Below are 144,179 nucleotides of genomic sequence, written 5' to 3' on the forward strand. Positions count from 1 at the left end.
TTATTATATGCCTAGTAGTCAATAATAAGTGTCAAAGCAGGAATTTTAAACAATTTAAAAATAAATGCATATTTTATTTTAATTAAAGTGTGTGAATGTACTTTTATTCACTATATTTTAGTAGAACAATTAACATTTTTTCATTAAGGATCCATCATTGACAAACTTACTTGTGCTTTCACATTTGCTCAAATCACACTCACTGTGTATGAGTTTCTGTTTAATTTCTTTTAAGATAGTTGAAAGGCAATCAAATTGCAAGTTCATCCAGAGTTTACAACAATTCTTTTTTTAAAATAATTTTTAGATGTTGATGGATCTTTCTTTTATTTATGCTGAGAATCGAACCCAGGGGCTTCACACGTTAGGCAAGTGCACTAACACTGAGCCACAACTTCAGCCTCCCAATTCTTTATAAAAGTCTTTCCCGCAGCAAAACATAAAGTTAAACAAAATAACATTCATTTTTAAAGAGTATTTTCTACTATTTACAAAGCATTATACTTGGTTTTCATAAGAAAATCTATTCTTTAAAATACTCATTTATCATTGGCCCTTATCAAATCAAATAATATAACTGCAAAAAAGTGGCATAAACAGATTTGAGAATATATATCTTTGCCCTTGTTAATGGGTAATTCTGCTGTCCAGCTATACCTGAGGACAATCTACTATATACACCTGCTCAATGTACCATGGACAGCATGAAATTTGTCACTGATACTGGTTAGGAATGATTAAGTTGTACCGAGCACTCACAACTAACAGGCCATTGGTTTTAGCCTATCTTGATGAACTCACAGTCTAGTGAGGAAGGCAGATATGTAAAATAATAATTATCTTGTTACAATGCAAGTTCTATAATAGAGAAATATGTAAATGCCTGAGGCTATGAAGGAGATTTCAAATAACTGAAATGGAGGCATGGAAAAAATGGGGTCAATTGGAGAATATTTGTAAGTTGAATAAAATCTTGGAGTGCGGGTGATATAGAGCATGTGGTGGATGGGTAAAGGGCTCCTATAGGAGGTGACATTTAAGCATTCATCATGCAGTAGACATTTTCATGCTGGGATGGTGTTATTGCCAGATCAGCCACACCTGATTCTGCTATCTGGAGCAATAATCCAAGGTTGTTAATATAACCAAAAGAGCTTGACTAACTTTGTACTTTGGGTGCAAATTTTTCTCTCTGTGGTCACATTATGCTACTATAAAAATCTATGAGACTAGATTCATGGGGCTTATGGATTCTAGGCTTCTTCATTCTGGGAAAAGTTTCTAACTCAGATACTGAAAGGTGTGGATACACAATGAGTCAAAGCCCAGGAATGAGAAGAATCTGGCATGTCACAGAAAAAGAGGCATTTTTACCGCCCTACTTTGGCTTGAACACACATTGTAATTTTTGAAAAGTAGTGCATTCCCTAAAGAAATAGAACACCTAGTAACTCTCGTTTTAGTGGAAAGGCCAGATCTAACTGCAGCCAGATTAGTAAGTAATTTATTCTTTCCTAAAATTGTACAAACCCACTCAGAGCCAATGGGGACCCTAACTGCTCAGGAAACTGTATTAACTTTAGTCAGTGAAATCCTAGTGAGTATAGCAATGAAATATTTCAGGCACTATTCACTTGCCTTAGTTAGTTTATTTTGCTTTAGGATGACAAAGTGTGCTTCAAGTGCAGCTGGTAGAACACACTGGTGCTGAATGTTTAGTGATGATTTTAGTCAAACCTTGACAACTATCCAAGCATCTATGCCATAGCTCTTGGTTAAAAAAAAATGTGGAATGACACTGATTTGTTTTCTCTTTCTTTCTCTCTTTCTTTCTTTCTCTCTTTCTTTCTCTCTTTCTTTCTCTCTTTCTTTCTTTCTTTCTTTCTTTCTTTCTTTCTTTCTTTCTTTCTTTCTTTCTTTCTTTCTTTCTTTCTTTCTTTCTTTCTTTCTTTCTTTCTTCTTTTTTCTTTGTGGAAAGTTCCTCATGAAGACTATAGGAGTTTCATGGAGAAATTAAATAAACCAAGCATCCACACATTATTGCCTACATTCTTACAATTTTATACCAGTTCTTGGGATCACTTCATTCTTTTTCAAGGCTGTTGTGGGATAAGACTATGAAGGAAAGGTCTGGAATCCTTTGCATATATTTAAGTCTAACTCCTGCTATCAGAATGGCCGGGGTCCTCAAGCCTCAGCCTTATAATAGGGGAAAGTGAGTACAGAAATACCCATCTGACCTCTTGGCATTCCCATTGATATAGAACAACAAAGAGTGCTTTGAGAACTACAAAACACTGACCATGTCGAAAATATTAAATAACATGACACTTATTGTTGATTTTATAAGGCAATTACAGTGTCACAAAATCATGTGTGGCACCAAGTTCCATAAAGCAGATTTGAAATATGTTATCAGTTTTCAAATCTCAAGCTCAAACTCTTTCCTGTGTCCCCTGTTAGCAAAATATTTGAGTGAATTCTCATGCTTTTATATAGTGCATGTGTGTTTTTGTTAACATATTATTTGTATATGGATACAATATCTTTATTTAATTTATTTATTATTATGTTGGGCTGAGGATCAAATCCAGTGCCTCATGTGTGTGAGGCAAGTGCTCTACCACTGAGCCACAACCCCAGCCCCTTAGATAAACTTTTTAATGAAGCCAAAACTAGCTAAATCCAGAAGAGTAGTGATCAAGTTGTGCTCCATGTATCAGCAGCGTCACCATCACCTGGGAACTTAGAAATTCATTAGGGCTCACCTCAAAACTGAATCAGAAATCCTGGAGGAAAAGGTCCAGCAATTCATGTTTTAACCAGCTCTCCAACTGGGTGAACCAGTGATATTGGAGTAAATTAACAAAACAGATTTTAAGTATTTGCGTTTATTTATTTGTACATTTTTATTGCTTAAGTATTTGCATTTATTGATGTATTACTCCAAAAAATATAGTTAGGGACTTTTGACATACCACACTATCTTTGCCTTTGCCATAATTGACCTAACATCTCATCACCTTTGCCATTTTTTATTGGTTAAGAATTAAGTTCCAAGTACTGTTCACAGTCAAAAGAAGGAAATTACACATGTTCATGGATCATTGGGATTCAACTTAGAATTCTACCTATTATACCATAATGGAAGGCATGGTAATTATCCTAGGAAATGTATGAAATATCCATTTTGGAAATGAGATGTTTAGATTATTTGATTGGCTAGAGAAAGCATCAAACCTGCTAGCCCAACTTACCAGCACCTTTGAATCAAGAAATAGTCACAGTCAAAGTGCTATTGATCCTTATTTTCTATTTCATGGTGGGGGGTCTGCCACTTAACTTGACAGATGTCTCTGGCTGGTTACTTTGGGAGATGGTTGCAACTGCCTCCACATGAACACTTCTCATGAGGCACATGCCAAAGTGTCCGAAAATAGAGAGTGGGAATTCCCTTGGTTTATAATGTCTATTTTGTGACTATTTATAAATAAACATTTAAGACTTAGCAGTATTTACCCTAAGAGTTGCTTTCATAGAGCAGATTATTGGTACAGAAGTGGTAAGAGGACACCACTGCTACTACTATCTCTAATCCCAAGGGAATATGATTATTTACCAAAATAGGGAAAAAGAAAATTAGCATAGGTCAGTTTACATAAGAAATGAAGTACTTGCATTATACATTGTTACATACTCTGGGCTGCCAAGAAATCCTAGAAGGCTAGGTTAACAATTAAATCACATGCTTGCATGGCAATCAGTAAGACTTCAAAATAGCATGATACGGATATTGGAGAAAATGTACACTGGGAGAAGCTTTTAAGTTTGAACGTCAGCCTCTTTATTCAGAGTTCTAAATATACTGCTGACAGAGTCCAACAATAAACCTAAATGCCTGACTTCATAGAGTTGATGAATCTTTCCATTGCTTCAGTTTCTCGGGGAAAAGAGCTCAAGTTCCCTGAAATATATGAGGCTTCTTAACAGGATATTTGACCTGAACACTCAACCAGTTTCATTTAATTCTGTGGTAATGATCCTGGAATCATATGTTATACATGAAAGATTAACAAGGATGTTTTAGTATTGGATGCCATGTTGAAAATAAAGCATATAAAATCCTTTAAAAGCCGGCCAGGTGATGCACACCTATAATCCCAGTGGCTCAGGAGGCTGAGGCAGGTGGATCATGAGTTTAATGCCAGTCTCAGCAAAAGCGAGGCATTAAGAAACTCAGTAAGACCCTGTCTCTAAATAAAATACAAAACAGGGCTGGGGATGTGGCTCAGTGGTCGAGTACCCTTAGTTCAATCCCCAGTACCCCTAAAAAATAAATTTAAATTTTAAAAATCCTTTCAAAACTATCCAATGAAGATATTCCTTTAAAAACAAGGTGTCTTTTGCTAAATGTATACATTATAAGTAAGTCTGTTAGGAAAATCTCTTGAGTTGCAGACTCTGCAGTCTTTAAATTCCCTAGTGTGATTGAAAATGAAAACAAACAAATCAACAGAAAAAGAAACGCTGGCAATATTTTTGAGTCATTTCTGTCTTGAATTCATCAAAGGTGAAGACACTGGTATCTGAGTTTATGCTGTTCTATAACTTCCTTGGACTCTCTGTTTTTTGTTTGTTTGCTGTGTCTTATCATTGTTAATTAACTGATTCAGCATTCATTCTATCTCTAAATTTCTTTGAAATATCAAGTATGCCTTGTGACTACCATGTTGCAAACACAGCATCAATTAACTTACCAAAACAGAACTTTGGTGATAGCTGTCCAAGTTAGAGCACTCTCCACGGAAGACTTATTGCTCTGGAATTACCTTTCTCTCTTACACTGATGAAACTAGGTTTGGTAGATAAGAAAGATGAAAATGTAAGGGGCTGCTTTTTAGAGGGAATGATGGGCTTTTTTGAAAAGGGCAAGTCTTTATATTTGGTGCCTCAACTCTTAAAAAAAACCTCCTTAAAATCATCTCTGATCCTTCACAAAGCAGTTGATATGATTATCACTGAATGGAATGATTATTTTCTGCAAGGATCCTGTGTGTGAATCAGGCTAGGCAGGGGAGGATTATTGTCCTTATTGTCTCTGATACCACTTTGGTTCACCCTGAATGCTGAGTTTGGATTATAACTTTCTAAATGATTTATTTACCCAGTTTTTTCTTCTACAAGCCGATTCATAGCCAGATTAGTATCCCTTGCTATATTCAGTCTCCCTTGTGCAAAATTTACACTCTAAAATTAAAAATTATTGTGGAGGAATGTGTCCTAAGAAGTTCAAACACTGATGTACATTTTATATTTTATAAGCTATTTGAATACATACACAATTTTTGTTAAATAAGGAAAAGTGACTTATTTGTGGTTTGGGTAAAGCCCATCTTCTTAGATTAATTTTTTTTTAATCATTGCTGCTGTCATTGCCCACAATAGGGACTCAAGTACAGCATCAGCAACTCATGTTAACAGAGTGTTCCCTGTCCTTCTATACCAAGCTAGAAAATGTATTAGAAAGGTTTCAGATAACATTGATTAAATTAGTGTGTACCTGTGATTTCACTAATACTCTTCTAGGAGCCTAATAATCCAATCTTTGCTCTTAAGAGAAAAAAAAAAAACTAATTCAACAGAAAACTTTTTGTCATATCAAGTGTATTTATTAATGAAATCTAATTAGCCTGTCACTGATTGATCTTTGACACAAAATCCAAAGGCTATCTGTCAGTGTAATTGCTATATTATTAAGTGCATCTGTACACATTTATATTGTAAAATTACATATTCTTATATAGTCTTAAGATTTAAAAAATTAACAATCTGAATTTTCTCTAATATCTTTATATTCTTAATTTTCTTATTCTAGTATCTGAACTCCTAAAGCTAGAATAATGCAGAACAGCTGTATTTATTCATCAGTGATAGAAGGTCAAAGGAAGATGGTAATGAAAGAAAAAACAAATTTCCTCAGCATAAGCTTTGCCAGTTATTGCTAAGTTGTAGCTGCCTTACATTTTTAAAGCATGACTAAAGCAAACACTAAATTTTTCACAATTGTACAAATTAACAATGTACGCTATCTTTACCATATGATTTGACTTTGAACATGTCTTGACATTTTGCTGTTCCTTTAACATTCCTTAGTTGGCACAAAATGGAAAATATTTTTTTCTGAACAAAAACATGAACAAAGTATTCTTTGTAAAGTATGCAAGTCAAATATTTAGTTATGAAGCAAGCCATCATGTGCAACCATTATCTGCTCATAGTTTTCCTTTTGGGAAATATACATTTTTAACAGATGCTGTCACTGAATATAAAGCAAAAGGGAAAATCAGAAAAAAAGATATCTTTATTTTTTCCCTTCCACAACAGTTATACAAAAATGCTTTATTGCTTTTTATTGCAGGTAGATCATATGCAGTTGAATCAGTTATCAATGTACTATTGCAAGGCTTATGATGAAAAACTGTGATTATATTTTACTATTCACTACATATTATTCTATCATTGCCAATTAATGTTAGGACTATTTAAACGTTTAAACATTTGCTGGCATGATATTTAGAATTTGTTATTAGAGTGTCATAAGAAGGATGTACTGGGTTGGTGGTGATTGACTTATCCCCATCACACTGAACCTTCCACTCTTCTTCCACTTTGTCCTCCCTTGGGAAAAAAATATGTTAGAAGCCCATATCTATAATTCTTTCCAGCAGTACCATCTGGTTCCTTGGCACCAGAAGTTATACTGGTTCTTTACGGTTGCTACTGAATTTGTCATATTGTTAGACAACATATAGGGTGTTCTTGCTATATGATCCTAATTTTCTTTCAACTGGTTATTGATTATTATTTAGAGAATCTTCTTTTGCCACTTCTGAGAGTATAGCAGGATGTTATTGTGACAAAATTTTCGTATCGTTAAACAAGTTGTATGTCAGCCTGGAGATTCTTTACCCTGTATTATTTTTTGTTGAGTTCTCCCTTTCAAGAGAGATTAATTTAAAGTTAACCATTAAGGTTTACTATTTCATTTAAAGCCTATGTATCCTTTTAAGAATCATGAAAATGTATATTTAAAATGCTGTTATGACTACAATTGTCATGTCCCATTTGTGAATATTTAGAAATCTCTATCAGTAGCTCAGATAACCTTCTAAATCCAGCAATACTTTATCCGTGTTTAAAGATAACTGCCTGTGTGAATATTTTTTTTATTTTGTAGATGAGGTGGTTCTACTGTCACGTATAGTAACATTTGGAAACAATTTAAAAATAGAATTGTGGAAAGTTCATCTGAATTTCAATAATTAAAAAGAAATTCCCAAGCACACATATTTCTTCAAACTTCAGCAGTTTTTTCATCTTACATTCTCAAATAGAAACTTTTGATGAAAGCAAAATTATTTGGCCCACTTTTTTCTAAAGATCATAAACAAAAATAACTTCTTAAGCTCTTAAAGAATCTGCATAGAAAGCAGATCACTTTGACAATATTTATTTTATCATATTTTATTGGATTTATTTTTTATTTATATATGACAACAGAATGCATTACCATTCTTATTAAACATATAAAGCACAATTTTTCACATCTCTAAGTATATACAAGTATACTCACACCAATTCATGTCTTCATACTTGTACTTTGGATAATAATGATCATATCATTCCACCATCATTTATAACACCATGTCCCCTCCCTTCCCTTTCAACCACTCTGCCCTGTCTAGAGTTCATCTATTCTTCCCATGCTCCCTCTCCCTTTCCCACTATGAATCAGCCTCCTTATATCAGAGAAAATATTCAGCATTTGGTTTGAGGGGATTGACTAACTTCATTTAGCATTATCTTCTCTAACTCCATCCATTCAGCCACTTAAGGGCATCTAGGTTGGCTCCACAGTTTAGCTATTGTGAATTGTGCTGCTATAAACATTGATGTGGCTGAGTCTTGTAGTATGCTGTTTTTAAGTCCTTTGGGTATAGGCCGAGGAGAGGGAAAGCTGGGTCAAATAGTAGTTCCAGTCCCAATTTTCCAAGAAATCTCCATATTGATTGCACCAATTTGCAGTCCCACCAGCAATGTATGAGTGTACCTTTTTCCCCACATCCTCACCAACAATTATTGGTGTTTGTGTGCATAATAGCTGCCATTCTGACTGGAGTGTGATGAAATCTTAAGAGTATTTCTTTAATTGCCAGTGATGATGAACATTTTTTAATATATTTGTTGACTGATTGTATATCATCTTCTGAGAAGTGCCTGTTCAGGTCCTTGGCCCATTTATTGATTGGAATATTTATTTTTTGGTGCTTACCTTTTTGAGTTCTTTATATACCCTAATTTGTGTCCATCCTATTCATTGATTCTTGATTTTAATTCTTGTACCACAGAAGTCTCACTAAGGAAGTTAGGGCCTAATCCCACATGATGGAGATTAGGGCCTAATTTTTCTTCTGTTAGATGCAGGGTCTCTGGTTGTATTCCTAAATCCTTGATCCATTTTGAGTTGAGTTTTGTGCATGGTGAGAGATAGGGATTTGATTTAATTTTATTGCATATGGATTCCCAGTTTTCTCAGCACCATTTATGGAAGAGGCTACCTTTTCACCAGTGCATGTTTTTGGCACCTTTGTCTAATATAGATAATTGTAGTTTTGTGGGTTAGTCTCTGTGTCCTCTGTCCTGTACCATTGTTCTACCAGTCTGTTTTGGTGCCAATACCATGCTGTTTTTGTTACTATTGTTCTGTAGTATAGTTTAAGTTCTGGTATAGTGATGCCACCTGCTTCATTCTTCCTGCTTAGGGTTGCCTTAGGTATTCTGGGTCTCTTATTTTTCCAGATGAATCTCATGATTGCTTTTTCTATTTCTATGAGGAATGCAATTTGATTTTGATCCGAATTGCATTAAATCTGTATAGTGCTTTTGGTAGTGTGGTCATTTTGATAATATTAATTCTGCCTATCCAAGAGCAAGGTAGATCTTTCCATCTTCTAAAGTCTTTGATTTCTCTCCTTAGGATTCTGCATTTTTCATTGTATAGATCTTTCACCTCTTTTGTTGATTCCCAAGTATCTTTTTTTTTTTTTGAGGTTATTGTAAATGGGGTAGTTTTCCTCATTTCCTTCTCAGAGAATTTGTCAGTGATATACAGAAATGCCTTTGATTTATTGGCATTGATTTTATATCCTGCTACTTTGCTGAATTAATTTACTAGTCCTAGAAGTTTTCTGGTGGAGTTATTGGGTCTTCTAGGTATAGAATCGTATCATCAGCAAATAGTGCTAATTTAAGTTCTTCTTTTCCTATACATATCCCTTTACTTTCCTTCATCTATCTAGTTGCTCTGGCCCATGTTTCAAGAACTATGTTGAATAGAAGTGGTGAAAGAGGGCATCCCTCTTTTGTTCCAGTTTTTAGAGGGAATGCCTTTAATTATTCTCTGTTTAGAATGACATTGGCCTGAGGCTCAGCATATATAGCCTTTATGATGATGAGAAATATTCCTGTTATCCCTAGTTTTTCTAGTGTTTTGAACATAAAGGGTACTGTGTTTCTGCATCTATTGAGATGATCATATGATTCTTATCTTTGAGTCTATTGATGTGGTGAATTACATTTATTGATTTCTTTATGTTAAACCAACCTTACATCCCTGGGATGAATCCCACTTGATCATGGTGCACAATCTTTTTGGTATGTTTTTGTATTCAATTTGCCAGAATTACATTGAGAATTTTTGCATCTATGTTCATTAAAGATATTGGTCTGAAGTTTTTTTTTTCTTTGATATATCTTTGCCTGGTTTTGGGATCAGGGTGATATTGGCCTCATAGAATGAGTTTGGAAGTGCTACTCTTTTTCTATTTCCTAAAATAAATTGTAGAGTATTGGTATTAGTTCTTTAAAGGTCTTGTAGAACTCGGCTCTGTATCTATCCACTCCTGGATTTTTCTTGGTTGGTAAGCTTCTGATGGTGTCTTCTATTTCATCACTTGGTCTGTTTAAATTGTGTATATCTTCCTGATTCAATCTGGGCAAATCGCACAAGTTAAGAAATTTGTCAATGCCTTTAATGTCTTCCATTTTATTGGAGTATAAATTTTCAAAATAATTTCTAATTATCCTCAGTATTTCTGAAGTATCTGCTGTGAAATTACCTTTTTCATCATGTGTGCTGGATATTTGAGTTTTCTCTCTCCTTCTCTTCATTGTTGTAGCTACTAAAAAGTTTCTTCTCAGTAAAAGAAACAATCTATGAGGTGAACAGAGAGCCTACATCCTTGGAACAAATTTTTACCCATCAAACATCAGATAGAGCACTAATCTCTAGAGTATATAAAGAACTCAAAAAGCTAAACACCAAAAAAACAAATAACCCAATCAATCAACAAATATATGAAAAAAATGTTCATCATCTCTAGCAATTAGGGAAATACAAATCAAAACTACTCTAAGATTCTGACTCACTCCAGTCAGAATGGCAGCTACTATGAAGACAAACAACAGTAAGTGTTGGTGAGGATGTGGGTTAAAAGGTACACTCATACACTGCATATTGGTGAGGCCAATATGGAAAGAAGTATGGAGATTCCTTGGAAATCTGGTAATGGAACCACCATTTGACCCAGCTATCCCTCTCCTTGGCCTATACCCAAAAGACTTAAAAACAGCATACTACAGGGACACAGCCACATCAATGTTTATAGCAGCACAATTCACAATAGCTAAACTATGAAGCCAACCTAGATGCCCTTCAGTGGATGAATGGATAAAAAAATGTGGCATATATATCCAATGGAATATTACTCAGCAATAAAAGCAAATAAAATCATGGCATTTGCAGATGACATTGGAGAAGATGATGCTAAGTGAAGTTAGCCAATCCCAGAAAAACAAATGGTGAATGTTTTCTCTGATATAAGGAGGATGACTCATAGTGGGGTAGGGAGGGGGAGCATGGGAGGAATAGATGAATTCTAGACAGGGCAGATAGGTGGGAGGAAAAGGGAGGGGTGGGGGATTAGTAAGGATGGTGGAATGTGATAGATGTCATTATCCAAAGTTCACGTATGAAGACACAAATTGATGTCAACATACTTTATATACAACCAGAGATATGAAAAACTGTGCTGTGTATGTGTAATAAGAATTGTAATGCATTCTGCTGTCATTTATTCTTTCAAAAATCAATAAAAATTAAAATATATAAATATTTAAGTTTTAAAAAAAGAATTATAATGCATTCCACTTTCATTAATTTTTTAAAAAAATCAATAAAAAAAAGAAATGAGTACTCTTGGCCATTGATCCTTTGACTTTTTTTGCATGAGTCTATGTGTGAAGTCTCTATATTTTCCATTTATTGATGCACTATCATTTCCTCATGCTCACTCTCTGAATTCCTGGGGCTTTATAATAAGTACTGGAATGAGAAGGTATTATTTCTTTAAATATGTTATTTGGTATTGTGTAGGCTAGTCTAGGTTATGAATAGTTGGTGAAAATCTATAAAAGAGGTTAATGAAAGTCTGATTTGGAATCTTGTATTCACCAAGTTGAGATGAATTGGCATCTTAAAAATACTCAATTTGTAAATTATGAAAAAGGTAATCTCTTCATTTATTTAGATTTTATTTCTTTCCCACAGTACTTCAAAGCTTTCTGCAGATATACTTTTGTGCATATTTTGCTATAGTTATAGCTGTTCTGCGTTTTTAAAATATTTAAAGTCCATTTGTTCATTTCAGATGTAAGGAAACTCAGTGACCTTTAGGACTTGACATGGTAGGTTGGTTCCTGTTAGTTCCATCTACCATCACTAAAACACAGGATACTTGCTTTGATGCATTTCCCTTTGCACGTACAAAATTGTGGTGTTAAATACCTGTGTATCAATGTCCAACCATTCAGATCCAACAGGGATCCACTAAACAATAAATTCTGAGCATCCTGTGCTGTGCCCTGGCTGCTAGCAGGGGGAACATGAACCCACCTTGGCAGTTTCAAGGACAGAGTAGCCATTTCCCTCAGAAAGGGCGCCATCCTTTGCAGCTGGGGAAGGAATTATGGGGAGCTCACTGGAAGGAAAAGCTCCTATACGCAGCAATGCTGGCAGAGAAAGGAAGCTGGTGGAGGAGGGGGTTTGCTTGGCTTTTCCCTGATATTTGTTAACAACCTGCAGAGAAGATCTCATGTCTGGAATGTTCCATGTTGAGTTACCCTTTTCTTCCTGTCATAAAATTTTATGAGACCTTTTTTTTGTTGTTGTTCTATTGCCTTTTTAAAATTTTTTTATTGTTGGTTGTTCAAAACATTACATAGTTCTTGATATATCATATTTCACACTTTGATTCAAGTGGGTTATGAACTCCCATTTTTACCCCGTATACAGATTGCAGAATCACATCAGTTACATTTTCATTGATTTACATATTGCCATACTCGTGTCTGTTGTATTCTGCTGCCTTTCCTATCCTCTACTATCCCCCCTCCCCTCCCCTCCCCACCCCTCTTCTCTCTCTACCCCCTCTACTGTAATTCATTTCTCCCCCTTGTATTATTTTTCCCTTTCCCCTCACTTCCTCTTGTATGTAATTTTGTATAACTCTGAGGGTCTCCTCCCATTTCCATGCAATTTCCCTTCTCTCTCCCACCTCTCATCCCTGTTTAAAGTTAATCTTCTTCTCATGCTCTTCCTCCCTACTCTGTTCTTACTCTCCTTATATCAAAGAAGACATTTGGCATTTGTTTTTTAGGGATTGGCTAGCTTCATTTAGCATAATCTGCTCTAATGCCATCCATTTCCCTCCAAATTCTTTGATTTTGTCATTTTTTAATGCAGAGTAATACTCCATTGTGTATAAATGCCACGTTTTTTTTATCCATTCGTCTATTGAAGGGCATCTAGGTTGCTTCCAGTCTTGCTATTGTGAATTGTGCTGCTATGAACATTGATGTAGCAGTGTCCCTGTAGCATGCTCTTTTTAGGTCTTTAGGGAATAGACCCAGAAGGGGAATAGCTGGGTCAAATGGTGGTTCCATTCCCAGCTTTCCAAGAAATCTCCATACTGCTTTCCAAATTGGCTGCACCAATTTGTAGTCCCACCAACAATGTACAATAGTACCCTTTTCCCCACATCCTCGACAGCACTTGTTGTTTGACTTCATAATGTCTGCCAATCTTACTGGAGTGAGATGGTATCTTAGGGTGGTTTTGATTTGCATTTCTCTGACTGCTAGAGATGGTGAGCATTTTTTCATGTACTTGTTGATTGATTGTATGTCCTCCTCTGAGAAGTGTCTGTTTAGGTCCTTGGCCCATTTGTTGATTGGGTTATTTGTTATTGTCTAATTTTTTGAGTTCTTTGTATACTCTGGATATTAGGGCTCTATCTGAAATGTGAGGAGTAAAGATTTGTTCCCAGGATGTAGGCTCCCTATTTACCTCTCTTGTTTCTTTTGCTGAGAAAAAACGTTTTAGTTTGAGTAAGCCCCATTTGTTTATTCTAGTTATTAACTCTTGTGCTTTACAGAAATATCAATCATTGCAGGGGTTAAAAGGCAGAAATCAACATGCTGTGGTTTTTTGTTTGTTTCTTTCTTTTTAAAAATTCAATATGGATAGATCTTCCAAAAAAAGTTGAATAAAGTAACTATAGAGCTCAATAACACAATCAATAACTTAGACTTAACTGACATATATAGAATATTTCAACCTGCATCAAGAGGATACACTTTCTTCTCAGCAGCACATGAATCCTTCTTTAAAATAGACCATATAATATGCCACAAAGCAACTCTTAGCAAATATTAAAAAAGTAGAGATATTGCCCTGCATTTTATCAGATCATAATGGAATGAAATTGGAAATCAATGACAAAATAAAAAATAAAAATTTCTCCATCACCTGGAGACTAAACAATATGCTACTGAATGAACAATGGGTTACAGAAGACCTTAAGGAGGAAATTTAAAAATTCTGAGAGATAAATGAGAACATAGACACAAAATTTCTGGGTCTTTAGAAGAACTCTTGACACAGATTCATAAAGGGACCAACATATGCAGTATGCATACAAATGAGTTGGGATGATACCAATAGCTTGGTCTTTATCTTCATTGCCAATCTAATAACAAGGACAAGGTTTTGAGAAAAAGACAAAAAGGTTTTCTTGACTTGCTAGCAAAGTAGGAACTTTGGACTCCTGCCCCAGAGGCTGTGATTTTCTCTGTCTGGAGTAACACAGGGCATTTAGAAGAACACAAGGGCGGGGAATCCAGATATTATCAGTAGATATAATTCATTAGTGTCCATCAGGTGTCTTTGAGTGACACAATGCTCTGGACCTCAGGTATAGAGTTCCTTCCTCCTGTCCTTCCTTCCTCCCTTCCTCCCTTCCTTCATTCCTCCCTTTCTCCCTTTCTTCTGGAAAGTGAAGGACAGCATAATTTAGTCCAGAACAGGAATAATTTAGTCTGCTTATCCTGCTGATATGGAGTGTGAGAGGTAAAATAAGAAGAAAAGGAAAAAGGTTTACAATAAGCTGCCTGTGGTCACGTAGCAAAGTTTATACTCAAAGCATGAAGTAGACCCCTGTTACAGAGACAGGCCAGAGCCAGCAAAATCATGTTGGAGCCCAAAGTAAAAGGGAAAATGCATGTTCATGTGTCCACTTGTCATTAACTTATATTTATTTTTCCTACGTGTTAAAGTAGGTACAAATATCTTTAAAAACAAGTGCATTTTCTCCACATCCTCGCCAGCACTTGTTGTTGTTTGACTTCATAGTGGCTGCCAATCTTACTGAGATGGTATCTTAGGGTGGTTTTGATTTGCATTTCTCTGACTGCTAGAGATGGTGTGGAGAAAAGGGTACACTTGTACATTGCTGGTGGGACTGCAAATTGGTGCGGCCAATTTGGAAAGCAGTGTGGAGATTCCTGGGAAAGCTAGGAATGGAACCACCATTTAACCCTGCTATTGCCCTTCTCGGACTATTCCCTGAAGACCTTAAAAGAGCATGCTACAGGGATACTGCCACATCGATGTTCATAGCAGCACAATTCACAATAGCTAGACTGTGGAACCAACCCAGATGCCCTTCAATAGATGAATGGATTAAAAAAATGTGGCATTTATACACCATGGAATATTAGGCAGCACTAAAAATGACAAAATCATGGAATTTGCAGGGAAATGGATGGCACTAGAGCAGATTATGCTTAGTGAAGCTAGCCAATCCCTAAAAAACAAATACTAAATGTCTTCTTTGATATAATGAGAGCAACTATGAACAGAGTAGGGAGGAAGAGCAGGAAGAAAAGATTAACTTTAAACAGAGACATGAGATGGGAGGGAAAGGGAGAGAAAAGGGAAACTGCATGGAAATAAAGGGAGATCCTCATTGCTATACAAAATTACATATAAGAGGTTGTGAGGGGAATGGGAAAATAAACAAGGAGAGAAATAAATTACAGTAGATGGGGTAGAGAGAGAAGATGTGAGGGAAGGGGAGGGGGGATAGTAGGGGATAGGAAAGGTAGCAGAATACAACAATTACTAATAGGGCATTATGTAAAATTGTGGATGTGTAACCGATGTGATTCTGTAATCTTCATTCGGGGTAAAATTGGGAGTTCATAACCCACTTCAATCTAATGTATGAAATATGATATGTCAAGAGCTTTGTAATGTTGTGAACAACCAATTAAAAAAATAAATTTAAAAAAAAAAGAAATCTTCATGCAACCCTAATAAGCCATATAACCCCTGAGAAACTCAATTGTAAAACTATTGAATTGAACAATGAAAAAAAAAGTGAATTAAAACTCATGTTATTTCAAGTTTAAGTATGTTATTTATAGAAATCAATTAATTTTTACTTTCCTGGATTTTATGGAAGCACCTCTATAGAACTGAGTATGAGAAAAGAAGGAGAGAAAAGAGAGAAGTAAACTGTTTTCAATTTCAAAGGGTGAATAGGGCAGACACAGTGGTACTTAGGATATGTTGCTAATGAGAAAATGAAGAGAAAAACAGAAGAATCCAAAGGAGGAGAGAGAGAATGAAATTTTGGTGTCAGAAGTAGAAAAAAGAGAACAGGAGGTAAGTTAGATAGAGTAGTGGCAAAGTTGATACACAAAACAAAATCAAAATCAGCTAATTAGAATTTCCTAACCCTCAAAATACAGAACATGGGAAAATTACACTTTCAGTGGGGGGGAAGAAAAATGAAAAGAAAAAAAGGCTAGAAATGAGGAGAGAGAAACAAATATGAATGTTGTGTAGGAGTCCTGGATCATTCAGTACACAAATAAGACAAAAACTGATCACAGATGTAGAAATAAAAATGGTCAACAAATATATGAAGGAAATATAAAGTAATGTTCAATAACTCATAGAGAAATTAAAACTAAACTTAGATTTAATCTCCCTCTAGTCAGAATGGCAATTATCAAGAATACAAGCAACACTAAATGTTGGTGAAAATGTGGGGAATAAGGTTCACTCACATATTGCTGGTGGGAGTGCAAATTGGTGTAACCACTCTGGAAAACAATAAGGTGATTCCTCAGAAAACTTGAAATGGAACCACCATTTGACCCAGTTATCCCACTAGGGTTATACTCAAAGGAGTTGAAGTCAGCATACTACAGTGATACATCAGTGTTTATAGCTGCTCAATTCACAATTGCCAAGCTAACAAGTCAAACGTGGTACCCTTCTTCATATGAATGGATAAAGAAAATATGGTGTATATACACAATGGAATATTATTCAGCCTTAAAAACAATGAAATTGTGGCATTTTCCAGTAAATGGATGGAACTGGAGAATATCATGCTAAGTGAAATAAGCCAATTCCCCAAAACATGTGGATGCTGACATGTGGATGCTGACCCATGACAAGAGAGGGTAAGAAAGGGAAGTATAGGACTTGATTGGATTAAGCAAAGGGAAATAAAGGGAAGGGAGAGGGTTAGGTATAGGAAAGACAGTAGAATGAATTGGATATATTTGCCTATGCTTATATGGGAATACATGACCACTGTAACTTCACATCATGTATAACCAAAAGACCCGTATCCAAATTGGTATGGGTTGCACTCCATGTATGTATAATATACATCAAAATATACACTAATGTCATAAATATCTAAAAATATCAAATAAAAAAGAAAATAGGAGGGAGATCAGTGGAATAGAGGAGGGAAATATAGGATGACAGGGAAGGACAAGAAAAGAAGCAACTGTCAAATGAAATTGACTGAATTATGTCGTGTTCATATATGAATATAACATAATGAATTTCACCTGTGTATACCTATAAAGCACTATTTAAAATAATAAATATGTAGAATACAAATAGAGGAGGGGAAGTGGAACAGAGAGAGGGAAGAGGGACAGATGGAGTAAGCAGTGAGGACTAAAATGGAGCAAATTATACTCCATGCGTGTATGATTTTGTCAAAACGAGCCCCACTATTATTCATTATTGTGAATAACTTTAATGCACTAATAAAAAATTTTAAAATAAAAAAATTAAATGCTATGCTATACAAGAAAAAAAGTGGGTCCCAGTTTTCTCCCATGATCTACTTACTCCTTGGATGGCCATGCTGTCCCCAGCTGGCACAGTCCTGTTGCTGGTTGATTGACTTTCTCAGGCTGATACAGAGGCAGCAGTGCTCTCTGAGCCAACCCCAAGCTGCTCCATGCTGCCATTAAAGTGGCAAAGGAATGCCTGAAAGAAGAAAATCTGTCCCACCCTCAAGGCTCCTGGGAGTAGGAGAGCAGTGCTAGGTGAAAATCTTTCATCAGGTTGATTAGGGAGCTGTTGCCCATCCACAGCTGCTAGAGGGAGGCCACAAAAAGGAACTGGCCCATGTCAATGGCACCAAGGCTGCTGTGGTATGGAGGAGAGGGCCACCACCTCCTCAGCCTCATCTTGTTTCTATGGAAGAAAATCCAAGCACCCTGCAAAAAAAAAAAAAAAGGTTCTGGATCTGAAGAAGAGCTAGATCTCAGAGGACGATGTGGAGGCCTTGCAGGGTAATAATATGGCTGTGGAAGCCTGCACCATCATTCAGACTGCCCCTTCTCCCCCACACCTGGGCACCATCATCTCCCAAACCTGCTGCAGATGATGCTGTGGGTACCCACCCACTGTACCAGGCAGTCATCTTCCAGTCTCCTACTGCCTCCCAGAGCAACTCTGGCCCATGCTGTGATGTGCATCATGGGTGTAGGGATCTACCATCTAGTGGCACGATTGACATTGGTCCCTTGACTTTCATGTGGTGGGCACAGTGGTTGCGGAGACCAAGAGCACCTCTCTAACATCCCAGTAGCCACACGCCTGCAAGGAAGTGGAGAGTTCCCAGTAACTAAGAAATGCAGCCCAGCAGTGGACAGTGGGCCTCGCCCTTTGCTATGGAAACTTTCTCTTCACCAACTTTTCTTCCCCGCCAGATCCCTGCCTGCCCTTTTCCGTCCCTGTTCCAGCCATATGTCAGAAGAACTGGACTCAATGCACAACAGAAGTTGGCTGTGTCCTAGCCCAGCTGCCTCGGTCTCTCCACTCCTCTCTAGAATAACTCCCATCAAGTGCTCTGAAAAGGCAGTCTCTGAAAGCGCTGTTGCATCCCAACTGGCCATCTTGGCTTATCGCCCGCCCATTGGCCTGACCTGCCAGCCTCCAGCTCCTAGGCAGGATCACCCTGCTCCCCAGCATCTACCACTTCCACCATGAAACCTATCCTTTTGTGCATTGTTCAACTAGCTGCTACAGAGGCCCTATCCTGCAGGTGGCGCTCTAATCTCTGTGGATCCTCCCGCTGCCCTCCTATTGGGGACCACAGGGAAAAGCAGGCACTGTCCACTGGTAACAAGGGAAGATTCTGACCCTCCAGAACCTCAGGAGCCTCCTCTTGAGCCTAGATCTTTTGTCCTGCCTTCACCACTGAAGCAGGTCCACCATGCTGGGCAGCTCAGGACACCTGGTCCATAGAAAAGCAAAAAGGTGAGGGCCCAAGTGCAGCCAGAGGAACTGATGGCAGCAGCAGTGGAAGTGGCTGTGGTGGCACAGGCACGAAACTTGGAAGAGGAGGAGGAGAATGGAGGGGGAGGGGGAGAGGAGAGAGAGGAGGAGGAGGAGGAGGAGAATGGAGGAAGAGGAAGAAAACAGCAAATAGAAATACTGCACAATTTGGAAATGGTGTCCCTTGCAATGAGGGAATCGAACTCTCCAAGCCTCTAGAGACCCAGGAAGACATTGCTGTGTGGAGCCTACTCCTGGGACTGGAAAAGGAAACACCATATAAGAGAGGGTCCAGGGGCCTCCAGTGAACTTCTCTGATAGCCGTGCTGCCCCAGGTGGCACAGCCCTGTTGCAGGTGTGCTGACTTTGGTGCAGCCTGATGAGAGGCACCAGGGCTCCCTGGGAAGCCTCAGACTGCTCCATGCCTCCAGAGAAGTGGGTAAAGCAAGGGTTGGATGAAGACCTTCTGCCCAGTTCTCTAGGCTCCCAGGAATCAGGAGATGGGTTGGAGGGGAAAGTCTTCAACTAACCCATTAGTGAGATATCTTCCACTCATAGCTGCTAGCTGGAAGCCCCCCACTAGAAACAAGCCCCCCTGTAGCTACCACTGCCAGTGGCATTGAGGTGAGCTGCCACACCTCCTAAGTGTCCTAGTATTCCTATGGAGGAAGACTTAGGACCCTGAAGAAAAAGTTTCAGTCTCCAAAAAAAAAGCAGTATCATGGAGGATGACATGGAGGCCTTGGTGGGTAAGACAGACTGCAATGGCCTGCACCATCACTCTGAATACTTTCTCTTCACTTATGGCCCCTGCAGGGACTTTAGATCCATGGATCCACGTACTGATGCCTCCCAGATCCCAGCTATTCTTGCCACCACCAATGGGCAAACCAGGCTTCTTCCCCTGATCCTGTCAGCCTATCTTCCCTCAAACCAATTATTATTATTATTATTATTATTATTATTATTATTATTATTACCACCAGGTTGACTGATTTCTTTTTAATTTTTTTATTTGTTTTTATTAGTTACACATGACAGTAAAATGATCTTGACAATCATACATTTGAATCAGATGTGGTGTAATAGACATTATTATTGCTGTATGTATATACATGACTGCATGACCAATGAGAAATCAAACCAATTATTGATGAGGAGGTTGTCTTCATCTGTCTGCTCCTGCTGCTCTCTGGATCTCTTGAGGCCCAGTCCCAATGTGGGTGTACTTGCTAGTAAGTATCAACACTCTACTCACTTGACAAGAGATGCTGCACCCCCATTTCTCTCCTCCCCACACCTCATATCCTGGGGCCTTTCCCCTTCAGCCTGCCTCCTGCAGAATGGAATCCCCACCCCTCAAGTGTGTGAATTTTTCCTTCTTCTCTTTTTTTCGTTCTCAGCTCTCCTTTAATCCCTTCCACCAGCAAACCTGTTAGCATTGGCCAGCCCCCAACTCTGGCAAGGAAATCTGCCATCTCCAGAGCTAATGCATCCACATACCTGACGCAGCAGCCAACTGCCCATCTGAGGTCCCTGGCATGGACACTACACCCTCTTCTATGGCAGAGATTGTTATAATTGTCCCAGGCTCAAATAAGCAGCTCCTGCCAGGCACCCAGGTCCATAACTCTATCCATTATAGGCAGGTGGAAAATGGACCAGTCTCTCCCAGACCACCTACTTTTAGGGTCTCCTGCCCCAACTCCTATGGGGAGTATAAAGTATAAGTATCCCTTTGTTCCACACACCACTCTTCAGCCCACATCTTAAAACCCTCATGAAGAACTAAGGAGAGCCTCTCTACGACACCCCATCCTCATGTTATTCCCAGTTATGGATCATACAGTGGATGCGTTCCTAGATGACAGAGTCTCTGTATGATCAACATTAAGTCTGCTGTCGAAGGTGCTATGGATACCACCCCTCTATGCAAGGCTGCCATCTTCTAATCCCCTCTTGTCTTCGAGCACTATTCCAGCCCATACAACAGGTTGCTCGCTGGTTATGGAACCTCCCACCCAATGGCAGCATTGCCTCTCTCCCTTCATCCACAAGTTGACATGTACAGCAGGTGCAGGGACCCAGCTCTGCTCTCCAGCATCCTAGTAGTGCTGAAACCACCCATCAGCCCCCCACCACACACACACATACATTATACATACTATGGATTACAACTAGGGCTGATGGTGGCAGTGACTGACTGCACAACTCTTTCTTTTTGGGCAACCCAGGAAGCCCAGCCCCTGTTATGGGCAAAAGCTTTCTCACAGGTAACAGCTGAGTGGCAGCACAATGCATCCAGGACCTATGGGTATCACAGCACTGTGGACCATTTTGCACACTAGCCCACAACCTGACAACCGAGGTACTATGCACCTGTCTGTTGTAAATTGTACCTCAAGGTTTTAGTGAAACACATAGCACACTCTATACACACACACAGAACAGTATAAAAATTAAATATTATGCTTACAAAATAACATGAAATTAATAATTCCATTTCCTTATTCAGGTGAAAAAAAATGTGAATATTATTTGCTGTGTTTGGGTTTTTTTTAATTTTTAAAAATCTTTTTAGCACTAATAATGCCTTTTTCATATACATTCCAAAAACCTTAAAGAATATAAATGGCTCTAACGAGAGGATAATGAATTCTTTTGTACGTTATGTGGTTTGTAATTATTTTCTTCTTAAAAAAATTCAACAAAGACTTGATTGTCACCAGAGAGATAATAACACAGGAGTTTTTTGTGATAAACAGCGGCAATTTTGGGTTCACTGAAAAGAATGAGCTTTTTAATAACAAAATTTTGTATGTGAATAAACACTGCAACTGATCTGGCAATTTGACTCAAAGGCAAAGACTGCTGGACAAAAGAACATCACCCAAAGATATAATCTAGAGTGGGGAAAATAAACTGGAAATACAGTTCAGATAAAAATGGACAATGTAAAATTCTCAGTTATCAATGTTTTCATATGGATTTTAAGTAGATTCTAATGGCAGATAGCTCATCTGTTACCATTAGTTACACTAAAAACTGAGCAGAATGGATCGCTTCAAAACATAAATGTATAAAATATACCTTAAAATTACATCTTTGAGACTGTCCACACATTTTGAAAACACATCTGGAACATAAGAGTGTGCAAGGTCCTAACTCAGCTTCAATCAGCTCTCTCTGGAAGCAATGAGCTTGGTGTGTGCAGCCTGCTGGGTTAGACCCTGGCTGGTAAGGCTGCATTTTCAGCAGGCACAACATTTCCACTTTGGTTTCATGTTTATCTGGGGGAGCCAGAGGCCTTATGACACAAGAGAGATAGTTGGGGGATACTTTGTTTTCATCTCCATGATATTATTTACCACATTCCCACACATGCTACTGATAATGAGTAGTTTTCACCAACAGTACAGAATAAAAGACATAGAGATAAAGCCACACATCTGCAGACATCCATCTGATCCTTGACAGAGGCAACAAAACATACACTGGGAAAAGACAGAATTTTTAAACAAATGGTTATCCATAAGTAGAAGAATAAAACAAGACCCTTATCCCTCTCCCTGCACAAAATTCAACTCAGAATCAATCAAAGCCCTAAAAATTAGACCAGAAATTATGCAACACCTAAAAGAAAACATAAGGTAAATACTCCAGTTTTTAGGCACAAGTGACTTTCTCAATAGGACCTCTAAAGCTCAGGGAAAAATAGAGTTAATAAATGGGATGACATTAAACTGAAAAGCTTCTGCACAGCAAGTGAAAAAAATTAAGAAAGTGAAGGGGGAACCTCCAAAATGGGAGAAAATCTGCTAACTACCCCAGCAGATTTCTGATGGAGGATTAATATCTAAAATATATAAAGAACTCAAAAAACTTAACACCAAAAAAATCAAATAACACAATTAATAAATGAGCAAATGAATCAAAGATACATTTCTCAAAAGAAGAAACAAAAATGACCAATAAACATTTGAAAAAATGTTCAACATTATCAGCAACTAGGGAAATGCAAATAACTACATTGAGGATGGAGAATGGGAGGGGTGGGATGATGGGAGATAAAAGAGGGTTCATGATCTGAAATTAAATTTCATGTATGTGTAAGTTCATCAAGATAAATCCAGCTACTATGAAAACCATAAAGTTCTAATTAAAAAAGGAAAACCAAAAACTTTCACCAAGATTTCATCACACACCAATCAGAATGGTAGTCATCAAGATAGCAAATAATAATAAATGGTAGAGAGAATATAGAGAAAAATAAACACATTTATACCGTTGGTGTAATTGCAAATTATTGCAAGTACAGAAGTCTGTATGGAGGTACTTCTCAAAAGACTAGGCACGGAACTACCATATGACCCTGTTATACAACTCTTCAGAATGAATGGCAGTATTAAAATCATCTTACTATAGCCATTCATGTATACCCGTATTTATAGCAGCACAGTACAGAATAACAAAGCTATGGAACCAGCTTAGGTGTCCATCAATGGATAAATGGATAAAAATGTGGTATTTATGCAGGATATTATTTCTTTTTTTGTACCAGGAATTGAACTCAGTGGCACTTAATGATGAGCACAATCCCAACACTTTATTTTAATATTTTAATAAAGGCAGGGTCTTTCAGAGTTGCTTAGAGCCTGGCTAAGTTGCTGAGACTGGGTTTGAATGTGTGATTCTCCTGCCTCAGCCTCCCAAGTTGCTGGTACTATAGGTTTGCACCACCTTGCTTGGCTATCTACATAATTTTAATATACATTTTTCTTTATTTAGCCATAAAGAAAAAATAATATCATTTGCATTAAAATGGATGAAACCAGAGACCATCATTTTAAGTGAATTAAGTTTAACTCAGAAGGTCAAAGTTCATGTGTTTTCTCTGATACACAGAAGTTAGAAAGGAAAAAAGAAAACAAGGGTGGGAGTGGATCTCATGAACATCAAAGTGAGGTCTATAAAGGAAAGAGACCAAGGGGTGGGAAGTGTGGAGGTAGGGGGGAAGTGCTGGGGAGTGATATTAGCCAAATGATATTGTTATATTGTGTGTATTGCAAAGACATAACAACAAATTCCATCATTATATAAAAATATAACGTACCAATAAAAAATGTGGGGAAAAATAATGTGTGGCCTGCAAATAGTGGCTTAAATATTTAAGTAAGAATAAATGAGAAAATAATAACATCATAAAATAGCTACCATTCATCATATACCTGCTCATTTAGCACTAACACTTTCCTATAAAGCAGGTAATTTCAAGGACTGTTAGTAGTGAGGATGCAGAGGTTTACAAGGCTAAGCATTGCCACAGGTACAGTTCACACCACTGCAGGCAGAGCCATTCAGCATGGGTTTGCTTAGCTTTCTCATCTTCAAACAGGGATAACAAACATACTTTATAATTATTTTTCAAACATGTTTTCTTTATAAAAGTAAATAAAATTGTAAACAATTGATAAGAAATTAAAAGTCACATAAAGTCATAAATTTGGATATAAGTGCTCACACACACACAAACACTAGGTTAGGAATAAGACTCTTTTTTAAAAACACTCTCAAACACACACTGAGCTTTGCTCTTCCTCTCGGCAACCTGAGAGTCTACTGTCCACCATAGACATGAAAAAGCACATGTGATTCAGCTCATGTGAATTTTTGAATCTGAAGTGGATGGCCAAGTACAAGCAAGGCACCCAGGTCTCCCTCAATCTGCAAAGGCTGCACCAACTGCACCCTGCAGGTGGATACAGCCTGTCTCTCAACTTACTTCTTGGGGGGCTTCATTTTTTTCACCTTTTCTTCAGTGTATTCATCCAAACTACTCACATGACATCCTAGTGCCAACAAATTCCTGCAAAACAGAAGCTAACATGAGCTACCAGTGCCTTCCTTGTGTCCAAACAACCAAACCTAATAGTTGTGAAGGGGACATCTCAAAGCACAGTATAAGTCAGTTGTTTTAAAGCTAAACAAAACATTTTATTTTCATTTTTTTTTTACTTTTAAATAAAGTAAATATGAAAATGGCACATATCAAATCTTACACTAATACAGAAGATTATTCCATGATTGAAATTAGCTCAACTCTAATAACCATAAGCTATGCTAGTAGATCTCTTTTCCTCTTATCTTAATATTATTTCCAATATGGATTCCCTTGCCAAAAGGAATCTGAAATATAAATTTAAAAAAAAATTGTTAAAGAATGACTACACCTCTGCAAACTAAATGGTTGAATTTACAGAAAATTCTGGTAGAATAAAGAGCTAAAATACTAAAATTAAAATTACCATTATTGTACATGTATATTCTACCATGTGTTCATGATACTGTTACTTAAAAAAAAAGAAAAAGAAAAAAAACCTCTCTCAAGGAAATTTGCAAGAGTTGATCTACTGGGTAAATGTCCTTGAGACCAAATGGCAATTGATCTCCCTAATAGGTGGCTTACATAAATATGAAAGTACATTAAGTTAGAATAACTTTATCTTTTGTCTGCCAAAAGTCTATTCTTCCAGAAAGAACACAAATTTGGAGTGAAAGCATTTGGAGTTGCTTACTAGTACTTACCAAGTTCTTTCCTGTCCCACTTCTATTTTTTCTCAAGATTCTCTATCTTGAACACACACATGATAAGAACTCCTATCTTTTTTAGGTAACAAGTGGGTTATTTTGTGCAAAAGGTAGTTTTAAACAAATCTTCCCAGTATGAGACCATTTTTATAGTTTCAGTTCATCTTCAATTGCTTAAAGAGAAACCAGCAATCTTCTCTTATTATTAAATATCACACAGGAAAAGCCATAGCTAAGAGAGTATTTTATTTTGGTTGAGTTTCAACAATTAGAGTCAGGTTACTCTCATAAATAATTAACTATTAAAATTTCTTTTACAAATTTGAAATATTCTTTCCCTTAGGGGAAGGGAAATGGTAGGCACAAGATGGTGGACAGAGAACATAAAGCTGTGCATTCAGTACATGATTTTGGTCACTTTTCCACAACATGGTGGTTATTTTCTTATATATTTTACTAAGCCTATATAATAAAAGACAGTGCTAAACCTATATGTGAAAGCAAATTTGATAAAACATTCCTCTTCAATTCTCATAAATATACGCAGTTCTAATTATAAAGTCTCTACAATATATTTGCCCATTTTCATAGACTAACATAATACACAAACTCATGGAAGTATCTTGCTATCCAGTTAATTTTGCCTAGATATGCCTTTATCTTCATAAATATTCAATGAAGCCACAAACAAAGGTACTGTAACTTTTGGAATCTATCCAAATTTTAAAGAAAAAAAATGATCAGCAGAAATCCCATGAAACAGAAGGGAAACCAATCTCTTACTTTATTTTGCTTTTTGTGTTAGTTGTTTGAAAAACACTAGAAGCAAACATGAGGTTTTCTATATATTGTCCAAGAACTTGGTTTTCTGATTTTAGCTTCATATTTTCTTCTTTAACTGCAACTACTCTTGCAGACAGATCTTCAAGTTTGTGTTGGAGTTCCAACACTTGATTAATAAAGTCATGTTTTTTTTCTTCCAGTTCCACTTGATTTTCAGCGTCAACTGCATCCATGTTTTCTTTTCATTATCTTCAAGGAGATCTTCAGTTTTCAGCTATTTCAAACAGTGTAATGAATGACCTTTTACACTGAATACATACACCACATCCTGCTACCTGTGTAGCTACCTACCTATCTAAATATCATGTATATGGAGATATCTGGACATATATCTGCCTGGATGGATCAATATCAATTGAGATTTTGATAGAGGAATAGATACCCACGTGTTTGTTGTTGTTGTTTTTAGTTATTTTTTTTAGTTGCAGATGGACACAATATCTTTTTACTTATTGTTTTGTTGTCTAATGATTTAACTCATCGCCTTTCACGTGCAAGGCTGGTGCTTTACCACTGAGCTACAGTCCTAGCCCCCAAATGTATTTTCTAAATAAAAAAATGTATCATTTAAAAGGGGACTGAAAATAGAAAAGAAGTAGGGGTTAAAAGGTGATTAGAAGCCATGAGTGAGGGAAGAGAGAACCAAGTCCTAGACACCAGGTTTGCTCTGCAGCATCAGAAATCAGAATGGAGGGAAATTCAAAGAAGCAGGACATGGAAAAGGATAAAAAAATAAAATCAATGTTCAGGGAATATTTGCAGTATGTGAGCAAGAAGTCATCTGGACAAATGTGTGGAGAACACCATGCTAGAATTCACATCAGAACTGTGCTTTTGAACCCCTGCTTTGAACACCTGGTGCTAATGATACATCAATGCAGGTTCATCAGGGTAACAAAGACACCTCTGTGGATGATGGGGCCTTGCATGGCATGGGGTAACCTCTACATTCCTCCTCAACTTCTTCTGGAAAACTAAAGCTGCTCTAAAAAAATTTAAGTCATAAAAATAATCACGATATCTGCCTCCATGAAGTTTTGAGTCTCACAGAAAAGGCAAATATTGAATAACTTTGACAAGAAAGATTATGTATTGAAATTAGAACTATAAAAATTCTGTATGGTGCTGTAAAAGAGGACAAGAAGTGGTGGGAAAATCCCTACCAAAGAAGTGGCATAAGTAGAAACAGTGTAAGAAGGAAAGAGGCCGTATGAACCTTAGGCAGAGAACTTTCTAGTGAAGGGAAAGAGAACAGACAAGGCAGCAAAGAGTGAACTCACGGGAGGAGGTCATGGGGGCTGGAAGACAGGGAAGAAGGGAGAGTAAGACACAGATGTAGAACAGCCTGCAGCTCCTGTGACAATTTGGGGTTCAAGAGCAATGAGAAGCCACTGAAGGGTTTTAAGCAACCTGTGTGTGGGGGCACATATTTGCATGTGTAAATGTGCTATTCCAAGTGCAGAATGTAGAGAGAGGGTGGGAGAACCAGTTAGGAGACTGTGGGTAGTCTGGATGACAGTTGGTGACAGTCTACATGGGGGTAGTGGGGAGGGACAGATTGGAGCTATACTTGGAGGGACTAATGATGGGCTGGACACAGGGTTAAGACAAAATTAGGTATCCAGAATGACTCAGGGTTCCTGGCTGGGCAGCCAGATAAGTGGCCCATGAGCTCAGCTAATGAAGAGCCTTCAGGTGACACTGCTTCATCATACACTGAGGAACACTGGGATGCATACCTCCTGCCCTCAAAGCAGGTGTCTGTGTTAAGGATAAACACTGGGGCACTTTTGAGCAACTCTGTGGTAATTAAATCATGGCATGATGAGAACAGCTGCAGAGAGTTAGCTCAAGAAGAACAAAGGCCCCAGTTTAAACATAAAGATTCACAATATTCAGGACTGGGAAGATTGCTGCCAGAAAGAGACCCCCCCCCCAAAAAAGAAAAAGGTACAGAAGAGGGAGCAGAGGGAGGACCTCCTGCTCCTATAGATAGCAATAACAACTTGCCCTTACATACTGTCTCTCCCCCTCTGTATCACTCTTCTCCACCGTCCTATCTCCCTCATTCCTCCCTCTCCTACCCCCACGTATGTACCAATCCTACAACTAGCACTCAAGGAAAAATACTCAGCTAGGAGAACATCACTGACTATGTGTTAACTTCTAAAGAATGTGTTCTACAAAAGTATGTTGTGTGTTGCTAAACACCATTATAATACTAATTTTTGAACCATGACTTATTGATTCAGAAATTAAGACCTGGAATTTGAACAATATTGTATCAACTGAACAGGAGACCAGATACTAGATCTTGAGCTAGGTGGTCCACTCAGGGACACCTGGTTGCATACTCTAGTGATCTGAGCTGTTCCGAAGGAGATGTCAGAACTTCATGTTGTTCTACAATATGCAAATGATAGTTTGGGTATAAAGTAAGTCATATGCTTACAATTTACATGGGAGGAAGCCACAGAAAGAGTACCATGTTATATTTAGATTAAATCACCCCTTCATCTAAAATGAGGGTTTGTTAATTCTCAGGATTCGATGAAAAAAGTTGTTAATCCCTCTGAGATATACTGTAAAGCCAGCAAGCAGAAACCCTTGATGGTGCTTGCTCTGCTGTACATAGGTGATGCCAAAGGCTTCAACATAATGCTGTCATTGAGCCCCCACATCATGACAAGAAATAGATACACTAATATTGCCACTGAACAAGGAGAACAAAGTGTAGGATCAGTGAAGCTGTGTTACTTCAGGAAGATCACCTTGGTGGAGGCTAGTCCTTGACACCAGGCTGCCCAGTGCCAGAGACTGTTCTCTCATCTACTCTGCTGGGGCCCTTGCCAAATCAGTACAAGAATAACAACAACAACAAACAAACAAACAAAAAGAAAACAGAAATCACCCTACATCCTTTGCATAGTGGAAATGAACACGGTGTAAATTTGGGAGAAGGAGGGGCTTTACCCCTCTAATTTGATTTTTTTAAATACTAGTAGAATTATTTTCATCACAAAACCATATAAATAAACACTATGTATCTCTATGAAATATCTGCAAAGAAATGCTAAGAATTATCACATGAAAAGGTGTGTTAGTATTCAGTATAGGGAAATACACTACAGTTTACATAGCTAGTCATTAATCAAACCATCCACCAGTAGCTGTCATCAATGAGAGTGGATTATTTGCAGTGGGCAGGGCTCAGCATACTACATGCAAATATGGTGTGTACATTCCAGGGCTTACTCTTTGGATCCTAGCTTCTGACCACTAAAACTACAGGAATGTAGCTCAGATTTAACCAAATTATGTTGTAAAAGATGGAGAGATTATGAGCTTCAAAGAATTACTAAGCATAATGGACAAACTTCTGTGACACAGAGAAATATAGGACATACTACATACAAAAGCCCAGTGTTGAGACAAAGTGCACTCTTCATACAGGCATACCTGTCATGTTTCATCTTTCGTAGAATAATAAGTTACTTGATTGGTATGTATTCCTCCTTCTTTTAAGTTACTAGTAGAAACTGGGAACACCTCTAACCCCAGGTACCCTGAGGATGAAGCAAGAAGATCACAAGTTCAAGACCAACTTTAAAGAGAATTTTTCTCAAAAATTAAAAGGGTTGAGGGAGTAGCTAAATGGAAGAGTGTCTCCTGGTAAAAGCCCCAGAACCCAAAACAAAACAAAACAAACAAACTACTTGAACAGACAAAGTCTGTGCCCAATTTGTTTATTTCTCAAATTCTAGAATCTGAAACACTGTTTGTTTAAGTTTTATGTTTTGGGTCCTTGGTAAAATGGCTTTAGTGAAAATAACTCTTTATCATTAGCAAAACAGAAACCAAAATAACAAACCAAAATGTACATGGTGAGTAACCTATTTGAACAAAACTAGTTCTACAAGACATCAAAAATGAAAGGGACAAAAGTCACAGACTTTTCAAAATAATTTTCTAAACTTTTTACATAAATTTGAATGTGTATTCATTTATTCTACCCAGCCCCAGTTTTACCTTTGCAAAGGGAGAGCAAATTCAAGAGATCCACGGGTAGAAAACCAGTGAAGAGCAAAGTCACCTTTGTGAGATGATTTTAAAAAAAGCTCTTCCCATCAGAGCTCTTCCCAAAAGAAAAGACTATTGTTTAGACAGACAGTCTCAGAAGACTCTCTAAATAGGGTGCTGTGACTCAGTATGCCTAGACACAGGAAAGGCTAACTCTACCCTTTCTAGCTACTGACAGTACACAGATGTGAAAAGTGTGAAGTAAAAATGACACTTATTTAACCCTTTGAACTCAGCATCCTTTAAACAGGTCAGATCAGTACTTCTCAAACCACCCATGACAAGGTAGTAGTTTTAAATTTCCAGTTCCATCATGGTCTTCATCTCTAATAAAATACAATAAAACTTCTAGAAGAATTAACATTTCAAAATGAAGACATAAAGGATACATACTCACCATTTCAAGTTATTAGCTTAATAGGATTAAATTTCTCCCTTCAACATGTATAAAATGTTTAATCCTTTACTCTTAATATCCCTACTCATTTAGTCACAGACCAGTAACCAGTTTTGACTGGCCTGGTTCCTGATCTCTGACCCACACTCAGAGTGGAAATCCATTGGATCACAAAATTTCCATGTTCTGTAACATCATCAATACCTGGAGGATACCTTTGGGGAATGCTGACATGAAGCAAAAAGGCAGAACATAACAAGGTTAGAGCAAAATTCCCAGCAAATATCCATCCAATCCACCTACACATTAATGGAAAGTTCTAGCTGGAATTCAACTAACTTCATAGCTAAGTTAAAGTAAAACATTCCTTTTTGTATTTTTTTTTAGGTGAGACAGATTGAAAAATGAGACAGATTGAAGTTGTCATTGTGTGCCTGTTCAGGCAGCTTGGAAAACTAACTCTACCAGACAAGGGTGCTGTCTCTTATCGTCATCTCTAACCTGGGACCTGACAGGAAATAAAATACTCTAAGGCATCAGACAAGCAATGGTGCTTCAACAGGTGGTGAGTAGAGACCTAGAGCAAGAAGTAGCACTCAGGACTGTGCCAAAGGAAGCTGTCTCAGGATCCCAGGCCCTCATCAGATTAAGTGTTAGTAGTGGGCTACCATCCTCTGTGTTCCCTGCTCTCTACACCCATCTATGCCTCAAGCTCACGTGGGCCTCTGCCATGCATACTCTTCCCCTGATGCCCACACTACTGCTCACTCCACTCCTTCCAGCATTTGCTCAGATCTCATTTTCTCCATGAGGTTCACTAGTCTTGCTCACAGGGCAGTATGCCCACCCATTTTACTCCTTTATTTTTTCTTCCAAAATACTCAACACTTTTAACAGATTAGATCCCAATCTATTTGTTAGTTTATTGTCTGTCTCCCTGCACTTGTAAGAGAAGAACAAAGGAACAAGGATTTGCATTTTTGTTCTTTTTAAAAAAATATTTGTAGATGGACACAATATCTTTATTTTATTTTTAAGTGGTGCTTAGAATAGAACCTAGTGCCTCACACATGCAAAGCAAGCACTGTGCTCTACCAATAAGCCCCAACCCCAACCCCAGTCTTTTGTTCTTTGATTTTCTCCAAACACCAAGAATGTGCCTGATGCATGGCAGACACTTAACAAGTTTTATAAACTAAAACAAATCCTGTGTAAGAGGGTGTGGTAATTACATAATTTTAATTACAGGAATATTTTTTTTCTTTTTAGCTCTAATTTGATTAGAGACATCAATAAACAACATGATTGACTTATTCTATACTTATGTTCGTTTCATCCCTTGAAAGTCATCTATACTCTCACAAATCACTCTACTGCCTTAACAAAACCGGTTAGCTTAACAAAGCCAGTTTTCATTGTAATCCTTGAAAGTGTACATAGCTGTCCCTCAGAATACACAGAGAGTTTATTCCAGAACTCTTCATGGATATTTAAGCCCATGGATGCTCCAGCTCCTTCTTTAAAATGGCAGTGTTTGCATATAATCTGATAGAACCCAGCTGGATACATTAAATTACCTCTAAATTATTGTATTAGTCTGATGGAAAGTAGTTAACAGGCAAATAGATGTTACACTATATTGTTTAGAAATCATGACAAAAAAGGAGTCCACATATGGTCAGTGAAGATGAAATCATTTTTCTTTAATATTTTGGATCTGCAGTTCGTTGAGTACATAGATGTCAAAAACAAAGATTACAGAGGACCAACTTATCAGCCATGGCATTAGGAGTGAAGAAGACATCCCCTATCCTTGCATTGGTAACTATATTTTCTATCTTCTTAGAGACCAAAATTATAGCATTAGTGCCATAGTGGCACTGGATGACAGCCATATGCTGTTAGGAAACACATTCCTCCATGGAAATAATGACCAGTTTCTCTAAGTGCTGAAGAAAAATTTTGCAAACACAAATGAGGACTTTTTAAAAGTCTTAATATATTACCAAGTTAGAAATAAAAGCTTCATTCTTTTCTTTCTTCAATCATTATAAAGGTATAGGACTTATACATGAAACTGTGTTTTAAAACAGCTCTAATCCTAGATCTAAATATTAAATAAAAAGTGAATGTGTGTCAGTCCCAAGGTAATCCCTGCATGGAACTCCACCTTCACCTTTGCTTCAGGGAAGAAGGAATGTCACTGTCCTCTCAGGTGTCTGGAATGAAACAGCAACCTACCCTTTCATGTGGCATTCTTGAATTCTGAACCAACTCTTGCAATCATGCCCTCTGTTCCCAGGCCAGGCAGAGTGGCGACACTTACTGCCTATCCCCTGGGCAAAATAGTACAGCTTCCCCAGTGCAGGGACCTGAGAATATTATCTCCCTCCTCAGCATTCTTTAAGCTCTTACCCCTTACAGAATAAAAGCACACTGCCCAAAGTCCTTTGTGATATAACTTCTACCTGAGTGGCTAGACTTCCCACTACTTTGTACAAAGCACGGTCCTCTCTTCTATGCTACTTAAAAGCCAGTGCAAATGCCCAATTCCTTCCCCTTCTCACTTTACAGATGCTGGTTCCTCAGCCCAGGAACCAGCATCTGTAAAGTGAACCATCTGGTCCTGTGCTGACTGCTGCCAACAGGTACTATACTCAGGGCTAACATTTATCTCCTTGAAGCTTCCTAGTTTCTCAGAAAAGTCCTATGTATTCTTTTTCTCTCTGGGACTATTTGAGTGTCTTTGCTGAGCTAACCAGAAAGGTCCTAAAAGGTAAACAGAGCACCTTTGGGCCAAGGTCTTTCTGAATTTGTGTCCCCAGTACCAAGCACAGCCAGGCTAGCAGAAGGAAAGCAATAAATGTTAAAGGGACAGATAAATAACAGAGGGGACCTGCCTGGTGTTATTCTATAACACAGAGCCCTTACATGATGCTCCTGTGAAATATATCCCATATCAACTACAAAATCTATGCAGAAAACTACCAATTTAACACACCAGACAGCTAAGCAAAATTCCTAAAGACACACATACCCTTGAATACTTTACTTGCCCAGAAGGGGTCCTGAGAAAACACAAGGAAGTATTTATGGAGCACAGCCCATGAAATGGGCAGATTGCAGCAGGACTTCAGGGACCCAGGGCTCAATCACTTCCTGGAGCCACATGAAGCTCAAGTTCCTTCAAAGCATCTTGGATCAAGAAATAGTAACTTGAGGCAATAGGCTATGTGTTATATGTGTGTGTCTCTGGGCAACTGTTGCAGTTCAGAATCTGGAAACTCAGAGTGCTTTGAGTACAGCAGGAAGAGCCCTTATGACACTGAATGGAACTGAACCAAAGTTAACCAGAGTAACAGTCATGGGAACTTTCCCTCAGTTTTTGAAGAAGATACATAACAAATAATTCACTGCAAAGCATAACTATTGAGGTAATTTTTGAGCTTGCAAAGGACAGTGTCTTCACTGAGCACAGCTTCGGAGAATGGCTGCACTTACCACAGGGGCATGGGAGTTGCTCTTTTATTTTTCTCTATGAGCTCTTTTTCAATCTTCTTATCCTATAATCATCTTTCCTTAATCTTGAAACTTTTGGTGAATATTATCTAATTCCTCTGGCAATCAATAATTTACACATTTACAATCTCTCCTACTGATTTTAACTGCTGGCTCTTTTTATTAAGCATTTATCCACTTTCTCAATTTTTAAGAGTCAATGCACACAACACCAAACTAGATAACAATTAAGTGTTTTCTGATGTAATAAACATCTAACTGTTGTTTGGTTAATGCAAGGATCTCATTTTCTGGACATGCTTTGACAAGTTTTGTAGTGAAAACCAGTTCTCAACTGTAAGTTAGAAAACCTGGGTTGCAGCACGATAGATGCTACTCACTAGCTATAGGACTAGCATTTAACAAGTCTGCAAAGAGCCTCAGCTACGTCTTCAGATAAACAAATAACATCTCATAACCATGCTCTGTAATGACAACTCAACCTGATATTCTGTGAGAGTACAAAGCCATCTACAGAGGCATACTACAGAGTGGTGTGGAGTAGCTGATACTAACATTAGTAATAAATGCTCTTCATTCATACATCATAGCAATAGACTATTACTTGGAAGTACAATTTGTATGTTCAATCAAGTACAACAAAATACTACAAACTTTAGGATATTTAGAATAACAATATTATAAAAATGAGAATATTAACAAGGTCCTACTAAAAACAGGTCTTTCAATGTACTGAAATATTCTGAACTAAAATCTTTAGAAAATCAGCATTTGGAAGCATTTAATCACAGATATTGGACTACTATGTACAGCTGAAAATAAGAGGAGATGAAGATTTGACACAGGAAATAAGATTGACTTATTTCTTTTACTTCAGGCTTGAGGTGTTATTTAAATGGCTCAGAAATCTCTGCTGCCCATTGTCTGTTAATCCCATTTTAAAGTATAACTTTCACCCCAAAGACAGATAACTTTCAATGACTTGGCAACTGATCCATCCTTAAATGAGTCTACAAATAATCTCAGTCCATCTAGAAAGTGAAAGTAAAACCTATGCAAAATTAATATGCTGGAAAAAATCAAACCAATTGACTCATGACATCTCACAGCAGGACAAAGGAAAAAAAGGGTTTATATTAAGATGAATTAAAAGAATCTGAAAATATATTTTAACATCATGTACCTGAACATACTGCCAGTCAACTTCAATTTTATTCATAACCCACAGTTCCTGGATATTCTCGGCTAGTTTTACTCTTACCCTCTCTGGATGACGAGGCAACAAGATCTAAAATTTAAAAATATATATATCAGAAACATGAAAACAAGTAGCAAAAATGCAGGGTCATAACACTTCCTCATAAGCAATTAAGATACAACAACAGAACTTATCCTAAAACACCTATTTCCACAGCCCTCTTTAGGCAAATCTGGGATTTTTTTTTTCATGGTGAATACTTAGGTTTCTGGGAGAATTAATGAACAAAATAAAGTAAATGAAGTATTAATGGGAACTGCTGCAGGATTTTAATGGACATGTGACAACCACAAAGGGGTGCATTATTGAAAGAGAAATCATTCCAATGTTCTTAACAAACCTGGCTGGTGTTCACTGGCTGGGAGATGGCAAGGTAGTGCCTCAGTTATATTTCATGGGCTCTTTGAGCCTATGGATATCTGATTGCAGTAATTTGTGTTTTTCCCTTACCTGTACTCTGGTCTTTTCAAGGAAAAAAACGATTTACCTATTCTCACTACACGCAGAAGCAGGGGCAAGAGCAAAAGCAAGTCTGGAAGTCTTGCTGTGAGCACTATAAAAATCTAAGTTTGCTAGTCTCAGGGCTGATATAGCACTTGATTCACTGCCATTGGTCCATATTTATGCTAACTAGGACTTGGAAGAAGTATCAATGTTACTGATTTGAAACTCAAGCTAATGAGGGCTTGGATATACTATAGGATGCTATTGGTCAACTCTGGAGTCCCCACTTCCATTCAATTCTATCCCACTTCCATTTTCTCCTGCTTGTCCAGGAAATTGGAGGCTGAGGTCCTGGGATGGGGCTGCAGAGCTGCATGGAGTGGGCTTCAGCCATAGGAGTCAGTACCATGCCCTAGCCTGGCCACAGAAGGGTGACAGATCAGGGTAACTTGACTCACAACACCTAAGGACACCCAATCTGCATGGCAAGCTCCACATTTTACAGGTTCTGCTTGCCACAGGCATTCTGAGCCACCCTGGTCACCATTCATTCCATTTACCCCAATTTGTCTGATGACTCAAGTTTTTGGTTTTGGGTGCCCTGCCCTATATGTGCACTGCTAATGTCTACTCCAGCCTGAGACTCACCTTCTTACTCTCCTACCAGCACCTTGGATAAATGGACCATCTTAAGCAGGGTACAATTTACCAATCCTTTCTTTGATTATTGTGGCAGTGTTCCATCAGGAAGTTTCTCCTGCATTTTTGTTTTTAGAAAGGTCATTGTTTTACATTTCACCTGAGAGCCAGAACTCACCTGGTCATTTGTCTCTTTGTGGGATGGTAGGGAGGATCCAAGGGTTGTCTCTCCATCCTGGGTAGCTGTCCAGCTGACCCTGCACTAATTCCAAACTGAGGAACCACTGCCCTGAAGGCCAGGTAATGATGTGTCAAGAAAGTAACTCAAAGATCTACTTCAAAATTCTTTTCTAGTGAGGATTATTTTTCTATCTCTGAGATAGAATAAGTCTCAACTTGTGGTAGACAAAGACTCCAAATTTGTTTTTCAATATTATATTTTTAATAGTACATCTCCTCATTTCCTGTGATGCCCACAATCAGCTGTCAATTTTCACATACAAAAGAAAGCCCACTGAAATTTAGATTGAAACTTCAGTGATCTATACGTTAATTTGGAAAGAAGTGCCATTTTTGTAATGCCAAGCCTCTTGGTACATGAACATAGATGGCATCTCTCCTTTTAAAAATTATCACTATTTCTCTTAAAATGCTTTCAATTTTCTGTGTAAAGATTTGCACATCTTTCATTGGAATTATTTCCAGATATATGATGTGTTATTATATGACTTAGGTGGATTCACTTAAAATTTTTATTTTACAATTACCTTTTGCTGACATATAAAAGGGTAACAGTAAATTATGTTGAGAAATGTTTTTGCTTCACTCACTTTTTAAAAATAGTTTTGTAGTTGTAGATGGACATAATATTTTAAATTTATTTATTTATATGTGGTGCTCAGGATCAAACCCAGAGCCTCACATATCAGGCAGGTGCTTTACCACTGAGCTACTACCCCAGCTCCATCACTTTTTAATTCTAAAAGTGTCTACTTTTTTAAAAAAAGTATTTTTAGTTGTAGATGGATACAATACCTTTATTTTGTTTAATTTAGTTTTTATGTAGTGCTGGGGATTGAACCCAGTGCCTCAAGCATGCTAGACAAGTGTTATACCACTGAACCACAACCCCAGCCCTAAAAGTGTCCACTTTTAATACTTGTATTCAACATTGTACTGAGAGAATTCAATATTTCATTGGTTTTCCATTTTGCTGATATATCTTCCAGTTTAATGAAGTTTTCTTAATTTACTGACATACTAGTATTACAAAAAATGGGTGTTAAATTTTTAAAAACATTTTATGGTGCCATTTTTTTATTCCTCTCTGAACATGGTGACACGTAATAATTGGTTTTGTGAATATATAATTGATATTTGAATCCCAACCTCATTGTAATATGGGATATATTGATGAATTTGATTTGTTCTTATTTTCCAAAGTGTTTGTACATCTACATCCATAATGGATGTTACAACCTTTTATTTTCTTGTAAAGTCTTTGCATATTTTAGGATCAGGTTACTAATTGGACCTCATAAAATCAGCTGAAACTTCTGTCCTCAGAGTTTAAGATTGGTATTAGTGTTTCCTTAACTATTTAGTAGAACTCTCCAGGAGGGTTACCTAGGCCTGGATTTCTTTGTGACAGTAATGCTTTTAATTATCATTTAACTTTATTTAATAAATAGAGAGTTCATATTTCCCACTTCTTATGTGAGAGATGGTAAACTACTTTTCCAGGAAATTTCAGAATCAGTGGAATGACTTTGATAACTTATGTCTCTTTTCAGTTTATTAAATTGTTTTCTTTATTATTTCTTCTTTCTACACTTTTCAGTGTTTAATATTTACTTTCTGTTATCTTCTTGAAATAGTCAATTATTTTAGTCATTCTTCTGTATTTTGGGCCAAAACCACTATAAACAATATTTAATGCATCTGTAATTTTAGATATGTTTCATTTTTCCATTATTATTCATTTTAAAAATTCTCTAAATTTTCATTGTAATTAACTCATTCTTTTCATAGAGTCATGGGTTTTGTTTATCTTTTTATTATTGGTTTCTAGTTTAATTCCATAATGGTCAGAATATACTACTAAATTATTTCAAACCTTTGAAATTTATACATGGACCATGTCCAAATTTGGCAAATGATCCACCTGCACTTGAAACAGTTGTGTACTTTGTCAATAGCTAGTGCAGTATTCTGTAAGTTTATCAATCATACTGTTCAGATTCTACATCTTCATTGACTGATATGACTGCTTATTGTAATAGTTGAGATATGTATGGTTACATTGTAAATTGGTTTATTTTTCCTTATACTTATTTTCCATTTGGGTCTTTACAAATTTAAAAGCCATGTCATTAGATTCATATAAATTCATAATTATTTTATTTTTCTTTTGAACTCCCTAATTTCATCATAATTAAATGTCTGTTTTCATTTCTAGCAATAATTCTCACCATGATTTCTTTTTAAGGTAGTAATAAAAATGTACCCAGTGTCCTTTCCATGCCACTTGGTCATATGTACAACTTTGCCAACCTATTACTTTTGCCCTTTCTGGGACAATCTCAAGGTATGCTTCTGGAAAACAGCACACAATTGTTAATGGTGTTTACACAAGTCTACAGATGCATGAGTTTGACTTCTCCCTCTGTGCTGGGAATGGCTCAAACTCAGGTCTTCCACACATTAGGACAGCACTCTATGCTAACCTACAACCAGTCTCTGTGTGTGTGTGTGTGTGTGTGTGTGTGTGTGTGTGTGTAATACAGAATAGTATAAATGTTTATTTTCTGTGAAATTGAATTTGCTCTCCTGTTTTTACAATATACAAAAGTATATCTGAAGAGCTCTAGTAAATATAATATTTCTACTTTGGGACATAAACAGAGCTAAAAAATTATATGCCCAAAACCCCCCCAAATAATCATTTAAAATTGTTGATTTAATGTGGCTATTATTCTTGTTCAGCAATTTGATGCAAATACCTAAATACAAAAAGGTTTTTTTTTTTTTTTTTAGTGAGTACTACATGGGAAGAAAAGAGTTTAAGACTTTAGTTATCTTCCTGAAAATTTCAAATAAATAGCATTTGATTACAAACAAGACATTCTTAATCAACGCCATCATACGTACTCTACAATTATGATCAAAATTTTACAGACATTTTTTGCACACTTTATATAAATACACATCACAATGATACAATTAGAATTAATATGGAATATATAAAAATGAACAAAATGTAGATTTATACCAGCAATTTAATTGCAATCTCTTGAAAAATAATTTGACTAGATATTATTTTGTCTCTTATGCTAATTTATATTGATACAAATTTTACTTAAACATAATAGATTCAGGTGCTAAGAATGTCTGCAGTATCTACATTTAAAGTTACTATGCTATAATTTTATAAATCCAAATTTCAAAAGAAGGATACTTTAATGATTAATGGAATCCTCTTCTGGATTACTTAATTTCTATTACCTATATCTTGCATTTTCATATTAGCATATATATACTTAATACATACAACTATGGAGTCCTTGTAGGAAAGTAATGATCATAGACTAATAATAATTACTGAGGATTAAAGTACCTAACAGAATGCCTGAATACCAACATCGTTTTTTCTTGTCATAAAATCTGGAGTCCTAATTTTAAAAAGGCTCTTAAATTCAGTTTTTAAATTACTGAAAAGGATTTAGGTTATTTTAGCAATTATATAAAAACACAGATACTTTCACCTTACCAAATCACTAGCTAAAAATAATAGCATATTAAATATCCCTCATAAAAACAAATCCCACTACAATTTTGAGTGCTTTGTTAGGCAGTCCATTTGAGTTAAAAAGTAAGAATCATGTATTGGTTTGAAGCTTTTTAGTCCAAGCCTACAAAGAGAAATGTATTGATGAAAAATCTTTCCCTAAACTCATCTGTTACAGCTTCTATATTCCTTATTTCTCCATCCAAGCCAAATTTTATACTTGATACTTATGTGAAGATCTCTGTTACCCCCTACATAATGTTTAATTAAATTCACACACACCTCATTTTAACAATACCCAGTAATCACTTCAACAATTTATTGTTTCAAACACATACCACCTCTGAAGGACAATGAAGAGACCTCTAAGCATTTTAGCCATTCCTCATTAAAGAAAAACTTCCCCTCCTCTGAAAATCACTTACTGTACCTTAATATTTTGGGTGTTTTTGAAAATATAACTTCTTAATTTAAAAAATTTGCCTGGGGATTTCTTCCCCTGGTTATTTTCCAAAGTAAAAATAGCATATTCCATAATTCACCCTAAATAAAGCTAATTTTTCCTAAAAAGATATTGGTTTTCTAAACACAAGATGTCATTTGATTCAAATATGTTCCATAATTTGTTTATCTAGACATTCTATCTGTGTTTATTCTAAATCTAGAACCAAAGAATGATTGGGCAATACCAATGCTTCTTTGGCTGTTTCAACTGAACGAAGTCACACAATACCATACTTTATAAATTATATTATAGTAATATATAAATGTTCTTTGCCAATAGAATCAGAAGAATAGGACATCTGATTCTTAACCACTTGAGGAAATTAAGAATCCATATAATAAAGAAAAAAATTTAAAAAGAAAATCCAATTTAGATGAGGCATAGAATTAAGATATAAAATGTTCTCATCTCTTTCAATATTATAATTTCATATTTTTTAAAAAAGAAATAAATTAAAATACAGTAATTGTTAAGGATGCTTGACTTTCTGAAAGATAGTTTAACATTTCTGTACAGGTCCATTCATCAGTCTTGTGAAAGAGTTAGTAATTCATGGATGCAGGGTAACTTTTTGCTTTTCCTGCAGAGTTGATGATGCACATCAAACAGCGTCCCAATTCCTCAAGAATCATCCACTCTGCTGCTGCCTTTGATTTTCTCTTCTTGTCTGCCTGCTCTGCCTGGGTGTGAATCCAACTACTACTTTCTTAGTTATAAACCTACTAAGTGGCAATTTTCCTCCTCCACTATTCAAAAGCCAGTGTTGGCCTAGTAAGCAAGTCTGAGAAGATAATTTAGTCTTCATGAAGTTTGTTGCTGCACTCTTATTTCAGCTTTATTTGACAAATGCATCCATGTCTTTCTTTCTGGGCTTTCTTCAAAATTCTTACAGTCAACACATTTACATATTGAGGAACACATTATTTTTTTCCTCATAGCACTCAGGAGTTTTTAAGACATCCTGACATTTACAATTACATCCCTTGCTATGACATCGATATGCTTCTCCCCCTTTCCTTTCCCTATCCTAGGCTTAAAATCTGTATTTCTGTCAAGGCATTCCTTTATACTTTTTGCCTTTTATTTTCATGTTCCAAATTGTTATAACAATTAGTAGAACTGCAACTGTTATAAAATTTGCCATTTACGAAGCAATCACAGTATAATTTCAAACAGTGATTTTCTACAATTACAGGGCATTCTTGTCTGACTGGCAGATACTGATGGGATTATACCATTGAATGGAAGACTTTCCTGAGTCTGGATACCAGGTGTTCCAGTAAAATTAGAGCTGACTGCTATACACACATATGAAGACTGCTATAGCTGAGTAATGTACTGAGCTGGAAGCACTGCATAACCCACAATCCCTGTTCCTGGAGCTGGTGCCAGGATAGTACCTGGAGGCAGGTTAGAGAAATTGGGCTGGATCTGTGTCAGTGGGGTGAAAGGCATCAATGCTGTGGTTGGCTGTTAGTTACTATTTATGAAGCTGGATTGATTGATTTTGGGACAACTTGTTGGAAAGCCTGAGCTTGGACAAACAGAACTGACATGTGCACTGGGGTTGTATTAACAACCACTGGCTTTGCTTCCTAAAGAGGCTTAATGCTTGTACTTGGATTCTGACTAACTGATTGAGTTAAGATACTGGCTGTTGTGGCAGTAACAAATCAGACATAATGAAACTTCCTTCCAGGCACTTGAATCTGCTGAACAGTTGCCAGCATTTCTAGAGGAATTGGGAGCAGTTTCCAGAGGAATATCTGTCTTAAATCGTGATATGCTCACTCCTCCAACAGTGATGCCCTGCACAGCTGATTTCATTGCTCTATTTGGTGACTTCAAAGGTAAGATGGCTATTTTATTTGGCATCTGCATTGTAAAACTGAAAGTTGATGCAATAACACCACTTTCAGATATTGTTATAGTCTTTGATAGAGTTCTAGGGGTAGACTGTGAAAGAACTCTACCTGCAATGAATCATATTGTCTGATATGTAGCTGCTTTACTATTAATTGCTTTTGCAAAGATCAGCTTCATGAATACTGGACCACAGGTTGATGTTAGCATCTCATCTGGCACCACCTCTAGGATCACCTTTGACTTCAGTATCCGTCATGGCTACTAGATTTTATACCTAGCATTTCCAATTATATAGGCCTTTCCTGTCTATATATAGTGTGCTTGGTATCAAACTGGCATTTAAACAAATTGGCACTCATCAATTAAAATTTAAGTCAGTAGATGGAGCCAAACAATTCAATTCAAATCAATTAATTAAATAAAAATATAGAAGTCTTTAAAATTCTAACTCACAAGATTTTTTAGATGGCCAAACAATAAAATCTTTATTTCTAAAAAAATGTCTAAAATGTAATAAAAATCCATTGTTTCTAAAATTTTTCAACAGAGAAGAGATAACTAATACTGCTAATCACATTGTTCTGATATTCTTATTTTATTATTAAAATAAGTAAATTAAATATAGAATAATTGGAATTAAGTTTCAGCAATATGGTTTCTCAAAGAAATTAGAAATTACAACTGAAGCCCAACTACTTTCTACTTTTTCTTTCCAATTGTTAAAGAAACAACAGGATCCTGCATCAAATCTCTTCAGAGGAAGCTGAATTAATTGCCATTATCCTGGCATTGAGATTATTTTCTACTGCTGTAAACATTGTTGTAGATTCTTAATATACAGGTAAACCTGTTCCTCATATTTCTGTAGCTGTGTTATCTCCTCATTTGGAATCCAATTTACTGTCTCTTCTTTTTAACTCTTCAAACTCTTTCAGAGCATCATATGCCCCCCAACTTCCTTGCTCATATGTACAGCCACACTAAGATTCCTGGATTTTTGATAGAGAATAACACCCACACAGAGCTGTGAGATCACTTTATCTTTTATTTTCAGATGCTGTAAAATTTCATGGATTTTTTTCATCAAAATGCTCAATTACTAGTGATGATGTTTTCCATTTCTTCTCAACAAGCTCATGCCATTGTCAATAACTGTTCTCACTGTACACCCTTCCAGGCCCCTATGTGGGAATCTGAAAATCCATTTAATGCACTTTGGCAAATGCATATTACACATTTTCCTCCTTTTCATCCTTATTTCTTTCTTCATATTTCCACTGATACTCATTCTGGGTTTATCTGGCTATTGCCTATTGATCAAAAAATGTATCTTCTTAGATTTCTCATTTATTACTCTGCTTTGCCACTAGGGGCAAGCCTACTTATTTAAAGACACATAACTTCCTGCATATACAACCTGTGATTTTGCATAATTTTACACTCATTGGAATATAATTTTAAACCATGGAATGCACCATTCTACCACACAAGTCTTCATTAAAGGAGCACATCATACCCTGAAGACATGCTTGTCAATACAAAAAAAGGGGTACCTAGCTCAGAGCAGAATACAATTCATAATTTTATGAAAATGGGCATAAAATAAAGGATATAAGCGACAAAGGGGGCTGAATGAACTTAAATTGTAGATTACAATTTTATAAAGTTTTCTGAGAACTGAAATTTTTTTATATTTTAAATTTCCTACTTACATGACATAGTCATGTTTTATTGTTTACTCTTAATATGCTCTAGTTATTTTTATTTTATGGAAAAACTACATGATTTTAATTATTATCATCAATGGCAAATAAGACTTTAAATCAATTAAAATCTTTCACTAAGCATAAAGTTATGTTCATATTTGCTACAGTCATAATAAGTACACTTAATTGTATCAAGGCACAAGCTTTGTTTAGATTTTAAAATATCACTGATTGCAAGATTATGTATATAATATTCCCATTGTTGCTTATGTAATAGTAAATTAATCAACTTAAGTTACACTATCTAGAATAAAATAAAATGGAAATAATTGACTCATTGGATTCATATTTAAACCATATTTATTTACAAAATGTTATTCTAAGAATTATAATTCCATTAAGTTTCAATTGGAGCAGAAGTATAATCACTTGAGTAAAAGCAGTTAGTTAAACTAAAAATGAGAGATAGATTACATTTGAAGGCAGATACAAAATATTGTCAGGATTTTGTTGTGCTTCTGGATGTTCAGTAGCAGGCTCATTTGAAGATGGAAACAACCCTGAAGGAAACTCATTTCTACTTTCAGAATGCGGGGGAGGGAGGGGGGAAATTCAGCTCTTGGGAGGAGATAATGAGCAAAACACAACAATCCCATTGGGAATGGAGCAGGTGGTGGGCTCCATACATGTTTCTTCGAGGAGGTGGAGGAAAAAAAGGTCCTCTTCTCATCAACTGACTCCTTGGATCCACTGGAAACAATGGACCTCTGATTGGAGGGAAAGGTTAGAAAGAAAAGCCAGAGCCAGTTGCTTCATTTTCAGCAGGGACAGATGAATCAGGCACATTGGAATCACCAAGATCAACTTTGGTATCATTTCTACTGGATCCCATTTCTGAAGACATAGGACCATCCATTTTATCCAATGGAGACATAGTAGAACTTCTGCGTTCTGCTGCTCCAAGGTGGTCAACCATAATTAGAATAACATTCATCTTGCCTTAGTACAGGAAGATGTGGTTCAGAATATGGTTGGCCTGGTGGAGACATCATCATCTTAGGTTTCTGTTCCCATGGAGTTGACAGGGGCCCAATGTTATAATTTGCTCTCTGAGAATCACTTATCCCATCATAGCCTGATTCTCTTCTTTCATTGATAATCTGAGGGCCCAGAGAATCCTCTGGGCCTCTTCAGGCTCTTCCTCCTGCCCTTGTAAGCAAAGGTAAGAGTCTGAGTGGACATTTCTTTTCCAAAAGAGGATCTCTCACTTCAGATGAAGATCAACCCAATGGTGAGGCACCATTTGGGGAATTCTCTCTGCCAAAAGCTGTATTTGAATCATCAAGTGCAGAAGGATGTTTTTCTACAAGCTTAAATTTATATTCATTTTAAGTTAAGTTTTGTCTGTTTTGGGCATTTTGTTTCCTTAAATCATTGAGGTTTCTTTCAGCACTCTGAGCTGCCAACTCATTATCATATGCTTTTTTCTCATAGTACATAATCAGCCCCCGGTTAGAATGAATGGTTCTCTCCAATTCTTCTTCAGGATCTTGGACTTGCTTTCTGTAGTTCTCCAGCTGTTCAGTTGCATGGCTGATGTTTTCCTCCATTTTTGAAAGCTGCTCCTCTCTCTCTACCTGGTAATTTCCCTCTACTATTTATTACCTTTGGAGTTTCATTACATTTTCTTGATATAGTTCAATCATTACTTTAAGTTGCTGCTGCAGATTCTGATTCTCACTTTTAAATGGTGTATTTTTTGACTGCAAAGATACTTGTTTTGGCTTAAAATTTTTAATATTCTCTATAAGGTCTTCCTTTGTTTCAATTAAATAAGAAAATAAAGTAAAAATTTCATTTTTTAGAGAGAGAGTCTTTAAATAATTATTTTTCAGTTTTCGGTGGACACAACGTCTTTATTTTATTTTATGTGGTGCTGAGGATCGAACCCAGTGCTCCACGCATGCCAGGCAAGTGTGTTACCACTCGAGCCATATCCCCAGCCCTGATTTTCTTCTCCTTCTAAGGTTTTAAAAGAGGTCTTTAACTTAGGCGCATAAAACCATCCCTTCAAATCTCCTTTTGGCTGATCCTCTAAGTGATCATCCAACACTCTTCATTTCCAAATCTAAGTTACCATCATCTGTTAGGTCTTCCCCAACCACAGAAGCCCAATCTTTCAGCAGCAGCAAGTGTTCAGAGACTTAATGTGATTTTCTTTATCTCTTAGAACTTATTCTGCATGTACTTTAGAGTGTTCAAATGTCATTTTCTGTTATTAAGGACATTTACTTTTTCTTTCCATACTTCAACTTCTTGTAAAAGCTGTTTCTGACTTTCTTGAAGTTGGGAATTTTCATTCAAAACCCCTTTTATTGCTTCCTTAAATCCTCCTTCATTCATTTGGAATAGTCTCAAGGTTGTTTTATTATCAGGTATTTGTGATCTGAGTGATTTTGATTTATCTTCTAGGAACTTAATCCTTTTTGATATAACCACCATCAATTCATCCAGTTTAGAATGTTTAGTTTTCTCTTAGCTCTTTTTCTATAAAGACTATTTCATCCTCAAGTTTAAATACCAACCTATCCAAGTTTTCATAAATTGCCTCCAAATTTTCTGCTTCTATTGACTCCTTCACCAAAATGTCATCCTTTAAAGGTGACTAAGCCTTCATACTCTTTTTGAACAAGGATAACTTTTTCAAGTAGTTCACATTTTTCTTCATTTAATCCAGAAAGTTTTAGAGCAAGCTTTTTTTCTCTTCTCATGCAACACTTGCTCCTCACAGACTGATAACTTCTCCACAAAAACAAAACATCAACAAAAAACCCAATAGCTGTAAATATCACCAACTCCTACAGACAGCCATAAGGACTAGGGTGTATTTCCATGTCTTCCAACAATGCACACCACAACCCTGCTTACTTCTTCCAGGACCACCCCCATGTAGGGGTGAGGGGAAGCAGTTGCCCCACCAGCACACTAAGGCTACTTTGGCTATTCCCTCTGAAACCACAACATGTGCTATCTTCTACCACCTTATGACCCAGTAGGACTCAGCAGATGCCAGAAGCGTGCTCTTGAACTTCCAGAACCAAGAGCTAAATAAATGTCTTTTTTCTATAACTTACTAAGGGTGATATTCAATTATAGCAACACAAATCATACTAAGTTTCAGAGAGATTACTGGTCAAGGCATACCACTAAAAAGCAACAGTTCTGGGACTCAGACAATTGTCTTTAGTTCCATACCCCAATGGAAGCAGTTAGCCATCAAGTAAAATACACAAAAATCAGGCTGCAGATTCCTCTTTACTTTCCAGAGCTGTTTCTGTTTGGATGTAAAAGCCACTAAATGAGAGTAGCTTCTTTGCATCTACTGCACCTGTATCAATCTACCTACTTTCAAATCAAATTCTTGAGCCTTTTCCTCATCTGAACATGCAGCTCATTCACACTTTAGTAATGCTAATAATAATATTCACTAATAGAGTTATTCTCATCATTAAATGGACAGACAGAACAGACATCAAATGTTGTTCCACTTATTCCCACTCTCCTTTACCCGTTATTAACTAGAGGCAAAAAAGTGAGAATTCTTAAAAATCATTTCCCTTTGAAGGATTATAGAATTTTGAAATGGAAAAGAAACTTTGATAGCATAACAAATAGTAATAAGATACTGAACCACACCCAGCTAAAAATTGAAGTCTGGGGCAATTACATTTGAGATTTTCCACTCTGTGACATGGGCACCTGGTCTTTCCACTTATTTAAATTTAAGAAAGTTTTACATTATTCATATAATCATTCTCCAGATCACCAGAGATGATGATGACAGATGCAGTACCCCATGCAATTCTTGAACATTTCCAGAGTTCAGAAACAACTGTTTGTGCACTTTTCTACAACTTGTAATTTCATTTCCTACCAAAATTCTAATACTTAAAATTTTGCTTTATAAAATGCAAACATTGTCTTGTAGGAAATCAGTAGCACCCTATATTTAGAAAATGGTAAGCTGAGTGTGGTGGTGCATGCATCTAATCCCAGCAGCTCAGGAGCTAAGACAGAAATATTGTGATTCAAAGCCAGCTTCACCAAAAAGCGAGATGCTAAGCAACTCAGTGAGACCGTGTCTCTAAATAAAATACAAACTAGGGCTGGGGATGTGGCTCAGTGGTTGAGTGCCCTTGAGTTCAATCCCTGGTATTCTGCTTCCCAAAAAAAGATTAGTGTTTCCTTTTTGACACGTTACCCTAGGAAACGGGGGATCTTCAATCCAGAGAAGGTACTGTGAATAATTTGTTAACTGAGAAATGTCAATTTGCTTGATAAAAGGATTCCCACCATCAAAGTACCATAAGGAGTTTGAAGGAGACATAAGAAGACTTAAGGAGAGATTATATTGGCATCTAGGGAATCTGAAAGATGATTCTTGTAAGTTCCAGCAGCATCCATCAATCAAATATAACCGGTAAAAGCTCTCATGATTGTTACAGTGTAAAATAACTATCCTTCTTGGTGTACATCTCTGGACCTCCCCAAGGGTCCTCCAAGAACCCCACACAAATCACTCAGACCACCCAACCTCCAGCACTCTGGCTGCCAGCCACTCTGATTCACTGGTATTTATGCCAAAGCAATTGTAAAATATTTTGAATATCTACTGGGTACCATCAAAACTGTTTAAATAAGAATCTTTCTTACCCCTAAAAACTCATACATTTTTCCCTTGAGCTATTTGACAGTGTTTTCTTCCTAAGAAATTCTAGCATCTGAAAGAAAGATCCAGCTCCATGAAATGCATCTCTTTCCTATATTAAGTTTTCATCAAATTATGCATGTTAAAATTTAATTTAGAATTCATTCACAGCCTAATTAAAAGTCCTAAGCTGTGATGCTAATATATTTTAAAATGCAGAGCTATAAGATTTGTACATGTGTAAAACTATATGTTACATCCCAATTAATCATTCATTTTTTTGGAACCATGTATTATTAATTTCTATTCTGATCTCAACTATAATAATAATACAACAATGATAGCAATACAGAGATCACTAATGACAAAAGAAAAATTTTGGTTCTACTCCTGGAAATACTCTAGTTTATTAAACTACACAACAGTGCAGCACTTAGAATGCCCTTAAAAATTACAGAGAAGACCCAAAAATGTGACCATTTACACTTCTCCTTAACTCTGAACTATGAATTTGTTACCAATGGGTACTACCCAGTCAGTAAGAGTTTGTCACATGGAAAGTAATTAAAATAACCAGATAGATTTTTGAAGGAAAATATCTGCATTTGAAGACAGAAATAAGAGTCTTAATTTTCAAAAGAAAATGATTAGCTATTTGCAAATTACAATTCACTAAAAGCATATCACTGTGATTTCAATACCTAAAGTATGTAACAATGCCATGAAATTTTTTTCCTCAAACAACAGCTTAGAACATAGCTACACAGTTAACAGTATTTGACAATAAATAATGGTATACAACAAAGAGCCATGCACAAAACAACTAGTCCAAATAGGAACAGTCAGAGCTCTGAAGATGCAGGGAGATACACAGATGCCCAAAAAAGGCTGTTAAACATGAGCACAACAAGCAGCCACACAGATAACATTGCACTTGGATTTATATTTTCAAGTTCAAGATATAATGGGGTGCTACATAAAGCAGAAGGTCAACCCCAAGGGAGTCAGTGAAAGTCATTGACTTATCTCCACAAACATGATTTCCAATACCTGTAAGAGCCACCATCCCATAGCAGCTGAGAACACTAAAATACTCAAGTCTAAAGTGTACTTGCCCCTTCCAGCTTCTCCACCATGTTAGCCAGCATCTCCTGCAGGTTCTGCACCAGGAGGAACTGCTCTAGCAAAAAGGTACAGATGGGCAAGTCCTGGGAGACATTCTGCAAGGAAAGTGGGAGAGCCATAAATATGTCACCAGTGTCAAGCATCCAGGCCCCATCTACCTTGGTGTCTTCCAGCTGCTGTCACAGAAAGAGTGATGGGGGTGCTTGCTATTTCTGCACTGTCAGCTGCCCATCACCACAAGACACTGTCATTACTGCTCTTGTTTAAGAGCATGCCATGTCTGGAGTGTATATCCTGACATGCCACACTGTACTGGACCTTTGTCTGTAGTCCCTGTTGTTCTCTACAACAGGGACTCTTTCTGCCACCAGAGAATAAGAAAACAAAAAAGTTAGGTCACTTTTCTAAAGTCACAAAATAATCAAGCCAGGCTTGAAAGTTGGATTTTCCAAACTTACAAATTGGTTTCAAACCTACCAAGCATTCTGTTGATTTTTTTTTTGAGAGAGAGAGAGAGAGAGAAATTTTTAATATTTATTTTTTAGTTTTCAGTGGACACAACATCTTTGTTTGTATGTGGTGCTGAGGATCGAACTCAGGCCGAATGCATGCCAGGCGAGCGCACTACCGCTTGAGCCACATCCCCAGCCCCATTCTGTTGATTTAAAAAATAATATTTAAGGCTGGGCAAGTGGGAGGCAGTGGCATACTGTGTGTGTGCATGAAGTGTGGCAGCATGGAAAAGTCTTGGGGGCATCATGGCATCAGAGACACAGCTAACAGTGGGTAAGACTGGGCTTCACAAGGGACTAAAAACAAAGAGCAGCACTCAAGGCACAAGAGCAAAGTCTGAAATGCATGTTACACCAATCATTTTATGAGCTACACACAACTATGGACATTTCTGAAGACTCTTTCTCAGCACAGTAGATCAAGATGGATGAATCTGCCTTCCTGGAGCGTCCTGTGTGTCTAGAATACCTAGATGCTTCTGCAAAAGTCTTGTCTTGCCAGCACAGGTTTTGCAAGTGATGTTTGCTGGGGATTCTAGGTTCCCTCAGTTGTTCTGAGTGGAGGACCCTTGTTGGCTCTGGTGTTGAGGAGATTCCCAGTGACATTCTGATGGATAGGCTTATGGAGAGCATTGAGCAGAGGCCTTGGACAGAGGCCTTGGAAACTGAGCCCTAGTGGGGGCAGTGGGACCAACTGCACAAATGCATTCACGGCTCAGGGCAGCACTATAGCTAATTGTAGCACAAATGATCTACAGAGTTCCCAGTATGGACAGCAGCCTTGGGTGTAAGCCTGGAGTCCCCCAGTGAGAGGTACACCTCAGTTACCAAAGCATTATATAACTATGAGGGAAAGGAACCTGGTGACTTTAAATTCACCAAAATGACATCATCGTTTTGGGACAAGTTGATGAAAACTGGTAACTTGGGCAAGTCAGTGAGACCCATGGCTCTTCCCTCACCAACTTTTTTTTTAAAGAGAGAGGGAGAGGAAGAGTGTGGGGGGGAGAGAGAGAGAGAGAGAGAGAGAGAGAGAGAGAGAGAGAGAGAATTTTAATATTTATTTTTTAGTTATTGGCGGACACAACATCTTTGTTTTGTATGTGGTGCTGAGGATCGAACCCGGGCCGCACGCATGCCAGGTGAGCGCGCAACCACTTGAGCCACATCCCTAGCCTGGCCCCACCAACTTTTAGCAGATTATTCAACCATTACCTAAACCCCCACCTCAGGGCAAAGAACTTCATGACTTTGAAGTACAAGACAAAGAAGCGGACAAAGGCTGCCTTCTGTTTGCGAAGGATATTTTTCTGACTGTGATACCCAGAGTGGATGAAAACTGGGCTGAAGGAATGTTGGCAGAGAAAGTAGGCATATTTATGATTTCCCACATTTGAGTTTAACTCAGCTGCTAAACAGCTGATGGAATGAGATAAGCATCCCCTGCCAGAAGTTGATGCTGGAGAATGTCCCTCAGCAATAGTCCAGAGCAGCACTGCCCCAAAGCTCTCTGACACCAAGAACAACACCAAAAAGTAGCACTTTTTCACTTCCCTCACCATGGCAAAGAAGTCTTCCCATACATCCCAGAACTGCCACTCCATGGAGATTAGCCCTCCTGTCCTCATCAGCTCCAGCAACCCCACAGCTGCTGAGAATCAGCAAACTGTCTGGAATTCCTGCAGTGTCCCTTCTCAAATTCATATGAATACCACTGAGTTAACTGTGACCTCATTCCTAAGCAGCTTAGTGATAACTGGCTCCTCATTCGTTTTCCTGTTAGATGTCCCCACTCCAGCTGCCCTTGGAACTATGAATCCTCCCCTCTACCACCACATCTCCTGGCTGTCATTGTCCTCACCTCCACACTACTGTTGGTGTTCCTGCTGCTGAAATGGGACCCAGACCCATGGAAGGATCCACTTTACAGATTGCACATTTTCAGACTCAGACTCACCCCAGTGTGTATGTGGCTATCCACCCATAGACTCCCAGAAAGACGATGAGCTAGAACTGGGAATAGGGGAGATGATTTTAGTGTTTGAGCATTGCCAGATGGCTGGTTCAAAGGGATGTCAATGCATACCACTGAGATTGGGGCAATTATGTGGCATCTGTCAGAAGGGAAGTGATAAATGCTACCCAAGCTAAAGTTCCTGTGTCTACTGTGGGTCAGAAAAGTTAGGGGATGACAAAGGTCAGGCCCTCCACTGCAGGAGGGCCTTCCCAGAAGCTCCATAGAAATGGTGTGGCTGGGACACCCATGGTTGTCTCTCCAGCTGTAGTGTCAGCAGCTCACAACCAAATAAGTGGTCAAACTAAGGTTCTGTTGCATATGCCTGGGCAGATTACAGTCAACCATGCCTCCAATGAAGTGAGGGCAGTTGCAGCACATAATCAAGAATACCCCACAGCAGCACTGATGCCCATCCAGGTGTAGAATGCTACCTGCATTTATGGGCCTGCCCCGTCATTTGCTGGCCTCCCCACAGCCTCTGCCACCAGTGGCAGGTTCTGCTGCCCATGCTGCTGCTGTCAGTTTCAGTTAAGCCGGTACCTCACTGGCCTGTGTTTCAGTCACTTCATAGACCTCCCCAAGTATCATCGCTGCCTCTCATGAAACCAAGCCCAGTGGCCAGACAGTGACCATTCTCCCTGGGCCTCCCACAACTCCACGATTCTTCATCATCTCGTGGAAGCAGTTCAGCAAGGAAACTTGACAAGGACAGTAAAATAGAAAAAAGGGGTTACTGAAGTTGCCTTCTGGTTCTGCCACAAAATTGAAGCCCTGAGTAGCACCTCCAGCATTGCTGAAGTTGAAGTGGAGCTGGAATCAGGGATAAATGGTGATGAGTCATCCCTACAGGGAGCCATGGGTCCTGAGTTACCATTTGGAGGGAGGCCATGGCAGGGCCGACTACTGCCCCATGGATGGGAATGGCCCAGTCACTGTGGCACCAGCAGGAACAGCCTTGAACCAAGAAGCTTTCCATCTGAAGACTAGCTCCCTGGACTTTGCAGTCCTATTGCTCTACCTCCTGGTCTGGCATGTTCCTCACTGGGTCCTGTCATGAATGAATCTAACCTATTGTTTGTGAAAGGCACTAGGTGGAGGTTTCCTATCCTCCACTGAGTGAGGCAGAATTTGGGGACTTAAAGGAGATATTATGTTTGTTCATAAAATGTGAGAGGATGGTTGGTCCAAAGGCACATTACAACACTATGGGAGAACTGGGCTTTTCCCAGGAGGCTTTGTGGAAAATATCAGAGGAAATAAACACTGGGAAGACTTGAAATCACATCACAAAAATGAAGATCACAAAGCAGTCTGATGGAAAGAGCACATGTGTGGACTTCCAGAAGGTCAGGAGCTGTGCAGAGAGTTGTTGTGTGGCTCCTGAGTCTTAGCACAACCAAACCAGCCATCAGAGTGAAGCAGGTGTCTGGGTTTCACCACTCAGTTGGGATTGTAAGGTGTACCTTTGCTAAGTAACCATTTTTGTATTTGTTTATTTTGTTTTGTCTTTACAATGTATAACTAAAATGGACACTTGTTTACAAGGCTCAGCTAATGTATTTGCTTCTTTAAAACTGAAATTTTCTTGTAATAGATAAACTCTTTGGATTATGATTTTAAGAAATTAATTTATGAAATAAGAGCCAAGGAGAAGCTGTATTATCTCCTACTTAAGCCAAGAGATTCATTGTGCTGTAGAATGCATCTTCCTTCCCTCACCCCTGTTCCCCATCATTACATTTTGCTTCCTTAAGACAGAAATGTTGGTACTCTAACTTGGGTTTTCCTCTTTGGGAAACTAAACATACAACTCAGTATCAGTAAGGGCCTATGGTAGGGAGGAAAAACTCAAGAAAAAAAATGTTAATGATTCATTCTTTCTAGTTTGATCATGAGTTAACCTAAAGACTTGATCCTCAACTTTATAGGTTTTTAATTTTCCTATAATGAAACCAATAAAGTAATGAGAAAAAAGCAAAAGAATTGACTAGAAATGTATTCAGAAATAATATTTAATTTTATAACAGAAGCAGCTCAATTCATTGGTTGGAAAGTAGGCAACATTAATCTTATACTTGCTGTCAGGGAGACAATGGCTATGAAATGTAATTTCCATTTTACCCCACGAACTGCATGTCCAGAACATTTGTGAGATGTGGTGGTTAAGTGATGCACTTGTGTTCAAGTCAAATGCTAAAGAAACAATGTGAAAAATTTACATTCATCCATTGTGGCTCTTTCTCAACCAACCTGGATGTCCCACAGTAACATGAACATGCTTGATGTATACATTTCATTTGCAGTTTTCTGCTGAGGTTAGTTTGCATTCAGAACTGAGCAATACAAGAGATGTAAAATAACCAGCATTCTCTACCCCAAAGCCACTCCTGACCAAGGTCTGCTGAGCACACTCGCTCCCTCCCTGGCTAAGGTGTCCATCAGCCATCAGAGGAGTCATGAATAAAAATGCTCTTTGTGTTCTCAGCAGACAGAAGGAAAGGAAAAGTTTAACCAGGAGCTGTTCTGTGGAATCTCTGGAAGGCTTGGAGGGAGCCAGTGTGCCCACACCTTACAATTGTGGCAGGATCCAGCTTAGCCTACCTTTTAATATTTATATCCATTCTTTGTCATTGGCCTCTTCTACCAATTTCATTATGGTGTCATATAGTTATGGGTTTTCAGAGTCCTGAGAACAAAAGTAGGGAAAGAAGCCTGGTAGTGAGGTAGTTACCACAGTTTTCCCATGGGAACTAAGTACTGAAACAACAAGTTTAAAAAAAAATAAGAATTAATGCTTAGAAATAGAAACATGGACTGAAAAGACTTCATCCAATAGCAAGAGGGTTCATCATCTTAAAAAGATGTAGAATGTGGGGCTGGGGCTGCAGCTCAGTGGTAGCAAACTTGACTGGCATGTATGAGGCCCTTCCCTGGGTTTGTTTCTCAGCACCATATATGAAAAATAAAACAAAAATATATCAACAACTAAAAAAAATATAGGATGTGGTTGAAAATGAAATCATTCCTAAGTTAACCACTGGTTTTATAAAACACTGTACATTATGTTCCTGTGTGTTCAAGTAAAAAAAAAAATACTGGCATATCCATGTAATATATGAAGTTTGGTGAAATTAACAAGTTAGGCAAAAAAGCTGATGCCAGCTTACATCTGTGTAAGTTGACACCAATATGTCATAATATTCTTTATTTTAAGAAATTATTGTATTTTATACAAATTTTAAAATGTATAAAGACTACTACACGTTGAGTTAATTTTCACCTGTCTTCATATTTTAAGCTATATGATTGAAGTATTTCTTTTAATAGTTTACTACTATAAATTTGTATAAAATTTCATCTGTAAATAGATCATTAGCTAATATCATATATGGATTTTCTATTGTTTTTTTGAGACAGGAGATGAATTTTGTAAGAAGGGCTCGTTACTAAAATCATAATTCATCATTCCTTTTATTTAATAATTTGAGAACTAAATGAAATGTTTCAAAATTAAAATTTGATATTCCACATTAAAAAATAAATAACATTTTAAGGGACAGGGAAAAAATACTTGCCTCAAAATGATAATGCAGTTAAGAAAATATAAAATTGCCCTGGTATGCAATATTTATTTACACACTGCTTCTGCTTAGGCACAAAGATAAACACTTTCACTGGGTGTCACATTTTGCCTTTAATCTGGGGCATAGTAATTGGGCTCCCCATTCTGCACACGTGTGCTGCTTTATCTTCTCATTAATCATTTTCCCTTCTTTTTTTTGTTAGCCTTCAAATCTAATCAAAACCATACATTCTGGAAGTCTCAAATGTGACTGCCAAAGAGAAGAAGGAACCAGGATAAGAACTGATGGGTGAGTTAGAGAATTGAGCCTTAGTAATCATTCAAGCTTCTGCTTGATATAACCCGGATGCAGGATGCACATAGTCCAACTGGATATGGGCTGGTGCTCAAAAGATATTTTCATAACAAAAGGACATTATAAATACATTAAACACAAAATAAAACCAAGACTGTCTTCTCCACAAAAGGGATATTCTAAGGGTAAATCTGATAAACCGATTTAGATACCAATCAACCAACTCCAAGACTCTGGATAAGCTGTTTCTAACATGTCCTTGGAATGATTTCAGACTGACATTCATTTATTTCTTTAAAGTCAGGATAGTAAGACAGCTAAGTGCATGTTTTATAAACGAACCCTCTAAAAAATAATCCTGGCCTAACTACTTACCAGTTCTTACCTTTCTATTTTTTTATTTCCTTCCCTTAAAAAGACACCATAATAATTATACCACCTTCATAAGGCTGTTTTTAAAAATAAGTAGACAGCATACATGAAGAGCTTATAATGATTTCAAGAACACAGAGAGAATTTAAAATAAGCAAGGGAGCATCATTGGTCTCATATATGATGAATTCTCTCCAGTTGAGGCACGTGAAGCACCACTCATTTCTTAGCAATTGTTCTTATCTGTATTCCCTTTTGACAACTCATAAAAGAAGACAAATCTATGATTATACACCTGCTCATATCATCTAGAATGTTCTAGCATTTTCATGTCAATTTCTAGATAAACATTCATACACTGGGGATTTGTGAACTCTTTCATGACTTTAACTCGAATCAAAATGTTCAAGCATGGACTGCCTGAACAGCTTATGATCTCTTAAAGATCCTCAAACCCCACACAGGTTTGGAACACTTCATCCTGTCAAGCCAACTTCATGTTTCCACAGGCCTACTACAGGGACTCTCAGAACATGTGAGTCAGTGGGAAACAACCTGCCAGTGACCCTCAAAAGCAATGCTCTGAAACTTGGCTTCTGACTCCTCTCTCTGGGCCACAACCTTCTTCTCACACAAATGTAATAGAAGAGCTGTCAGTAAAAGATTTACTCTGTCCAGGAAAATTTGAAGCCATACAAGTCAGAGCTTTGTGACACTGTCTACTTTCTCTCAAGAACATCAGAATTATTTCCACAACTTCATTCCATTTAAAGTCAACTATGGAATGTATTCCTCAGATCAAATCTATACTCCTCCAAATAACCTTGACATGTTTACAGTAATATTCACTATAGCACTGATGCTGAGCCTTTTTCTGCTTCCTAAAAATCAGAATGGTCACTGGAAAATAAAGCATCCTGTTCATTAACCAAAACCAACTAAATGACTCAAACCCAAATAACTCCCAGCACCTGCACAGCACAGAAGGCCTAACATTTGTGGACATCCATAATGGAAGCTACAACCCACAAGCATATGCACAATATGAACTTTAGTTTTAAATTTTTCCTCCAGTCTCATTACTTAGAAAGTTCATCTCTAGAACTTCACTTTGGAAGAACTTTGCTTGCCCTCCCTGTGACGGTGCTCCCAAGTCATGAAAAAAATCTTAATCCTCACAATGGGCTCTTCTGAATGTGCAGATCACAGCAGAACATCCAGCTTGTCACTGTGGCTGAGTACAGATAGCCACTTGCCTATCAGAGAGTGCAAAGCATTCACTCTCAGTCACAGTGATTCTGGCTGTGTACATGTCTGGCCCAGCTTCCCAGAAGAGTGCCCCAAGTAAGTAGACAAGTGGTTCATGCTTGCTTTATGGAGACATCAGTTTCATCCAGATATGTGGACTTTGGCAAAAGCAAAAACTTTCACCTAGCAGCATGTTTATATGCCTCTTCTTTTCAAAACAGAAACTGGTTACGCTTCTCTTCATCTTGACAAACATGCAACCTTAGGCAGAGAAAAGACTCTAAGTCAACCTCAAAGCAGTATCTGGCCTGCTGGCACTGGAGAGGCTATGTAAAATCATTAGGTTTCCTACCAAGGTATCTACCAAACATTTGGCTTCCACAGATGTATCTGCCTAATTCACTTAAAAACCAATTGCAACAGGGTATCACATTTATGGCAATGGAGGCGTGGCATCCCAACCAGCCATGTTGTATAAACGGATATCTAGCCCATGTCATGCCATTTGCAAACTGCTTACACACTGTATTATTTGGTATTATTTGGTTGGAGGCATGAGTTCCTGCTGGGTTTAAGAGCTTTGGGGGGAAATTTGGTGGCAAGGTGCTGGATTATTTGGTGGAAAACAAGAGATGGAGGGAGGCCATGCAGCAAGAAGGCAATTACTGAATATGTGGCACAGAAATTGGAAGGAAATGGAATTCTCAGGAGGTTCCCAAGTAAGACAGGAACTGCAAGATTGAATAATTGTTGGGGAGAGAAGACCAGAGAGGTATGACTCTGAAGGTGTTTTCCTTTTTTGAAATTTTTTACTGGGATAAAGTTCATCATCCTAAAGTACACAAATGAGAAAGCAGTTTGTAGTATACTCCTGGCCTCTGGATACCCATCACCATATCATATTTGAAATACTTCCATCACCTTCGAAAGAAGACGTACAGCTTCTGCAGTCACTCCAAGAACCCCCACCCTCATATCCCAATAGCTTTCCTACTTTCTCTCTGCATGATTTTACCAGTTATTGACATTTCCAATAGTGGGATCACACCTATTCTTTGATGCAGGTGTCTTTATTTAGCTCAAGTTGTGGAGGAACCCTGTGGGACACATATCACAACTGTCTTCCTCTTCAACTGGAATATTAAATATTCCACCTCCCTCATCCTCTCCATTGTTCTCTCCATTTTTATTTGGGTTGTTTCTGGTTTTAGGCTTTGTGGACAACTGACGTGGCTCCCTGCAGCTGCATAGCCAGCCTACTGGTCCCTGTAATGAAGCAAAGTGGCAACAGAGCAGTGGAGCAAGGAGTGGTGGCCCCAGTGGGGTCCAGGTGGTGAGCAGGACCTACAGCCATGTGAACCCGCCATTCAGGCACTGTTAACCATAGCCCAGGTCAGTCAAGCCATGCCCACCTGTCACCCTTGGTCAGCCAGACCTGGCCCCAGTACTGAGGCCTGTGGCAGCAGCCCGCTTCCTGCAGTGCTGCATTCCCATTCCAGCACCTAAACCTTCCCCTTATGACCTGCCCTGAAGAAATGGAAGTTGGCAGATCTGAATGGAAGTCAGGACTCCAGAGCTGACCAATAGCATTATTGCCTTTCCAAGCTCTCATTAGCATAAGTTTGGACCAATAACAGTAACCCAAGAGCTATATACAACCTGAAACATCCTTCCCTGACAGGTCAAATCTGCTGTTTCTGTCACCAGCATCTTCTGTTTTATGACAAGTTTCTGGTTTCTGTTCTTCAATAAATGCTATGGTTACATTGATTCATCCTGGTTTGTGGATTCCATTCATCAAATGCACAAGATGATAAGCCCAAATAGAAAAAAAGTGTTGGTGAGCTGCTGGGGTCTGCTGCTGCACGTCTTGGCTCCACCTGCCAGCAACCATAGTGAGCTTGGTTTTGTCTCAAAGCCAAGGTTTGGTAATGTAGTTGTAGACTTCACACACACATTATTATCTCATTGTGTGGACTTGTTGGGTTACATGGCAACTCCCAAGTTCCACTCCTTGAATAGTCTCCTCTGATATGACATAATAAAAACAGGACTTATGGAGGTGGGGCATCATTGTTTCCCTTGGTGTCCTACAGCCCCTTGTGTCTACCACTCTGGAGGCTCTCAGAACTGTAGCTTTTAGGGACAACTGGAGGTTCCATTGTGTGGTGTGGATGGGGACTCACTGAGAGAAGTGAATGTCAATCCCTGGCTCCCTCTCTTCCTGAAAATCCAGGGGTTAGCTCAAAGTTCCACCCTCCGATTACATGCTGGCCACCCTGGAACCTAGCCTGGTCCTCCAAAGGCTCCTCATGATCCCATAGTCAGGTAAGGCCAACAGGGTGTACTGAGTAAGCAGCCAAACAAGCACTGTGCCTTGACACTCCATTGTAAAGGGAAAGAATGCCCCATGGTGGGAAAGGCCAAGGCACACCAGAGACCACTGTCACTACAATCACTCTGCCTCTGCTCCCACCATCACAGTGCCTCTCTTAGGACTGCTGCAAAGGCCCCAGCTGTCCCAGCACCCACTCTGGTCCTCCCACTATCTGCTCCATTTAACAAACAAAGTGATTCCTTTAAAACCTGTTATGTCACTCTCTAGTCAGAGCCTCCCAGGAACTGTCTCCACACCACGCCACAGTCCTCACAAGACCTCTGGAGCACAGCATGATCTGGCCCTCTCTGCCTCACACTCATACTGGACTGTCTCTGACTCACCTGCCTCTCACCCTGGCTCTCCTTGCTCCTCTAGTACTTCATGGCCAACCTCACTCAGGAGCTGCACAGGGTCCGAGGGTCCCTTGATTAGCCCTGTGATCCCCAGAACCCCTGCCTTTACAACTGTGTCCCACAGAACACTCTGCCACTAGCACTGTGTCCCCCAGGACACCTGTCTCTTGCATTGTGCTCCACAGACTCCCTGCCTTCAGCACTGAATCCGCAGGACCCACAGTCCTCCTACACCTTTCTTCAGGTTTCTGCTGTTACCATCTATCATCATATCAGGGATCCCTAGAAAGTGTTGAGTTCCTCGCTCAATGCCCTCTCTGACCCCTTCCTAGGTCTGACTATTTCCTTCCAAGTTCATGTGCTGGAAACCTCATTCTGGGCAACAGTTCTAGGAGGAGAAATCGTTAAGAGCTGACTGGTCTGTACAGGCTCCACCCTTCTTTCTCTCCCTTAGCCTTGGCCTTCCCAGGCCCAAACTGTGAGCCAACTAATTTTCATTATAAATTTTTCAATCTGTTTACATGTTGTTACAGCAGCACAAAATAGACTAAGACACATTTAACCTGGCTTCACAGTACTAAGCAATGCAGAAGACACTACCCTGTTACCTGCATGCTTGCTTAGGCCTCTCTCCCCAGAAATGAGAGCAAGGACTTCGTTTGTTACTGCATATGTCCATCAGTGTCTGGTAGATGTTCAGAAAATACTTGTTGATGATTTAAGTCCCTCTATGACTGATATAGACATTGTCACTCTGAATGTGAAAAAGAGAAAAGAAAGAATCAAAAACACAGGAAGCATAAAGGCCACAGCAAGTTCCTTATTATCTCTTAAGGTCACAATTAATAAAGAAATGCAAACTCACAACACAGTTTGATAAGACAGGAGAAAGTACAAAATAAATAGCCACCATTAAGACTGCCTTGGTAGTCTAGACATCCTGGGGTAATGAGAGCTTCAGGCTGTCATATGTCCCCTGTGGCTGAGTTAGCATCAGTCCCCACAGGCCTGAACCTGACTCTAAGGACAGTTTCTTCCACTCAGACCTACTGTGGTAAGAAACTCCATGTACACGTCAAGCAGCTGCGCTCTCACCAGGCTCTGATTCCCTTTTCTGTGTGGGACATAAATACTGCCCTGTGGAATATAATGTAATTTTGTTGATTGGAGATAGAGTATTTCAATTCCCATAAATTAGACCATAGCCAATGATTCTGGATGTGGTCCAAAGCCATTAATTACATGCCAGTGAGGAGGTACAGAGTTGGGAGGAACTGTTGCAGATGTTAATGTTTTAAAGAATCTTCTTTTCCCCTCTCAAGGTCTCGCCTACTCAATGAAACTCTGCACTCTCACAAAACTGTGTAACCAGGAATGTTACAATTATCACTAAACATGTTATATATTGTGACTCTAACAAGAAGAGTCTGTTAAACTGGACATTACCATCTGTCCCATGAAGGTCCCACTTGAGGTAGGCAGAATATAAAGATGGAAACCATGTGAATTTGGCAGTCTGAAGAGAGTTCCTTGGGTCCTATAATCCTTACAGGTTCCAGGCCAGCTGTGGAGGACATAGCAGGGTGAGAAGAAGGGGCCATGACCTTCCTGGATCCATGAAGGGAACATGCCTTCTGAAAATATTCTAAGATCCATGTGCACTGTGTACTGGAGACTTTTGACTGTTCTGTTCTCCAGAGTCCCAGGCACATTATGCCTGGCTGACAGCTTCTCAGGAAGTATTCCTCAAGTGCCAGCACCTGGCAGAGGCTTGCCTGCTGCTGATACATTAATGAAGAGTGGTTATCCAGGTGCCTGGAGCCTTCTGTGCCTGCTCTCTGATCCCTTCACAACAGGAAAGGGAGTGTCTACACCTTTGAAAGGATGCTGTTGGTGTCCAATCCATGCCCTGTGTATTCAGCAAGAGACACTCTCTAGAAGTCACCTGAATACAGGTAGCCACTCTGAACCTACTTCCTCAGATCTCAATTGGAAAGTGGAGTGGGAAGCATCAGGTCCTTCTAGCTCCAATCACCTCCAATAGGAACCATGCAAATCCAGACAGTGAAGAGGAGCATTAATGGTTATTATTAGCCACGAAATTAACAAGATAGACTGACTTGTCAAGGAGTAACATGAGAAAGATGTCAGCTATGACATTCTGAGAAAAATGCAGAAAATAGACACTTTCTTTATATATAAATAATGGAAAAAGGTGCTAACAAATGAAGATCTTCACAACAATTATATGGATGGTTCCTCAGGTTCTAGGATTATTACACGTTGTAGGCCAGGTATAAAAACACACATGGAAACCTATCTAAAAATTAATTTTTTAAAAAATTGTGGACACACCCAACATTCTGTTATATTTGTCCATGGCAGAGAGGACTAAAATGAGTCCAGACCACATGGGTTTGGCCTCATACTGAATGTTCAAGAACCAGCCAATGAGACCCTAAAACAAGAAATAAGACTGGACTTTTTACAATCTGGCCTGCATGGTGGGCATACACCTGGATACTCTCCTCAGTGCACAGTCAAAGGCCACTGGAAAACAAAGGCCTTGTAGGTTCCCTGGTGTGCTGTGCTTTCCTGTTGGCAGGGTAATGGGCAGCTGCCTGGGTGGCAGGTGAAGGTGGGCCCTCCAGAGGCCCCCATGATGAAGAGCCTTCTGGAGGCACACCAGGATTCATTCCATACAAGAGGAAGCTGACCTTCATGCACAGTTCCAAGCAGGTAAGGTCAATGTTGGCAGGACAAAGGAGTCGGCTTGAGTCCTGCAAGGCAATGTGCTACACAGACTCCGCTCTGGCTCCTCATTTTGCCTTGGCCACTGGGGCCAATGTCTGTGGGAGGCAGTGGAGTAAAGAGCCCAAGGTAGAGCTACCTTGAGGCCTGTGTGACCAAGGCCAGCTGTAGGGAGAACGAAGCCTTCCTGCAACAGCACAGAACACGGTAGCCATACATGGCCCCACCTGGCTGTCTGAGGCTTATCAACAAATAGCATGATCCTGTCAGGGACCAGGAAAGTCCCAGCTGTGGAAGACCACAGACATCAATTGCTGGTAGAGGCAAGGTTGTTTGAGTGCCAGGGGGAGCCAAGTGTGAGACCTTAGAGGCTTCAGGCCCATTCTGAGGACCCAAGGACACTGAGGGCCTTTGTGAACCCTCATGGGGAAGCAGCCTACTGGGACTTCTGTGTTTTCACAGTGCTTTGCTCCTGCTCCCATCCAACCTCCTCCCTGTCCTGCCTCTCAGGGGAGAGCCACTGTTAAAGTCAATCCTTATCCTAGATCTGCAGAATAGCTGCCCCCAGGGCTGCAGCATGGGCAGTGAGCATGAGCTACAACCCGGAGTCCACCATGCTGCAATGGGCCCGAGGTGAGCAGAGCCAGCACCAAGGAAAACTAGGGAACATAGATCCACTGAGCTGAGGCAGCCCTGCTGGGCCCAGTGTGGATACCTGCTCTATACAGCACTGCAGCCAGAACCTCCAGGCTCCATGATCCCAGGACTTCAACCTCCTGCTTGACAAAAGTGAGAAAATGGGAGTGGGGTGAACATGAATGGAAATTGAGGCTCAAGCATTGTTACAATAGCATCAGTACTTTTCCAAACCTTGATTAGCATAAGTTTGAACCAACAGCGTTGACTCACATGCTATATAAACCCCTCACCTAGGACACTTAGATGATAACATGATATTGGGTCTGTTTTTGTCTCTATAGGAGTTCTGCTTTTATTTTCACTCCAATTAAATTCTATTCCATTTACTCTTGCCTTCCCTATCTCATTAATTTAATTCTTTGGATGTGTGAGGCAAACCTGGAAAGACATTAGAGGTAAACTGCTAGACCTTATTGCAGCACTGGAGAGCATAGCAGACATTCAGAGCTATAACACTGAGAGCTATGATATGCCACTTAATGGTAGTTGAAAAGATTCAGACTTTCCTGGTTGCAACCTTCAAAGCTGACACTTGTAGATGATGTGGATTCCTGGCTGCTGAGCCAAATCAGCCATCCTACTGGTTCTTGTCAAGATGCCGATATAGAGCTCATGTGGCCTGTGGCCCTGAGGAGACTGCTATGTAGCCAAGGATGTCCTGAGGCAGGGCAGGCCAGTGCTGAGGTAGATTAGGGCAAGCTGTTCTGTCACTCTGCTGAAGCCTGGATTATGCATAGTGGCACACCTACCACAAAAGCACACTCTATAGCAGTACCATGGCTTCAGATACCCACTGAGCATGTGCAATCAATGACTTCAGTCTTCTGCTTCCCAAAGCAGGGAGCAAAGTAAAGCTAAATGTGGATGAAATTCAGGACTAACCAATTTCATAATTAATTTTCCAAGCCCTGGTTAGCGTAAGTTTGGACCAATAGCAGTGAACCAAGGACTCTATAAATTCCTAAACTAGCACACTTGGCAGAGAAACCCAGCTGTCTATTCCTCTCTTGTGTGGCATGAGTTGTGTTCCTGTAACTCAATGAATCCTACTATTACACTCACTCATCCTGGTTTGAGAATTTCATTCTTTGAATTCATAATAAACAAAATAAAAATGGAAGGTGAGCTGCTGGGTTATACTGCAACACTGGTGGTCAGGGCCTGCCATTAGGAGCTGTAAGTACTTCCTGAGTTCAGATGCTTGCAGCTTGTGCAGACCCCACCTGGCAGCAGCAGAAGTAAATTAAGTTTCACCTCAAAACTGTGGTTTCCTAGGCATCCCCTCTTTGATTAGCTGCTAACACTTAAAATGAGCCAGCTTGACTGCAGTTATCTGCATCTTCACAGACTGCTCACCAGCAGAACTGGTGAACTCAGCTTCTTAAACTCTAGCTGTGTACTTCTATCATTGTTGCTTGGGTACAGATAACAACTCTAATGAGTGGCTACCTTATCTGCATGTGATGTTGAGATTTAAGACAAGTTTCAAGAGGGAGCTCTGCACCAGAATGCAGGGACCTAAAGATCTCTGCTAGCTTTTGCTGTGTTGACTTTTCTACACTGGGTACTTAAAACCCTTGCAAAAATGACCATGGTGGCTCCAGCCCCTTGGGATTACTACAGAAAACACTTTGTGAAGCCCTAGATCCTCCCCACTGATACCCAAATCAGAGCAGAATAGTGCTTAGTGCCAGTAAGCTGAACATCACCTGAACCACCAACCTGGTGGTGTAACTGCAATTTATGGACAGCATGTGTAGTCATTTACTTCATCGTTTTATTGTTATTTCACTGTATTTTATTATGCTGAAGTCCATTGATCTACAGGAATGAATTCATCATATAGAAAAGCATCTTGCTCTGTGAAGGCTGTGTTGGGAAGAATCAAGCTGGAATTCAGAATCACCTCCAGAACAGGACTACAGTCACTGCATTTGCATCACAGGGGGACATGGCCTCCTTTCTAGCACAGTCATAAGATCAGTTTGAGATGAAACTCTACCACTTCTGTTGGTAGGATGAGTCTGTGTACACTGCAGGCCTCTTTAGCCAAGAAAGCCTATTTCAGTGTTTACTGTGAATCACAGCAGGGGATGCCTGCCCTTGTCAGCTCTGAGGGTCAGAACAGGCCAGGCCATTTTCTCCACTGCCACTGAGCAGTGTGTTTCAGTTTTGTGCTAGAGCTCCCTGCCTGGGGAGGTCTCCAGTATTGCAACAGACTCTAGCAATTCACTACCAACTTATTTCCAGGTTGTTCTCACACAAATCCAAAGAATGTCCCAGAAGATATGTGTGAAAGCAGTAGAATTTATTTAAGTATGAAAAATAGAAACAGAACTCTTGCAATGGCAAGAAGGAATCCAACAGCAGGTTTTTAGTCCAAGTGAGCTAGTCTAGGGGATTATCTAGCACTTGGATCAATGATATTGGTTCAGACTCATGATAATCAGAGTTTGGAAAAGTACTAACGTGATTGTCACCACACTGAAGCCTGAATTTCCATTCTAGTTCACCCCAGTGGTATTTTCTCACTATTGGTTGGCCAGCAGGAAGTTGAGGTCTTGGGATTGTAGAGGCTGGAGTTATGGAGGCAGTGCTGTGTGCAGTTAGCATCCACCCTGGTCTAAGCCTGGTCTTGGTGTCTCAGGCCCACGTCAATGTGATGGGCTCCATCTGGCTGCAGCTTGCCACCCAAACTCCAGGCCCTGTGGGCAGCCATTCCATAGCTATATCATAGCTATATCATAATGCCAGTCAGGCATTATGATATAGAAATTTTACTCTAAAGACAACAATGATGAAAACATCATGAGACTAAGGCATCTTTCTTCCACTCTCCTTCTACTATGAGCGTGGGACTGTTTTCCAAATGCCATGGAGCTGAACGTCACAGCACTTGGGTATCATTGCTGACCTATGAGGCCAGCTGTCTTGCAGAAAGCCAGACATTAAAAAAACTAAAAAAGAAATCCTTCTTCATTTACTCTGGAAAATACATCGATTTTTCATAAAATATCTATTCTAATGTGCAATGAGTTTAAAGTAACTTAAAACAAATTAATAAATATTTCTAAAATTTCCCATCTTTGTTTCACTGCAAATATTGATAATTATTATCCACTCCAGGAAATAGTTTGTGGGTCCTTATAATCTTTAAGAATGTGAAGGGATTCTGCAGGACTGGGAACAGCTGAAACAGGAGTGTTCGTGGGAAAGATAAACACAGTAAGGTCACTGGGGTCAGGGTCTGTGAGTGGAGGGCAGGGCTCACATGGATTCTGCAAACTTTTTTCTTTAAAACTAAATCCAGGTATAGAATTTTGGCATTCTGTGGAGCTGGGTGGTTGTTATACCATACTTCTAATGTTTTTTTAAATAATTCATAATAAAAATAAATTGTCGGGGGATAGGGAGGGCAGCAGAATACAACAGGCACTAGTATTGCTATATGTATATACGTGGCTGTATAACCAATGTGATCCTGGAATCTGTACACGTGGAAAAATGAGAATTCATACCCCATTTGAATCAAATGTATGATATGTTAAGATCATTGCATTGTCTTGAACAACTAATAAAAAAACAATAAAAAAAATAAATTGTCATGAACATGTCATTTAGAGTTATGGAAGCAATTACCAGAAATCCTATCAACAAACGTGGCTAAGTTTCTGGTGCAGTGTGAAACCAACGTGGGCAAGCAAGCCTGGAAGAGGAGGCCCTGTGGTTCCATTCCTCTTGATATTAGATACACCTCCCTCTGCATCTCAACAAATTAGAATATTCAAACAGATCAAGTGAAGAGAAAATCACCATGCAGAACTTAGAGATGAGGAGAAAGTCTGGAAGGAGGAGGAACTGCACCATGTGTTAGGATGTGGGACAATGGGGGCTTTTTCTTCCCCTTCATTTTTCATCTATTCTGTTATGTGGCTGTATACTTTCATGTATAGCATAAAATTATTTTTAAAATTAGCAATAGATCAAAAAAGACAGATAATTTTTCTTTTCTCCTGGGAAAGACTGGCTACCACATGGTTCTATCTCTCCCGGTTATTCACACATGGATGCCTGGTGGCTGCCAACCTTCTGATCCTTAGAGACTATGATCATAGGTGTACTCTTCATCTCTCCTGTCTCTTCTTTGGCTAGTTGTCCTCAGCTGGTGCTGTTAAACCCAGGGCCTCCTCTGTCTTGACCTGGTCCTCTTCTTTATTTAGAAAGTTACTAATCTTTGAATTTGGGTACACCCTTAATAATCCTAAATAAACTACATCTGCAAAGACCATGAACCTCACATTCTAAAGTTCAAGGTGAACATGAATTGGGGAGTACATCATCCAACACACTATAAAGACCAAGCAAAATGAATTACTAAAGGCACATGCTCCAAATATAATTCTTGCTTCAAATGAAGAAGTACATGGGTTAAACCTAGGCTCACTTGATAGAACTCTAAAGCAACACTGCCCCCCCACAAGCTGTTTAACTTTTCCAAAACAACCGAATCAATTCTGATGTGATCTGCATATCAACCACCCGTAAATCTAAAGATGTACTCACCAATATAAGTACTGAACACCTTCATGCTTTTTCACTGTTCCAGGTATATTCACTTGTAACAGAAACTGAGTCTTCACCAAAACCAAGTTCAACAGAAAATGATCTCATTCATCATCCAATTGGCAAACAGAAACTTTGTTATATAATGGACAAGACACTAGTATAATATTTGTAGGTATAATTATAAAATATGCTGTAGGTGTACTATTCTCTTTGAAGTCATGTGTATGTCTGTGAGTGTGTACATGTGGAGATGGGAGAGTGGATAGATAGATATTGAGGGATGCTGGACAGGATCAAAGTGGACAGCTGGTTGGGTGCTTTCAAGGCCTGCCATCTCTTCCTGGCAGCTCCCTTTGAAGTTGAGCTGGGTGCATGTGACTGAGCCCTCATAGTAGACTGGATGGATATCTACCTCATTTTCAGGCCTCGAGCAAATTCCTCCAGTTTCTCTATACTGTGCAGAACAGATAGCCATGAACCACAGGTGGCTTCATTGCCAGCTTGAATCAGCATGAATCCTTGGGTCAGCATGGGTGGAGAGACCAGAGTCACTGGATTCTTAACTGGGGAGTGAGGAACAGCCATGCTTCTCCATTTCATGGATCCTTTAAGCGTCTTTCCTTGCTATAGTTTGGGTATTGACAGATCTTCCAAAGCCCATTTACTGAGGCTTTGTCCACAGGGTGGTATAATTGGGATGAAGAGGAACCTTTGAGAGGTGGGCCTAGTGGTAGGCCTGAGGCCCCTGAGGTGTGTCCTTGAGGAGGAGTGTGGGACCCTAGCTGTTCCCTCCTCCCCTTTGACTTCCTGGCTGATGACAGGAGTAGTTCTGCTCTGACACACCCTCCCACCATGATGGGCCACTCCGCCACAGGCCCAAAGCCACAGCACCAAACCATTGTAGACTGGCATCTCTAGAACTGTGGACCCAAAAAAACCCTTTCTCTTCATAAGCTGATTAGCTCACATATTTGTTACAGTGAATGAAAGTGGACTAACACAATTATCAACTTTCTAGAGACTCTGAAGCAGTCATGCACGCCCTCCTCTTTGCTCTTATAGCTTAGCCTCCACAGTGCCTCCTTGCAGCAGGCCTGTGCCTGTGCATGGCCTGTTTTCCCTACAGAGCTCTTTCATGAGGCTGGATCCTCTGCCTTATTTGTTGTTATATTCCATCTCCAGGCATAATGAGCACATGACTTTCTTATTTGTCTTCCTGGATAAAGAGAAAGAATTTGTCAAAATGTCATTTATAAGCCAATTTTCAAAAAGAATTTATTATAAAGTAGATGCCTCCGTTATTACAATTGAAGTCTAACGCCTGAGTTGTCACAGGTCCAATTGGGTCTTTAGCTCCCGACGACGCACTGTCTGCACTGATTTCCAGACACTTCCTCTCTGTGCTTCCACATCCCAACTCCAGCCTGCACACCTCTCTGGGCATACATCTTCCCACTTCCCAGGAATGAAGGTGACCTGGAGGGAATGGCCCTTTCACATCTTGGCACACATAGCTGCAGGAAGACACACTCCTGTTCATGTCACTTCTTGCAGCTTCAAGAAGTATTCCACTTCCTGTCTTTACCAGTGGCCTCTGCTCTGTAGAGTCTCTTGCGTGTCTGTGTTCCTCCCTGCAGATTTCCATTTCTTGTGAGAGATAGGGGTATAATTTTATTTTGTTACATATGGATTTCCAGTTTTCCCAGAACCATTTGTTGAAGATGCTATCCTATCTCCAGTCTATGTTTTTGGCATCTTTGTCTAATAAGATAATTATAATTTTTTTTTGATTAATCTCTGTGTCCTCTGTTCTGTACCATTGGTCTACAAGTCTGTTGTGGTGCAAATACTGTCCTGTTTTTGTTACTATTTCTCTATAGTTTAGGTCTGGTATAGTGATGCCACTTGCTTCGCTCTTCTTACTAACTATTCCTTTAGCTATTCTGGGTCTCTTAATGGATCAAGGACCTAAGAGTTAGATCAAAGACTCTGCATCTAATAGAAGAAAAACTAGGCCCTAATCTTCATCATATGGGATTAGGCCCCAACTTCCTTGATAAGACTTCTATAACACAAGAATTAAATCAAGAATCAATAAATAGGGTGGAATCAAACTAAAAAGTTTTCTACATCCTGGGAGAAAATTTTTACCCCTCACACATCAGATAGAGCACAAATATCTAGGGCATACAAAGAACTCAAAAAGCTAAGCACAAAAAAACAAATAACCCAATCAACAATTGGGCCAAGGACCTGAACAGACACTTCTCAGAAGAGGATATATAATCAATCAACAAATATATGAAAACATGCTCATTGCTCATCATCTCTAGCAATCAGAGAAATGCAAAGCAAAACTACTCTAAATATCATCTCACTCTAGTCACAATGGCAGCTATTATGAAGACAAACAATAAAAAGTGTTGGCGAGAATGTGGGGGAAAAGGCACACATACTTGCTGGTGGGACTGCAAATTGATGCAGCCAATATGGAAAGCAGTATGGAGATTCCTTGGAAATCTGGGAATAGAACCACCATTTGACCCAGCTATCCCTCTCCTCATACTATACCCAAAGGACTTATAAACAGCATACTATAGACCACAGTCACATTAATGTTGATACTAGCACAATTCACAATAGCTAAACTGTGGAGCCAACCTAGATGCCCTTCAGGAGATGAATGGATAAAAAATTGTGGCATACATACAAAAAGGAATTTTACTCAGAGAAAAAATTACAGCATTTGCAGGTAAATGGATAGCATTAGAGAAGATAATGCTAAGTGAAGTTAGCCAATCCCCCCAAAAAACAAATGCCGAATGTTTTCTCTGATATAAGGAGGCTGACTCATACTGGCTGGGATAGGGAGGGGGAGCATGGGAAAAAATAGATAAATTCTATATAGTGAAGAAGGTTTGGAGTAAAAGGGCGGAGGCAGGGAATTAGCAAGAATGGTGGAATGTGATGGACATGATTATCCAAAGCACAAGTATGAAGACACGAACTGGGTGTCAGACTACTTTATATACAACCAGAGTTATGAAAAACTGAGGTATATATGTGTAATAAGAGTTTTAATGAAGAAAGTACATTTATAAAAGACATGAAATGGCGTGAACATACTCTATATAAAAAGATATGAAGAATTGTGCTATGTGTAATATGAATTATAATGCATTCTGCTATCATGTATTTAAAAAATAAAATCAATTAAAGAAAAAAAAGGTTTCCATTTCTTAAAGTGAAACTCCCCTCTGGATCCTCCAGGAGACAGCAAGAATAAGGGAGCTACATTTGCCCCAGCCCTCCGACAACCTCATGTATACCAGAACAAGCAGCATTCCCTTGCAGCTGTGTCCTCTTTTCCAAAAGGACGCTGTTTAGCAGATGGAGGAGGCCAGTGGACACTCTACAACAGGTTTCTACCATCAATGGCTTGACCAGTCAGGGAGACTGACAGCACCCGAAACTTTCCTCAGCTTACAGGCTCAGGTTAATCCGTCTCTTCAAAAAACCTTGCTACTTCTACAGAGCCCATCCCCTAATGGTGGAGCTGCAAAATACAGTGGCTCTACCTCTGACTACTGCCCTTTTCACCTGTGGAGACCATCTGAGTATCCCCACTGGGAAAGGGAGGCCCTGCCACTGCAGGAGAGTGGAGGGTGAGCCGGGCAGCCTCCAGCCAGGCCCTCAACCTAGTGGTCACAAGGCCTGGCCCTCCTCCGTGTGGCCCTCAATACTGTGGTCAGAGAGCACACAGCTCTGATCCTGTCTGCTGGCCAAGCTTTCAATCCACGTGTGCAGTTTACCTGGATTCAGTACCTCAATTTCTTTTTGCTGCCAGCCACATTTTGTGTTTTTCTCCTGAAAGATCAATTCCCCTCTTGGACCATGGCTTTGATAAACAGGTATCCCAACATGATCTCACCACCAAAGGGCCTTGCAAAGAACCTAGTGTGTCCTTCTGTGGTCTGCCTCCCTCCTAGGAATGTGAGACCCCTGAACTGGGTGATAAAATGTGCTACGTTCCCAGTGAATTTTTGTTAAATGAATGAGTGGAAGGAACAAAATTATCAAGCAAAGTGGTTAAAGGACCCAAAGAAATTTTCAGACACAATTAAAAGTTTAAAAAACCCAGAAAAGTATCCCAGGTTGTGTGGTGGCAAAAGTGTGCCTGAATCTAGACCTCAGCACCAACATGCAGAGTAGACTCAACTCTAAGACACCATTAACACCGAAATGCAACAAGTAACCTCAGCTTAGCCACCACCCAGTGTGCAGGAGATAGTACCTGGCTCAACAGATACCAGTGACCAGACAGCTGTCATGTCCATGGTGAGCAGGGATTCTTTTTCACAGTTTTAACTAATTTGTGCTTGGGCATAAATTTTAATGGAATTCATATTAAAATCCCAAAGACAATTCTTCACAGAACTAGAAAAAGCAACCATGAAATTCATGTGGAAAAATAAGAGATTCAGAATAGCCAAAGCAATACTTAGCAAGAAGAGTGAAGTAAGACACATCATAATAGTATAGCTTAAACTGTACTACAGAGCCACGGTAACAAAAACAGCATTGCATTGGCACCAAAACAACAGAGAACAATGAACGGTACAGAATAGAAGACACAGAGACAAACACAAAAAATACCATTATATCATATTAGACAAAGGAACCAAAAACATACATTAAATTTAAAAAGTCTATTCAACAAGTGGTGCAGGGAAAATTGTAAAGCCACATAAAACAAAAAGAAAGTAAAGCCCTCTCTCACTCTTTACAAAAGTCAATTGAAAATGGATCAAAACTTAGGCACTAGAACAGAGAACCTGTGCCTAATAGAAGAAAAAGTAGGCCCACATCTTGATTATGACAGCCTAAGACCTCCTTAAGGAGACTCCTACATTCCAAGAAGTAAATTCAAGAATTAATAAACAGGATAGATTCAAACTAAAAAGTATATTCTCAGCAAAGGACACAATCAATAATGTGAAAAGAGAGCCTACAGAATGGGAGAAAATCTTCCCCACATGCACCTCAGAGCATTAATCCCTAGGATATATGCAGAACTCACAAAACTTAACACCAAAAAAACAAATAACCAAATCAATAAATGGGCTAAGGAACTGAACAGACACTTCACAGAAGAAGCAACAAATACATGAAAAAAATGTTCAACGTTTAGCCATCAGAGGAAAGCAAATCAAAACTACTCAAAGATTTCATCTCACCCCAGTCACAAACATGATTATCCAGAATGCAATCATCAAGTAACAATAAATGTTGGTGACAATGTGGGGAAAAGGGTGCATGCACACATTGCTTCTGGGACTGCAAATTGGTGCAACTATTATGGAAAGTAGCATGGAGGTACCTCAGAAAACATGGAATGGAACCAATATCTGACACAGCTATCCCTTTCCTCATTTTATACACAAACGACTTAAAATCAACATATTACAATGACACAGCCACCTTATGTTTACAGCAGCTCAACTCATAACAGCTAAACTATGGAACTAACTTAGGTGCCTTTCAACAGATAAATGAATAAAGAAAATGTGGTGTGTATGAGTATAGATATACATGTGTGTGTGTTTCTGTGTGTGTATATATATACACACACAAAAAAACAATTTTACACACATATATATGATGGAATACAACTCAGCCTTAAAGAATGAAATTATGACATTTGCTGGTAAATGCATGCAGCTTATCATGCTAAATGATAAGCCCATCCCAAAAAACAAAAGGTTGACAGTTTTCCCTGATATGCTTATGCTAATCAGTGTATGAGAAGGTGGGGGAGTAGGAAAGTATACAGTTGCTTTAGATTGCATAGAGGAGTAAAGAGAGGGGAAGGAGTATATTGGGTGGGTAGAATGGATAGTAGAATGAATCATCATCCAAAGTACATACACAAATACATGACTAGTATGATGCTACATCCCGCACAACCAGAAACATGAGAAATCATACTATATTTATGTATGATATGTCAAAGTGGAACACCTTTTTTAAAAAGTTGATTAAAGAAAACATACCAGTTTGCAGAAAAATACATGACTATAGTATCTGCCCATAAATTGATTCACCTGGAGACAATCATGCTAATGAAGATAAACCAGTTTACAAAAAACAATGGACAAAGGTTTTTTTCTGATATGTGGAAGCTAACTCACAACAGGAGCAGTGATAGGAACAGAAGTACAGTACATTAGACGATGGGGAATGGAGGGAAAGGAAAGGACATAAGCAAAGGAAAGACAGTGGAAAGACTCTGACACAGCTTTCCCATGTATATACATGGAAACAACACAGTGAATCCCACCGCCATGTACATCCTAAGAATGCAACTCTAAAAAGGTAAAGTATAATTATATAAATAGGGACTATATCAAAATGAGTTTTTTGTGGCTCAGTGGTAGAGCACTTGCCTAGTATGTGTGAGGAACCGGGTTTAATTCTCAGTACCGCATATAAACAAAATAAACAGTCCATTAACAACTAAAAAAAAAAATTTTAAAACGGATTTTATAACTAAAACAACCAATAAGTGAAAATTAATAAAATGAAACATTTCCTCGGTTCCTTTAAACATTTTAATAACACTCAAATCAACATCAAATGAATGGAAAGAAAAAAGGGCTTTTAAGAGTGGGTATACACTCTCTCCCACTTTTCTGCCAAATAATGACTCAACTATTGGGACAGACTTTTTCTAGCTTCTTACCTCCAGAACTGTGGGAAGTAATTTTCTATTCTTTATAAATCTCATAATTTTCACTATTAGAAATTAAAATTAACAAATTTCAATATTAGACTAATTATCTAAAATATAACAATACCTTTGAAACCGGAGTTCGAAGACGAAGCTCCATGGCTTCTGCTGGCAGGTAGGTGCTGCCCGCGAGGGGCAGGGAGGCCTCTGCAGCAGAGAGGAGTCCTAGCTCTTGATGGCGGGCCATTCCATCCAGGGCTGCAGCAGATCCCAGCAGATCCTCAACCATTTCTTCTTTCGGCAGCCTCTACGAAGTCGAAGAACCATCTCCGGGAAACAAAGCAGGCTGGAACTTCCTCGGGACTCCGGTGAGGCGAGGCTCCAGGGAGGCTCTGGGGAGGCTCCGGCGAGGCGAGGCCCCGGCGAGGCAAGGCAAGGCCCCGGCGAGGCTCCGGCTCCGGAGAGGCAAGGCGAGGCTCCGGCGAGGCGAGGCGAGGCCCCGGCGAGGCGAGGCGAGGTGAGGCGAGGCTCCGGCTCCGGCGAGGCGAGGCGAGGCTCCGGCTCCGGCGAGGCGAGGCGAGGCTCCGGCTCCGGCGAGGCGAGGCGAGGCTCCGGCTCCGGCTCCGGCGAGGCGAGGCGAGGCGAGGCTCCGGCTCCGGCTCCGGCTCCGGCGAGGCGAGGCGAGGCGAGGCCCCGGCGAGGCGAGGCGAGGCTCCGGCGAGGCGAGGCGAGGCTCCGGCGAGGCTCCGGCGAGGCGAGGCTCCGGCGAGGCGAAGCGAGGCTCCGGCGAGGCCCCGGCGAGGCGAAACGAGGCTCCGGCGAGGCGAAGCGAGGCTCCGGCGAGGCCCCGGCGAGGCTCCGGCTCCGGCGAGGCCCCGGCAAGGCTCCGGCAAGGCTCCGGCGAGGCCCCGGCGAGGCCCCGGCGAGGCGAGGCGAGGCCCCGGCGAGGCGAGGCGAGGCTCCGGCTCCGGCGAGGCTCCGGCTCCGGCGCGACGAGGCGAGGCCCCGGCGAGGCGAAGCGAGGCTCCGGCGAGGCCCCGGCGAGGCGAAACGAGGCTCCGGCTCCGGCGAGGCTCCGGCTCCGGTGAGGCGAGGCTCCGGTGAGGCGAGGCGAGGCTCCGGTGAGGCGAGACGAGGCTCCGGCTCCGGCGAGACGAGGCTCCGGCTCCGGCGAGGCTCCGGCTCCGGCGAGGCTCCGGCTCCGGCGAGGCTCCGGCTCCGGCGAGGCTCCGGCTCCGGCGAGACGAGGCGAGGCTCCGGCGAGGCGAAATGGCAGCAGTCTGGACGGCCTCACAGCTTCTCTTCCCAGAACAACCTCCAAGAGGTTTATATAGCACTTGGTCCAATGCTATTGGTCCAAACTTATGCCAATTAGGACTTGAAGGAAGTACCAATGCTATTGGTCCAAACTTATGCTAATTAGGACTTGAAAAAAGTACCAATGCTATTGGTCCAAAGTTATGCTAATTGGGTTGGACACATACTAATGCCATTGGTCAGTCTCTTTTTAATATTCATAGTACATTCATTCATAGAATCAGCCCCAAATTCCCACGCTGACAATGAATGAATGGCCTGGGAAGCGATCAATGGCAAAACCGCAAAGAGCTTGCCTCTCATTCCCAAAGCCATGGGTTTGATCCCTGTTCCAAAAAGAAAAATGAAAAAAAATTACAGATAAATTTACATCAGCAAAAAGGAAATAAACAAACTATCAATACATAAATCTTATTCAAAAACATACCTGCTCTGAATTCTGCAGATCTCTGTCAAGTGTAGCCTTACCCTTTACCTCTTCAAAGCAATTTTTCCCAAAACTTGAGAGTCATGGACCATGTCTTAGTTATGTCTCTTTCGCACCTATGCCAGAGGCGACGTGGATGTGTGGGATGTAATCCTGCTGAGGATCAAGGTCTGATTTGGGGCCAGCTTGGGAAGCATTACTGGTGATATCAAATAATAGTTATTTATTAAAATTCAAATTCATGCATGAAAAAAGTGATATAGAACAAAAAGATGGTATGATTAAAGGTCAACAAGAAGCAAATAGGGCTGAGGTTGTGACTCAGTGATAGAACCTTTGTCTCCCACGTGTGAGGCACTGGGTTTGACTCTCAGTACCTTCTATGAACAAATGAATAAAATAAAGGTCCAGAGATACTCACCGGAGCTCAGGCCCTTCCCAGATGCACTGGAGCTGCAGTGGGATGCTCAGGCCCAGCCCAGAATGCTTCTACTCACCTGCAGACACCAACCAGAGCTCATGTACAGTCAAGATCTGCCCCCGCTGACCTGGGCAGGAGGCCAGACACAGGGTAAGCCAGTGTCCATCCCTCAACTGGGAGACCTGCACCGAGCTTAAGTCTGGCCCAGGACCACGTCCCCACACTGGCAGACACCTGTTGGAACTCAGGCTCTGCCCAGATCAGCCTCACAAACCTGCATGGAGCCCAGGAAAGGGTAGGTCCAGGTCCATCCTAACACTGGCTGACCCTCCCCAGAGCTGAGCCTCGGGCCATGACTGCCTCCACCCACCAGCAGACCACTGCAGGAGCTCAGATCCAGTCCAGAGTCACCATGAGGACCTGTGCAGGAGACAGGGCCCAGGGTAGCCCTAGTCCATCCACTCATCTTGAGACTGGCACCAAAGTTCAGGTTCTGCTCAGGACTGCCTCCACCCTCGAGCAGCTACCTCCAGAGCTCATGTTTGGACCAGGACAGACTGCCCACCAACAAACACTCGCTGGTGACCAATCCTGGCCCATTTCAGCCTTGACGACCTGAGTGGTAGCTGAAGCCCAGAATAGGCCCTGGTCCATCCCACCACCAGCAGACCCCTGCTGTATCTCAGGCACCCACCAGATTGGCCTTGTAGATGGGCACAGGAGCCCAGGAATAGGGTAGCCCTGGGAGCATATGTCCAACGCCACACCACCACCAGAGCTCAGACTCGGCACGGGACTGACTCTGCCACAGGCAGAATCCTGCCAGAGCATATACAAGTCCCAGATCAGCCTCACTACCCTGCACAGGAGCCCAGGCAAGGGGAGGCCCTGTTGCAACCCACCACCTGCAGAACCCCACCAGAGCTCCAGCTCTGCCCAGATCCAACTCAAAGACCTGTCAGGACAAAAGCCGAGTCCAGGGTTGGCCTGTCCTTCCAGTCATCAAGAGGCTTGCATTGGAATTCAGGCTCTGCCCAGGACCTACTCTGCCCACTGACAGACAGCTGCAGAACTTCAGCCCCAACCAAGATCAGCCTCACTGACAGGCACGGGAGCCTAGTCCAAGGTAGACCTGGTACCAGCTGAAATACGCAGGCCCCAAGAAGAGCTCAGGCCAGACACAGGACCACTTCCGATCAACAAGTGGAGCTCAAATTCGGCCAAGATTGGCCCCGCTGACCTACTTGAAGGCAGAGGCAAAGATAGGCCCAATGTCTTCTCGCCACATGCAAAACCCCACCAGACATCCAGCTCTACCCAAATACAACTCCATGATATGGCAGGAGATGAAGTCCTAGCCCAGGGTAGACCAAGGCAATCCAGTAACCATGAGACTAGCAGTCTCTGCCCAAAGGCCTACCCTACCAAAAGTCATTTTGGCAGCCACCCAGATCAGCCTTGCTGACAGGTGCAGGAACCTGGCCCAAGGTAGGCCTGGACCCAACTGCCACAAGCAGGCTGTGAGCAGAGCTCAGGCCAGAAACAAGACAGTCTCTACCCAAAGGCCCACCTCTGCCAGAGCTCATCTGTGCCCCAATCCACCTTGCTGATCCACTGAGAAGTCCTGACAGGGTAGATCCTGTTCCCTCCTGCCAACAGCTGACACCCTGCTGTATCTCAGCATCCAACCAGTTAACCCTTGCAGATGTGCACAGGAGCCCTGGCACAGGGTAACACTGGGAACATATGGCCACCACCAGACCTCCACCTCTGCTCAGGCTTGGCCCAGGACCGACTCTGCCCACAGGCAAGACACTCTCCAGAGCTCATTCCCAGCCCAGGTCTAGCTGGAGCATCTGCAGCAGAGCCAGGGAAAGGTTAGGAATGTTCCATTCCTCTACTGTCTGAGCCCTGCTGGAGCTCAGGCTTGGCCCAGGACCACCACCACCCTCATGCAGTCCCCTGCTGCTCATAAATAGCCCATATTTTCCTTGCTGACCTGCACAAGGGCCCAGGCAAGGGGAGGCTGAGCTCCATCCTGACAGCTGCAGACCACCACCAGAGCTCCAGCTCTGCCCAGATCCAACTCGACAACATGGTAGGAGACAGAGGCAGAGCATAGGGTAGCCCAAGTCTATCAAGTCACCTTCAGACTGGTACCTGAGCTCAGGCTCCTCCCAGAAATGACTGTCCACTGTCAGACAGTCACCAAAGTTCAGCCCCAGTACAGATCTCCCTCTGACAGGCAAGCAAGCCTGCCCCAAGTTAGGCCTTGGACCAATGCCACAAGCAGGCCCCAAGCAGCCCTAAGGCCAGACACAGGACCGTCTCTGCCCACAGGCAGAGCTCAAACATGCCCAAGATTGGCCTTGTTGACCTGCGCAGGATCCTGTGCAAGGGGAGGCCCAGTTCCACCCTGCAACCTGCAGAATCCCACCAGAGCTCCAGCTCTAACCAGATCTAACTCAGTGTCCTGGCAGGAGACAAAGCCAGAGCCCAGGGTAGCCCAAGTCGATTCAGTCATCATGAGACTGGCACCAAAGCTCAGGCTCTGCTCATGAATGACTCTACCCACTGACAATCAGTCACCCAAGTTCAACCCCACCCAGATCAGCAGTGCTGACAGGTGTGGGAGCCTGGTCCAAGCTAGGCCTGGGATCAACTGCCACAAGTAGGCCCCTGGTAGAGCTCAGTCCACAAGTTCTACAGCCTCACCCCAAAGGCAGACACATTCTGGACTCTGGTTCTTCTCTGATCAGCCTAGTCCACCTACTTGGGAGCCTACACATGGATAGACACAGTGCCATCCCACCAGTGTGTGATCCCTGCTGGAGCTTAGACTCAGCCCAATACCACCTCTATCTATGGTCAGATGCACACCAGACTCAGGCCCGGGCCAGGACTGCCTCTGCTCATTTGCTGACTCCTGCTGGAGCTTGAGCTCAGCCCACATTATCCTAGTACACCTGTGGGAGTCCAGTAGTAGGCCTGAGTTCATTTCTCCACTGCCAGATAGCAGGTGGAGCTTAGGCTTGGCTCAGGATGGCCTCTCCAACCTGCACAGGAACCTTGGCAAGTGTAGGAGTGGTTCCATCCCACCACCTGCACACCTCACCTGGACCTCAAGCTCTGCCCAGGAGCCAGGCCCCAGGGAAAGCCCTGGTTCTACCTGCCACCACCTGACATCGGTGGTTCTTAGGCTCAGCCCAGGACTTCCTCCACTCATTGCCAGACATCTTTGGGAGCTCAGGATCACCCCACATCTGTGAGGATGACCTGCAGTGGAAGCCTGGGCACAGAATGGCCACAGGTCCATTCCCCCACCAGCCAACCACTGCAGGAGCTTATGCCTAGATCTGATCTGCCTGGCCAAACTCTCCTGAGCTCATGCTCAGGGTAAGCCTAGGAACATCCCGCCACTGGATGACCTCTTCTGGAGCTCAGGCTCTGTCCAGATCAGCCTATTGCAACCGCATGGGTGTCCTTACCTAGGGTAGGCCTGAGGCCAGAAGACCCTCACCAGATTTGAGGCTCATCCCAGGACTATCTCAGTCCACTGGCAGACACTTCCAGAACTAAGGCAGGGCCCAGGACTGTATGCACCCATCAGCAGACTCCCAATGGAGCTCAGGAAGGCCAGATCCTCCTCATGGATCTGCATGGCTGCCAGAACCCTAATTAGGTATGGATCAATCCCACCAGGGGAAAGCCCCCAGGAGCTGATGAATAAATAAATAGCCAAAACAATAAATAAATAAAGGAAGGAAGGAAAAAGAAAGAAAACTAGTTCATTCATATTTTTGATTTTATTCACATTTACTTTCAGTAGGACATCATGGATTGACTCTATTCTTCAATGCAAGAGACTTACTTATATTACCTAAGCCTGATTTGGGTGACCCAAATGTTATCCATGCAAAAATTAAACATAATTGTAAAATATTGAAGATTTCTTCCCTGACTTTCACAAATATCAATCATATTCACCAGAATACCCCATCTGAAAAATTTGATTTCACATCTGAAATTTGGAAATAGAACCAGAATTCCCAAGCTGGCAAAGGGCTCTCTACATGAGGCAAAATTGTTCCCAGTTGGTAGAAAACAGTATTTTGATGATGTTCCTTTGGGTTTCCGAACAACTCACTAGAGGTTAATCATATACGAAGCTCGTAAAATTCAAGAAAAATAAACAAACACCTTAATAAAAATGGGAAAAGGCAAATGTAGGCTGTTTATAAAATATCACATACCATACACTTGAGATGGCATTTCATGTCAATATAGTAATCCAAAGAATATATAAAGTACATTTGTGTGTGTGCATATCACATAAAAAGAATAAAGAGAATGAGAAAACCTAATGTTGACAGTGTTTGAAAATGGAATTGTCATGCTCTGATAATTGCAATGAAAAATTGTCATAACCCTTCTGCAGAGAAGTTTAAAATATATACCAAAATTTGAAGTGCACACTTTCCTTTAACCCAAGAATTCCAACTCAAATAACTTATGTATAGTTATTATGGCAAATTTTTAAATTTTACCATGAAATTGATCATTGTAATCAAGGTCCCCATTGGCTGGGGATCAGACCTCAGGTCCCTGGGGAAAGTCATTGGGTACCATTGCATTGCTCACACCCATGCCTTTCCTGGGGGTTGCTTACAATCATAAACAGCCCTCCTTCCAGAGATGTCTCTCTCAGCTCTTGGGCCATAGTTTCACTGGATTGGTAACATTTTTCCCATTAAACTCTAGGACATTCTTATATATTTTGGAAATTCAGATTCAAGTGTTTCCTCACATCTACAGGTTGTCTCCTGCGCTGATTTTTGTCCCCTTCTGTAGTATGGGCAGATGTTGTCCATTATCTATTCTTGCTTTTGTTGTCTGTGCTATAGATGTTGTATCAAGAAAGATAGAAAAAAAAAAGAAAGAGAGAGAGAGAGAGAGAGAGAGAGAGAGAGAGAGAGAGAGAGAAAGGATGGAAATAAGGAAGGAAGAAAAAAAGAAAAAAGAAAGAAATCATTGCCAAGACTAATGAGAATGACTGGACAATGAAGGGTTTTTTTCTCCTGTTTTTTTCTAGGAAATTTGTAGCAATAGGTCTCACACAGGTCCGCCTTGCCGACCTGCACAGGAGATGGTGCCCAGGGTAACACAGGGTCCATTCCTCCACCAACTGACCCCTGCTGGATCTAAGGTTCTGCCTAGATCTACATTACCAACATGCCCAAGAGCCAGGGGACAGGGTAGCCAGGGTCCATAAAACCTCTGTGAGACCTCCACCAGAGTTCAGGTTTGGTCTGGACAACCTGCACCCACCAGCCAACCATGCTGGAGCTCAGGAATGCCTTTGCCCACTGGAACTCTCTCCAGAACTCAGGCATGGCCCAGGATCTCCTCTGGCCACAGACAGATAGCAGCTGGGGCTCAGTACTGGCCCACATCAGCTTCTATGACCTGAATGGGAGCAGGAACACAGAGTAAGTCCTGGTCTTTCACACTACTTGCAGACCCCAGCAGGAGCTCAGTCTCTGCCCAGATTGACCATGCAGATTTGCAAGGGAGCCTCAGCACAGGTTAGGCCCAAGTTCATCCTGCCAACATGATACACTGCCTGGAGCTTAGCATGCACCCAGGATTGCCTCTGCCAACAGGAAGACATGTTCTGGAGCTCATACACAGCCCAGGTCCTCCTCAACGACCTGTGCAGCAGCAAGAGTTCAGGGTAGGCCCAGGGTTATCCCACCACCTGCAGAACCCCACAGGAGCTCTTGCTCCTCCAAGATCTGCCTTGCTGACATGCATGGGAGCCCATTGCATAGGATAGCCCTGGATCTATCCCGCCACCAGGAGATCCCCTGCAGGAGCTCAGGACTGGCCCAGATCTTCTTTGCCAACCTGCATGACTGCCAGGGCTCAGATAAAGTGCAAGTCAATCTCTCCGCCAGGAAAGTCCCCAGGAGCTCAACAAGAAACAAATAGCCTAGATAGATAGATAGATAGATGAATCTAGATTATGCATATTCCTGATTTTTTTTTTTTTGCATTTCCTTTCAGTAGGACTTCATGGATTGACTCTATTCATTAATTCAAGAGATTTATAGAACCTAATCCTGAATTGGGTGGGCCAAATGTTGTCCATGTAAAAATAAATCATGATTGAGAAATATTGAAATTATCTTCTCTGACTTGTCAACAATATCAACCATATTCACCAGAATATCTCATCTGAAAAACTTGATTTCACTCTGGAAACTTATAAGAAGAACCAGAATTTCCAAGCTGGCAAAGAGCTCTATACATGAGGCAAAACTGTTGACAGTTGCTTGAAAACAGAATTTTGGTGATGTTCATGTGGGTGCCTGCACAGCTCACTCACCAGAGGTTAGTCATACACTGAGCTCCTATAATTCAAGAAAAAGTAACAAACAGCCTATTAAAAATGGGAAAAGACAAATGTAGGTCATTTATAAAATATGACATACTATAAACTTGAGATGGCATTTCATGTTAATATAGCTATCCAAAAAATATATAATGTGTATGTTCCTATCTAATAAAAGAATAAAGAGAATGAGAAAAATCTAATATTGACAGGGTTGGAAAATGGAATTTTCATGCTCTGATAATTGCAATGCAAAATTGTCAGAGAAGTTTTAGAACATTTACCAAAATTTGAAGTGCATGCTTACCTTTTGGCCAAGAATTTCAATTTAAGTAACCTATTTATTGTCATTGTGGCAATTCTTAAATTGATCATTGTAACCAAGGTCCGAACCAGCTGGGAATCAGACCTCGGGTTCCTGGGGAAAGTCACTGGACACCATTTCTCTGCTCACACGCATACCTTTCCCAGGAAGGTTGCTTAGGTTAATAAAGACAGGTCTCTTTGCAGAAATGTCTCTTCCAGTCCTTAGCCATGATTTCATTGGATTGGTAACTTTTTTGGCTATTAAACCCTAGGACATTCTTATATATTTTGGAAATCCACAATGTGAAAGCATTTCCTCCCTACTGCAGGTTGTTTTCTGCCCTGACTTTGATTGTCCCCTTCTGCAGTATGGGAAGATGTTGTCCAATATCTATTCTTTTTTTTTTTTAAAGAGAGAGTGAGAGAGTGAGAGAGGAGAGAGAGAGAGAGAATTTTTAATATTTATTTTTTGGTTCTCAACCAAAAAACACAACATCTTTGTTGGTATGTGGTGCTGAGGATCGAACCCGGGCCGCACGCATGCCAGGCGAGCGCGCTACCACTTGAGCCACATCCCCAGCCCAATATCTATTCTTGTTTTGTTGTCTGTGCTATAAATGTTGTAACAAAAAAACAAAACAAAAAGAAACAAGAAAGAAATCATTGCTGAGACTAATGAGAATGACTAGACAATGAAGGGTTGTTTTCTCCTGTTTTTTTTTTTTTCTAGGAAGTTTACAGCCATAGATCTCACATTTAAGTCTTCCACTCACTTTAAAGTGATTTGCATGTGGCCTAGGATAAGCATCTTGTTTCATCTTTTGGCATGCGGGCATATTGTTTCTCACTAAATTTTTTTATGGAGTTGTTATGGTTTTATATCCATAAGATCACCATATGCAAATAGAGACATTCTTTACTTCTTTTCTGATTGGGGTGTATTTTCTTTCTTTTTCATTCCTAACTACTCTGGTTAGGGCTTCTAGTACTCTGCTGAACAGAAGTGGTGAGCTTGGGCATTCTTGCCTTGTTCCTGATCATACATAAACAGCTCCCACTGCCACTGAGGATTATATTATGAGGTTTTCATATATGGCCTTTATGGGGTTGAGTTAACTTCTGGCTCTTTCTAGTTTATTGTGTATATTTGTTATGAAGGTGTTGAATTTGATAACCATGTGATCTTCATCCTTGTTTCAGTTGATTTGGTGTGTGACAGATGACTGTTATGAGGTGCTCAGGGAAATGAAAATCAGAACCTCAATTAGACATCACACCACATGCTACAGCTCTGTGTTTTCTTATCAAAAACCCACAAAAGACATCAAGTGCTAGTGGAGACTAGGGGGATTGGAACCCCTCTATTGGTGGGAGTGAAACATGGTGTGGCTGCTATGGAAACTAGTATGGCAGTTCCTCAAAAAAAATTGAACTAGAACTCTCAGGAACTGGCCACACCATTTCTGTGTATTTACTAAAAAAAAACTGAAATTGAGTTTTGAAAAAGGTATTAGCACTTCCACCTTCATTCTAGCATTAGTCACAGGAGTTGGGATGTGGAAACAATTCTAGATGTCTATCAAAAGATGTATAGGTTTACAGATTATGGCTGATCACACATGAAGCTTCAAATAAAGAAATAATACCTTCAGTCCAGGACAACACAAGGGAGTCACAGATGACCAAAAGAAGTGGGCCAGTTCCACAACAAACACTGCGGGACTCCACACACATGATGTCTGTAAGATGGTCCAACTCATATACACAGAGAGTAGAAGGGGAGTTGCCAAAGGTGGGGCATAAGGACATGTTAATCACCAGAGATAAAATTTCAGGGATGCAGAGGATGCAAATCTAGAGAGCTGGGCTTATAGATATCCAGGCCGCACTGTTGTGACCTGGAAGTTAGTGAAGGAGGCTGCTTCCCTCTTCAATATTCTTACCAAATTCTAACAATAAATAAATAAATTGAAGTACATTCACTTCCACAGAGGCCTTGGAATATTTTCTAAAAAGAACCCACTATCTACTTCAGAAATTAAGTTCCTTCGTGTATCCATTGGTGTCTACGTATTTTCCCAAAATTTAACAAAGATGTTTGGTTATAAAAGATTGTTTTTACAAAAGTCATACTGTGCATAATTTTAACTGGGACACACATCAGGCTGGGCAAAGCTTTCAACAATGAGAAGATACCCAAGTCTGAGTATTCAGAGTGCAAGGGCTACAGGGAGGGCAAAGATTTGTTTGTGACCTTCCTGCCACACACACCATTGAGGCCATTATGTTCCCAGCCAGGGGAACCAAGGCATGGGACACATAGGAATCCAATTTGGCCTGATTGGCTCAAGTGTCCATATGCAGAGGTTTCTAGAATTTTCTTAATTTTTTTCAGTCAGAACCAACATGGACCTGGGATTGGTTATGGCCAGATCCACCCCACCCATCAAGGCATAGGATGTGTCATCATTGTTGGTCACCCAGAATCCAGCAGATCCTCAAGCACAATGTCTCCCATGTGGAGCCACCATGAACAATGGCAGATGTGCACGCCTTTACCATTTTGCATGTTGTTTTCTCCCTGTTTGCTGCTTTTGTGAAAGCAGGGATTGAGTTCAATTCATCTCAAAATCTAAGAGCATAGAAAATGACCAGCCTGTAAGTGTGGATAAATAGCATTTTTGTTGATTTCTTCCTGAGAAAGACTTCATCAAAGCTCATTCTGAAGAGAAAATATTGTAACATTGGGATGTGCTTGGCTGCAGTTATAGAACATCCAACAAACGGTGTTAGGATTTACAAGATATCATTTTGTCCTATATGAACAAGACTCCTGAAGCCCTGAGTTACTAGGGATGGGGTGGCATCAGTGTGATATCACTGTAGATTCAGGGTCTTTCAGCATTCTGCTCTTGTCTTCATCTCTTGCCTGCATCCTCAAAGTCACAACTTGGATGCCAAGCTCTCACTCTTCAGTTCCTAGACGGGAGAGTGAGGCCTCCTTAACTCAGCTCAACATGCAGACTGGTCTCAGTAACTTCACCAGTGGAGGCCAATCACCTTTCCCATCTGAAAGCACCCCTCATTCACCTGCCACCCTGTTACCATCTACCACAACTCCTGATTATGTCCTTCACCACATAAATCTATCCCAATGTGAAGTTAATCTTTTCAATGTGAAAGAGGTTACTAACCCAAAGGGATCCTCTGTGAAGGTTAGTCTTCAGCCTGTGACCTTTTCATGGAGAGGTGGGTGATCAGAGAAGCCATTGTGCCACATCTTCACAGGCAGAAGTGGAAGGCTGGTGGAAACCAGGCCATACCAGTCCACAAAGTGAATCTATCATCATGAACAAATTTTAACACAGATCTTTGATCCAATTTTAGAAATTCTGAAGTTTGACCATGTTTAGTCCACATACCTGTGCATGGTGGCAATCAGCTGCTCTCCAGTTTGCCACAGTCCCCACCTGCCTGCTGCCCTGTGTGCCATCTCATCCCTCTGCTCATTCATGTTCCTGGTCTGGCCCTGAAGGTGACTGGGCTTATGTTCCTATTTTGGTGTACAAAGAATGTTTTTCAAATTAATTTTCCTTTACTCTTTTGATCTGGGCATAGTGAGTAGATATAGTTTTCTGATGGGAGCTATGAGGTTAGAGAGGTAGAAACATCCCCAAGGTCAAACAGGTCACTCCCCATCTGCAGGGGTCCTAAGCATGTACTTAAGTTTCCTGCAATTGCAGGCTCCTCCCACCTGTGCAGAGAGACAAGAGTCAGAGCCCAGGTGGAAGACTATTTGGTTTTGCAAAAGGGGCCCAGTGGAAAGGAGCAAGGGACTCACAGGGAAAGATCATGGTCAAAGACAACCAAGAGCAATCAAGGTCAAAGCCAACTTTACCCAACTTCAACAATTCCAAGCAGCTTCTGCTCCAGCTCCTAACACAACTGATCCCTGTTTGTGGCAGTATGTGAGGCCCAGAAAAGTACAGAAACAAGACACATGAAAAGAGAGTGACAGAGACAGAGAGAAGTGCGCAAAGGAAGACAGGCTGAAAGGGACAGAAAAAGAGACTGAGGGTGGGAGGGAAGAGAACACCAAAGAGCAGGGGGAGAGAGATGGAGGTTGGCATGGGACAGAGTTAAAGAGCTTCAGAGAGCTGGGTGAAATTATGCTATTGGGACCGATACTCCAAGACAAGAAGGTGCTTCCATCTCCCAGGAACTCATGGACCTTTTTCCTGGGTTCCCAACCCCTGACTCACAGGACTGAGAGTTTTGTGTACATTGGATACCACATGCCTATGTCTTCCAAGGGTCCCGTCTGCCCATCCCATCTTTGGCCTCATCTCCAAGGCTGTCAGGGATTCCCTTGCTGGATAGAACAGAAATCCCTTTCTCCAGCACTCTCCCATAGGTAGAGGGAATCCCATGGGAGGTGCTCCCCACAACCCACGACCATTACACAGGCTCTAGGTCCTGCATTGTGGATTCAGAGCAGATGCTCTGCCTAGGAAATGCAAGGGAACATATTTGCATCTGTGGTCTCCATGGAGAATTGTGAGCAGGGCAACCTCCTGGGTACCTGGGCAGTAAAGCCTTTTTTCCCCTTTTGTAGTAGGGACTGAAATCAGGGAAACTCAACCATTGAACCACATGCCTAGCCCTGTTTCATATTTTATTTAGAGACAGCTTCTCATTGAGTTTCTCAGCACCTTGCCTTTGCCTAGGGTGGATTTGCACTTGCTATCCTCCTGCCTCAGCCTCCTGAGCCACTGGAATTATAGGTGTATGCAACAACAACCAGCTAAGATTTTGTCTTTGACAAGTCACTTCTTGAATGCAAACACTATAAGTAAATCTGCAGGTGTCCTGAGGGAAAGAAGCTGCCCTCCTAGCCCCATGGAGCCTAATGGGCCAGAACACCCTTTTGGAGCCCTTGATGAAATCTCTGGGAACATTAGGCACAGGATTTGGCTGACTGAGGCTCAGCTCCCGCTGCTGTTTTTAAAATAGGCGAACACCAGCTAGGGTTCTACTATGAAGGCACCATATTTGCCCTGAAGAAAGGAAATAGTCCTGGGTGGCTTGGGCAAGAATCAGATAGCATGTTAGTGAGGCAGAGGCAGGAGACTAGGCTGTGGGAACTTGTTTGTTTATCCAGGAAAACCCAGAGCCTTGCTATGAATCAGCAGTGAACTTCCCACACTGCCTCTCCTCTCACGGCATTCACTGGGCCCTCAGCATGTTATCAAGTAAACAATATGCTTCCAGCCTGGGAGACAAGCCTGTACACTGAGTTCAAAATTCGAAAGGGTATGTGCCATTAGAGCATGCAGAGAGCAAAGATAAAGGCGTGGGGAGCTGAAGACAAGGATGACCAAATTACAGCACAGGGAAGAGTGGCCCAGGAGGGAACAATCAGGGCAAAGGTTCAGATTCCACCTTATGCAGAATCTAAGGCCTTCAGGATGGTTCCCAACCTCTCAGGATGCTTCTTGGCTTCCAGAAGTTGGAGGACAGCATGAGGTGACCTTGTAACATCTGCTTCCTCTTCCAAAAGCAGGGAGGGTGAGGGGTGCAGAGAACTCCTAAAGGCCCCCCTTGAGATAACTTGTCCACAGCCTGATGACTAGGATCTTTGTGCTTTAAAGCCACAGAGCAGAAGGCTCCATGAAGGTCACTTAGGCCAGTATTTCCCACACATGGGAATCCACCTCTTCCCACAGTGTGTGGTGCTGCTTCCTCCCAGGGCACATCACCTACATTCTCAGCCTTAGGCCTCCTCTCTAGTTAACCTGATCATGACCTTGTTGCTAGTTCTTTTGTTCTGATAGTTAATAAAATAAATGCTGTTGGACAACCCCATGAAACATTCCTGTTTTAGTCAAATCTTTGTTGTTGTGACCAAAATATAGGGCAAGAACAACTTAGAGGAGCAAAAGTTAATTTTGTCTCATGGTTTCAGAAGTTCAGTCTATGGTTAGCCAACTCCATTGCTCTAGGACTGAGGAGAGGCAGAATGTCATGGTGGAAAGATGTGACGGAGGAAAGCCACTCTGGACATGTCAAAAAGGAAGCAGGGAGAGAGCTCCATGCACCAGGGACAAAATACAATTGCCAAAGGCACACTCCCATTAACCCACTTCCTCCAGCCACACCATAGCTGCCCAGAGTTAAGGCCCAGTTAATCCATATCAGTGGATTAATTAGTCCACAACTCATAATCCAATCACTTTCCTCTGACAATTCTTGCATTGCTTCACACATGTCCTTTGGGGGAACACCTCATACATAAACTATAACAGTGTCCAGAATGGACCCTTGAAAAACTCTGCCCTGGACCAGTCCTTAGTTTATGCACAGCTGAGGCCCAGAAACAGGAAAGGATTTACACAAACCACATGATTAGTGAGCCACACACTGTCCCAACTTCCCTCTGTCCTCTGGGCTGAATCATTCCATAGGCACTTGACCCTGAGGGTATCCAATCTTTGTTCTTCAATTCCTCTGTGAAGCTGTCTCCTCCCCTTCATCTCTCCTCTCTGTCCCTCTCTTCCTATAGTCCTCCTCTTCATCCCCCTACCTCTGCCTTGTTCACAGCTTTAAAGTCAAATTGGTTTGGAAGCTTGGTTCTTTCTTATTTCAAACCACTTCCTAGGTCAAAGAACAGCAATCTCACCTTCTGCTTATGAAGGGGAAGAAGATCCTACCTGCTCGTGAATGGTTTTAAGCAGCTCATCATGTCAGAATCCAGGCACTTCACATCCCTCAGAGCCCAAGGCAGGCTGTGTAGGCACTTACGGACTCTGCAGTTACTCACTAAGGGAACAGGTATATATCAGACCTTATTCAAGTCCCTAGAGAAGAAGTTTGAAGATAACAAACTTGTGTTTGGGTGAACTGGGATTCCGCTGGAGCAAAAGGATAATTCACAAACAAGCAAATGAAGGCATCACTTACAGCAAAATGAATAGACAAATACTCTTCACAGCTGTTCATGAATGGATTTCGTGTCATGCTTCAGGTCTGGTTTCCCTCTGCTTTCTCCCTGCAGCCCTCCTCAGCTCCTGAACCTGTGATGCTGCATGCTCTGGCCTGTCACAGAGAGCTGCCCTGCATGGGTCACCAGCACCTCAGATTCTCCATGGATGAAAACATATGTTTATGTTCAGAAAGAAGCACACTGTGTATGTGTTTCCTGCACTGCTGAGAAGCCAGTGTGTCCAGTGCATGCTGCTGATGGGATATGTGTGTGTCGAGTGTGTGGTGAAGGGCATTGATTTGGGAGTTGAAATTATGTTTTCTTCTCCAGGATAAAGTAGTGATTGAGTGGCACCTTTGTGTGCCTATGCTTCTTGTATGTGTTATGCACGCATTGAAGATGAACATGTGTATGCGTTGAAGGGTATGTATGTGTGGTTTTCTTTTTTTTTTTTTTTGCTATGCATGTGTACAAGTCTGTGTGAGCAAGAGAGTGTGATTGTGTTGACATTTTTGTAATTAAAGAGGGTTCAGGCTTCTTCTGGCCACACACACCCAGTGTGCCCCCCACCTGGGACCAAGAATGCAGAGCCCCCAGGTCTGGGGGTCCACACGCCTTCACATCTCTTTGCCTTCTTGGTTCGACATCACTGGTGATCTCCTCCTCCTCTTTCATCATAAGATTCCCTAAACCAAAGGAAAAAAAGGAACCAAGTCCATTCCATGCACATCCATCTTCTGCCTCTGCCTTAGTGATGCATGTTCACATGACACTCTGGCAAATCTACTACTATAGCCCTAGTCCCTGCATCCAGCATGGTGTGTGAACCTCTTCTTTGCACTCCCCAGGCCTGGATAAACCCCCTCATTCATCCCCTTAACCAGCAGCCTACTAAAAACTAACACAATTTATGTATCATAGGCATGGGGCATCATGCCCAACACATACGTATCATTTTGGAAAAAAAAAAAAGTCAGGGATTTAGCATCAAGAGGTATCTTCACACAGTGAATTGTAAACTCTGAAAGATGGCAACTGGGAACAGAGTGACAGAACTCAAAAGAGAGATAAGGAAAGACTTGCATAGATAAAACACTTGATAACGTCACAAAGGTCACATTTCTATTTTTTGGAGAAAGATATATGATTCCGTAAAAGGTAGTAGGAACATTGTGAAGATGCCTAATGATGTAGTTAACAACATGAAATCCAATCCCTGTCTCAATCTTTCCATCCAAAAAAACTCCAGATGCTCTGATACACTAAATGTATAAATTATCAAAGTTCAGGAACAAAATAAATGAATGTTTACACAATGGAGGAGGATTTCTAAACCTCAATGTGGAAAGCAAGAAGGCAAAGTTGGTTACTAATGCGAGTTTTGTATGTATGTGGAGGTGTAGTGTGTGTGGACATGTACAAACATACACCAGCACACATTGCTCTTGTACTTTGGTGGTGTTAAAATAAATCTTTGAAATAATCCAATTCATACAGACAGGAAGTAGAACGGTGCTTACTGGGATGAGTTACAGGGAAAAGTGGCAAGAGAGTATTTAATGAGGACAGTTGAATTTGTGAGTAGAAAAGTCCTGGGGATGGACAAATGATAGTGATGGCTGTATCTTAATGAGATTCTCTTTGGTGCCATAGAACCATACTCCTTTTTAAAAAGTTAACATGTTAAATGTCTCATATCGTGAACATGTACAACTGCAACTGTGTTAATTTTGTTTTTAAAATATCAGGTACAATCTTTTTCTAAAGATTTTTTTTCTTAGCTGTTGTTAGATCTTTATTTTACTTATTTATCAAAGGTGCTCAGAAAGGAACACAGGGCCTTGGACCTGCCAGGCAAATGTGCTTCGGCTGAGCTCCAGTCCCAGCCCAAGTGGTAACTTACTAAAAAATAGAGTCTGAGATATAATCACACAGGAATATGTTTACAGATATGTAAAAGTATTTTTAAGAAATAAAACACCAGAGGGGATAGGGTTGTAGCTCAGTGGTAGAGTGCTTGGCTAGCATAGGAGGGGCTCTGGGTCTGATCCTCAGCACCACATCAAAATAAATAAATAGAAGAAAGGCATTGGGTCCAAATACATCCCCCACTGCCCCCTACCTCCCAAAAAACCCTTTAAAAATATATAAAAATCATATAAAATGATTACAATGGACCACATCAGGGTATAATAAAAAACTTTGCCACAGTCACAATGAATGACTTGTCTAAACTGAAATTCCTGGGCTAAAGATAGGCATGCACTTTAAATTTTGGCATATTTCTGAAACTTCTCTACAGAAGTGTTATGGCAACTTTGCATTTCAGTTCTCAGAAGTTGACAATCCATTTTCCAACACTGTTGAGATTCGATTTTCTCCCTCTCTTTATACTTTGTATTTGACAGGCAAAAACACACATGTACTTTGTGTTTCCTTTGGATTACTAGATTGTGACGTGGAAAGACCTCTGGATCTTTGGTATGTGATCTTAAAAACAGTCAATATTGGGTTTTCCCATTTTTCTCAGTTATTTGTTTCTCCTCATTGACTTGTATGAGCTAGGTATGTGATGAAGCTCTGGTGAGCTGTGCAGACACCCCAAGGAACAACACCAAAATACTGTTTTTCTAGCAACTGGCAACAGTTTTGCCTCTTGCATGGAGCCCTTTGGCAGAGTGAGAATTCTGGTTCTTCTTATCCATTTGCAATGGAAGCCAAGAGTTTTCCAAGGCTCCAGCGGGTGTCTGCCTGTGGGCAGAAGTGGTCCTGGGTAGAGCATGGACTCAGGCTGGGTTCCAATGTGGCAGGATGAACCCAGGCCTATACTGGGCCCTGGCTGCATTACAGGTTGGCAAGGCGGATCTTGGCCAAGCCTGAGCTCCTGCAGAGATGGGCCGGTGGCGGTAGGGACCTGTGGTATCCTGTGCCAGGGTCGTCCTGGAAGATCTGGAAGGGATCCTGAGCTCCTGAGGTTGTCTGGTGATGAGTGGAGGTAGTCCTGGGCCGAGCCTAAGGACCTACAGACTTCAGCAGGAGGCAAGTAGAACCTGGGCCTTCCCTGGGACCCAGCTCTTGGGCAGAGTTTCAGTTGCAGCAGGGGTCAGACGGTGGCTGGATGGAAGGTGGTGTACCCTGGGCATGGTTGCCAGGCAGGTCGGCGAGGCCTTCCTGAGCCAAGCGGAAGCTACACCGGCAATCTGGCGGGGGCAGGATGAACTCTGACCTACCCTGTGCTCAGGCTCCCTTGCAATTCTGGCAAAGTGAATCTGGTTGGAGTCTCAGCTCTGGCAGGGGTCAGCAGGTGGCTGCATGGATCAAGGCCCCTCTAGAACTCCCGCGCAGGTGGAAGAGGCTGATCAGGGCAGAGCGGTGAGCTACAGAAGAGGTCAGCCAGTGGTGGGATGGACCCGGGCTTACCCTGAGAACAAGCTCCCTGCAGTTCAGCTGGGCGGATCAGGCCTGGGCCTGACCTGCGCAAGGGTCTGCAGGTGGCCGGATGGAACTTGGCTTACCCTTGCCCAGGCTCCTGAGCAGCTGGCTTGGCTGATCTGGCAGGAGCCTGAGCTCCGGAAGGTATTCCCTGTGGGCAGAGGTGGTCGTGGATCTGGCCTGGGCTCTGTTGGGGGTCAGCCTGTGGCAGGATGGAGCCAGGCCTACCTTGGGCCAGGCTCCCATGCCTGAAAGAGAGGCTGAGCTGGGCTGGGGCTAAACTCTAGCAGGTGTCTTCCAGTAGGCAGAGTCAGTGCAGGGCGGAGCCTGAGCTCTGGCGGGCCACTGACAGTGGGTGGAGTCATTCCTGGGCTGAGTCGGAGTTCCAGCAGGGGTCAGCCTGAGGCGGGATGGCCCTGTGACTACCCTCTGCCCAAGCTGGCCTGTAGTTCAGCAGGGTGGATCAGGCCTGGGCCTGATCTGCACGAGGGTCCCCTGGTGGTGGGATGGAACTGTGCTTACCCTTGCCCAGGCTTCTGCGCAGCAGGACCTGGCTGATCAGGTAGGAGCCTGAGCTCGGGTAAAGTAGGCGGAGTCAGTGCACAGCTGATCCTGAGCTCTGGTGGGCCACTGACAGGGGGTGCGGAGTCATTCCTGGACCCAGCCTGAGCCCCAGCAGGGCTCAGCCTGAGGCAGGAGCTACCTTTGACTACCCTCTGCCTCCTCATGTCATCCTGGGAGGTCTGGGCCAATCTTGAGCTCCCAAGGATGTTTGCTGATGAGGGAAAACAGTTTTCCTCTGTTGGATATCCCTGAGGACTCCTCAGCACAGGAAGAATGACAAGGCTGTTGCAATCAGCACGACCAAACTTGACATTCCAGCTAGGGGTCAGAAGAGAGAATCAGCAGATCACAAACACACTCCGGAAACCAGGGATGATGTGATGGTAAGCAGTAGCCCACAGGTATGCTCGGGCTCAGTCCGCCAGCCAAAAATCCTTGTGAACAGGAGGACAGTGAAGAACACAAGGTGGTTAACGAAAGGCAGAATATTTAGGAAAAGCTCCTCCACCAGATTGGTGTTGATTCTGGAAAGAAGACAATGATGACAGGAGCATGTGGATGCACAAATTCATGTGTCTTGTGTGTTATGAATAAAGGGCTTGAACCTGGCGTCCTGTCACGTGGAGGCTGAGGCAGAAGGATTATGAGTTCAAAGCCGGCATCAGCACTTAGCAAGGCCATTAGCAATTCAGTGAGGCTCTGACTCGAAATAAAATACAAAAAAAAAAAAGTGCTAGGGATGGGGCTTGGTGGTTAAGCACCCCAGGCTCCAATCCCAATAAAATAAAAATAAATCATGTGGTTGAACCCAGAGAGGAAGATCCCACTGAAATACATTCAAATAGCTATATGCAGCATTCAGATATTGTTCTCCTAAGTCTTTGAGTTCTAAGTAAATAAAACTAGGAAAATAAAGAATCACATCCTAATAGGTAAAGTGTATTCTTTCAGAGAGAGGCCAGTGTTGACCAGCTATCTACTTTCCTCATTTCAATTTCTATAAAATCTTACTTCCTGAAGGTATCATGAGAGAAAACAAGGTATAAAGTCATGTTGCAAAATTAGGTCACCAAAGTATACATGTGTGAGATGTGTGTGTGTGTGTGTGTGTGTGTGTGTGTGTGTGTTTAAATTTTTTATTTGGTACCAGGGATGGAAATTCAGAGGCACTCAACCACTGTGCCATATCCCAAGCCCATTTTGTATTTTATTTGGAGACAGAGTCTCACCTCACTGAGTTGCATAATGCCTCACAGTTCCTGAGGCTTGGTTTGAACTTGTAATCCTCCTGCCTCAATCCCCCAAGCCACTGGGATTACAGGCATAGGCCATCATGCCCAACACCAAAGTACCATTTTGGAAAAATAAAAGAAGTCAGGGATTTAGCACAAGAGGTATTCTTCACACAGTGAATTGTAAACTCTGAAAGATGGCAACTGGGAACAGAGTGACAGAACTCAAAAGAGATCAGGAAAGACTTGCATAGATAAAACACTTGATAACGTCACAAAGGTCACATTTCCATTATTTGAAGAAAGACATATGATTCCATAAAAGGTAGTGGGAACATTGTGAAGATGCCTAATGATGTAGTTAAAAACATGAAATCCAATCCCTATCTCTTTATGTATGTCAAAATAAACTCCAAATGCTGTGATAAATTAAATGTAGAAATCATCTGTGTTTTGGAAGAAAATAAATGAATATTTGTACAATACTGTATGATTTGTAAGCATAGATGTGGAAATCAAGAAGGAAATGTTGGGCTGGGGATGTGGCTCAAGTGGTAGCGTGTTCACCTGGCATGTGTGCAGCTGGGGTTCGATCCTCAGCACCACATACAAACAAAGATGTTGTGTTCGCCAAAAACTGAATAATAAATATTAATAAAACTTTCTCTCTCATTCTCTCTCTCTCTCTCTCTCTCTCTCTCTCTCTCTCTCTGTCTTTGTATAAAAAAAAAGAAATAAATGTTGGTTACTAATGCATGTTTGTATGTATATGAATGTATATGTGTGATGTACATGTACACACATAATCCTACACATATTGCTGTTGTACTTTTGTTGCATTAACATAAATCTTTGGTATAATCATTTCATGGAGACAGAAGGTAGAATGGTTGTTACTGGGGTGAGAAACAGGGAAAAGTGGCAATTTAGTATTTAATGATTTCAGGTTGAGTAGAATAGTACTTAGGATGGACAAATGAATGTGATGGCTGTATCATAATGGGATTCTATTTGTGCCATAGAACCACACTCTTTTGTAAAAAGTTAAAATGTTAATTTTCTCATTTCATGAACAGGAACATGTACAACTTAAGCTGTAATAACTTTTTTAAAAAAATGCACCACCTATATTCTTTTTTAGATTTTTTCTTAGTTGTTGATACATCTTTATTTTATTTATTTATAAGTGGTACCAAGAATCAAACCCAGTGCCTCAGACATTCCAGGCAAGTGTGCTAACACTGAGCCATAGTCCCAGCCCATGTAATAACTTTTTTAAAAATGTGTCTGTGATATAACTATATAGAAATATGTATACAGATACGTAAAACTATTATTTAAGTAATAAAAATCTAGAGGGGCTATGGTTGTAGCTCAGCGGTATATTGTTCGCCTAGTACATGTGAGGCCCTGTGTTCCATCCTCAGCACAACATTAAAAAAATAAATAAAATACGGGCCTTGTGTCCAACTACACCAAGAAAAACTATAATGAATTGTATTTTATATATACCTGTAACATGATTACAATGAACAATTTCATGGCAAAATTTAAAAATTTACCATAATATATAAGTTATTTAAATTGAAGTTCTTGGGCTATATTTAGGCATTTATTTTAAATTTTGGAATATTTTCTGAAAATTCTCTGCAGAAGAGTTATGACAATTTTGTATTTCAGTTATCAGAGCAGGACAATTTCATTTTCCAACACTGTTGACATTATATTTTCTCATTCTCTCTATTCTTTGTATTTGATAGGCAAAAATACACATGTACTTTATATTTCCTTTGGATTACTGTGTTGTTGACATTGAAAGTCATCTCAATCTTTGTTATGTCATCTTTTATAGCAGCATATATTTGGCTTTTCTGATTTTTATTGGGCTGTTTGTTTTTCCTTATTGACTTGGATGAGCTCCGTATGTGATTAAGCTCTGGTGAGCTGTGCAGACGCCCATAGGAACATCATCAAAATACAGTTTTCTAGCAACTGGCAACAGTTTTGCCTCTTGCAGAGATCTCTTTGCCAGTTTGTAAATTCTGGTTCTTCTTCTAAATTTCCAATTGAAGTCAAATTTTTTCCACCACCCCGCAGGGGTCTGCCAGTGGAGAGATGCTGTCCAAGGCAGAGCTTGGGCTCAGGCCTGGGTCAGTTGGCTGAGGGATGGACACAGGCTTATACTGAGCCTGGGCTCCATTGCAGGTAGGCAAGGTGGATCTTAGCCAACCCTGAGTTCTGGCAGACATATGCCTTTGGGGTGATGGACCTGAGACTACCTATTTCCGGGGCTTCCACCACAGGACATCCTTGTAGATTTGGGTCGATCTGGAGTTCCCAAGGATGTCTGGCAATGATCAGAGGCAGTCCTGGGCCCAGCCTAAGAACCACAGATATCAGGTGGTAGCAGGAAGAATCGGGGCCTTTCTTGGGGCCCGGCTCCTGGACAGAGTTGAGCTCCAGTGGAGATGTGCAGGTGGTGGGATGGAACCAGTCCTACTCTAGCCAGGGTTCCTGTGAAGTCTTTGAGGAAATCCTGAGCCAAGCCTAAGCTCCACCTGCTATCTAGCAGTGGAGAGATGAACTTGGCCTACCCTGGATCTGAACAGGTGTACTAGGATAATCTTGGCTGAGCCCGAGCTCCAGCAGGTGTCTGTGAGTAAGCAGAGGCAGTCCTGGCTTGGGCCTGAGCTCCCGTGGGCATCTGATGATAGGTGGAGGTGATTGGGCTGAGTCTAAGCTCCAGCAGGGGTCGGAGGGGTAGCGGGATGGAACTGTGCCTACCCTTGCCTGGGATCCCACGCGGGTGGACTAGGCTGATCTGAGCTGAGCCTGAGCCCCTGAAGGTGTCTGACTATGGGTGGAGGTGGTCCTGCGTCTATCCTGAGCTCTGGTGGGGATTGGCCAGTAGCAGGATGGTCCCAGGCCTACCTTGGACCAGGCTCCCATACTTGTCAGCGAGGCTGACCTGGGCTAGGGCTGGACTCTGGCAGGTGTCTACCAGTGGGCTGAATCAGTCCTGGGCTGAGCCTGAGCTCTGGAGGGGTCTGACAGTGGGCAGAGTCAGTACTGGGTGGAGCCTGAGCTCCTGAGGGAGTCTTCTGTGACTGGAAGCACCCAGGCTATCCTACGCCTCACCTCACATGCAGGTCAGGCAGTATGATCTCGGCTGAGCCTGAGTTCTGGAGGGGTTTGCTCCTGGGCGGATTCAGTCCTGGGCTGAGCCTGAGCTCCAGTGAGGGGTCTGGAGCTGGCCGGGATGGACCAGTGTAACCCTGTGCCTAGGCTCCCTTGCATGATGGCAAGGCCTATGTGGGTAGAGCTTGAATTCCTGTTTAGGTCTGCCGGCTGGTGGGATGGAACCTAGCCTAATGTGGGTACCAGCTTCTGCAGAGGTTGCTGAGGTTGATCTGGGCCATGTATGACCTCTGGAGGGGGTCTGCCAGTGGGTCGAGTCAGTCCTGGGCCTAGCCTGAGCTCTGGTGGCCTGGCGATAGCAGGATGAACTCGGGCCTACCCTGTGCCCGGGCTCCTGTGCACATTGGCAAGGTAGATCTGGACCCATCCTGAGCTCTGGCGGGGGTCTCCCAGTGGCGGGAAGGACCGGGGCTTACCCTGCATTCTGGCTCCATTCAGGTCATTGAGGCTGTTGTGCTAATGGACTGAGCCCCCCCATGGGTGTCTGGCGGTGGGCCCAGGTGGTCCTGGGCTGAGCCTGAGTTCTGGCGGGAGCTGCCAGTGGGTAGAGGCAGGCCTGGGTTGAGCTTGAGCTCTGGTGAGGGTCTTATGGTGGCGGGCGTATGGATCCGGGGCTACCCTGGGCCAGGGATCCCATGCATGCTGGCAAGGTGAATCTGGGCGGAGCCTGAGCTCTGGCTGGAGTCTGCAGGTGGCGGGAAGTACCAGGGTTTACCCTTTGCTCCTGCTCCTGCTCAGGTCCTGGATGCTGGTCTGGGTCTGGTCTGACACCCCATGAGTGTCTGGTAGTGGGTAGAGCTGGTTCTGGGCGATGCCTGAATTCCAGCGGGAGCTGCTAGTGAGTGGAGGCAGTCCTAGGTCAAGCCTGATCCCCAGCAGTGTCTGCGGGTGGGCGCAGGCATTCCTGGCAGAGCCTGCAGGCTGGTATGGGGGGGTTCCACTGTGGCAGTATGGACCCAGGGCTACCCTGTGCTTGGGCTCCTGTGCAAGTGGGCGAGGCAGATCTGGGCAGAGCTTGAGCTCCAGCGGGGGTGTGTCGGTGGCGGGAAGGACCCGGGCCAACACTGGGCTCGGGCTTTGCTCAGGTTTTTGAGGTTGGCGGGTGTCTTCCAGTAGACAGACTTGTCCTGGAGAAATCTGAGCTCCAGTGGTAGTTGCTGGTGGGCGGAGGCAGTCCTGGGCCGAACCTAGGCACCAGTACCAGTCTCTTGATTGACTGGATGGACTCGTGCTACCCTGAGGTCAGTGAGGCAGAACTGGGCAGAGCTGGAAGAGTTGGGGTACTGCCCGTGGCGGGATGCAACCAGTCCTATCCTTGCTAGCTCTCCTGTTCACATCCTCAAGATCTTGGAGGAGCCTGAGCTCCAGCGGGGGATTGCTGGTGGAGGAAGGAGCCAGGCTTACCCTTCCATGTGTCTCCTGTGCAGGCAAGCCAGGAGGACTTCAGCAGAGCCAAGGTCAGCCCGGGGAGGGATGGAACCCAGCCTACCCTTGCCAGGGCTCTTGCACAAGTCATCAAGGCAGATCTGAGCCACATGTTAGCTCGGACAGGGGTCTGCCTATAGGTGGAGACTGTCTCGTGTCTGGCCTGAGGTCTACTGGGGGCCTACTGGGGGCATTGGTCCCAGGCCTACCTTGGGCCAGGCATCTGCATCTGTCAGCAAGGCTGATCTGGGTTGGGGCTTAACTTTAGCAACTGTCAGTGGGCGGAGTCAGTCTGAGCTCTGGTGCCAGTCTCATGGTGACTGAATGAATTTGGGCTCAGGCTCTGTCTCCTGCCAGGTCCTCCAGTTGGATCTGGGCAGAGCTAGAGTTCTGGTGGGGTTCTTCAGGTAGCAGGATGGAACGCAGCCTCCCCTTGCGCGGGCTCCTTTGCCTGTCAGCTAGGCTGATCTTGGCCATGGATGAGCTCTAGCAGGGCTCTGCCTTTGGGAGAAGGTGGTCCTGTGTCTGGCCTGAGCTCTGCTTGGGGCCTGCTTGTGGCAGTTGATCCCAGGCTTACTTTGGGCCAGATTAAGCTCTGTTAGGGGTCTGCTTGTGGCAGTTGGTCCCAAGACTACCTTGGCCAGGCTCCCGTGCCTGTCATTGAGGCTGATCTGGACTGGGGCAGAATTTCTGCTACTGTCTGTCAGTGGGCAGAGTCAGTTGTGATTGGAGTCTGAGCTCAGGTGCCAGTCTCTTGGTGCCTGAATGGACTTGGACTACCCTGGGCTTGGGCTCCGTCTCCTGCCATGTTTTCAAGTTAGATCTGGGCAGAGCTGGAGCTCTGGTGGGGTTCTGCAGATGGCAGCATGGAACTGGGTCTCCCCTTGCTGGGCTCTGGAGCAGGTCAGTGAGGTCAATCTGGGCCATGGATGAACTCTGGCAGGTTTCTGCTTGTAGGCAGAGGCTGTCCTATGTCTAGCCTGAACACTGCTTGGGGCCTGTTTTTGGCAGTTGGTCCCAGGCCTGCTTTGGGCCAGGCTCCCACACTATGGGAGAGGCTGATCTGGGCTGGGGATGAACTTCTAAGTCTGACTGCCAGGGGGCAGAGTTAGTCCTAGGCGGAGCCTAAGCTTGGGTGTCAGTCTCATGGTGACTGGATGAACTTGGGCTTCCCTGGGGTGGAGTTCCATCTCCTGCCAGGTCGTCGAGTTGGATCTGGGCAGAGCTGGAGCTCTGGTGGGGTTTTGCAGGTGGTGGTATGGAACCTGGCCTCTCCTTGCTGTGGGTCCTTTGCAGGTCAGCAAGGCCGATCTGGGATATGTATGAGCTCTGGTAGGGGCCTGCTGTGGGCTGAGTCAGTCCTGGGGCGAACCTGAGCTCAGGTGAAGGTCTGGTGGTGGCCATATGTTCCCAGGGCTACCTTGTGCCCGGGCTCCTGTGCACATCTGCAAGGCTTATCTGGTGGGAGCCTTAGAATCTGGGGGGGGGGCTGCTGGTGGCAGGAAGGACTGGGGACTACTCTGGGCTCCAGCTACCATTCAGGTCGTCAAGGCTGATCTAGGCTGTGATTGGCCACTGGGGAGTGTCTGTCTATGGAAGTCTGTCCTGGTCCAAACCTGAGCTCTTGAGGGAGCTTCTGGTGGGTGGAGGCAGTCCTGGGCATGACCTGAGCTTTGGCACCAGTCTCACGATGAGTGGATGGATTCAGGCTACCCTGGGCCCCTTCTCCCGTGCAGGAGAAGGATGGATCTGGACTGGATCTGAGCTCCTACAGTGGTTTGCCAGTGGGAAGAGGCAGTCCTGGCCTGAGTCTCAGCTCCAGGGAGGGTTGGCCAATGTTGGGATGGATCCAGACCTACCTTTTCCCACACTCCATGGAGGTTGGTAAGGCTGATCTGGGCAGATCCTGAGCTCCAGTGCGTGTCTGCTGGTGTGTGAAGGTGGTCCTGGGCTGGACCTGAGTTAGGTGCAGTTCTCCTGGTTGAGGGATGCATGCAAGCCCACCCTGTGTCTGGCCGCCTGTGTAGGTCGGTGGGGTCAGATCTGGACTGTACATGAGCTCTGGCAGGTCTGCTTGTGGCAGGTGAGTGAAAGCAGTCCTGGGCTGGGCCTGAGCATCCCGCTGGTGGCAGGATGAAATCAGGCTACACTGGGCCCCAGCTGCAGTGCATCTGGGAAGAGCCTGAGCTCTGTAAGGTGTCTCTGGAACTTTATTTTATTCATTTGTTTGTATCTGGTACTGAGAATCCAAGCCAGTGCCTCACACGTGCAAGACAAGAGCTCTATCGCTGGGTCACAATCCCAGCCCTATTGGCTTCTTCTTCACCTTTAATCATAATATCTTTTGGTTCTATATTATTTGTTCATGCATGCATTTGAATTTTAACAAGTACTTATTATGTGATATCACCAGCAATGCTTCCCAAGCTGGCCCCAGATCAGACCTTGATCCTCAGCGAGATTACATCCTACACATCCAAGACACCTCTTGCATAGGTTCAGAAGAGAGATGACTAAGACACGTTCCATGACTCCCAACTTTGGGGAAAAATTGTTTTGAAGAGGTAAAGGATGAGGGATCATCTGACAGATATCCTGAAAAATGCAGAGCAGATATGTTTTTGAATAAGGATTCATATATTGATAAAGTTTGTTTATTTCCTTTTTGCTGGCGTTCATTTATTTGTAACTTTTTTTCCTTTTTCTTTTCGGATCAGGGATCTTACCCACCGCTTTGGGAATTCAAGGCAAGCGCTTTGCCCCCTTTGCCATTGAGCCACTTCCCAGCCCATTCATTCATTGTCAGTGTGGGAATACAATGCTGTTTTTGTTATCATGGCTCTGTAGTACAGTTTAAGCTATACTATTATGATATGTCTTACTTCACTCTTCATGCTAAGTATTGCTTTGGCTATTCTGCATCTCTTATTTTTTCACATGAATGTCTTGGTTGCTTTTTCTAGTTTTGTGAAGAATTGCTTTAGTATCTTTATATGAATTGCATTAAAATTTATGCCCAAGCACAAATTAGTTAAAACTATGAAAAAGAATCTCAGTTCACCATGAACAAAACTGGTCACTGGTATCTGTTGACCCAGCCACTATCTCCTCGGTGGTGGCTAAGCTGAGGTTACTCATCACATTTTGGTGTTAAGGGTGTCTTAGAGTTGAGTCTACTCTGCATGTTGATGCTGAGGTCTAGGTTCAGGCATACTTTGTCACCACACAGCCTGGGATACTTTTTTGGGGTTTTTAAACTTTTAATTTTGTCTGGAAATTTCTTTGGGTCCTTTAATCACTTTGCTTGATCAACATCTGTGTGCTAGGCACTATACGGTGTGGAGTACAGAGTGAATATGCCAGGTCCATGCTTCCATGGAACTTAATGAAGTTAGTAGGATAATTATAGCATCTATATCTACCTCAATGTTACTGTGAAACTTAGAAGACAATTTGTCTGTTAATAACTGCAGTGCTGAGGACTGTAATATTGTTGAGGAAATTTGTAGAAGATTTCATCAGGCACCACATTGTTTTTGTCTGGAAAGTCTGAGTAATGTAAAGTTGTTACTTTTTCTGTAATAAAAACAAAATTTAACACACTTCAAATCGAAGCCTGTGAACTTCAGGGATTCCTGTGGGTTGCCTGTTTCCAGGTCAGATACAGAGTCCTGTGCTTACTCAGTACAGGTTTGGAGACCCTTGAAGCCTCTTCTATTACCATGAGAGCCAGTGCATCATAGTCAGCAGGCCAATTCCAAGTCTCCAGCTCACACAGATGACACATCAATGGTGCTGAAGTCCCCCCCAATCAGTTCATCTCCTGCCTTCACACACTCCGTACCCACCATTTAGCTGGATGGACCCTGCTCCATAATGGGAATTTTCTAGACTTTGCCTTAATTGTCCAGAGCTCTTGGAGAGGGTCCTGGACTTTCCTAATCCCCAGAACTTTCTCTGTGTCCTCTTCACATGTCCCCATTATTATTGGCTGTGAGCGTGCTTTGTGCAGATGGTGGTGTACTGCAAGCTCATACCACATTCATTTTGTGTCCTCTTCCTTATAGCACATAGCAAGGTGCTGAGAGTTGGTCTGAAAAATGACCCAAAACTTCATGAACATACAGTTAGGAAAACCTAGGGGTTGGAGGCGATGATAGTCTGGAGAGAAACCAATTCCTCCTAGGGAAACACAGGTACAATCAAACTTCATCCTGTACACCAAAACCAAGTAATTCTGGATGGATTTCAGAGAGTTAAAAAAATGAAGGGAAAACAGAAGTAGAACATAAAATTGAATAGTTTTTCAATTTCTGCTTGGGATCCAGTTCTCACTGTCAGATCACACTGTGCTCTAGCTGGGGATCATGAATATATCACATGAAGTGAGAGATGTAGAAACACATCTGCAGTTACTTGTCTTGTTGTGACACATTTCCTTAGTCTTTTATGGGGAAAAATTACACATTTCCTTTAAATATTGCTCCTAATGAATGCTGTGCTAGGGCTGTTTTGCCTCAGCCAATAAAGACCTGAGCTTTGTTCAGAGGGATCCAGATTTTTAGAAAAAGGCTAAGCAGCAGAGAGAGAGAGAGAGAGAGAGAGAGAGAGAGAGAGAGAGAGAGAGAGCAAATTAGTTGTCAGAATAGGACTCCACTGTGACAATAAATGCTGAGCAATCACTTCTGGTTCTGTGATTTAGTATCTGTGCTGCCTCTCCACCTGGTGGTCTTTAACTGATAAGCTGGCTTTTGACATTGGCCTGCATGTGGACACCACAGGTGAGGACTTGGGGATGGTGGAGAGCCTGGCTGAGTTGGACGATTGTGTGAGACACCATGGATAATGCATTAGATCAATGTGCTCGTGGGTAGGGTCAGGAGAAAGTGCTTTCTTCTTGACATATTGATAGAGGGAGGAAGTCTGAATTTTTCCTAATGGAAATCCCCAGGTAATTTGTTGGATACTCAAGCTAGGTTTCAAACTCTATTCTTTCATGAGTTTGGAGGGGAAAACTAGTACTTACTATTCATCTCACTGGGTGTTAACTATCATATTGTGCACTGGTTAGTTTATAAAATATCCCTGCATATCTCTCATTTTAACCAGATTTGAAGTATACACATGTAAGGTCCTCCATGTCAACAAACAAACAAAAAATAGAGAATGAGAACCTCCTTCATTTCTCTGCCCATCGGCCATTGTGCTGAATTTAATATCTGTTAAGGAGATATGCATTTCCATGTTTTTGAAACAAAAATAGGTATATATTAATATAGACTTAATTGATAAACCTCTGTGAACTATGTGTCTTTGTTTTTTTTTTTTACAAAGAGTATGCATGGCTTTTGTAATTGAAAAGCCATGAGACCAAGTAGAAAAAAATAATTGAAGTAGCCCAATTTTGTCCCTTTCAGGAGAGGATTCAGTCCATCGTCTCACTCCTTCCAGAAATGCTTTCTGCTGGGTTGTGAGTGTAGCTCTACGGTGGAGCTGCTGGGAAACAGTGGTTGGCAAATAGTGGTGACAGTATAAATGCTTGTGTGAGTGAATGCAAAACTAACCACAACTCTAAAATGTGGATCTGGTGAATAAAGATAAGGAATTCTGCCAGGTAACCTGCAAGTAAGAGAGATTGTGTAAGGAAAGTGTCATGAAGCACAGGCTACATATTGATGCTAAGGATGCTTCAGAAATATTATTGGATTACTCCTTCATTGACTCATGCAAAATTAACTTTAATTGAGTGCATACAGTATGTTACTTGGTGCTGGGAAAACCAGGACAACTACCTCTGAAGGACAGGAGATTTTCTACCCCAGGGGCAAGTCTTTTGGGATAAAGGTCAAGGCAAGGTGTGGATCCCCATCTGAGCTACTCTTTTTTTTTTTTGGTTGTTCAAAACATTACAAAGCTCATGATATACCATCTTTCATACATTTGACTCAATTGGGTTATGAACTCCCATTTTTACCCCAAATACAAATTGCAGGATCACATTGGTTACACATTCACATTTTTATATAATGGCATATTAGTGACTGTTGTATTCTGCTACCTTTCCTATCCTCTACTATACCCCCTCCCCTCTCCTCCCATCTTCCCTCTCTACCTCCTCTGCTATTGTTCAATTCTCTCCCTTGTTTCCCTCCCCCTTTCCCCTCACAACTTCTTATATGTAATTTTGTGTAACATTGAAGGTCTCCTACCATTTCCATATGCTTTCCCTTCTCTCTCCCTTTCTCTCCCCCAATTCGTCTTTGTTTAATGTTAACCTTTTCCTCATGCTCTTCTTCTCTGTTCTGTTCTTAGTTGCTCTCTTTATATCAAAGAAGACATTTGGCATTTGTTTTTTAAGGATTGGCTAGCTTTGCTTAGCATAATCTGCTCTAATGCCATCCATTTCCCTGCAAATTCTACAAGTTTATCAATTTTTTAGTGCGTAATACTCCATTGTGTATAGATGCCACATTTTTTTTTATCCATTCATCTATTGAAGGGCATCTAGGTTGGTTCCACAGTCTAGCTATTGTGAATTGTGCCGCTATAATCACTGATGTGGCAGTATCCCTATAGTACGCTCTTTTAAGATCCTCAGGGAATAGTTTGAGAAGGGTGACAGCTGGGTCAAATGGTGGATCCATTCCCAGCTTTCCCAGGAATCTTCATACTTCTTTCCAAATTGGCCTCACCAATTTGCAGTCCCACCAGCAGTGTACAAGTGTACCCTTTTCCCCACATCCTCGCCAACACTTATTGTTGTTTGACTTCATAATGTCTGCCAATCTTACTGGAGTGAGATTGTATCTTAGGGTGGTTTTGATTTGCATTTCTCTATTTGCTAGAGATGGTGAGCATTTTTTCATGTACTTGTTGATTGATTTTATGTCCTCCTCTGAGAAGTGTCTGTTCAGGTCCTTGGCCCATTTGTTGATTGGGTTATTTGTTATCTTATTGTTTAATTTTTTGAGTTCTTTGTATATTCTGGATATTAGGGCTCTATCTGAAGTGTGAGGGGTAAAAATTTGTTCCCAGGATGTAGGCTCTCTATTTACCTCTTTTATTGTTTCTCTTGCTGAGAAAAAAAAAAAACTTTTTAGTTTAAGTAAGTCCCATTTGTTTATTCTTGTTATTAACTCTTGGGCTATGGGCATCCTATTAAGGAATTTGGAGCCGGACCTCACAGTATGTAGATGTAGCCAACTTTTTCTTCTATCACACACAGTGTCTCTGATTTGATATCTAGCTCCTTGATCCATTTTGAGTTAACTTTTGTGCATGGCGAGAGAAAGGGATTCAGTTTCATTTTGTTGCATATGGATTTCCAGTTTTCCCAGCACCATTTGTTGAAGATGCTATCCTTACTCCATTGCATGTTTTTAGCCCCTTTATCAAATATAAGAAAGTTGTAATTTTGTGGATTGGTTTCTGTGCCCTCTATTCTGTACCATTGGTCCACCTGCCTGTTTTGGTACCAGTACCATGCTGTTTTTGTTACTATTGCTTTGTAGTACAGTTTGAACTCTGGTTCACACTTCCTGCTTAGAATTGCTATACCTCCAGATTCACACTTCCTGCTTAGAATTGCTTTTGCTATTATTAGTGATGGTAGATGGAGCTAACAGAAAACGACCTACCATGTCAAGACATAAGGTCACTGAGTTTCCTTACACCTGCAATAAACAACTCACTTTAAATCTTTAAAAAACGCCATTTACAAAATTACTAAGAAATGGAACAGGTATAAATATAGCACACTATGTACAAAAGTATATCCACCAAAAGCTGTGAAATATTGTGGGAAGGAAATAAAATCTAAATAAATGAACAGATCACCTTTTTCATTATTTATAAACTAAATATTTTTAAGATGCCAATTCATCTCCACTTGATCAATACAACATTCCAAATCAGACTTTCATTAACCTCTTTTATAGATTTTCACCAAATATTCAAAACCTAGAATAGCCTACACAATCCTGAATAACATATTTAAAGAAATAATACCTTCTCATTCCAGTGCTTATTATAAAGCCCCAAGAATTCAGGGTGAGCATAAGGAAATGATAGTGCATCAATAAATAGAAAAGAATACAGACTTCACACATAGACCCATGCAAAAAAAGTCAAAGGAGCAATAGCAAAGAGTGCCCATTTATTTTTTATTGATTGTTTTAAAAGAAAATCAATGAAAGTGGAATGCATTACAATTTTTTTTCTTTTTTAAAATTTTAAATATTTGTTTTAATGTTTTTATTGTTTTTTAAAGAATAAATGACAGCGGAATGCATTCTTATTACATATACACATCAGAGTTTTTCACATTTCTGGTTGAATATAAAGTATATTGACATCAATTTGTGTCTTCACACATGCATTTTAGAGAATGACATCTATCACATTCCACCATCCTTGCTAATCTCCTGCCCCCTCCCTTTTCCTCCCACCCCTCTGCCCTATCTAGAATTCATCTATTCCTCCCATGCTCCCCCTCCCTACCCCACTAAGAGTCAGCCTGCTTATATCAGAGAAAACATTCAGCATTTTGGGGGGGATTGACTAACTTCACTTAGCATTATCTTCTCCAATGTCATCCATTTACCTGCAAATGTCATGATTTTATTCACTTTTATTGCTGAGTAATATTCCATTGTGTATATATGCCACATTTTTTTAATCCACTCATCCACTGAAGGGCATCTAGGTTGGCTCTACAGTTTAGCTATTGTGAATTGTGCTGCTATAAACATAGATTTTTATGTTTAGATGTGGCTGTGTTCTGTAGTATGCTGTTTTTAAGTCTTTTGGTATAGACCAAGGAGAGGGATAGGTGGATAAAATGGTAGTTCCATTCCCAGATTTCCAAGGAATCTCCATACTACTTTCCATTTTGCTGCACCAATTTACAGTCCCATCAGCAGTGTATGAGTGTACCTTTTTCCCTACATCCTTGCCAACACTACTGTAGTTTGTCTTCATAATAGCTGCCATTCTGACTGGATTGAGATGATATCTTAGAGTAGTTTTGATTTGCATTTCTCTAATTACTAGAGATGATGAACATTTTTTCATATATTTTTTTTTATTTATTGTATATCCTCTTCTGAGAAGTGTTTGTTCAGGTTTTTGGCCCATTTGTTGATTGGGTTAATTTTGTGTGTGTGTGTGTGTGTGTGTGTGTGTTTAGCTTTTTGAGTTCTTTATATACCCTAGAGATTAGTGCTCTATCTGATATATGAGGGGTAAAAATTTGTTCCAAGGATGTAGGCTCTCTGTTCACCTAACAGATTGTTTCTTTTGCTGAGAAGAAACTTTTTAGTAGCTACACTAATGAAGGAGAGAGAAAACTCAAATATCCAGCATACATGATGAAAAAGTTAATATCACAGCAGATACTACAGAAATACCAAGAAATTATTTTAAAAACTTATATCCAATAAAATAGAAAACATTAAAGGCATTGACAAATTTCTTAACTCATGAAATTTGCCCAGATTGAATCAGGAAGATATACACAATTTAAACAGACCAAGTGATGAAATAGAAGACACCATCAGAAGCTTACCAACCAAGAAAAATCCAGGACCAGATAGATACACAGCTGAGTTCTACAAGACCTTTAAAGAAGAACTAATACCAATACTCTACAATTTATTTTAGGAAATAGAAAAAGAGTAGCACTTCCAAACTCATTCTATGAGGCCAATATCACCCTGATCCCAAAACCAGACAAAGACACATTAAAGAAAAAAAAACTTCAGACCAATATCTCTAATGAACATAGATGCAAAAGTTCTCAATAAAATTCTGGCAAATTGAATACAAAAACATAGCAAAAGGATTGTGCACCATGATCAAGTGGGATTCATCCCAGGGGTGCAAGGTTGGTTCAACATAAGGAAATCAATAAATGTAATTCATCACATCAATAGACTCAAAGATAAGAATCATATGATCATCTCAATAGATGCAGAAAAAGCATTTGACAAAATATAGCACCCTTTATGTTCAAAACACTAGAAAAACTAGGGATAGAGGGGTATATCTCATCATCATAAAGGCTATCTATGCTAAGCCTCAGGCCATCATCATTCTAAATAAAGAATAATTAAAGACATTCCCTCTACAAACTGGAACTAGACAGGGATGCCCTCTTTCACTGCTTCTATTCACTAAAACACGGGATACTTGCTTTGATGCATTTCCCCTTGCACTTTATAAAATTGTGACATTAAACACCTGTGTATCAATGTCCAAACATTTAGTGGAGATCCAACAGGGGGCAGCTGGGAACAACTCAACAGCGATCTCTGAGCTTTCTCTGCTGTTCCCTGGCTGCCAGCAGGGGGAACATGAACCCACCTTGGCAGTTTCAAGGACAGAGAGCCTGTTTCCCTCAGGAAGGGCGCCATCCATTGCAGCTGGGGAATGAATTGAGGGGAGCTCACTGGAGGAAAAAATCTCCTATATGCAGCATCAATGGAAGAGAAAGGAATTTGGTAGAGGAGGGGGTTTGCTTGGCTTTTCCCTGATATTTGTTGACAGCCTGCAGAGAAGACCTCATTTCTTTGAATGTTCCATATTGAGTTACACTTTTCTTCCTGACATAAAATTTTATGAAAACTTATTTTACGGAAATATCAATCATTGCAGGGGTTAAAAGGCAGAAATCAACATGCTGTGTTTTTTTTTTTGTTTGTTTTTTACAAATTCAATATGGATAGATCTTCCAAACAAAAGTTGAATAAAGAAACTACAGAGCTCAATAACACGATCAATAACTTAGACTTAACTGATATATATATATATATATATATATATATATATATATATATATATATATATATATATTTCAACCTGTATCAAGAGGATACACTTTTTTCTCAGCAGCACATGGATCCTTTTCTAAAATAGACCATATATAATGCCACAGGGAAACTCTTAGCAAATACAAAGGAGTATAGATATTACCATGCATTTTATCAGATGATAATGGAATGAAATTGGAAATCAATGACAAAATGAAAAATTAAAATTTCCCCATCACCTGGAGACTGAACAATATGCTACTGAATGAACTATATGTTACAGAAGACATCAAGGAAGAGATTAAAAAATTCTTAGAGGTAAATTAGAACATAGACACAACATATCAAAATCTCTGTGTCTTAAGGAAAACTCTTGACACAGATTCAGAAAGGGACCAACATATGCAGAAATTACAAAATTACAGGACCTGTAGTCAATGAGTTGGGATGATATCAAAAGCTTGGTCTTTATCTCCATTGCCAATCAAATAACAAGCACAAGGTTTTGAGAAAAAGAAAAAAGGTTTTCTTGACTTACTAGCAAAGGAGGAACTTGGGACTGCTGCCCCAGAGGTTGTGATTTTCTCTGCCTGGAGTAATAGAGGGCTTTTAGAAGAGGAACACAAGGGTGAGGAATCCAGATATTATCAGTAGATATAAATCATTAGTGTCCATCAGGTGTCCTTGAGTGACTCATTGCTCTGGACCTCAGGTATAGAGTTCCTCCCTCCCTCCCTCCCTTCCTCCCTTCCTCCCTTCCTCCTAGACAGTGAAGGACAGCATAATTTAGTACAGGACAGGAACAATTTTGGTCTGTTTATCCTACTGATATGGAGTGTGAGAGGCAAAACAAGAAGAAAATGAAAAAGAAAAAGTTTTACAATAAACTGCTTGTGGTTGAGCAGCAAAGTTTATACTCAAAGCATGAAGTAGACCCCTGTTACAGGGACAGGCCAGAGCCAGCAAAATCATGTTGGAGCCCAAAGTAAAAAGGAAAGTGTGTGCTCATGTGTCCACCCGTCATTAACTTATATCATTTATTTTTCCTACAGTGTTAACGTGGTTACAAATATCTTTAAAAACAAGTGCATTAAAACTCATGTTCTTTCAAGTTTAAGTATGTTATTTATAGAAAACCAATTTATTTTTACTTTCCTGGATTTTATGGAAGCAACCTTTCAATAATGTGTTTAAGATAACTTCTTTGTGTATCTGACTTTGAGAGCCACATTTAGTCCATCTTTTTGGTCAAAGAGGAGATAGCCTTATTTGTACTCAGTAGAGGAAAAGTATTATGTGGGAAAATGAAATTCAAAAAGTCAAGCTGATTTCAAAGTATCTCAAAATAATTCACAACACCAAGGACACCGTAACTATTAACATATTATTCATACAGAGTCTCCTCTGTGGGAACATTTAGACATAGGTTTCATAACTGTGTCTGAATGGGATTTGGGTAGAACTTTATAACAATATTGGATGATGTTCTTACTTTACTGGTGTTATATATTGATATGATCTTTTGTCTATTCTGACCTTTTTAAATTGCAATATTTTGTATAAAATTATACAAAATTAATCAGTTTTTTTCTCTATGTGAAATGAAAAATCAACTCTACTGGTTCCAGTAAAGAATCAATTTTTAACATGATTAAAGTCATTTGTAAAGACTTAAGTAAAATATCAGTTGAGACTTTTTGCACTTAAGTCTAATCCATTATAATCTAATGGAAATCTTAAAAAAAAAAAACTGTTCCAGAATAAGTTCAAATATACCAGGTACAAATATGTAAGTACAAGGAGCTCACTAACTATGCTATTCCAAATACATGAAGAGCAATATTGATTTTATACTATGGTTCTATGGAAATAAATTAAAACCTGTTCTTTCTCCCTATATGCTTGGATTCATAGGCAGTTAACAAAATTCTCCATTTCATTCACTTATTGACTAACTAGCTGGTTATAACGTCTCAAAATCTCACTCCTTCATAGTATTGTCTCTCCTTTTTTCAAGACCAGAATTTTCACCTTTTTTATTTTTTTTAACAGAGGTTTCAAATCGATCACTGATGCCTTCCCCGGGTTTTGAGTACTTTTCTCTTTGAGACTCTTTTTCATTATTCAGTTTATCCTCTCTGAAACATTTATTTCCTTCTGAATGAATTTTATGTAATTCTTGAAATTTATGCCACATATTTAAGGGAACTCCAGAAGGATACTCTGCACACGTATTTACATTTGGCTTTGTTTCAATTTTATTGTCCATCTCTTGGAAAATCTGAGAGTTTAGAAGTAATAGCCAAAGGGAAACTGGCCTTGTAGTTATGGAATTGACTTATCTGCAGTTAGTCTAACAGTGATGTAGAAATAAAGAAAAGAGGAAATAAATAAATATACAGTGAGAAAATAGAGGAATAGAATGAAGTGTCCAATAAAGACAAGGAGTTCAAAGAAAGAATCACTGAGGAATTAATATTTAATCTGAAACTCAAATATAGTGAATTTGGTTTGAGAGGATGTACATAGACATCAGAGTGGAAATGAATTATTACATTAGTTATTGTAGTGCTCAAAGTGGAGATATCAATTATTTTTTAATTAGTTCTTTTTAGTTATACATAATAGTAGGATTCATTTTGACATAATTATAATAGCATCCCTTATCTTTGACCTCTTTCAGAGCTGTGACCAAGGCCAAAATTGAACTCATTTATTGTCCTTACATTTCCATAGGACTCATTCAAACCCATCAGGGCAGGAGTAAAAAAAATATTGTAGGGATGTTCTTGTGCTAATATACCCAAAGCATGTATTTCCTCTATGTCACAAGCCATCTGAGGGCTATGTGTGGACTTTGTCTGCATTACAGTCTAGTGGATAGTAACATCTGGTGTCTGGGAACTTCCAGTGGACATTTCCTTTGTGTAAGACTGCCCAGAGATATTGTGAATTTCTATCCTTCTCTTCCATGTCCCACATGGTACCTGAGATGGGTGTTACCTGCCAAGATGCCAATCAACCTGATAAACTGCAGGGCAACATAAAGCAAGACTCTGCCATTGAAACTTTATTCCTGCCTTTGATGTACCCCCCACACACAGTGGAGCCATTTTCTTTGTGTAGCTCTAACACCTGTGTGGATTAAACCTATCAGGGCTCCACTTTTGAAAACATATTTCTGATTCTTTGTCTTTTGTACTTCAATAACTATTCTACACTTTAATTTCTCAGGTGGCTTACACCCTCCTCAGCAGGAAGAACAACTCCTCAAAAAGATGCTGGCCATTCCCCATGCCTGTACAATGAGTTTGTTTAGAAAAGCACTTGAGATGTTCCAATTCCCAGTCCCATAAGACAAAGCTTTTATTAAGTCACACAATGTCTTTAAGATTAATCCTAAATTATGGAGTACAGTGATGTCAGATTCTCAATATCCAGGAAGGTATGTTTGGGAATTTAGAACATTTATGTACAACAGCAGGACACAACCAAATAACCCTTGAACGCCAGAGAGACAGACCCCAAGCCTTTCCAACTTGTAGGAGTTTACACCCCATCCTCTGTCTTGGAAGTGTGCCTACACTCTGAGCTGGTGGCATAATGACACAGAAGTTAAAGCCACATGATCAACATAATAAAACTTCAGTACTCATTCAGTTTATGTCCAAGTCACAGCTGCCACCACAATCACATAAAATAGGATCAGATTATGTAAATACACTTGTGGAAAAACAAAGACCATTGTTGCACTCCTCCCGTGGAAGCATATTGACCTTCTTTTCCTCTTTGGACCTCTTGTATTTCCTTTGCCTTCTAGTGTAGCTTGAGAAATATGAAGTGGCCAGTAAAAGGCTCAGGAATGACTATAGACATCTATGACACTGCCTCATAGATGCTTGAAGAGTGGTCCTTCAGTTCTGCTGTGAATGGTTAATTATCAGGACCAGTGCAGATTGCTGCATGAAGGGCCTGCCTCATCCATAACTGCCTTAGGTCTTGGAGTTCTTCCATAGGTTTCCATCACAGGGTGCCATGGGTGACTCCACCACATTGTCCCAAGCATAGTTTCAGGAAGCTATCACCAAGAAAAATAAAGAGATGGCAGTGTCCTCATTTACAGTTTAATATATACAGCTTAATGTAGGGCAGGTGGTGACTGATGTGCTCTTACTCTGTTTACTCTAGAGGAGTATATCTTCAGCACAAGTGTCCCAGATCCAAAAGAGCCATTCTGTTGTACTTTCTATAGCTTTTTGCCTAAACTTATTCCCCAGTTCTATCAGCAGAATATCATCTCTCATGAAAATATGCATGTGCTGGTGGGGAAGGGGCAGATCTTCACCCTTCTCTCCCAATGACCTTGGCTAATGTGTCTTGGCCTTTTCAGTTATGACTATAAACTCTCTGTCACTTGGCACTGACACCTAAATTGGCTCATCCAATCTGCTTCTGCTTCTTCAGAGATATCAGATTCACAAGTATCTCATTTATGGAAGTCCATTCCTGAACAGGTATTCCAAATTGAAAAATCTATGATAACCAGTCACCTCCCTTTCCCTTAAGTAATGAAAAGGGAGACGAGAGGGCCCAAGTGCAGCCAGAGGAATCATGGTGGGTGAGGAGCAGGAGGAGGGTCACAGAGAGACAGATGGGCTGGGCAAAGAGTAAAGAGTATCACCATTTAAGCCTCTGGAGATGCAGGGAGACTTAATTGCCATGAATCCAATTCCTAAGACAAAGGAATGAAGACCTTGTAAGAGAGGACCCAGGTCTTCATTGCCTGAAACTCTATCTAGTGTGTTGGTGATACTCTCCATTGAATTTTTAATTTGGCTTATTAATTCTTTCCTTTATGAGGATTTCTGACTCATTCTTCTTCAGGATCTCTATCTCCTATTGAAATAGTCTACTACTTCTTGAATTTTCTCTCTGATTTCATTTTTTATGCCATCTTTTACCTGGTAGATTAGCTTAACCATGAATTTTATGAAGTCCATCTCTGACATTTCTTCCACTGTGGTGTCAATGGAGTCTATTGTCCATAGTTTCTGTGTTATTTGGGATCATTTGTTCCCTTGCTTTTTTATATTGTTGGCTTATTAATTCTTTCCTTTTGAGGATTTCTGACTCATTCTTCTTAAGGATCTCTATCTCCTTATTGAAACAGTCTACCCATCTATCTGGATGGGTCTGATACTGTAGAGTTTTTACCTTATGAGTTTATAGTGTTCCTCTATGTCATTAGTACCTCACAGATTGGAGTGGGGGGATCCCAATCATAATAGTAATGTATGTAAACATTATGTAGCAGTAGACTAAATCCTTAGATCCTATTTGGCTAGCTAATGTTAATTGGTACAATATGTAGATAGTGGGATGAGCAATTTCCATTAGTAAAACCACAAATAATTATGCATTATATGTGGCTTAAAATCAAATAATAGGTGTTGTCTATGGTTTCCACCATATTAATTATTGCTATGACATTGATGGTTGGTGTAGTTGTTATGTATCTCAATTAGTTTTAACAAATATTAAAGATAGAGTTGAGTATGAGGAAAGAAGGAGAGAAAAGAGAGTCAAAACTGTTTGCAATTTCAAAGGGTGAATAGGGAGACACAGTGGTACTTAGGATATGTTGTTAATGAGAAAATGAAGAGAAAACAGAAGAATTTAAAGGAGGAAAGAGAGACTGAAATATTGGTGTCAGAAATAGAAAAAAAAGAGAATAGGAGATAAGGGAGACAGAGTAGTGGCAAAGTCGATACATAAAACAAAATCAAAATCAGCTAATCAGAATTGCTAACCCTGAAAATACAGAACACGGGAAAATTACATCTTCAGGGGGAAAAAAAGAAAAATGAAAAAAAAAGTCTAGAAATGAGGAAAGAGAAACAAATATGAATGTATGTAGGAGTCCTGGATCATTCAGTACACAAACAAAACAAAAGCCCTTCACAGATGTAGAAATACAAATGGTCAACAACTATATGAAGGATATATAAAGTAATTTTCAATAACTATTAGTCAGAGAAATTAAAACTAAACTGAGATTTAATCTCACTCTATTCAGAATGGCAATTATCAAGAACACAAGCAACATTAAAAGTTGGTGAAAATGTGGAGAATAAGGTTCACTCACATTGCTGGTGAGAGTGCAAATTGGTGTAACCACTCTGGAAAACAATAAGGATATTCCTCAGAAAACTTGGGATGGAACCATCATTTGACCCAGTTATCCAACTACTTGGGTTATACCCAAAGGAGTTGAAATCAGCATACTGCAGTGATACAGCCATATCAATGTTTACAGCTGCTCAATTCACAATTGCTAAGCTAACGAACCAAACCTGGTACTCTTCATCAGATGAATGGATAAAGAAAATATCGTATATATACACAATAGAATATACTCGGCCAAAAGAAGAATGAAATTGTGGCATTTTCCAGCAAATGAATGGAAGTGGAAAATATCATGTTAAGTGAAATAAGCCAATTAAAAAAAAAACCAAAATGCCAAATGTTTTCTCTCAGATATGTGGATGCTAACCCATGACAAGAGAGGGTAGGAAAGGGAAGTATAGGGGTTGATTGGATTAAGCAAAAAAGAAATGAAGGGAAGGGAGAGGGTTGGTATAGGAAAGACAGTAGAATGAATTGGATTTATTTGCCTGTGCTTATATTGGAGTACATGACCACTGTAACTTCACATCATGTACCACCAAAAGAATCGTATCCAAATTGGAATGGGTTGCACTCCATGTATGTATAATACATCAAAATATACACTACTGTCATGGGTATCTAAAAATATCAAATAAGAAAGAAAATTGAAGGGAGATCAGTGGAGTAGAAGAAGGAAATAGAGGATGAGGGAGAAAGACAGGAAAAGAAGCAACAGTCAAATGAAATTGACTGAATTATGCCATGTTCACATATGAATATACCATGGTGAATTTCACCTTTGTGTATGCCTACAAAGCACCATTTAATATAATAAATAGGTTGAATACAAGTAGAGGAGGGGAAGTGGAACAGAGGGAGGGAGGAGGGACAGATAGAGTAAGCACTGAGGACTAAAGTGGAGCAAATTATTCTCCATGCGTGTATGATTTTTGTCAAAATGAGCCCCACTATTATTAATTATTGTGAATAACTATAATGCACTAATAAAACATTTTTAAGATAGAAAACATTAAATGCTATGCTAAGTAAGGAAAAAAAAAGTAGGGGCCTAGGTTTTTCCCATGAGCTACTTACTCCTTGGATGGCCATGCTGTCCCCAGTTGGCACAGTCCTGCTGCTGATTGGTCGACCCTTTCTCAGGCTGATACAGAGGCAGCAGTACTCCCTGAGCCAACCCCAGGCTGCTCCACGCTGCCATGAAAGTGGGGAAAGAAATGCCTGAAAGAAGAAAATCTGTCCCACCCTCAAGGCTCCTAGGAGCAGAAAAGTAGTGCTGCTGAAAATCTTTCATCAGGCTGATTGGGGAGCTGTTGTCCAGGTATAGCTGCTAGAAGGAGGCCACAAAAAGGAAGAGGCCCATGCCATGGCACCAAGGCTGCTGTGTTATGGTGGAGAGGGCCACTACCTCCTAAGAATTATTGTGTTTCTATGGAAGAAAACCAAGGCACCCTGCAGAAGAAGGTTCTGAATATGAAGAAGAGCTGGATCTCAGAGGATGAAGTGGAGGCCTTGCAGGGTAATAATCTGACTGTGGGAGCCTGCACCATCATTCAGACTGCCCCTTCTCCTCCACATCTGTGCATCTCCCAAGCCTGCTCCAGATGATGCTGTGGGTACCCACCCACTGTACAAGCAGTCTTCCAGTCTTCTACTGCCTCCCAGAGCAACTCTGGCCCTTGCTCTAATGTGCATCATGGATCTAGGGATCTGCCATCCAGTGGCATGACATCGGCCCCATGACTTTCATGTGGTAGGCACAGTGGGTGAAGGGACCAAGAGCACCTCTCTAACATTCCAGCAGCAGAGCAGTTACTCACCATCCCAAAATAGTCTTCCAGGTATAAATTTTCATTAATAAAATATTTTTCTAATTTGGTAATCAAGGTGGCTTTTGGAAATATTTTGCCTTCACAAATTTGACCTCAACATGATCACTTCTACAAAGCCCAAGTATCAGAAGAATCACCTATCATGAGCTGAACATTACTTTGTCTCCAAAAGACAAGTGGAGAATATTACTGATGACAGAAAGCATTCTGAATCCAAGGCCTGGCAGGTCCACTATAGGTACCTGACTGACCTCAGAGAAGATGTGGGGCTTCCTATGCTCTTAAAAAAATTCAAGGAAGTGAATGGAATCTGCAGGAAGGGGTGGGGCTGGTGGCAGCATGCCCTTAAATGAGGGAATGGCTCCCTCTCCTCAGAAGCCCAGGGGCAGCGGTTCAGGCTGTCGCCTTGTAGGAAGATGCCCCTAGATGTAAGGTAGAATCCAAGACCCGGAGGTGTCGCTGGAGGGGTGTGGCAGGATCTGAGTTGCCATGAGGTTGGGCTTTCAGCAGCACCCGCACCACTCTTCCATGTCCTAGTAACCACTAAATGTCTTTCGTATCTCTCTTGATGCCCCTGAGGAGAGGGCTGGCAACACATATGCATTTGGTGCCCAAAACAGCGCCCTGACCTGGCATCAGGAGCTTTTGGAACTAGCAGCCAAGACTGAAGATCACTGTGGGATCAGGCTGCAGTCCCACAGTTGGCATATGGTAGCCCCCATGGTGCCACACACCTGTGAGGAAGTGGAGAGTCCCCAGTAACTAAGAAGTGCAGGCCATCAGTGAACAGTGGGCCTAGCCTTTTGCCCTGGGGACTTTCTCTTCACCAACCATTCTTCCCCACCAGATTCCTGCAAGCCCTTTCCTGTCCCCTGTTCTAGCCATTCCTCCAAAGAACTGGACTCAATGTGCATTTGGGCAATGGAAGTTGGCGGTGTCCTAGCCCAGCTGCCTCCATCTCTTCACTCCTCTCTAGAATAGATCCCCCACCACCACCACCAAGTGCTCTGAAAGGGCACTTTCCTCAACAAGCGCTGTCTCGGACCAACAGGCCCTCTCAGCTATTGCCCGCCCATTGGCCCGACCTGCCATCCTCCAGCTCCTAGGCAGGATCACCCTGCTGCCCCAGCATCTACCACTTCCACAAGAAACCTGTAATTTTATGCATTGCTCATCTGGCTGCTACAGAGGCCCTCTCCTGCAAGCGGTGCACTTTTCTATGTGGATCCTCCCGCCACCCTCCTATTGGGGACCACAGGGAAAAGCATGAACTGTCCACTGGTAACAAGCGAAGGTTCTGACCCTCCAGAACCTCAGGAACCTCCTCCCAAGCCTAGACCTTTTGTCCTGCCTTCACCACTGAAGCAGGTCCATCATGCTGTGCAGCTCAGGATGCTGGGTCACATACCTCTGTTTTCCTTGGGAAAGCAAAGAGGTGAGGGCCCAAGAAAACCAGAGGAACTGATGGCAGCAACAGTGGAAGTGGCTGTGGTGGCACAGGACAGAAACTTGCAAGAGGAGGAGGAGAATTGAAGAAGAGGAAGAAAACAACAAATAGAAATGCAGGACAATTTGGAAATGGTGTCCCTAGCAATGGAGGAGTAGCACCCTCCAAGCCTCTAGAGACTCAGGAGTGTCTTGCTGTGTGGAGCCTACTCCTGGATCTGAAGAAAGAAACACTATACAAGAGAGGGACCAGGTGCCTCTAGTGAACTTCTGCTGAGGGCCATTGCCAAGTAGGAATGATGCATCGAAACTTCCTTGCCAGCATACCCCATGTTAAATGGACTTGCCTTGGAAATTTGCTGTGACCTTGCATGTGTGTTTGAGAAAGGTGACCCTGCTCAATGACCAGGGTGGATCCAGGATTAGGGTGTATCCTGCAGGTTTTAGGAAGTATCCGGGTTTAAGATAATTTGGGTTAAGGGCGTTCCTGGTTTAAGACAATAGGGGTTTTAGGGAAGTTGGAGGTTGAAGATTATTGCTGCTGGGATTAGGGTGTTCCTGCTGCTTGTTCCCGTTGAGTTCTCGTGAGATTCAAATGGGATTTGGAAAAAAGCTTCCTGGAATAGGTGAATTGTGCGGGCAGATTTTAGATTTCCCCAGAACATGTTTGTAGAGGCTGGTGTGAGTTTGGGAATAAAGAATTGCTGTTTGAATCTACAAAGCTGTGAGTGGCTCATGATTCAGTGCCAAGCCGAGACTTTGGCAAACTTCTCTGACAGCCATGCTGCCCCAGGTAGCACAGCCCTGTTGCAGGTGTGCTGACTTTGGTGCAGCCTGACGCAGAGGCAGCAGTTCTCCCTGAGCAGCCCCAGTCTGCTCCGTGCCTCCAGAGAAGTGGGTAAAGTAAGGGTTGGATGAAGACCTTCTGCCCTGTTCTCTAGGCTCCCAGGAATCTGGAGAAGGGTGGAGGGGAAAGTCTTCAACTAACCCATTAGTGAGATATCTTCCACTCATTGCTGCTAGCAGGAAGCCTCCCAATAGAAACAGGCCCCCATAAATGACCCTGTAGCTACCACTTCCAGTGGCATTGAGGTGAGCTGCCACCTCAATGTTCCTATGGAGGAAGACTTAGGACCCTGCAGCAGAAGTTTCGGTTCTCCAAAAAGAGCAGTATCATGGAGGATGACATGGAGGCCTTGGTGGGTAAGACAGACTGCAATGGCCTACACCACCACTCTGAATTCTTTCTCCCCACTTGTGGCCCCTGCAGGGACTTTAGATCCATGGCTCCACCCACTGATGCCTCCCAGGTCCCAACTATTCTTGCCACCACCAATGGGCAAACCAGGCTTCTTCTCCTGATCCTGTCAGCCTACCTTCCCTCAAACCAATTATTGAGGAGGAGGTTGTCTTTGTCTTCTCCTGCTACCCTCTTGATCTCTTGAGGCCCAGTCCCAGTGTGGGTGTCCTTGCTGGTGAGTATCAACACTCTACTCACTTGGCAAGAGCTGCCACACACCGCATTTCCCTCCTCCCCATACCTCATATCCTGGAGCCTTTCCCTTCAACCTGCCTCCTGAGAATGAAATCCCCAACCATCAAGTGTGTGGATTTTCCTCCTTCTATTTTTTCATTCCCAGATCTTCTTTAATCTCTTCCACCAGCAAACCTGTTAGCATTGGCCAGCCTTCTAACTCTGGCAAGGAAATCTGTCACCTCTAGAGCCAAAGCATCTGTACACCTGATGCAGCAGCCAACTGTCCATCTGAGATCCCTGACATGGACACTATACCCTCTTCTATGGCAGTGATTGTAATAATTGTCCCAGGCTTAAATAAGCAGCTCTTGCTATGCCCCCAGGTTCATAATCCTATGCATCATAGGCAGGTGGAAAATGGACCATTCTCTACCAGACCACCTACTTTTAGGGTCTCCTTTCCCAGCTCCTATGGAAAGTATAAAGTATACTCCTTTGTTCCACACATCACTCTTAAACCCACATCTTAAAACCATCATGAGGAACTAAGGAGAGCCTCTCTACAACACCCCTCTCTGCTCATGTTATTCCAAGTTATGGATCATGCATTGGACGCATTCCTAGATGACAGAGACTCTATATGGTCAACATAAGTCTGTCATTGATGGTGCTATGGATTCCACCCATCTATCCAAGGCTGTCATCTTCCAGTCCCTTCTTGTCTCCCAGAACAACTACAGCCCATTCAACAGGTTGCTCGCTGGTTATGGAACCTCCCACCCAGTGGCAGCATTGCCTCTCTCCCTTCATCTACAAGTTGACATGTACAGCTGGTGCAGGGACCCAGCTCTACTCTCCAGCATCCTAGTAGTGCTGAAACCACCCATCAGCTCCCCCCCCAGCACACACACACATTATACATACTAAGGATTACAACTAGGGCTGTTGGTGGCAGTGACTGACTGCACAACTCTTTCTCTTTGGGCAACACAGAAGCCCAGCCCCTGCTGTGGGCAAAAGATTTCTTGCAGGTAACAGCTGAGTGACAGCACAATGCAGCCAGGACCTGTGGGTACCACATCACTGGAAGCCATTTTGCATACTAGCCCACAACCTGACAACCCAGGTGTTATGCACATGGGCATAGCTAATAGGTCGGACTTGGGACATGCCAGCAAGATGACAAGCTCCAGAGAAAGCCCTTCAATCTTTGCTAGCACAATTCCTGGCCCAGTGGGGTTCATGGGAACTGGGACTCATAAAAGGTGGAGGGAACTATGGGTTTAGCATAACCACATCAGCATCTAGGTCCGATTCTGGACCCCACTTGCAACCAGGGTGGATCTAAGGCAGACCAGTGTGAAGCACAGAGAACTTTGTGGATACTCAGCTTGACCCTCCTGGCTTGTCAGCTACCTTGGCTGATGGAAGCTCTGGTCCATTTTCCCTGGCCTTGTACCTGGTTAGGGTGTCCTCTGCTAGTGACAGGGGCTTCCTTTTCCTCACCTGTTTGCCTCAGTAGCCATCCCCTTTCCCCAGTGATGTGCATACAATCCTCTTTTTCTAGTTCATCTGTCTCTGTTCATGCAACTTTCTAGTTCTTTGACTAAATGGTGGAGAAAGAAGTGGCATGTGTGGGTGGCAATATGTGGACCCCGAAATTGCACAAGAATCTGGTCCCAGGGAAAAGTAAATGTAGCAGCCACCTTTATGGAAGTCTGTGGGAAGACACTAGAGGAATGCCAACTAACAAACACAATGTCTGTATTCTTAAGTGATATCCTTTGGTCCAAACTGTACTGTCCCTAATTTTTTAAAGACACAGTAAACAGATATATAATTTGTTGATGGGATTGCTAATTAGTGCATCTTTTCTGGAAGAAGTATAGAGCTTCCTAAAAAAACTAGGAAGGAACAACCATATCAACCAGCTCTCCCACTCTGATGTATAACCAAAGGAACTAAAATCAGCATACTGCAGGGTTCAAGCACAACATATTTATAGGACTACTACCATTAGTGAGCTATGGAACCAACCTAGGTGCCTGTGAACAAATCAATTGATAAGGAAAATATGATATATGTGTGTGTATATATATATATATATATGTATATATATATATATATATATATATATATACACACACACACACACACACACACACACACACACTCACACACACTTTATACATGCTATGGATTATTACTCAGCCATAAATAAGAATGAAACTATGGCATTTTCAGGAAATGGTTGGAACTAGAGGTCATCTTGCTAAGTGAAAAAAGTTGAACCAAAAGTTGGTTCACAAGCTGAACCAAAGTAAGGAGAAAAGAGAAGAAAAGAAAAATTGTGTGTTGGAGAGTGTTCCATGAAAATAGAAGAGACATCAGTGAAACAGAGGATGAGGATTGAGGGGAGGGAAGAGGAATGAGAGAAGAACAGTGGAATGATTCTGACCAAACTTACTATGTACACATATTAATACTCCACAGTGAATATCACTTTCATTCAAATCCACAAGGTACTAAAAATGATAAATAAACCAAAGAAACATCAATAAAATACAGGAAAGGGATCATAGGAGAGAAGGAGTATAAGAAAAGAAAAATACTGTGAACTGAATTGGCTCAAGTTATATTCCATGGTTGTACAGTTATATCAAGTAAACAATTCCTCATGCTCCTTCCTGTGGCCTGCCCTCCATCTTTGTCCAACGCAACACCTCCACATCCCCAGGGTGCTGTGCATCTGATTTCCATGACTACAGATGTGTCAATACTTTTAAAAATGTATGAAAATGAGTATAAACAAAGTGGTCTTTTTGTCTTCCTTCAACAATCATAATTTTGAGAGGAAGACCATGTTTTTGTTTGTGTCAGTGACCCTTGCGTGTGTTTTTCTGTGTAGTATTCCATTGTAGGAGTGTACCAAGGCAAGTTGATCAGAGCTATTCGTGGATATCTATGTTGTGATTTTCAGTTAGTAAATGTAAAGCAAGTGTGAATGTCTCTTGAAAGATATTATAAGAATATACAAAGGAATACAAGCCTATGTCATAAGCTAGAAGTAGGTTTTAATTTTAAGTGGCTGGATTTTCTGCTCTCAGAGGGATTGTACCAAGCCACTAATGGTGCAGAAGTGTTTTATTTCCTACACTTTCTCACCAATGTTTTGTACAGTCAGACATTTAAGATTTAGCCCTGTTGAACAGCTATGCTATTGTGTCCTCTTGTAGTCTCAAATTTTATTATGATAATAATTTGATTATGATAAGTAAGTTTTTATGTGATTATTTGATGTGTGTATGACTTTCTTAATGATATCTCTTTTCAAAGTATTTTGCCATTGCTTTCTATTTTATTTTAATTTTCTAACATTTGGGCTTGGATTGTTTCATATGGTATAGAACATTTTTATATGATTTGCAAACATTTCTATCAATCTCTGTCCTGCTCTTTCATTCATATAGAGATATCTTCAAATATCTCTTTGTCTGTCCTCTACACAGGTGGCTGGGGGAGAGGCATGAGGGTCTCAGGGGAAAAGCATGCAGAAGAATCTGGATGATGCTGAAGAAAGGAGCCAGGCAGACTGAGCAAGTTTAGGGCTGGCTAGTTTGAATTAGGAATGCAGACGATGACTGCAAGTCTGAGTCCAGTTATCTGGCACCTGCATGATGTGACCAGGGCAAAAGAATCGTGTCTTGAAGGTAATAGCCCTAGAGGCATGGTTGAGATGGAGGTTTTGGACTATATTTTGGTCAGCTTTTTCATTGCTATGACCAAAAGACCTGACAAAAACAATTTTAGAGAAGGAAAAGTTTATTTGGGTCTCACAGTTTCAGAGGTCTCAGTCCATAGAGGGCCCTGACTTCACTGGTCTGTGCCCTAGGTAAGGCAGAATACCATGGTGAAAGAGGTGTCATGGAGGAGAGTGGCTCAAGACCTGGCCACCAGGAAGCAGAGATAGGCTAAGCTCAGCTCAAAGAATATGTACCCCCCAGGTGTGCCCCAGTGACCCACCTCATCCAGCTGCAACTACTGCCTACATTACCCCCTTACCTCTTCCCAGTGGACTATTGCATGATTAGGTTGAAGCTCTTATAACCCAGTCATTTCACCTCTCAACTTTCTTGTATTGTCTTACACCTGAGCCTTTCATGTCTAAACCCAACAGATTCCTTGGTGTGCCTATGAAAGGCACACTACAGGCAAGTAGAAGCTTTACCACCTCAAGAAATTGGCTAGTCTTTGGAGGGGCAGATTCTCTAAGAGCCCAGATGTCAAAATATCAGGAAGAAACCTGGCTAATCCAGGCTTCTCTCCTGTGCCTGTCCCTAATGTCACTTTCCTGCCTGGTCTCCCAGAAGCTGCTCTCTCCAATGTGCATGAACCCCACCCTCAACTCACCCATAAAACACTGACTTCTGCCAGCTCCTTGTCTGGATTCGCCTTTTCTAGTCCTGGAGCCTCCTGGCATTTTGGTTCACCCTACATGGATCCCGCAGCTGTGGCGCCTTCTGTAAACTCCCACACACCTCAGAGAGGGGACCCAGACTCAGCTGCCTCTCTGCATGAACACTCAGAGCAGCCTCCATGTCTTTGCTGTAGCTCAGGGAGCACTGGAAGCAGCACTCAGCCAAACTACCAGCCTCAAGATGCCACAGTCACCTCTGCCTTGGGGACCCTCCTTGGCTGTTTCTAGGGACAAACATTTCAGTCTAGCGTCTGCCTTTCCCCTCAGGTCCCACCCTTCCATTCTGCTGACCCTCTCCCCACATCGTCTGAGTGTCTCCTTGACTTCTGGAACAATCAGGATCTGGGCCCATCTTATTCTTTCCCTTCCTTGGCCCTAAAATCAGCCCTCTGTTCAAGAAGCCTGTTTGCTTTTTGTAGAAAATAGCATTTAGAATCCAAGATGTGGGGTGGAGGTTGCAGATGTGCTCACTGATATTGGAGTATTAATGCTTGAACCTGCTCAGTGGAAAGAGCCAGAGAATACATATAAAATACACAGTTATGTGGTATATAATTATATATAGCAATGTAGCATTCTAACATATGCAACAATACAGAATTGTAACAATTTTAGCATGTTTATGTATATTAGATGTTTTGTGAATTTTTATTATTTATTTATTTATATGTGGTGCTGAGGCCCAAACCCAGTATCTCACACATGCTAGGCGAGCTCTCTACCACTGAGCCACAATCCCAGCCACTATTTTGTGAATTATTAAAATATAGTTCTACATGTTTATATTTATATAGTCATCTACACAGACACTGGGAAAGTTTTCCATTCTGGTCAAACCATTCAAGATGCATCCCAGCTTTCTAATTTTCTGAACACACAGCTCCCTTATCCAAGGGCGAGTACCCTGGCTTCCATTGTTCTCACTGGGCTCTCTCTCATGCACCACCTCTCCCAGGATCCTGCCTGGGTCCCATCTCTGCCACCCTTCCTGCTCAGGTGCTCTCACCCTGCTGGAGCGCCCATGATCTGCCCCATGTGGCTGAGCTCCTGCCTGGACCTTGCTGTGAGCCATCTCACAGTTTTAGGACTTGAGTGTCCAAAAGGGAAGGCAAGAGAATGAGGTAGAGGAAGAGGAGTTCTGTTCCATATTCCTCATGTCATTACTGTGATGTGGCTTATTTATTTCATGACTTTTTTATTGTCTGTCTCTCTCAACTAGAACATAAACTCTGCAAAACCAGTCACTTCTTCCTGCCGTTCCTGAGAATTCTCTTACCAGGAGAGCTGATGGCCAATATCTGTTTCTCCTAAGATCTACACATAGAAGATGAAAGTAAATTAAGGCACTTCATTTTCTTTGAATTAGTGAGATTTAAGTCTCTATGATTAAGCAGATAGCAATCAGTTTGATTTCACATTTCACTCAAATAGGCTGTTTTTGACTTGCAAAAAGCTAACACTATTATATTGCAACTTTGGAGTTACTGCCACCACAATAAAAAATGCTTGTGTTTCTTGGTATTTAATGATAATAATGTGCCACTCAAAAATTTAAGAGTATCTTACCTATAATATCCCCCAAAAGATTACTCAGTCATATAGATTCAGTCAATATAATATTCAGTCAATATAATATTAAGCCAACTGAAGATTTATTATTTTTACAATTATGATATACAATTTATTTTTTTCTCATCCATGAAACATACATATTGCCATTTTGACAGGATTGTACCAAAGAAAAACTGGTATAAATAGAAAATTTTTTTTCTACCTGTCAGGGAGATGAGTCACATAATTCATTATGTAGAAGATGTTGGTTTGTTTATTTTCCCATTTATGGTGTGTTTGCTTTCAGAGGGAAAAGCTATTGACTTGGAGACATTCAGCATGCAGCAGCATGTCTCATGTGATATGCCAGTTGCTAAGGTAACTGCATTTTCCTGAAAATACCAAGCTTAACAGGAGCCTGAATCATCAGTGGGCAATTTTCTGCTATTACATTCACTGAAATTTTCTTTAGCCTTCAAACAAACACAAAATGTTCAGGTAATTCTGGATCCTTTCTTTGACCCTCCTTCTCTGTTTTTTTGACATTCAAAAACACAAACACAGTATCGTCTATTAAACAAGAGACCTATAATGACCTAAGGAATTGTAAAACATAAAACATCAGGTTCTACTAATTAATAATACATGATAATTTAATCTGGATTGGACAGATCTCTGAATAAGAATTTGCTAAGCAAAGAAGCAGAAGAAATTGAGTTGCAGGGCACCTAAGAAGTTAAACTATTAATTTCAACTTTAAACTACTTTGCAAGCATATCTATCTCCAATAATCTGTGAACTTTTTTTTTTTGAAAGAGAACTTTAAAACATGGAATCTTTACTTCAGAACATCTTATTAAAAATAGTATAACACTGTGTTCCTACTGTGCATATGTATTATATTCATTGAAAGTAATTAATATGAAAATCTATTTCCCAAGTAGTTCACATATTTCCTGATTTAGACTCTTCATTCCACCAATTAGCAATTTTTTTTAAAAAATATGACTATTATTGAACAAAGCAACTTAATAAACCACATGAAATTTTACAGGTTTGGTGACACTTCATGAAATTCATGTAATCACACATCAATGATTGTTTTCTTCTGGATAAAAGTCTATTTTAAAATTCTAAATGTATTTTTCTCTTCTGTTTTTTTTAATTTCCTAAATATTTTTCATCACAAAATTCAACTTCACTTTGAAATGGCAGATACATATTTTCTGAATCAACTTATTTTAGGAGATGGCAATCACATTTTATAAAGGAAATATTACTTAGAGACACACTCAAAACTGATATAATGACATAGAAAACCAAGTCAGAGATTCACAGTATCTGTAGGGCCAGCCTCTGCTCCTCTCTGCAGTGAGCCCAGGGACTACCTGGCAAAAATCATTTTTCTTCAATGCACTGAGGTTTATGATAATGTCTATATTTTAGGGTTCCAAGAAATTCAATCGAACAAACTCTACAAGGAAATCAACATAGTGCTTAACTTATAATGTATTGACGGCTATTATTTCTGTTGTCATTATTAAATACACTAGAATGCTAAGCTGATTTAAAAATCCTTTGGTGAGTTCCAGATAATATGGTGGATGTAGTCTTTGGAACTAGGACACTGTGGATCTCACCGAAAGCTCTTTTAGCTTTCTAGGGATGCAGACTTCACCTGGGAGTACTCCCCAGGTATCTGTTTTTGAAAGCTTGATACCAGGGTTATAAGGAAACACAGGCTCTGACTAGTGAGGTTTGAGGGTGAGGCTTGACCTTCCCATGATTGACAAGACTTCCCAGTCTAAGTCAGCTTATGAAAACTCCCACGTTGTGGTCAACAGGGGGACACTGGAACAGAGGTTGACATTTTCTTGATGACTCAGGCTGTTCCTGTGACCCTTGTGTGCAGTGCTGCCATCCAGCCTGCCCGGGGGATTTCTGAAATGCCTGCGGCCAGTTTGCTCTGGACAGCTGTGGTTTTCTGTTCTGTGTTTTCTTGGACTCCTTCCTCACAGTCAGCTGTCACTTCTGTGCCTTTAGCAGCTTTGACCTTGTCTCTGAGTCATGTAGAAAGAAACCAGGTTCCCAAGGGGGAAGAAAGGCTCAAGCCAGAAGAACCAGTGACAGTAAGTTCTCACCCAGAGTTCAACCAGCTGGACCTAGGAGAACCACTCGGCTCCTCCTGTGGATTTTGTGCTTGGAGGTTGGAGGGTGCTCCAACTCTATCAACACTAAATGAGACAGCTCACAACATAGTCGGGGGCCCTGGTGATGTGGATGTAAATGCTCTTCTAGTCCTGAGGAGCATTTCACTTGGTAGGATTCTGGGGTGCCTGTCTGGTCACTCTCAGAGCCTGAAATAGGGGTGAGTCATATGTGTTGTGTATCAGTTCATCTGGTGACTCAGACCTGCTCTCTAGAGCGACTTTTCACCTGCTTTTCTTCAGATAGCAATTTGTTTTTTCTTTGCACTGGGGATTGACCCAGGGTCTCCTGCATGCTAGGCCAGCGCTCCATGGCTGAGCTAGTCCATGCCTTCAGGTAGTAATTTAATGGGTATTTCAATTGCACACAAGGTCTCTGCATCTTGGCTTATGCTATGCAGTCTGATGCAGGAATTAATTAATATAAACTTCCTTTTAAACTTCTCCTGATAAAGGGAACGTATGGTTTATTGATTAGACTACTTGTCACTTGAAAATACCGCACACTAAGTTCAGTTGCCTCTCAACACTGGAAAGCTTTTTCTGTTCAGATGTGCAGCAGTTTTCTTCTGAGTTTTCTTTCCCCCCTTTTTTTTGTCAACACTACCCCTAATTTATCTGTATTACTCAGATTATTATTTATATTATCACATTATTTTTGATAAAAAAGATATCATTTAGTTCACTTAATATTTTATTTATTTCAATATCTTCAGAGCCTAGTTACTTAATTCAACCTACACCCATTATGTTTTCTTGTCAGTCCTTTGGCAGATTAGAGGCTAGCAGAATGCATGGCACCTGGAGTTGTTCATTATATGTTTGGCGGAGACCATGAGAATGAGGGTATCTGGCCCAGTGCTGAAGAACTTGAGGTTCTTTCATTGCTGTTGTGATTTTTGCTAGTCCATCAGCTTATTCACTTATATTTTGTAGTTGGTTTGAAGTTTTCCAGGAAAATATGGCTACAACTTTCCCCTGACTACTAAGTCATGACAAGGTCATCATCTGCTTCTGAACAGTTCTACATGGAGGGCAAATTACTATTGTCTCTGGCACCAGGAGATGACTATGTAGTGTTCCCTGACACTTATGCTAGTGCGTCACATGCTCAGGATACCTTTTCTGAGATAACCACATTATTTCTCCAACTATGAAAACCTCTGTTCTGAAGATATTCCTGGTGGCGATCACAGCATGTTGATTATGTAACTTGAACTTTGAATTGTGAAACTGCTCTATTTCAAGTAATGGAAGTCCTCAGTGTTTTCCTCACTTATTCATCAGAGAAATGACTGGAAAAAATGTGTAGATTTAGAGAATGATAGATATTAAAATGAACTCTCCCTGTTGCTTGCTAGTTCACATCATGGATCAAAATTTAAGATCCATATCTGGGTCTATTCTAACACATTGGTGGCATCTTCTTCCCAACTATGTTGCTTAAAAACACTCTTGTTAGATGATCACTAGGAACAGTGCTAAGAAAACACATACAAATACCATGTCTATATATCAAGAGGGTGTGTGAGCATGAGGCAGAGTACTGTCAATGACAGAGATCCTGGGAGCCAGGAAGGCAGTGGAAAGAGGCTTAATTCAGATATTTAGCAATGGAGAATTTTATGCAGTTCCTAGTACAGGCTGGAAGACATATCCCATATCTTGACCCCTGGAACCTGTGAATTTGACCTTAAGTGACTAAGAAAAAGAGGTCCTATTAAATACAATGCAATGTGATTAAATTAAATGTACGTTAAACTAACGGTGCACGTGGTTGGGTAAAGAACCCCGAGATGGGGTGATTATTCTGGATTACATGGGTGGAACCCATATAGTCACTAGTGTCCTTAAAAAAGAGAGACAGAGGGAGGTTTCAAACATTAGAGGGGCCATGAGGACAGCGCAGAGGGAGCCTTGAAGACACTGGCCTTGGAGGTTGGAGAGCCGAGGCCACCAACTAAAGAACACCACAGCCTGCAGAACTGGGAGAGGCAGGAGTTGGACTCTCCCCCAGAGCTCTAGAGGGAGCACAGCTCTGCCCGCACGTTGATTCTGCCCAGCCATACTGATGGCAGAGTCTGGCCTCCAGACCTGGGATAGAACAGCCTTCTGTCACCACCGTGCTTGTGACAATGTGTTATAGCAGTGCCATCAAGAAAATAAAAGGCACAGATACGTCTTCATGGTCTGTATGACTCTGAAAAGTAGTGGAGGTAGTCACACCCACTAACCTCCTCCTGCGATGCAGACACTGTGTACATTGTGTCTTCTCACATCCATCATTTCTGCTGACAAGCAGCCTCAGTGGAGTAATGGCCTTCACCTTGGCGTAGACGTCAGCTGATGGTATTGCTTAGACTTCATAATGTATTGGTTTGGGTTTCACCCTGAGTGAGAGATGCATGATTAGTTAATAATAATGATAGCCTTTGTCTCAGATGACATAGGTTTTTCCAGTTTTTCATTTATATTCAAAGTAGATTTACTTAATAAGCTTCCAGTTAACTTAGCCTGTGAGCATAGATCACTCAAAGGCTAGCAGCACTCTGTCAGGAACAAACACAAGGGGAGATCTGAAGATCAGACTCTTGTCTGTGTCGATCAACAAGCTGAGAGAGAAAAAAACGGTCATTTCCCAGGGAGGAAAGATGCAGTCAACAGAAAACCAGGGTCACCATTCACTGCCACCAGGTGACCAACAGCTGCTGGCCCCTAAGTGCTTGGGAAAAGGCAGAATTGGTCACAAATGATCCTTAGAGAGCAATGCACCAACACTGGAAGTCAGGAAGAGACACAGCAGAGAGTAAGACACTGTGACTGGCAGGTGTCACCCGTCTCCGTCAACTCCCACCCCACCAGGCCTCAGTACCGCTCTGACTTCCCTTCTGAAGACACCTGTCCCAGGGACAGTCATCACAGGATTCTGAGGCAGGAGAAGTAGAAATGATTTTCTTAGTGGCTAAAAACAGTGTTCGAGGGAGGAGAGGAATTTTATTACCTCTTTCTCTCCACCCTGATGGAAGGCTCACCCTCTCCCCATTCATGACACTACCCAATCCTATTGCTTCCCTTCCCCCAGGGTCCTCCCACATCGGTCTGCTCTCTCTTGGAATCAGCATTTCCTTCACAGACTGACCCAAGGACAGGGGTGGCGAGCCCTTTCTCCAGGGCAGAAGTTGGACGTGTGCATTATGGGCCCCCAGTTTTCCCTTTCCTTTTAGCCTGCAGGACTCACCGTCAGGAGTGACGTGGATCCAGCTCCTCAGGGACCCATGGGCAGGACCCACCTGCCCTCCACTTTACCTTTGTGTGTTACCTAGGATTCCTCTCTTATTTTCTCTACCGTGTCTGGAAATCTGGGAGGTAGAATGGACTCTCCTACTTTGTTTAATTTATCTCTGGCACACTGTACTATCTCCTTAAATACCAGGTTGGTCACAGGAAAAGTCACCTGCCTTTCGTTTCGCCTTCAAAGCCCATGAATTAAGGCCTGGACAGACTAAAACACCTGGGCGAAGGGAAGGAACAAGATCCAAGGCAGGCCAAACAGACCCTCCCAAGAACATGAACCTTGGACAGATCTCATGACGACTGAGCAAACCCTGGCACTTGTTGGATTCAGGAACAACACTGTAAACTGCCCTGGTTCCAGCCTCCAATTTTAATACATTCTTTATTTTGCTGAAGTTAGCAAAATCCATTTGTCTTACTTATCATCAAAAATTTAATTAATTCACGTAACTTGCAGATTGTTAGGAAAAATTAAATAGGATACTGAATATAACAAAGCATTCAGCACAGTCCCTGCCACAAGCACCCAGTGAGTGTAAACTACACATATAATTAAGGACAGTAGTGAACATTACACCAGAATAAGTACCAGAGCTTAAAGTCATAAAGCAATGATCCCAGGCCTAGTCATAAAGCTGATTGTGATTCCTGCCCCAAGTGGACTTTTCATGGTTTTAAACAAACAAGGATAATGTGCTCAGATTAATCCAGTTGGAATTAATCACACTAATTTGCTGTAAAAATAACAAATTTGGGATACATTTCTAAAGACTCCATCTCACCATTAACCATTTCCCTTAAGAGATTAATAACATCAGGTGACGTTCCAGCTCCTCTGACCATCTGGGTTCAGCACTAATGGCTGCTGACAGGTTCTTTCTGTTGCATTTTTAAGTTCAGCATTTTAAGAACCAGCAGTTTGTTCTCTATTATTTGTGATTCAGTTCACACTTATTCCATAAAGAGAATTCAAACAAAGAGATTCAGAAAAACTATCAAGGAGATACAATACCAGGGCATGTTCAAATGCTTTAATTATAAAGTAGATTTAGGTTTAAAAGTTAAGTATTTCTAGATAAACTTAATTAAAAACAGATAAAGCAATTAAGTAGAAAAAATGGAATTCCAGGATTTGCCTCCTGGGTAATCGGTGGAATGGAAGAAAGACTAAAGACTCTTCTACCCAGACTCAGCAGGTGTGTCCCACTTTACAAACCAATTAGCAAACATTTTAATAGGGACCTTTGTGTTCAGTCATTGATGTGGATGTTATAGAAGTTGCACGAGATGTATGAAAGAAGCCAAAAAATATACTCAAAGGATTAGTTGAAGATCCAACTTCACCACCAATTAAAATCTTACATTTGCTACTTCTTAGCTGAAAAATGGAGCGGGGGTCATGGTTCAACCTCTCCTCTGGGGATACTGGAGCTTGGTCAATAACTAAAAATTATTCATTACAATCAGTTGAAGAAATGAGAAGTGAAGATGTCAGTCAGCTTTCTGTCGCATGACAGAGTACCAAAAAGTTTAGCTTGACTTGTGGTTTCAGAGGTTTTGGTCCATAGGTACTTGGACCCATGGCTTTGGCTGATGGCCAGGCAGAAAATCATGATGGCTGGGAAGCAAAGCGTAGGAGGAGCCAGGTCCCAGCACCCCCTTGGAGGACACGCCACAGTGGCTGAGCTTCCAGCAAGTCCCACCTCTGAAGGCTTCACCCACTCCAGTAGCACCAGAGGCTGGTGTCCAACCTTCAGTGCGGGGACTTTTGAGGGGCATTTAAGATCCAAACCACCACAATGAGCTTACACATTAATTCATGGAAGTCATTAGCAAATAGAAGGTAACGTTTTTTTCTCAAGTACAAGTCTGTGGGAGGGACTGCTTCTGGAACTGCAGTCTGGAGCAGAGACTTACTGAGCTGACACAACTTTAACCAAGTGTCTACTACCTCTATAAGTGTCATCATTTCGAATCATGTTGGGTATATTGTCCTCCAACCCACACCAGATCTATCAGAAAATCCTTTAGCTTTAATGTTCAAGCCACTCACATCTGTCCACGCTGCACTACCTTCACTGTAAGACCCCCAAGCCCAGGTTCCAAAATCTCCCGCCTGGGTAAGAGAGCATCCGCCCAGCCGGTCCACTTTGGCACCAACTTTGGCACTTTTGGTCGTGATTCTCACTGTGGCCAGTGACTGTTGGAAACACAAATCTTATTTAAACAGTCTCCTCTTCCCAACCCTCTAGTAGATTCTCAAGTGTTTCGAGTGAAGTTGAGTAGCTTATCCGGGGCCTGGGATCTGCAGGGCCTTACTGCCCCGTGTGCTGTTCTCCCTCCATTCCCAGTTCCAGCCCTCTCCTCATCAGACAAGTCCTGACATCAGGAGCCCTGCGGGCTATTCCCACTGCCTAGGGTCTTGAATTCTACCTCACAGCAGCGATAAAAGCACCGATATGAAAATTAACTCCTGGACAATTGCAAATGGCCAAAGAGGAGCTGAGAATGCAACATAAGAATATCAACATCACTCAGGCTGTCTTGGTTGGCTTGGGCTGCTCAGAGCTGACTTGCCTGGATGGCTGAGAAACCATCATCCTTGGAGGCTGAGAAGCCCAAAGTTGAGGCTCTGGCAGATTCTGCCCCTTGCTCACCCCCCTTCCTGAGTCACAGACACTGCCTATTCATGTGAAAGGCCCCAGAGAGCTCTCTGTGGCCTCTTTATGAAGGCACTAATCCCATCCATGGGACTCTGCGCTCACGAGCTGGTCACCTCCCACAGGCTCCATCTCCTGATACTGTCACTCTGCAGGGGGTAGGGACAGAGATATTAGGTCTACAGCACTGGGCAGGGTGAGTCTATGAAATGCCAAACACAAAACCCTGACTAGAAAGAGAGATTACAAAGTGAAGAACACAGAAATAAAAGAGCTTCTGTTCATCAGCAGAGACCACTAATAATGACAGTCACACGTGGCCATACTGTGTGCTCTGGATTTGTGCAGTCCTCCAGGAAATGTCTCCCTACACACACATGAACACACACACACACACTCATACACACGAGCACTCACACACACAGGAGCACTCACACACACTCACACACATGAGCACTCATACACACACACACACACGGACATACACACACACACTTCTCACTTGAAGGCGCCAGCTACTGGGGGTGCCATGAAGAGAGATGTCATGGGCCAGCTCAGGCCCAAATTCCCTGAGGAGGAAGGGGAGCTTCCTGTTGGAGGATCAGGCAGGAAGATGTGGTTGGGTGCAGGGAAGCCAGCGGGGAGCCAGAAAGTCAAGGCCAGAGGGGTTCAGGGCCCAGTCTCTGTAGCATGTGGTGACTGTGCTCCAAGGCACATGGCCATCTAGTCCCGTGGGGTAGACTGTTTGAAGGAACCCAGCCTCTTTTTTCTTGATATTCTCTTCAGTGTGTGCTTCTTACTGTAAAATCTCATTTTTAGAAGTTAAATCATGAGAGAGAAGAAGACAACTAAGAAGGGGGAGGAGGAGGAGGGTGGGGGAGAGGAAGAGGAGAAGAGAAGGAGGAGAAGGAGTAGGAAGTAGTTGAAGTTGTTACCAGGGCACGGTGGCACATGCCTGTAATCCCAGGGGCTGGGGAGGATGAGTCCAGATGATTACAAGTTCAAAGTGAGCCTCAGCAATTTAGCGAGGCCTGAGCAACTAACTCAGTGTGACCCTGCCTCTAAATAAAATATATAAAAGGGCTCGGGGTGAGGCTCAGTGGCTCAATGCCCCCGGGTTCAATCCCCAGTATGAAAAAAAAAAAAAAAAAAAAACAAACAAGCAAACAAAAAAATACAAAAAAACCCCAGAAGTATTACATGATTAGACCCAGTTTTACATTTTTTTCTATTGGATTGAATAGAACCAAATCACAGTCTTATAAAATCTGATTAAGCTAGTAGGATATAACAGCACCACAGTGCTGCCCTAACATGATTGCTCACTAGTTCAAGATTTGTAATCAGTAGTACATATTAGAGGGAACAGCTAATAGTTTAGAGTTAAGCAAGTTAACCATGAAAGAATTCCTTGAATTTCTGGCAAACTTTAGCAAAGAAGGACTCCATAATTTCACAATCAATCGGGACCTCTCCCCTATAAAATAATAAAAAAGGAGAACAAAATGTTATACCATATAAGGTTATCTCTCCCTCAAGGCAAGAATGTAACTCATGAATGTAACCACTGGAAACAAACCCATCTTAGTTTCTAAATATCTTGACTCTCAGCTTTTAAACAAAAGCAACTCATTGTTGTAAATATTTAGCCAGTGGTTATTAAATAGACCAGCTCAGCGTGACTCTTCCAGCTGGAGCAGAACAGATTTCTTGCTGCTCATGTTACTGTATAAACGTTCTTCAAATAAGGCTGAGAGGCATGTCCCTGGCTCTTTGCCCGTTGAAGGCCCTATGGGGTCCCAGCTAAAGAGACATTCATAGGGAAGGTTCAGCTCATCTCCATCACCTGAGTTTTCACTTATGGGACTCAACAAAGAGGAATGTTCCTTTCCCATGGTGACAAGACGTGCAGGTGTTATGTGACTAGCCATGCTCATAGGGGTGCCTCCAGGAGCACCCCGCTAGCTTGCTGGAGCTTAGTGCCCGTGTGCAGTGTGACTTCTCTGTCACGTGCAGTGATGAACGCTGTCTTCTAAATACCTTCCTTCAGTTTTGCTTCTAAAAATTTTCTCATGGCTCTGAAGGCTGGAAAGTTCACCGTGAAGTCTGATCAGATTCGGTTTCTGGGGCCACTCTCCCTTCCTGGCTGGCATGTGTCCTCACATGGTGGGGAGGAAGTGAGGTTGGCAGAGGACTTCACATGTGTAGTCCTATATGTAACAAAGTTACCAGACGTCTGATTAATATTAAAGTTATCGCATTCTGCTGCTCATAAAAATCCCATCTCAGACACTAGGTAAAATATAAGGGGTGGCCAGGCATGGCTGCTCATGTCTGTGATCGCATCTCCTTAGGGGTCTGAGGCAGGAGGATTGCAAGTTTGAAACCAGTCTGGGAAACATAGCAAGATTCTATACTAAAATTAATTAGGGGCTGGGGATGTGGCTCAAGCGGTAGCGTGCTCACCTGGCATGCGTGCGGCCCCGGGTTCGATCCTCAGCACCACATACAGACAAAGATATTGTGTCCACCAAATACCAAAAAATAAATATTAAAAAAAATTCTCTCTCTCATTCTTTCTCACTCTTTAAAAAAAATAAAGTAAAATAAATAAAATTAATTAATTGATTGATTAACTAAAAAGGGCCAGGATGTAGTTCAATGGGAGAGCATGAACCTACCATGAATGAGGCTCACTCCCCAGCACTAAAAAAAAAAAAAATACATGCACACACACACATACACACACACACACACACACATGTGTCAGATTTTTGTCACTCTGATATTGACACCCTACAACAACAACTTAGAAAAGGTCATGGTTTCAGAGGACTCCATCCATGGAAGGCCAGCTCCATTGTTCTGTCTGGTCTGAGGTGAGGCAGAACATCACAGTGGAAGAATAGGCAGCAGAGACCTGGGCAGGGCAGCTGGGAAACAGAGGGAGATGGGGGTGGGGAGAAGATAAACCCTTCCAGAGCACACCAACAGTGACCACGTCCTCTAAGGAGGTCCCACATCCCTGGAGTCCATTCAGCTACCAGTGGATTCATCCACTGATGAAGTCAGAGCCCTCCTGAGCCAACCACTGTTGAAAAGCCCCACCTCTGCACCTTGGGACTTGGGGGACCACGCTTTCAACATCAGACCTGGGTGGGGGGCATTCCAGGTCCAAGCCATAAAATATATGTATCTTCAAGACTAATGAAATTGGTGGATAATTATGCCTTGTTATTATCCAAATTTCTCATATGAATTTCCAATTTAAAAAAAACTATTTTTATTTTTTTTCAATTATACTTGTTTTTTTCTTCTTAAAATTATCCAAACATATAATTATTGCATTTGTTGTTCTTTTTCTCTCTGTTCATGTTGAATAATCAAGCTATCTTTGTTCTGTTCTCCTTCCCAAGAACTTTCATTTTGAAAACTTTTCAAACTTTCATCAATTAAATGAAATTTTGATTAAGACCAGGCCCCTTAAGAAACAACTACTCTTTCCTCTCCTGTGACGTATGGCCACTCAGAGAACTGTCAAGTCTTCCGAGCACCTGAGGATACGGTGAACACATTTTCAGTTGTCAGTCATTTAACTTTATTCATTGAGAAACAAAAGAAGGCAGAAATAGTTGCCATGTGAAGTCAATGTCTCAGCAAGGAGAAGAGCTTGATTTCCACTCCACCACTAGGGTGTCAGTGCTTCTCACCTGGGCATGTTGTCCTGGCCTATGAGACGGGGAACGTTCAAGGGGCTGAACACAGCTCCTTGCTACTAGCTCGGGAGGAACTCCCAGGACACAAGTGCACCTGAAGTGTGTGTGAAGCAGCTCCCGGTTCAAGACCCTCTCTCATCCCCTCTGCTGCAGTCCAGCTGCAGCAAAATAACCGGGGGGTGACGAGCAACTTGTGTACATTGATACAGCAGGAGTGGGAGCCATTTATTGTAGGACAGAGGGGTATATATACATTCCACACAGCTTATCTTAAATAACATAAACTAGATACAGCAGTCAACCAATAAGGAATCTCCACACTTAATGGCTCACTGGCGTTACTTCACAAACCACTCCCTCTGGCAAAATGCCAGGTGCCATCCTGACTTGTTTACAGACCCTAACACCCTCATTCTCAAGTATAACAGGTGGCCACCTTCCACCAGGGTTGGCATCCCACGGAGAATCGTCATCTCAGTAGAAAGAAGATGCAGTAAGAAAAGAAGACTGAGCTTGCTGATGGCAACCTCGTTCCACACTGTGCCCAGAGACTTCCATTGACGTGACTGAGTCCTCTCGGGACCCTTGAAGAGGTCCTGTGTATGCAAGCCTGAAGTCTCTCTGCCTGCCCTGGCTGTGGGTGAGCACACCCAGGGTTTCTCTGCAGCACAAGGATCTTGGTCAGTGTTGGGGTACGAAGCCCCTAAGAGCAGCAAACACCTACAAACACCTGCAGAGATGAGACTCTTCTCCTTGGACTGTGTGTGACTCGGTTTGTCAAAGAACAAAGGAGAAGGCCAGGGGGCTGTCTGTGTGCCCACTTTTGGGCACTGTGCTCTTAGGCACACCCCACTGTTCCTGCAGGTAGGCAGCATCTAGCTTGCTTGCCCAGAAAGGAGCTTCCTAAGCAGTGGTGACAACTGTCCCTTCCCCAATTCCTAATCATACTCTATATTCCATAAGCCATGCTTGCTCTTTGGGGGAAGGGTCTGTAAAATCTTACACCTTAGCACAGGACCAGATAGGTGCACCATTTGCCAAATATTTAATTAGTCAATGAAATTTAAAAGAAAATCTAACATGATATTAAAATAAATATATAATTATGACTGGATCAAGAAAGAGGTAATGATATTTAAGAGATAATGAAACTTTAATACATAAAACATACAGAAAAACAACCAACCTTATCTGGCAAATATGAAACACAAAACAAATAAGTATAAATTAAAACATCAGAACTATCTTAAAAATCTTCAATAATAATTCTGTTATTGGTCAAGATGCAGTAAAAGGTATGGTTTTGTGTTATCATTGGCATTTTAATTGGTAGGGTCCTTCAGGGAAGCAATGTGATAATAAGAATCAAGAACAATAAAAACTATAAATAGTGTCATCTGCTTAACTGCATATCTGGGTATTGGCCCAAGCAATAATGAAAAAATTGAAAGAAAAGTTCCAAAATATATTAATAGCAATACTATTTTTTTAAACGGAAAAATGTAAGCAACTTAGTGTCCATATGTAAAAATAGCTAAGTTATTTCGGGAATGGTAGAATATTAAAATACAGGCAGCCTCTGAAGAAGAGAAATATGGAATTTATATATAAATTTTTGTAAGAAATTCTTTTGCTAGAAAGTATCTGTGCGCTATTATTTAAACTAAGAAAAGAGAGGTCAAAGCTGTGTTCACATTGAGATGACAATTATGTGACTATGAAGCCTGCTTATTGCCAGAGTCTAGAAGTGTTTAGGGAGAGATGAGAACAGTTGATTTTGTTAGTTGCCATGACAGTGAGAGAAGTATCTCTTTCCTTAAGTTAGGCGCAGGTTGTTACAAAGTAAATTCAAATATCAGGAACACCTTCAGGAAAGAGGGGAAGCTTCCTGGTGTTCTTGTCAGCACACTTAAGAGGATGGCTACAGATATGCCACACACTTGGGACCCTGCTCTGGCAGGACAGGTGGGGAGCAGATACCAGGAGCCCAGGCTCTGTCCTGGCTCCACCACTGTGGCCTGGGTCATGTCTCCCTGCTCTTCACTTGGCCAAGGTGAGAAATGAGAGGGTCTGACGAAGAGCCCTAAGGAAGTCCAATGGGTATGTCAGTGGGTTCTTGCTGTTCCAGTTAGGCTAGTGTCTAGGCTGCAGTGGCCCTCTGAAGGCAGCATGGCTGTGTTCTTTATTTTTTGTAGGAAAGTGAAATGACTAGGTAAAAACCGTCTGTCATGCAGTTATGATTGTGATTCCTGAACTGTGACGATGTCACCAAGGAAAGAAAGACCTAACTGAAAGCATTTATGCCATCCCCAGGAGCTCAAAATGATGTGGAGACTTGCAAATCTGGCAGACACCTGGGTGAATACGGTAGATGGATTACAGAAATCACTCTGCAAAGGACCAACGCCCGGTAAGATGGGGACTGCTCATTTGTTCTCCCTCCTTCATGAAGCAAGACATTGGTATTGAAATTAGATTTAAGCCAGAGCAATTGGATTGGTGCCTCTCAGGGCTGCTTAGCATAGGTCAAAAAGATGCACCTTTCACCACCAAGAGCATTAAGCTTAACTAGAATATATATTCACAGTTTGAGTCAAGCCTATGTGTGAATTTCAACACAGAAATATTCTCTGATTAAGCTAATAGCATCATATAGCCTAAAATAGGCATCTTTTTGTTTTCTTTTTAGTCATATCCTGGTTAAAATTTTATTTTCTTTCTTCTGAAATATATGATAACTGGAATGATTAATTGGTAATTGTTTGAAAATACACCAACAAACATGCACTTGATAAT

At 41.4% G+C, this 144,179-nt stretch overlaps 1 long non-coding RNA gene and 3 pseudogenes across 1 annotated transcript; 2 read left to right on the forward strand and 2 right to left on the reverse strand.

Moving 5' to 3' along the window:
- Positions 1-20,057: 20,057 nt before the first annotated feature.
- LOC144370366 (short coiled-coil protein pseudogene) lies at positions 20,058-76,178 on the reverse strand (annotated as a pseudogene).
- Positions 41,581-43,426, reverse strand: LOC144370365 (protein lin-54 homolog pseudogene; annotated as a pseudogene).
- LOC144370367 (E3 ubiquitin-protein ligase SH3RF1-like) lies at positions 51,160-54,563 on the forward strand (annotated as a pseudogene).
- LOC144370368 (uncharacterized) lies at positions 56,667-60,322 on the forward strand. The gene is made up of 2 exons (XR_013430348.1): positions 56,667-56,926; positions 59,764-60,322. It is a non-coding gene; the product is annotated as an uncharacterized LOC144370368 (long non-coding RNA).
- Positions 76,179-144,179: the final 68,001 nt, after the last annotated feature.

Source organism: Ictidomys tridecemlineatus, chromosome 14 (assembly GCF_052094955.1).
Source record: "Ictidomys tridecemlineatus isolate mIctTri1 chromosome 14, mIctTri1.hap1, whole genome shotgun sequence".
Lineage (NCBI taxonomy): Eukaryota > Metazoa > Chordata > Mammalia > Rodentia > Sciuridae > Ictidomys > Ictidomys tridecemlineatus.